Below are 140678 nucleotides of genomic sequence, written 5' to 3' on the forward strand. Positions count from 1 at the left end.
TAGTTTGGTATAATTTCCTCCTGTTAATTTCACCATCATTGAAATGATGTGGAACCATTCTGTTCCTTAGGATACTGTTCTGTATCTTAAGGCCACTTCAGTTGGTGATGATAAAAGCATGTTATCTTTGAGACTGCCCTTCCACTTGCTGGGCAGGAGGGCACATTTTCAGAGTGCCCTCTGAGTTCAAGTGTGGGTGGGGACTGGGGCCTTTCTTGGGGGGACAAAACCAAGGCAAACACCATATGCAGACAGCCATGCCACCGACAGTTCATGTGAGAGCAAAAGTATCCAAGGAGGCATGTTTTTTTTTTTTTTTTTTTAAAGATTTCATTTATTTATTTTTTCCCCCCAAAGCCCCAGTAGATAGTTGTGTGTCATAGCTGCACATCCTTCTAGTTGCTGTATGTGGGACGCGGCCTCAGCATGGCCGGAGAAGCAGCGCGTCGGTGGGAGCCCGGGATCCGAACCCGGGTCGCCAGCAGCGGAGCGCGCTCACTTAACCACCAAGCCACGGGGCCGGCCCTCCAAGGTGGCATGTTGAGGAGAATTGCAAAGAAAACATTTGGACTTCAAACTTCTGCCCCAAGGGCTTGCAGACAGCCTCTCCAGTGTGAACTCCTCTGCAGCTGTGGCCCCAGGCAGATGCAAGAGGACAAAAGATTCTCCACTAGCATCTACCACCATGTACAACCAGTTTCCACTGGCTGATGTCTGTTGAGGAAATTGACCCATTTCCCACATGAAAGCAGAGATCCATGGCTCTCAAAATTATCTGGTGAGGTGCTTGCTAAATCTACAGACTCCAGCCCCACCTCCCCCGGAGTTTCTCATTGAGTTTCAAGATGCAAGGGGCAGATTCTAGCTGACCATTAGTTCAACTCCTCTCACTTTACAGTGTCACCAGCTAGTTAGCCACAAACCCAAGACCAAGATACCACCTTGGAAAATTCTGGTAAAGGCAGTAATTAGAAATAGGTTACTATTAACCATAAAATAAAATATCCGACTGAGTCCAAGATGAGAGAACTACACTTAACAGGAATAGCTACAAATCACAAGAGGGCGCCATTGTCCCAAAGTTCTAGCACTGCGGTGTTTAATACTACAAAAGTCTAAGAAAATATTGAAAGATTGATTCTTTCCTTTATATGTTTAAGGGTGAAAAGAGACATGGCATGATGCCCTAAGAATATGGAAGGTCCAAGAATGAAGTACAAGAGGAGCAAGTATAAAACAAGGGAAGAAATCGATTCTGAAAGGATAGGCATTTTGATGGTTTGAGAAGGCTCTAAATATTTCCATGCTGGAGGACCGCTTACGATGATGTGTTGAGGAAACTACAAAGTACAAGTTCAATTAGATCTCTGAAATTTTCATTTTAACCACTTGCCAAATGGTGAGAGACAAAACTTGAAAGAAAATATTTTAGGGATTCTTGCTTAGAATCTGAGGCATCCTGGGCTGGGGTACTGGCTACCCCATGGTTGGTGACAGCACTCGCCATGTGGCTAGCTAGTTTCATCTCACGGGGCCCCAGTTTCCACTTCTGTGAAATAAGCTGTCGGGAAGAATCTCTGGTCTTAGTGACCAAGACTCTGCTAATATTGTTTTAGGGCCTCAACTTGTGGGAAATTGGTACCTTTTTTGGAAGGTTAGATAGATTAATACAATCGCATAATAAAAATCAGATGGGTATTTAAAAGTATCCATTGGGAAACCTCGCTCACATCTTTCCTTTCAACAAGTCCCCCGTTTCATAGGTTTCACTTTTATTTTTTGTGCATCCTTCAAGTGTTTTGTTATAAAAACACTAGCAAAATTCTTATTCTCTCTTCTTTGTGTTCTCCACCACATGGTACTCTTTCCATTTCACGAGAGAGAGGGCTTCTGCATCCTGTCTTACATCTGTAATTTCATTCTCTGACGGATACCCCCTTGTTTACCTCTCCATTCCTCTTTAAATGGATGCTTGGGTCTAATATATTACTATCACAAAAAATGTGGCAGAGAATAACCTTGTACAAGGTGTCATTTTGTCCTGGTATGACGAGAGGAAAAATTTTCAGAAGGGAGAGTCCTGAGTCAAAAGTAAATGCACAGGGCCGGCCCCGTGGCTTAGCGGTTAAGTGTTCACACTCCGCTACTGGCAGCCCGGTTGGATCCCGGGCGCGCACCGACGCACTGCTTCTCTGGCCATGCTGAGGCCGCGTCCCACATACAGCAACTAGACGGATGTGCAACTATGACGTACAAGTATCTACTGGGGCTTTGGGGAAAAAAGGGGGAAAGAAAAAGGAGGAGGATTGGCAATAGATGTTAGCTCAAGGCCGGTCTTCCTCAGCAAAAAGAGGAGGATTGGCATGGATGTTAGCTCAGCGCTGATCTTCCTCACCAAAAAAAAAAAAAAAAAAAAAAGTAAATGCACTTGTCATTTGCAATTTTGACAAAATTGCCCTCTGAGTGGATTGTAGAACTCTGCTCTCCTCCCAGCATGTTTGAGAGCCTCTTTCTCCAGATTCCTCAACAGAATATATCCTCGTACCATTTTTATTTTGATCTCTTGGAGAGGCCTTAATGCCAGGACTGAGAAACAATCCTTATCACCCATCAGATGGGGGGTGACAGTGTTTGCCACCCCAGCATGGGCATGAGAGCATAATAACAGGGTGTGTGAAAGATCTACCAAGTAGGGTCATTTAGTGGGTTTTATGGTGTTAATGTTTTCTTATTCTTGCATGCTGCTTCATGTGTTTGTGGATCTGAATTTCTGCTGCCTCAATTCGTAGCTTAAACCACCTTATGCAGCTTGAATTTTTTTCCCAAGCAATTTTATGGTTCATTAGGCCTCGAGAAAAACAAAGAGAGCTTGAGCAGCACATCTGGAGTGTTTCCACAAGGCGCCCAGGCCTGAGCACCACTGTGTATAGCCTTCAGGTGGCAATGCTGCTAACCAGTTGACCAGCGCCTGGGCTCTTATGGGGCGGGGGGGCCTCCTTCCCTCCTGAGGAATGGAAGCCTTGTCTGTGTGCAGACTCTCCAGCTGTGGAAACTCTGGCATTGCTCTCAAGATTAATGGCATTTCTTGGCAACAGATGGGAAAGGCAAACTTGTCTGATACACAAAGATTAAGTCTTAGACTAGAAGCAAACGGTTGCTGGCCTCTGCAGTGAGGTTATCTCCCAGAGAACATTCAGGCTGTCTCCCAACAGTGCCTGAGCTGGCGGCAGTCAACGTTTTCTAGTTAGGAAGATTACACCCCATCAGGTGGTGCTAAATTTCTTCTCCCTCTCTCTCTCATACACGTACACACACACTTGTGTGAGAAACACACATATAATGACAATATCTGACAGAAAGAATGGACAGAGCTGAGAAGCAGACCAAGGAAGCATGAAGAACATTTTGGCACAACCAGAGTCAGATCCACTAGTGTCTGGAAGCCATAATCATTTGCCCTTTCCTGCATCTGGCTGGAAATGCTGCAAATAGAAGGAAATATTGAGCAAAATTAATTAGCTAATGAGGACCTTAAATGTCACTTTAATAGCAGCATTAATAATAAAGCAAGTTTTTATTGGGTTAATAGAGGTTAAGTGGTCATATTAGTAAAATGGTCATTATAGATTTTCTTCTTTGAAGGCAATGAACAGAGCCTTCTGAAAGGACGGATTATTATAACTCCCTTCTCTGCACTTGCTGTTTCTTAAAAGAGGCATTTCTAGAGGTTTTAAAAAATTATTACCACTTTTTGCAGGGCCCCCTGTTTGAGGCGGGAGTCCAGGAGCTGTGTCTTTAAAGAAGCCCTTACAGGGAACTCTGTCAGTTGTTCAAGGCTTGCTGCCAACAAACAATTGAGGTATTTACCAAGGGTTTCCAAGAAATTGCTGCAAATTATATGAAATGTTATACCTGTAACAGGCATTCGATGTATTAGCAACAGAAAAAAATGTAATGCATGTGGGAACAGAGTTGCAATATGTACGGAAAACATTCACTAATGTAGGTAGAGATGAATTTTAATTACGTGTCATAGAGAATCACATGCATGAAAACAGAAAGGAAGTTAGATGATGTGGCATTCTGAACAAATTTCTAAATATCAGTCTAGAATCATCGAGGAGGAACTTTCAACATAATCTAGTGGAAAGACCCATTTAGAGATGAGGAAACGGAGACCCTGAGTGGGGACACAGCTTGTCCAGGTGGGACTTCCCCAAGGAAGACCATGAGCCACGCTCTGCATCCCGGATCCAGCTGGGTCCCCATCTCCAATGGGATGCAGAGACTTCGTCATTGAATAACTCTGTAGTTTGGGGTTTCCCTTACAAGTCTATCTGATTATGGTTAACACCATTCCTTTTTTACATGAGAAAAATGGTCAGTGACTCCCTCGACTTAGCAGAGATGGCTCCTAGTGCAGCTAAATCGAGAAAAAGTTCTTTCCTCAATTTACTGAGGTGAAATGCCTATGAAATCTGATCAACCTGACCTCTCCTCGCCTTTAAAAATAAATTAAGGAGAGGGAGACATGGGGAGTGAGGAGCTGTCCTGGCCTCAAGGAGATTTGGGGGGGGGTGCATGTGTGTGCATTGCGGGTGGGGGTATCAGATGCATGCCATCCTCCCTGGATTCTTGCTGCTATTGGCTGTGCAGGGGCTGGTGGGGTTGGTCTCTGAATGGGCTTCCATACTGGGCTTACCAGCCCTGTCTGGCCCTTTGGGCCTCTGGCTGTCCCTGAAGTCCTTGGTTCCAGGCATTTGCTGTGAAATCCCCAAGTAGGACAGCTGTGCCTCCTGATCCAGGCCTCTGCCGAGGCCCTCGGTGGGACACTTTTGGATCCCTCCCCAGCAGAACTGCCTCAGCTTGACCATCCAGCTGCTTCTTCCAGCTGTGCTGGAGCTTCGCCTCCCCTCCCCAGGCTGCACTTGGAAAGTGGACTCTGCCCCAGTGTGAAGGCTCCTGGAGACCCTGGGCAACTTCTACAGGACCCTGGCTTCCCCCTTCTCCTCCCGCCCTCCTCTAGCCTGGCATTCCCCTGCTTCTCCTGCGAGGACTTCACGCATGTCACATTCTCCTTGTTCCAGGTGCTCTAAGCCTTCAGGCTCAGCCTTGATGGAGAACAGGGTGTCCTCTCTACATTATGCAGGAAACACTCCCATTGAGTCTGCAGGTGGGGCAGGTGAGGCTGTTGACATAGGAAATGAGAGACAACTGAACTGGGGAATTGAGGAGGACAAAATGTTTAGCATCATCAAAATGTGAATTCCCATCTCACGTTTATGTACTTTTCATCAGATTTAGTCTAGAGGAGGAAATATAGAGACGTTTAAAGCAGGTTAGAAAATATTTAAATCCTTAAATATGTCACAAAATTGATCATCTGTATCTTGCCAGATTTGTGCTTCATGGAAATCATTGTGAATTATAGGGCTGTTGCTGAATTTGGGTGATCTGGTGACTACTTGGCATTTGTGGCTTATGGTCTTACTGGAAACCCCTTTGCATGGTTTTTGAGCCTGTAATTCATGGTTATATGTTCTGTATTTTTCTCAAGACCACTGCTGGATCCTGTGTTCACTGCGTAATGAGTATTTTATTTTTAGATGTGGATCACCTCTTAGGGAGGGAGTCTGTGGGAAGGTGGGTAATGAACTATTTTTGACATAAATCACAAGTGCCAAAGAAAGTGGTAATATCCAAAGAATAAACAAGAGTGACCGCCATTCAACTGCAGAGATGGTGTCTGTATCTCCCACAACTTGGCACTTTAAATTGTGTAATATTTCAATCATTTGGTCATAATAACAATGAAGAGAGATCCAAGGATTACCCCAGGCATGCTTATTTTCTGTCCCTAATTCCTGGGTTCACTCGATTAAAGGAAGAGAACCTGTCAGGCCCCGGAAAATACTTTGCTCTCCAGTAGTTTCATTAGAAAACCCCAATATATGTTGGCGACTACCTAACAAGACTAATATTCACTCTATACAAACATTTGTTGTATGGGCACTTTTGCCTTAGCTGAGGTTTTTGTTTGGTTTTGTTTTTTAAGAGGAAATGTATAACATTTAAAATCCATTGTAGAGAAGCCGGTACTCAAAATCTGTCTTTAGAAATCCACAGCCCCTTCATGGATGAACTATGTTAAACTATTGACAAAGATTCAGGTTAGGGGTACTAGCCGACTATCTGCCCACCTAAAATATAAATAAAAGTGTTTACCCTCCAGAGTACTAACATCACCTACCATTTCTTCAACATCCATTAAATGCTAGTACTGTTAGGAGCTGGGGCATTAAATATGGCTTTTTTTTTTTTTAGCTTAGAAACCAGTGGCAAGGAACAAGGTAACTGGATTCACGGTTCACTCTTCAAGCATGCACGTCTCAAATGGCTCCTGAACTGTTTATTCTATACATGCTCGCTCCTGCCCACATAACGGCGGGAACAAAGATACAGTGTGAATCTGAGGACGCGGGGAAGGTCGACGGTGAGGTCCGCCCGACTGGAGAGCAGGGCGTGGGCAGCGGGTGTATCTGAGGACAGTCCATGCAGGAGGAACGAGCCGTTCATGGAGAGTTTGGGGACCACGAAGCCCCTTCAAAAGTCCCTCCTAGGATTCATGCTAGCCACGCAACTTGCAGAATGCGGCTGCCGGCGGGCACGCTCTCGGACCGAACGCCCTCGGACCTGTCCGGGCACGGCCGCCGCAGGGAGTGGGAGCGCGGGCCGGCGGGGGCGTGGTCCCGGGCGGATAACGGACCGATGGGCGCCGCGGACCGGGCCCCCGCCGGCGCCGAACCCAGCCCCACGCCCCCTCGGCCCCTGCCGCCCCGCCGCAGACCTCTCGGGTGGGGCGGGGCGGGCGCCGCGCGCGGCAGGAGGGTTTTTTTTTTGGTCAAACTTTGGCCACGTGAACCGCCCCCCATTCACTTTTGCGCCAATCGGGCGGCGCGGACGGATCCCGAGAGGGGCCAGGCTCCGCCGCCGCCGGGGCCGCTTCATAATGCGCCGTGCGTGACGTGAGGGGCTCCTGTTGCAATGGCGAGCTAAGCCGGAGGATGTGCAGCTGCAGCGGCGGCGCCGGCCACGAAGAGGACGGGGGCGGGCGCAGCGCGAGCGGAGCCGAGCCAGCCGGGAGACGCGGGCAGGGCGGGACGGGCGCCCGGACTCGGCTTCCACTGTCGTCGCCGTCGCGCTGGCCTCGCGCCCCCGCGCGCGAGCGGGAGGAGCCGCCGCTGCCTCGCGCCCGAGCCGCCGCCGGCGCGCGCCGGGCATGGTCCCTTCTTAAAGGCGCAGGCCGCGGCGGCGGGAGTGGACGAGCGGAACAAAGCGCCGGCGCGGGGCCTGCGGGCGGCTCGGGGGCCGCGATGGGCGCGGCGGGCCCGCGGCGGCCGCGGCGCTGCCCGGGCCGGGCCTCGCGGCGCTAGGGCGGGCTGGCCTCCGCGGGCGGGGGCGGCGGGCTGAGGGCGCGCGGAGCCTGCGGCGGCGGCGGCGGCGGCCCGGCGGGCGCAGCGGCGCGGGCATGGCCGCGCGCAGCCGGCGCGCCTTGCTCAGTGTGCTGCTCGGGCTCGTGCTGGGCTTCGTGCTTGCCTCGCGGCTCGTCCTGCCGCGCGCCTCCGAGCTGAAGCGAGTGGGCCCGCGGCGCCGCGCCAGTCCCGAGGGCTGCCGGCCTGGGCAGGCGGCGGCGGTTTCCCAGGCCGGCGGGGCGCGCGGCGATGCGCGCGGGGCGCAGCTCTGGCCACACGGCTCGGCCCCAGATGGAGGCCCGCGCGACAAGAACTTTCTCTTCGTGGGAGTCATGACCGCCCAGAAATACCTGCAGACCCGCGCCGTGGCCGCCTACAGGTGAGCCCCCGATCTCTGGGCACCGCCTTCTGCATCCAGCATCCCGGCGGGAGGCCCTGCCGGTCCTCCTGTGACCCGCGCCTTTGCCTGCTTTTCAGACCCAAGGTTCCCATGGGGTCGGGGTGCCCTCGGGCGATGCTGGGCATTGGCAGCAGTGGTCACGGGCGGACTGGTGAGCGCAGTGCTCAAGAGCATGGGCTTTGGAGTCAGAGGACCAGGGTAGCCCCTCTGGGTGTGGTCCTCACCCTGACTTTCTGCTGAAGCTTTCCATGTCCAAGGTCTCTCCTTTGTTAAATGGGCCTGATTGAACGTATCTCCTTTGCAAGGTTGTTGGAAAGACTCTGAGTACAATACCTGTGATAGTGGTGGCACTGATGGTTATTATTTGATTCTCTGAAATACGCACCCTTGCCCTTGCAGAACTGGAGCCGATATAACGTAATCTGGTTAGAGCCCTTCCATAGCATATTTGCAGATTTCACCGTTGGACGCACTCCTGTAAACGAAAGGGGGTGCCCACTGCCCACTGGACCACACCAGTCTTGAGTAAATGGAAGGAGAACCTTTGGGAAAAGCAGTTCCTGGCCCATGGTAGATTCGATGTTAACTAGCACAGTTTAGTGATACATGGGTGTTATCCAGTATCTGGGTTCTAGTGGGCCATAAGTCATAAAAGTGGCTGGAATCACGTTCAGGATTAACAAAGGGATTAACTAGAAGGGAGATGATTTTGGAATGGCAGATTTGTATTGAAGTGAGTTTGAGGTAGAAGAGAGGTGTAGGTTAAATAAAGTGATTTAACGGAAGTCTTATATGTGTGAAGTACAGAAATGCTTACGGTAGGGATAAGATTTGGGATTCATTCAGCCTCAGAACAGATCAATGCAGGGAGGTCCTCTGGGAATGAACTTTTAGAGCAGTCACTGCTGACCAAGGCCAAGCTGGTTGCTGTTAGTTCTTAATTTATAACTCAGTACCTCTGTAAGTTCAGCTTTTAAATCTAGTCCTGGTCTGAGTTTTCAGGCATTAGATGTTGTGAGGGGAAAAGCATGTATGGATCTCTGTGCCTCTAAGGGGGGAAGTAAAGGATTGAAAAAGGTGAAAGAGCAGTAGGGAATGCCCTTTCAGTGCATTGATTCCCCATTCCTGTGTGTTTCCATTAGGATCTTGTTTAAGTCCAGGCTCAGGTTCTGACAGGAAGGGTCCTGAGTGACTGAATAGCTCAGCATGTAGGTAGTGTAAATTTAGACTAAGGTAGCAATTTGGGAACTTGCAGATCATGGTTTTCTCCTAGATGTACCATGAATTACCTGGGATTTTTATGCGAATTGTGCTTTTTGACAAGAGAAATATCCACATCAGAAATTGAGGATGAGTTGTATCAATTGTTTACAGCATGGTTTTGAAAGTAAAGTTGCATGACTGCAATTTGGTGACAAGCCCTGTGGAATCACAACTTTGGAGCTAATTACCAAAGTAGTTTGTTCAAATAGTAGATGGTGTGACTCCTTGCCCCCCAAACAAATACATTTTCATAGATACAAAATCAATAGGTACAAACCAGTAGGGGTCCTGGTATACCAGCAATACTCAGAAAATGTAATGCAAACTGGACCCAGAATTTTGCACTTGGAGATGATCTTTTCCCAAAGCCCATGCTTGAGGCTCTTACTTTTGGCCTCCTTTCCAAATCTCCTTCCTCAACTTTTTTGGATGTAAAATTTTATCTCATTATTTATGTTCTTTCAGGCAGTTAGGAAAGTAGAAACACAATTTGCCCTCTGGCCCCAGTTTTCCCTTCTTTATGACAACTCTACCTTTCTGATAAAGGAAAACCCTTATCAGGAAACAGCGTATCCTATCCAGTCGTTCTGTCAGCTTTCCCGAATACCTTTTCTTTTATCTCCCTGATCTTAAGAAGTCTAATTCCTTGGTGTCTGGGGTGGACCTTCCCTGCTGTTTAGGGTCCTCTGCTGCTCCGCCTGTGAACCCTGTGTTTAGACTGGCTGCGGGAGATGGCACAAGACGATTTTAGCCTTAAGGAACTTTTGGGAAGGCCTGAATTGGAATGGAGGTTATAGGGTGTAACTTATGATTATGGCTTTGCTGTGCTTTGCAACCCAGGCCAAAAGTCTGCACTCCGCTCTTAAATTGGAAATTTCATGCACAGTCCAGTATAAAAGTCGGCTTGAATCTTCTAGCACAAGGCAGAACTCATCATTTGGCACTGGCTGTGCTCAGTTTTACATCTCCCCTAAAAGACAAGTTAGTTCTTTACCTTAGAAAAGAAACTTGGATGTTATTTGTTTTTTAAAATAAAATTATTGTTTGGCTTATGGGTTGAAGGAGATGCCAACATTTTAGTAAGATGACACTGTGATGTACCTTTATGCTAGGATATTAAAAATGTCAGAATTTAGATTTAGGGACTTGTAACTGAGATCCAGAAAGGGGCTAAAAAGCCTTTGAAAAATTCAAGGAGATACACCTGTCTGCACTAAAGTTAGTGCACTTTAATGGTGGAACAGCCCCATCATTATAGACTTTTACTTTCCAGACCTGCCATATGCTCGAAGTGGGGAGGGGGGCCGCCAAGAGACGTTAGCAGTACAGTGACAGCTGATGGCAGGCAAGAAACAGATTTTAAAAAGCAGGCAAAACAAAACTCAAAGTGTAGCCCATCAGGGACTGGCCAGGGCTGACTTCTTCCATGGGCCCTGAGCAGACACTGTAGCTGTGAAGTTCATAGGAGTCATCCTGCTTCATCAGAATGTTCAGATACACGTAGGATTCATCCCTTTGTTCCACAAATACATGCCTGACTCAGCCTCTGGGTCCAGACTGAGTGTTGGGGACACAATAGTGAAGATGCTTGTTCTCATGGAGCTTCTGTTCTAGTGGGAGGGACAGACACTAAAAAGAGAGTTTTAGGTAGCAGTGAGTGCTGTGGAGAAAATAGAACAGGATAAGGAAATAGTCCTGTGGCGTCCTCTCTCTGTTAGGTGGGTGGGGAAGGCCTCAGAGAACTTAGTATTTGGGCTGAGATCTGATAATGAGGAAGCAGTTGTGTGAATATCCTTGATGAACGTGCAAGGCGGAGGGAAGAGCTGGTACGTTACAAGGCAGGAACCAGCTTGGAAAGGAACCTGAAGAAGGCCAATAAAAGAAAGAGGATGAGGCCTGGTGGTTTCTGGTCTTGTGGAATTTTATTCTAAGTGAATTAAAAAGCCTTTGGAGGGTTTAGTCTGGAAAGGGAGGTGATTGCATTATGTTCTAAAGAGTTAATTCTGCCTGTTGTGTGGAGAATGGATTGTAGGGAAGCAAGGAGACTGTTAGGTCGTGGTCCAGGTGGAGATGAGGGTGTCTGGGGCTAGCGTGGTCGCAGTGGAGATGGAGAGAAGTGGGTGGTTCCCAGATTTATGCTGGAGCCAGAGTTAAAGATGTGCTGACGGAATGCTTGTGAGGGGTAAGGCAAAGAGGAATCAACAATGACTTCTAGGATTTTGCCTTGAAAGGCAAGGAGCGTGATTGTGTCATTTATTGAGAGGGGGAAGACTAGAGGAGGAATAGATTTAGGGGGAAGGAGGTGGGTCAGCAAAGCTCTGGTTTTGCACAGGAAAAGTTTTAAGAAAGCTTTTAGATGCACAGGTGGATGTATCCTTAGCTTCATAAATATAATGAATTTTAAGAGGAATTGAGAAAAGATTCACATCTAAGGTGATTACAGAGTTGGAACTCTGAAGCTATTTTAAACTAAAATTCCCTGAGGGTTCTGAGTATCTGGGGTTCTGCAAATCTACGAGTAAACATATAAAAAATGTGTTCTGATTCATCTGCAAAGTATTTGTGTTTTAGGTAATTTCACTTTAAAATGATACCATGATTCCTCCAAAGTAATTTATTATGCTGGTTACTGATAGATCTTTAGAACTCCTGGGTTCCTTATGTCTTTCGTTACTAGCTGCAATTCATATTTTTTTCTTTGTTGTTTGATATATAGAAGTTAAATGTTCATGTGGTTCAGTCTTTTCCTTTCTGATTTTAGGGTTTTTTTCCCCCCCAAGCTCAGAAAGTTGTTGCCCTGGAGAGATTTTTAAAAGTAACGTTTTTTTTTTCCAGTTCTAGAAGGGATAGAAATCATCTCAACCTATTTTTCCCCCAAATAGTACCTTGTCTTGGCACCATCTGTTGAATAAGCTCCCATTTCCCTACAATTTGAAATGCCATCTTCATCACACTCACAATTTCTGGACATATTTTTGGACTTCCGTTTTGTTCCGTTGATCTTTCTGTCTGTTCTTGTGCCAGTACCACCCATTGGAATTATTGGACCTTGAATAATATTTTCATATCCGGTAGACAAGTTCTCCTTTGTTACTCTTCTGTTTCAAACATTTCTTGGCGACACTTAACGACACTTAACCTGTTCTTGCTGGGAGAGTTTTGATGCTATTTAGATTTTTTTTTTAATTAATGGTTTGTTAAAAAGGAAAAAGCATACATACTTAGCTTTTTAGTCCACTTTTATGCCCAGAACACTAAGCGAATCCAACACCTTTTATTTGTCTTGGTCTTTCCCTTTCTTGGGCTGACGATGGGGCACTATTCTTTCTTTACCTTCTCAGAAGGAGGAGGTGGCTGGTGTCCCTTCTTTGCCCCAGGAGTGACGAAGGGCACCGTTAATGATTAGCATCAGTCTGTAGGGAATTGTGGGAAGAAAGTTTGAGAAACACCAGCTTCAGATACAGGAATCTTCTTGCAAGATATTGTTATCCCTGTTAATGGCCTCCTGTGCTTTAATGAAGCACTGTTCCTTTTCAACCTTAATGAGCAAATCTCAGAGTTCCTTCCCTTATTTCTTGAACTCAGTAAACCATGTTTGTCTTGAAAGAGTTTAGAGCAATACTTGCTTTCTCAGGTAGAATTCAGTTTAGCAGACATTTACTGACAGCCTTCTGTAAGCCAAATAACCAGCCTGTAAGTGAACGTTTGGAGCACAACCGATTTCACAGGATGAGTTCCCTGTGTGAAAAAACTAGTGAAAAATGTGGTCCTGAAAATGAGTTTAGTTTTATATGTCGTGGTTCCAGATCTTGATGCCCTCAGCAGTTAGAGTGTTCCAAGGATAGCCATGTTGTTAGTAGAGGATTATACGTGATTATGTTTTCATCGTGTTGGCAGTTTCACTTTTCCTCGGCCGTTAATTAAGCTGCTATTTACTGAAAATCGACTAATAATCCTATTCCTGCAGAGTTCATCCTCTCGAACAGGAAACACATGATAATTCTGCGTGATGAGGGCTCCCAGGGTGCCTGGACGAGGCCTGCGCTGTTTTATGGAGGAATCAAGAAAGGTCTCTCCCACACTCCTCCCCTTGTTCCTTCTCTTAGTCTTGAGGGATGAGTAGGAGTTTTTGAGCCAGAGACAGCAGGTTCCCGGAAACATAGAATAGCAGGAAATGGTGAAGAATGAGGAGAAAGGACAGTTCATTGGGGCTGGGTCTGAGATCTAGCAATTCGTCTAGAAAGTTTTCCAAAGGAATTGAAGATATGGTCAAAGATGTAGGTATGAAGTGGAAATTTCAGGTATCCGTGGGGTCCTGCATTCGGAGCTGGTATAGACCATCGTTGATTTCACTGACTTCTCCACACTCTGAACTGCTTTTCTACCATCAAAAATGATGTGGCTGGAATACGTTTATTGAAATGAAGAGAGGTTCACAATATGTTTAAGTGAGAGTAGATTATAAAATTGCATGCCCAGTATATGAGACTATTTTTGTTCAAAATCAAACAAAATAAACTTTAGTGTGTGTATAGCATAGAAAAGAAAGCGTAAAAGAATATACACATCCCGATGCTGAATGATTTTTCATATTCTTCTTGGCACTTGTCTACAATGAGCAGTTATTTTGTCATAAAGCTACAGAGCTACAGTAAAAAAAGGAGATGACAGCTCTTGGGAAGAAATATGAGTGCAGGATTTTTTTTTTTTTTTTTTTTTTTGGTGAGGAAGACTGTCCCTGAGCTAACATCTGTGCCAGTCTTCCTCTATTTTTTGTATGTGGAATACCGCCACAGCATGGCTTGATGAGCGGTGTGTAGGTCTGCCCTCAGGATCTGAGCCTGTGAACCCCGGGCCGCCAAAGCAGAGTGCGGGAACTTAACCACTACGCCGTGAGGCCGGCCCCAAAGATCCACTTTTTTTTTGCTTGAGGAAGATTAGCCCTGAGCTAACATCTGTGCCAGTCTTCTTCTATTTTGTATGTGGGTTGCCACCACAGCATGGCTGACGAGTAGTGTAGGTCTGTGCCTGGGATTTGAACCTGCAAACCCGGGTGGCCAAAGTGCACTGCGCCGAGCCCAACCGCTACGCCACGGGGCTGGCCCCTTGAGTGCAGTTTTGAGTGTGTTAAATTGTAAGACTGCTGGGTGCAGATTGCATGTTGACCCTTGGCTCCCTGGGGTTCAAGTCCCGGGTCATTCTTGTTTCAGTTAGTGATAGTTAATTCTGTCCCCAAATGTAGGGGTAAACGTGCTTATTTGGTTACTGTAACTTCACACTTATGGGTGATACTTGGGAGAATTAGGTGACAGGATTTTTAATGTGACGGCCCTGGCTTCCATTTACAGTATTAATGTAAATATTCATTGCCTCCGCTTGTTGTTGATGTCTTTTTGGCTCCTGGTTCTGGATGGAATTGAGACAATAAAAGACTTAGTTATGGTTTAAAAGTAGTGAAGCTGTCCATCTTCTCACTTTAATTCAGTGTCATTTCTGAAACGTTTATAGCTACAGTATTTGTTCTGTAGCTGAGTACATTTGTTTGTGGATGATTAAAAATAAGATGTAGTCTGCTCTGATTTGATGTCAACTCTGAGCTTGCAAATCCAACACGTGAGGATTATTGAAAATGTAGATATTAATGTCACTAAAATGATTGTTTTGTAGGTTGAACCAAGATGCAAAGGGTGATTTTGTGTTAAACTTGCTTCTCTACGTTTCCAGCCTAATGCCAGAAAATGACTGGGCAGGATTTGGAGTAGCAGACATAGAAATGAGGGTTTCAGAAGCTGACGTTTCAATAGTCTTCTGGCCTTCAATTAAATCCCGCCCAAACTCTGAAGAGGTGTCTTTGACAGACAGGTCTCTGCCGGGCAGACAGAGTGGGTGGAAGTGGCTGAAGTGGATGTCAGGCTGCTCTCCTTATCTATGATGACTGTTTGCTCAGCCTTATTAGCAGAGGAGGGACTGCAAGAGACATGTAGGTGACAATCTGGGAAACGAGCGTGCGGGATGAAAAAGCCAGCAGGCTGGCCAGTGGAGGCTTTCGAGTCAGACCCCATTTGCTTTCTGGCTTCGACATTTATTAGCTTTATGATCTTGGGCAAATTACTTACATGGCCCTGAGCCTCAGTCTCCCAGTCTGTAGAATGTGGGTAACAACACCTCACATGCCTCGTAGAGTTGTCATAAGATTGAGTGTCTCGTGCCTTCAGCTCGGGGTCCTGCACTCCGGAACTGCTCAGTAAAGGGTGGCTGTTGGCTGTTGTTAAGGGGGCTTGATACCGGGCAGTGCCTCAGTAGGGGAGGACTGACTTGCAAAGGGGTCAGCCAGAGTAGGCTCAGCATGGTTTTATTGTTTGCGAGAAACAACACTGATTTTTTTGTTGCTGTTGCTTAGAATTAGATTTGGAAACTAATTTTGTTCATGCATGATTAAGAATTAGTTGCATATTTATGCTTTTAAGTGTACAGCAGCAAAATACAAACCATGTAAGGTAGCGCTCCAGCACTAGCAGCTTTGGAAATGTATCATGAGATCAGAATTTGCCTTCTGTCAATAACACTCCAAATTTTAATTCTTCTGTTTCAAAGAGGGTGTATTTGTGGTCTCTACTGATGAGTATTCCCATTGTTTGCTGTGAACCTGGGCTCCAAAGGCAAGTTGCTATTAGCTCTTAATACCTTGGAACTGCCTCCTGGGCTAGTGCCCAGGCCATTGTTGAGGTGGGAAGCTGTAATCCACCCGCCAACAGCTTTACTGAGGGAAAAAAGGCTCTTTAATACTTGCTTTCACCTTAAGTCTATTTTTTAGGATTAACAGTAAAGAGTATAATTTGATTTCTCTCTAAAAAATTTCTCCCACCATTTGTGATCTCTGTTCTGTTTCCCCACCTATAGATTGCTCATCTCATAAAGTCATACACAGTGAGACAGTTAAAGATTTTAAAAGAGGAAACCACATAACCGGAAACCACATACACGGAAGGGACAACCTGCAGCTACGTATGCCGGCTGCTGAGCTCCCCAGACCAGGACAGAACAGAGATAATGGACTGACTAGTGCTTGCGCATCCTGCCGGAGTGCGTTCCTTCAGCTCCTGGAGAGGCCTTGAGTCATCACTTGGTAGCCTCGGAAGACCTCTGCGTTTTCCCAAGGCCTGATCAGGTTCAAGCCCAGGGCCCCTCTGACGGGCAGCATAGAACTGTCCTCCATGTACTTTTTTGGGAGGGTGAGCTAGAATGCTGCTCCGTCAAACTGTGCTTACTGTAAGGATACTCACTGCATTTGCCCTGCTTTCCCTACTGTGGCCCCAGGGGAGAAATTTCCCTCAGGTCTTAACATCTGGGATAGTTATTTCACTTAACCCTGAACAGTGGGAGACAGTCTTGTGACTTCTCTTGGTTGCCCACTGAAAGGCTTGTAGCTGAATTTGGGCCCACCATTAGCAGATGATGAGGCCATGTGATGGCAAATAGGTCTCACCATGTGAGCTCACTTGTTGGAGCTGGCATCTCCTCAGTGCTCTCATTGGTTTGGTGTTTGCCGTGGACGTAGAGCGGGGCGGGCAGCCCTGCCATGATTTTGCCCTCCCTGGTACAGGTGCCACCTTCACGCCTTGCTCCAACTTTCCTACACTTGTTTTTCTTTGGCCTCATTTTCTTGCTTATTTTTTCATACTGTATGCATTTTGGTTAAGTTGTCTTAAATCCTTTCTGTAATAGGGAAAAATATAAATATATACATTTAATTCCTATTATCTATCAGTTCTACAGGGAAAAAACTATATTCTCCCTTCCTTGACTCTAAATTCTGAGGTGATTTGATCATTTGAGTCCTTTCACACTTACCACTGTGGACAACGTATGTAATTGTGATTTGGGGGAACTTACAGAAGAACATCTCCTCTTTTTGCTTATAAAAATTAGTGTAACTGTTAAAGTTTAGCAAATGTGAAAGGAAGTACTCAGTCTTACTCTGTTTTTCTTTTAGTTTTTGTCCGTTGGCTAGAGTAAAAAAATATTTTTATTACAGTACAAATATTATATATTACATATATTTTTATTATAGACAAATTTTCTCTTGTCAAGTGTTTTTATTTCTTTGGATGCTTTTTAGCTTAATGCTTTCCCTCAGATAAAAAAAATTTTTTTCTAACTCTAAATATACCTGTCTTATGCAGAAAATTTGGAAAATGTACGAAACATGGACAGTTAAGTTCCTTCTGATCCTCCATTGAAAAATAACCACAGTAAACACTTTGGGGTAAAATTGTACATTACTTTATTTTTGTCTGTGTACTTTTGTTCCCTCAATAATCTACATCACAATTACATACTATTCCCTGCTTTTTAAACTTACCCATATGTTATGAATGTATACCCAGGACAACAGTCATGCAATTTTGTACAAAAATGTATTTTATGTAGTTTTTCTTAAAATGGTACTGAATAGCAATGGAGGCTATGATATTAAGTCCTACTGAGCAAAGGCATTCCTTAGTGAAGCTGATGGTGTCCAACTGCATTGCTTACCTGTGATTTAACTTGGTGAAGGGACCGTGTTTGGAAGCCTGGAGGAGTGGAAGATTGCTTGCTTGGCATTCTCAAATTTCAATTGTCTTATCTGTGCCTTAGTCCCTTGAAACTTGAGCTTTCTGGCAAGGACCTTTGCCAGTGCTCTGTGGTTTCCATTAAGTGAGAGCAGTTTGCTCCGGTGACAAACGTGTTGGTGGCAAAGTTGACATTAGCTTATGAAAATTAAGGAACTTGACCTGTTTCTATCCCGGAAGGAGGGCCAGCGTGCTTCTTCAGCAGCATTTCCTTTGAAATGATTAAGGCGCTCTCCCTCCTCCCCCAGGGTGGTGAATCACGATTTATGTTCCAGAACTCCTTAACTTTATGGAGCTATTTAAACTAAAGTTACCCTAAGAGAAAAGATCATAATTTCTTAAGATTGGAGGATTTACAGAAACTTCATATTGCGAGATTTCCCTCAAAGCACCAGTCATTTAGAACGGAAAAGGGCAACATGAGGTTTTTCCCTGGGTTACCTAAAAAGTGAAAAATAATAATTGGGTGAAGTTACCATAAAACTGCAGAGAGGCTCTAAGGATGGTTTGAGGTTAGATTGTCTGTTTTTAAAATTAATTGGTTTCTCTTCTTGGACACATTACACCATCTCAAGTCATAGTTTGGGCATTAATAGCATCAGTGATGGTTTAGAGCTTCCATCACTGTGTTCTTTCTGGTGGGGCACATGGGAAGCAGGGCCAGATGAAAATGAACTTTGGTCTTCTGTCTAATATGAAGGATTCCAGTGTTTTAAGTGAAAAGGCTTTCAAAGTTTGAAGTCTTACTAGACTTCTACTGTAACATTGTCTGCGATTGATAGTAAAACAGAATTCTGATATATAGCTTGAGTGTCAGGTTTTTAGCCAGAAATGTGAGAAGTGGCATTTTCTGTAATACTGTGACTCCAGAGTGTAATCTTGAGACTGACTGTTCTGAGCTCAGCCCCCACTTTCCTGTCTCCCTCATTTTCTCTTTCACTACCTTATTTTGTTTGCAAACTCCTGTCTTCCCTAATAAGTCACACTTATATCAAGCTTACTGCATGCCAGGCTGACTTCTAAGCACTTTAGAGATAATAATCCATTTAAGCCTCACAACAACCCTATAAGGAAGGTACTATTATTACCGCCAGTTTACAGATAAGAAAAGTGAGGCACAGATTAACTTGGCCAAAGGGGAGCCAGGATTCTCACCCCAGCGGTCTGATTGCAGCGCCCATGCTCTTAACCATTACACTGTGTATTGTCTCGTTAGTAGCCTGTTCCTTTGAAGCAGACATTGTCTTAGCCACACCATGTCCCAAATAATATCATGGTGCTTTAGTGTTTTAATGGCTTCTGGGCTTGGCTACTTTAGTGCTACTGTGAACCCGGTCTGTTTTATTAATCACATTTTAGTTCAGAAGCAGTTGGGTAGAAGCTCAAGTTAAGTAGATTTTATTCACTATCCCTGTAAAATCACTTTTAAGGTAATACAGACTGTTAGCTTTAAATTACATTTCAGAAGTACCATGAGTGGTAGTATATTTCAACTCCAGCATGCCTGTGAATTTTACCTCTTAATAATTGTTTCCTGCTTGTGGTTTGATTCAGTTTATTTCTGCGTGTAGGAGTGGTTAGTGTGGCTGATGGAAAGCACTGAGAAGCTCACCTGGCAATGTGTCAAAGATAAGAGACAGAAATGATTTCTGTGCTTTTGCATACGCTCACACACACACACACGGCATCTTTAAGTCACTTATTTCACACCAGTGAGCAGTATTTATTGACCTCTGTCACGTGCCAAGCAGTGAGATTATTTACGTTTTCAAAGAATTGTGACTGCAAGAACAAAAACCATTTCTACATGAAGGGAGGAATCAGGGGCTCCTTGACTTGGACGGGGTCTCCTCAGTACAGCCTCATCATCGCTGACTTCCTGAGGCTGGAAGTCGCCTGCCCTCCAGATGTTACCCGGTCAGAAGCGTGTGTTTAGGTTATCATATGTTCTATGCAGGTTGCATTTCATTCATATTTTAAGTGGGCTTGTCTCTCTATGGGAGGGGTTGGTTTCTCTAAATGAATTGCCCAGTTCCTACTGTGTTTACTTTACATCTTTTTTTATAGGAGCATATCCTTTGTGAAAATGAAGTACAGTACCTGGTACAATAGCTGTAGTCTCATTGGGTTGCATATATGCTGAACTCTTTGTTGAAGAGTTCCATAGTGACATAAGTCTCTGTAGGTCCATTTTAAATCCATAGGCATTAAGGGGAAAATATTACAAATAGTGCATTACAACCATTCTAAGATGCACATGTTTTCCCCCACATTTTAACATCTCTGAAATCATGGTACATTTTATAGTTGCTGGCACCCCTGTGATTATGATTGACAGTATTTTTTCTTTGTTATTGGAACATAAAACCATGGTGCATCTTGCAGTTGACATCCTAGATTTGATGAAAAACGATATGTATTTAATCCTTGGACTTTTTGAGAAGCACCTTTGGCAAAAGTTCAGTCCCATCGAATTTTTTTTCTGCTTGAAAGAGATAAGTTTGAAGTCGTTTTGTATTCCTTATATTTGGGGTAGGAAGAGAACTAAAAGCCAGTAATTGTTTTTTAAGTACTTCATTGTAGATTGTTTTTAAAATTATAAAAGTAATACTGTACTTTAGAAATTTAGTTTTGCAAGATGAAAAAAGTTCTGGAGATGGATGGTGGTGATGGTTGCAGAACACAGTGAATGTACTTAATGCCACTGAACATTATACTTTAAAAATGGTAAATTTCAAGTACTGTATATTTTATCACAATTTAAACATTTTTTCCCAAAACAGTAATATCATGCCTATAAAAATTTCCTTCAATATAGAGATACACAGAATAAAAAGTGAAAGTCATCTTTATCCACCTGCCAGCCCCTCCCCATTTTCCTTCTTCTGTACCTCTTCCCCAGAGGTTTGGTGTATATCTTTTCAGATATTTCTCTCCTAAGATTCTCCGTTAAAGATATGTGTGGTTTTCATTGATCCTTCAAGTGACTTTTCACTATAATGAATACAACTGTAACAGTTAATAAAATAAAAATATATTTGGGAGAACATCATCTGGGAACTATGCCTTTTTGATTTTGTTAAGGCTAAATTTATGATTTCGTGTATTCTCTCTGGTGTGTTTTTCCTAGAAGTAGTCTGTATAAATGCATTTTTGTAGCTAGACTACTTCAGCTCTTGATATATAGGATAAAGTATAAGAGAAAATGTAATATGATGGCCTTAAATCAGTTGTTCAGCAGCAGGATTCTTTCCTTTTTTCCTTCTAATTGACCACCAGTTTTTCCTCTGGCAGTGGGATGAGCAGTTGCAGTTGAAGCTCTCTTTACCTGGTCTCCTTCAGCCCTCTCCTCCCCCGCCTGGTGATTTCAGAAGGCGTAGCCCTTCATCTCGACTTCTGCTCCGTTCCTCAGTGGCTTCTCGTGGCTTTTATAGCATAAACTCCCCCTTCTCTGGGGGGTCTGCCAGGCCCTGCAGTTTGCCTCCGTCCTCCCCTCATGTCAGCCCCCCATACACTGCGTTTTGGATCCTTGACGTTCACCCCTGTCTCAGGGAAGCGTTCTCCATTCTGTGTGTGTACTTTGTGTCCCTTTAGGACTGGGCGCCTTTCTTTCAAAGGGCTTCGCCTAGTTCATAATTGTATGTATATTCGTGTGACCATTTTGATAAATGTCTGTCTCTCCTGATGTCAGCTCCATGAGTGAGGGTATGTGTTTTGCTCATCACTGCATCCCTCTGGGCCTAGTGCATACTTGGCACTTGATGAGTGTTCAAAGAACATTTGTGGAATGAACAATTTGACTTGTTTATTGTTTGTTTTTAGAGCAGAGGAGTTTGTAGGTATGGAGTTGATAGTATCAGAAAATTAACCTGAATATCTAGACCTTGGTGCCCTGGCAATTTGGTTTTCAGCCATAGCTAAAACTTAGTTATCCTGGCAGTATTTTAACACTTCATCATTCTTTTTTGCTGGGATTCTTTTGAAAATGAATTTGGACTTTGCAATACCCGGTAGTGTGGGCTTCCGTTAAGGGGAAGCAAGCAGATCAAGTAGCTTTTTATCATCCTTTTGAGCACACAGTGATGCAACATAAGTAGATAAGTGAATTTCTGGAAATGAGAAGCTTGAAATAAACTGTTCTCTCACTGATATTTATTTTAATTCCAGAACGTGGTCCAAGACAATTCCTGGGAAAGTTGAATTCTTCTCTAGTGAGGGTTCAGACACATCGATACCAATTCCGATAGTGCCACTACGGGGCGTGGATGACTCCTACCCACCTCAGAAGAAGTCTTTTATGATGCTCAAGTACATGCATGACCACTACTTGGACAAGTATGAATGGTTTATGAGAGCAGACGATGATGTTTATATCAAAGGAGACCGCCTGGAGAATTTCCTGAGGAGTTTGAATAGCAGTGAGCCCCTCTTTCTCGGGCAGACGGGACTGGGCACCACAGAAGAAATGGGGAAACTGGCCCTGGAACCCGGTGAGAACTTCTGCATGGGGGGGCCTGGTGTGATCATGAGCCGGGAGGTCCTCCGGAGGATGGTACCACACATTGGAAAGTGTCTCCGGGAAATGTACACCACCCACGAGGACGTGGAGGTGGGCAGATGCGTCCGGAGGTTTGCAGGGGTGCAGTGTGTCTGGTCTTATGAGGTAAGAACAGAAAAAAAAATCTGTTAATTTTGTTATTAGTCCTGAACCAATCATAGGAAACTGGTGATATCCTCTATAAGGCTTAAAATTGGTATTGTTACTACTTTTATTTGAATTCCCTCTTATTACCTTTTTTTTTTTTTTTAATTTATTTTTTCCCCCAAAGCCCCAGTAGATAGTTGTATGTCATAGCTGCACATTCTACTAGTTGCTGTATGTGGGACGCGGCCTCAGCATGGCCAGAGAAGCGGTGCGTCGGTGTGCGCCCGGGATCCCAACCCGGGCCACCAGCAGCGGAGCACGCGCACTTAACCGCTAAGCCACGGGGCCGGCCCTCCCTCTTATTACCTTTTCTCTTAGTTTTTAGAACGTATCTTCTGTACTTTTGTCCTAATACCTTAGTTAATAAATAATGGCATTTGGAGGCCAAAGAAAAGATAGGTTTGCTGCAGGTCGCAGTGATATTTTCTTGATTATCCATAAAATTCATCTAATCTGACTGTGCTGATTGCAAGAGTATAGGGTATTTTCCCGAAGGCCTGACTTCTCATCTGGTCATGTTGACCCACACAGTTTAGAAGCTTACATGTTTTGAATTCATAAAATTAGTATTGGTGTAAAACAGCCAGTAGCATTTGGCTTTGCATTTGTTTTAAACCTTGACATTTTAGACAGTTCCTGTAATCTGTGAATTTGAAATATAGTTGTTCCTTTCATAATAGGCAATTTCTGAGTTATCTTGACACATAAATGCAGTTGTTTGAAGGAAATCTACTTGTAGATGTTTTCTCTTTAACAGCTCTAGAGAACTTGAGTTAGCTTTTCTCTGTTGTTATTGGCAGACGTGCACCTCTTGCCTGTGGGTGCAGAATCTGATCTTAGTCAGAGTGGAAAAAATTATTTAGGTTGTGTTGTGTTTAGGTTGATAAACTACCGATAGTTGTGAGGAGCCGAGGGAATTGCTAGACCCTTTGTCCAAGAAAAAGAAACAGTTTCTGTTGTAAACTGTTAGCTTTTCTTCTGAGTTAATTTTCTAAAGTACTTGAGTGAAGAAACAGTATTCTTGCCTGTGCTTGCGTTCCCCCAAACTTGGTTCTAAATGTCTCCTGTCACTCTGTCTTTCCTTTGAACTTTTAAGGAAGTGGACATTTTCGTATACAGGAAGTAGTTTTCATGTAGTTTCTAATTTTAAGATACATTTGAAATCCCAAATGTGATCTGAGTGAACCCTCTAATCTCTGTGTCTGCCCTCCCCCGCTCCCTTGGTCTAGGGGGGATCTCTGTTGTCATGGATTTCTGCAGCAGGGAAAGCCGTTGGGGGATTTCGTGCAGTTTTAAGCAGAAAACAACTGTGGCAGTGTTTCTGCATTTTCTCTATCCTTAGTTAAGTAGTTATAACCTTAGCATGTTTCATTAGGGTTAAAATATTTAATGCCTTGTGTATTTTGAAATGCATTACACTGCCCCTGGTCTCTGAGAAGCTAGCTTTCCTGCTGGAATCGTAGAGGAGAGGCCTACCTTTGAGAGAGAATTTTAAAAAATATGTGTCTTAGTGTCGTCATGTTGTTTTATCTTACATACTGCTAGGTAGACACCAGTAGAGCCAGTATCCTGAGTTATTGAAAACTTTGACTTAGCATTAGTGCCAAGATATAGTTAGAAAGTATTGTCCTGGGGCTGCAAACATTGGGAGACAGTTTTAGGGCTATTTTCCCTCTATTATGGTGTAATTGCCAAAGTTTTCTAAGGCCTGAAGCTGGGGTGCTGGGACTCATCCTGTCTGGACACTTGGAGCCACCTCTTTAGGCATCTGGTAAGTGACCTTATTAGCTAAAGGCATCTGGTGGGGGTGGAAGCCCCCTTCCAAGGTAGCTCCCTGTCCCCCGCCCAGGGTCCCCCACAGAGGAGTGTGGGCAGTCAGCTTCGAGTGGTACCCCTGCTGCTTTTCATTTCTTTAAATGCCTGATGACGACAGAGCTTTTCTTAGATGCTGCCGGCTTGCTCTACGCGGCGTTTGTACCGGATGACCCTCCTTTTGTTGGAGAATATCTTCTTCCAGAATGTGGCTTGTCTTCATTTTAAATGATATTTTTATTATATGCAAACTGGAATTTAAGTCTAATTTATCGTCCTTTTTCTGTATGGTTTGTGCTTTTTGTGTTTTGTTTAAGAGAACTTCCTTTCCTTGGGTCACAGCAATTTTCTCCCATATATTTTTCTGTAAATTTAAAATTTCGCCTTTCACATATAGTTCATCATCATCATTTTTAAGAGTTCTGTCTAGTGGGACATTTACCATTTCATTAGACTTCTGATTTCTTTTTTTTTTTTTCTTCCCCTTTCTTCTTTTGTAGGGCTTTAAGTGCTTCTAACCTAAGTCGTCATTAGGATTTATCATGTGTTCACCGCTCAGGCGAGGTTAATCCCTCATGTGAATGAGGAACTTTTATTAAACTTCCTGTAAATCTTGTTTCTCCATTAAGGCTCACATTATGAGAAATTATTGAGGTGGAGTCTTATGTTAAAGACAATTATGTTAAGCTTTGGGTCTTGGAAGGTACTTATTTAGCTCTATTATACACCTAGCCAGAAGGTGTAATTTTTTTTTTGCAACTCGAAATAATGCCTTGGGATTACACTTATATAATTAAAATGGCTCCTGAGGAGCAACTGTCATAATCAAAATCCAGATTCATTTGTAAGCTTGTTTTGATTATTATTGGTGGTTATTTATTAATACATGGCTTTTAAAAACTTTATTTGGAGATAATGTTAATTTCCCAGAAAAGTTACAGAAGTAAAAAATAGTACAAAGAACATTGATCCACCCCAAACCTGGATTAACCTGTTAACATTTTACTCCATTTGCATGATCATTTGCTGGTGTTCCTGAGTATCTCCCATCCTCCCCACACAGAAACATAGACCTATCCCCCCGCCATTCAAGAGTAACGTACATTGTAGCCCTTTACTTTAAATAACATCAGTGTAGTTTGACTAAGAATAGGGAAATTCTCTTACATAACCACAGTACAGTTTAAGTAAATTTAACGTGGATACTTTCACCTACTGTTTATATTCTAATTTTGTCTGTTGACCCAGTAAGGTCCCGTCTATCCTGTCTAGCAGTTTTTCCTTCTCCGGTAAGGATGGAGCCTAGGGGCAGGTATTGCATTTGGTTGTTGTGTCTCTTGAGCCTCGTTTAATCTGGAACGTTTGCACAGCCTCTTTCTTCGTCTTTTATGACCTTGGTATTTTTGATAAGTGGCTTTAAATACTTCATTTTCATGATGAAAAAATACGATTGCAGTATAGTAAACCATAGGGAGATTTTTAGTAATGCTCCTCAAGGCTTATTGAAACCTCCCACTGTGAAGACCTAGCAGCAGAGTGAGAGTGTGGGCCTTGATGCTCTTAATACTAGTGGGTCGGCATTATGAACTCAAGTTATACGAGAGTTTTTTGAGAAACATTATTGAACAATATGAAACAATATTTTATTTAGGTAAATATATGAAATATTATACTACTCTTTTAATAAGAGAAAACAAAAAGAAAATTGACCTGAGTAACCTACTCATTTTATTTTTAACTTTTTATCGATGTATATTATACCTACGGAAAAGTGCATAGATTATAAATAAGCATAGAGCTCAATGGGTTTTCACAAACTGAACACAGCTGGGTAACCAGCATCCAGATCTTGCTTTTATTATTTTAACTCAACTTTTGACTAGTAATGAAGGTGTTTTGGGTAGAAAATAATTATTACTAATGAAAGTTGGAGACAGGCATAGGAGGATTTGGCAACTTTAAATAATTTATTGTCTTTTTAATAGCTAATGCTGTCACATAGTTCAAAATTCAAAAGTGCAAAGGGTTTACAGGGATACATCTTCCCACCTCTGTGTCAACCACTGGGTTCCTCTCATGGGGCAGCCACTGTGGTGTATCCTTGCAGATATGCCGTATGCATGTATAAGCTATTAAGTTTGTATATCTTCCCCCCTTTTACATGAATAGTAGCATGTTTTATATACCATCTACGTCTTGCTAGTTTTCACTTACATGTCTCAGAAGATTTTCCATTTAGTACATAAAGAGCTTTATCTCTTTTTGGACGTTCAGGCTATTTCCAGTTCCTTTCAGCAGTGTTTCTAATCAGTCATTTAACCCAGCGTTTCCCGACCGTTTTCACATCATGGCACACACATAGAGGCCACTGCCTTCAAAGTGCTCCTGCTACCCCAGCCCCCAACCACTGCACGCTCCACCCGCCGACCTGAAGGGTTTGTTATGTTGGCACACCGAGAACTTGTTTGGGATACATTAGTATACTAATATACACCAGTTGTGACACTCTGGGTTAACCAGTATTTGTTAAGGGATCATTATTGGGCCCAGCACTGTCCTCTGAACTGGTAAGAAATTGCAAAAGAAGAATGAAACATGAATGGCCTTTTTCTGCCTCAAGGAATTTAGTCTAGTTGAGGAGACAAAAACATATGTTCATGAAATAGTTGAAAAAAATTTAAAAGTACAAAACCCTGTGGTACTAATTTGAAATATAAAACAGTAGAGGGAAGGGTAAGATTAGTGATGTTCTTTTTGTGAGAAGGCATATCATCAAGGGGAATTGGAGTTTAGAGCAAAATATGTAAAAAGAGAAGCTCTTCCTTGTTAGTCTGACTCACTTATAAAGGAATGTTGAATATCCTTACATCAGAAGCCTGGGTTTTTTTTTTCTTTAATAACAGAAGAAATAATGTTTCTTAACTGCCGATTGTCATGGACCTGATTTGTGTTAGGGTGGTGCCTTCCTCACTCCTTTAGGCTGCCCATTAACCTTGTATGGCCGAGAACCAGGCAGGCCCCTGAATGGCTAGAAGAGATGCTCCAAATACTGAGCACTAATGCTGCCTGTTAATTCAAGGAAGAGCCCCTTTGTTGCTTATACTGAGCCTTATTCTTTTGTTCTGCAAATTTGGTGGTTCCATTTCCAAGCTCCTAGTAGATTAGAAGGGCAAATTAGCACCCAAAAAAGGGAGCTACTATATAAGGACTGTATCAGCAGTGTTTGGGAAGGGCACGAAGGGGAAGTGAAAAATAATAAGAGAAAGTGAGACCATGAACAGCACAGGAATCTAAGACCAACCATGTGTTATTCATTTCTAATTTCATTCCATGTGGTTGGAGAACATAGTATTATTTCAATTCTTTTAAATTTATTGAAACTTTTTTTTATGGCCTAACATGGTCTCCCTTGGAGAATGATCCATATGCACTCAGGAAGAATATGTGTTCTGCTGTTGTTGAGTTGAATGTTCTATAGGTGTCTATTAGGTCTAGTTGGTTTATATGTTGATCAGTTTTTCTCTTTCCTTGTTGATTGTCTAGTTGTTCTATCTGTTATTGAAAGTGGGATATTGAAGTCTCCAGTATTATTGTTGAATTGTCTATTTCTCCTTTCAATTATGTCAGTTTTTGCTTCATTTGTTTTGGGGCTCTGTTGTTAGGTGCATATATGTTTATAACTGTTACATTTTCCTGATATAGAGGATGAACTCTTTTATCCTTCTAAAATTCCTTCTTTGTCTTTAGTAACAATTTTTGTCTTAAAGTCTATTTTGTCTGATACTAGTATAACCACTCCAGCTCTCTTTTGTTTACTGTTTGCATCTTTTTCCATCCTTTTGCTTTCAGCCTGTTTATGTCTTTGAATCTAAAGTGTATATCTTGTAGATAACATATAGGTGGATCATTTTTTAATCCATTCTGCCAATTTTGCCTTTTAATTGGAGTGTTTAATCCCTTTACATTTAATGTCATTACGATAGGGCCAGATTTATGTCTGTCATTTTGCTATTTGTTTTCTATGTCTGTTTTTTGTTCCTCTATTCCTGCCTTCTTTTGTGTTAGATATTTTCTATACATTTTCACTCTCTTGTTGTTTCTTTTACTTTAGTTTTTTGAAGTATTTTCTCAGAAGTTGCACTGTTACAGTTAACAACTGATAACAACCTAGTTCAGATTCATACCAATTTATTAACAATAGTATGCAAAATCTTTGCTTCTATATAGTTCCATTATCTCCCCACTCTTTCGTGCTGTTCTTGTCATACAAATTCTATCTTTATCATTGTATGCCCATACAACACAGATTTGTAATTATTGTTTAATGTAGTTGTCTATTAAATCAAATTAGAGAGAAAAAGATTTACAAACAAAAAAATAAATTTATACTGTCTTGTAAATTATATTTATCTCTGTGGTTACCCTCATTGGACTCTTTATTCATGTGTATTTGAGTTACTGTCTAGTGTCCTTTCATTTCAGTCAGAAAGACCCCCTTTAATATTTCTCATAGAGCAGATTTACTAGTGACAAATTCTGTCAGTTTTTGTTTGAGAATGTTAGAGAATGTCCTAATTTCTCCTTCACTTTTGAAGGATGGTTTGTTGATACGGAATTCTTGGTTGACTGTCTTTTTCTTCAGCACTTTGAATGGAGGCTTTCTGGTATCCATGGTTTCTTTCTTTTTTTGAAAAGCATTAACTAATTTTTAAATTTATGTATAGTTGACGTACAATATTGTATTGTTTCAGGTGTACAACTTAGTGATTTGACATTTATATACATTATGAAATGAATTCTATTAACCATCTGTCACCAAAGTTATTGCAATATTATTGACTATATTCTCTATGTTGTATATTACATCCCCGTGATTTATTTATTTTACCACTGAAAGTTTGTACCTCTTAATCTCCTTCACCTATTTTGCCCATCCCCCCATCCTCCTCCCCTCTGGTGACCACCACTTTGTTCTTTGTATCGTTGAGTTGTTTCTGTTTTGTTTTGTTTGTTCATTTTTGTTTTGTTTTTTAGATTCCACATATATGTGAAAACATATAGTGCTTGTCTTTGTCTTTGAATTATTTCACTTAGCATGATACCCTCTAGGTCCATCCATGTTGTTGCAAATGCCAAGATTTCTCTCTCTTTTTTTTTAATTGATGCCATAATAGTTTATAACATTGTGAGATTTCAGTTGTACATTATTATTTGTCAGTCACCATATAAATGCACCCCTTCATCCCTTGTGCCCACCCCCTAGCCCTCTTAGCCCTGATAACCCCCAAACTGTTCTCTCTGTCCGTGTGTTAGTTTATATTCCGCATATGAGTGAAGTCATACGGTGTTTGTCTTTGTCTGGCTTATTTCACTTAAGATAATACGCTCCAAGTCCCTCCATGTTGTTGCAAATGGGATGATTTTGTCTTTTTTTATGGGTGAGTAGTATTCCATTATGTATATATATACCACATCTTCTTTATCGAGTCAACTGTCGAGGGACACTTGGGTTGCTTCCACGTCTTAACTGTAGTGAATAATGCTGCAATGAACAGGGGTGCTTAAGCCTCTTTGGATTGTTGGTTACAGGTTCTTTGGATAAATACCCAGCAGTGGGATAGCTGGATCATGAGGTATTTCTATTTTTAATTTTTTGAGGAATCTCCATACTGTTTTCTGTAGAGGCTGCACCAGTTTGCATTCTCACCAGCAGTGAATTAGAGTTCCTGTTTCTGCACAACCTCTCCAACATTAGTTATTTTTTGTCTTGGTGATTATAGCCATTCTAATGGGTGTGAGGTGATATCTTAGTGTAGTTTTGATTTGCATTTCCCTGATGATTAGTGATGTAGAACATCTTTTCATGTACCTATGGCCAATAGGTACAATCTTCCTTGGAAAAATGTCTGTTCATATCCTCTGCCCATTTTTTGATTGGGTTATTTGTTTTTTTGTTGTTCAGTTGTGTGAGTTCTTTATATGTTAGGGAGATTAACCCATATGTTAGGGAGATTTACCCCTTGTCGGCTATATGATTTGCAGATATTTTCTCCCAGCTGGTGGGTTGCCTTTTCATTTTGGTCCTGGTTTCCTTTGCCTTACAGAAGCTCTTTAGTCTGATGAAGTCCCACTTGTTTATTTTTTCTTTTGTTTTCCTTGTCTGAGTAGACATGGTATTAGGAAAGATCCTTCTAAGACTAATGTCAAAGAGTGTACTACCTATATTTTCTTCTAGGAGTTTTATAGTTTCAGGTCTTACCTTCAAGTCTTTGATCCATTTTGAGTTAATTTTTGTGTGTGGTGAAAGATAATGGTCTACTTTCATTCTTTTGCATGTGGCTGTCAGGTTTTCCCAACACTATTTACTGAAGAGACTTTTCGTTTCTCCATTGTATGTTCTTAGTTCCTTTGTTGAAGATTAGCTGTCCATATATGTGTGGTTTTATTTCTGGACTTTCAGTTCTGTTCCGTTGATTTGTATGTCTGTTTTTGTACCAGTACCATGCTGTTTTAATTATGATAGCTTTGTGGTACGTTTTGAAGTCAGGGATTGTGATGCCTCCAGCTTTGTTCTTTTTTCTCAGGATTGTTTTAGCTATTTGGGGTCTTTTGTTGCCCCATATGAATTTCAGGATTCTTTGTTCTGTTTCCATGAAGAATGTCATTGGGATTCTGATTGGGATTGCATTGAATCTGTAGATTGCTTTAGGTAGTATGGGCATTTTAACTATGTTTTATGATCAAGACACTGTTCTAGTTGGGGACACAGCAGTGCAGAAAGCCAGGGCCCTGCTTTTCCGTTCTAGTGGGGCTGGGCTGGGGTGCAGAGACAGATGGTACAGGGTAGTGTGTGTGATGTGTTTGAGAGGTGGCAAGGGGACCAATGTTGCTGGAGTCGGGTGAGCAAGGAGAGAGGTGAAGGATGAGGCCAAGTGGCAGAGATGTTGAGGGAAGCGAGGGGAGTGGTGAGGATATTGTTTAGGGCACAATAGACTGGGCTTGAGTCACAGTTCATTTGGCTTCATTCTTCTCCAGCTGTGTGATCTTGGGCAGCAAGTTACCTAACTTCTCCGGACCGTAATTTTCTTAAAAAATAGGATAAGAAAAATTACCTATCTTGTAGGATTGTTTCAAGGATTAATTGAGATGATGCATCTCATCTCAAGGACTACCGTAGCTAGTCCTTGGCACAGAGTGACTACTTGTGAAAAGCTCAGGTTGTTGGGTGATTTCCTCAAGTATCTGAAAAACTAAGCCATTCAGAACTCATTCCCTGAGAACTTTGCATGGATTTTGACCTGTTTAAACAAATACTTGAATATGATTTGTAGTAACATTGTGGTCTTGGAATCCCTGTTTTTTGCTTTTACAATTTAGAGGAGACAGTTCTGACAGAACAAATCAAAGTTTACCAAAAATGGAGAAGTTAGTTGCTTTGGACCTGTAATTATTTTACTGACAAAACAAAACCTTCTATAGGTATATAAACATCTCTGAAATAGTTTCACCGTTTGGTACGTTAGAGTCTTATGGTTGTGAGGGAGGAGGTGTGGGTCTAAAAGGAAATTGATGTCTTCATAATGTTCAAGCTTGGTAGGAGTATGTTAAAGATATTCTAGGTTTTATATGTTAATCACCTTTCTTATTGGAAGGTCATCACTGGGCATGTTTAACTTATGTTTAGTTGACAGAAAAGGGCTTTAAGCCACATTATCAGGAGGTGGGATTGATATACCATTTTCTTTATCTTAAGGTATAGCTGAGTAGCATTTCCCATATGTTTGAAAGATTGAGATCAGAGATGTCATACCCAATTCCTGCAGTAAGCTGACAGATCTACCTTTTCAATCATTTATCAGTATTCAAAGTGCTATACGAGCCATTATGACATTCAGGATGGTATCCTTTCACATTTGTAAGAGGTCTAGGGATGGCAACAGCAAAGCTTTTTAAAGTTTTTAATTCCAGTATTTAATCATCTTTGTTGAACTGATAAGACTGTCTGGTGTCTGAAGAGTAACAGGTGAGGGGACGAAGGCAAGAATGAGTCTGATGGTAGCAGTATTATCTGGGTTAGGAAGAAAGAGGCGGAAGTAAAGCTGCATAAGCTTTAGGAGGGTGTTGTAAATTAGTGTTTCTCAAACTTGAATGACATAGGGACCTTTTCCAGTGGGAAAATCGTTGTGCGTGTGTATATATGTCTCTGTGTGTGTGTATATATGTCTCTGTGTGTGTGTATATCTGTGCATGTGTGTATACGTATATGTCACTGTGTGTGTGTGCTTCAACTGTTAGCGTTGCCCATAGGTCTTATACCAAGTTACTCTTTCTCAAAGGAGGTCATCTACAAGAGAGTCACTTCAGGTGTTGGTTACAGAGTAAATTTCCAGGCCCAAACCCAGAACCAGACTCTTGGCAGGTGGAGTCCAGTGATCTGCACCGTGCACAGGCTTCCCTGGTGATTCTTCTACTTGCTCATGTTTAAGAACCATCGATGCCATTTATACTCTTACAACATGTTTTATGATACAGTGGTGTTTTGGAACTGGGTAGAGACTGAAGTTTTGTTTTGGTTAATTGGCATCATCTCTTTAACACCTATCCTGTGCAGAGCATTGTCCTAGGTAGCAGAGAAGACAGGAATGGAGTTTTGACTTTGGTCTTTCCAGTAAGTATCTTACAGTCTGGTTGGTAGGGAAGCCAAACGTGGCACACCGTGTCACCTCATCGTATGTGTTTGGCAGGCTTAATGGGTTATATGTTTTTTCCTTTTCTTCCCTCCTCTAAGCCATGTTAATTGCAGAGAGTTGTGTAACAGGATAAAAGTCAGTGAAGATGAGTGATGGTCAGCAGTAAATCCTGAGTAATGACAGGAAGGAAGCTCTATTAGATGCGATGATGAAAACAAAGGACTTTTGGCCGGAGATTAAACTGATGAACACTTAAACTAAATGATATTTTTAATATCCTTTTTGTCTCTGCAGTTGACGATTTTACACATGTAAAGACCACGTCTATGTGGTCTGGTTATAAATCTTGCTCAAGCCTAAGCTGTTTTTTTAAGCCTCAGGTTTTGTTAGTTGCCATGAACCATAACTTGAGATTTGTTTATCAAACAAATTTCAGTTGGAAAAAAAAGGTAGTTACAAAGTATTTATCAATTACTCTGGTGGTTTTACATTCACTAATTTTTTGATAATCTTCCCTCCTGGAGGTGGAGCTTACTCCTTCTCTCCTTGACAGTGACTGGACTTAGTGACTCATTTCTAATGAATAGAGTAGAGAATGGGAAAAATAGTAACTTTATAGTAGAAAAACCTGGGAGACACCACTTTAACATCACCAGTATTAAGTCATGTTTATATCATGTACTCCTGGATGCGATGGGATGAGAATGCTCCTCACCTGTGTGTTAGTCCTGCCCTGAAGCCATAAGTCCACCTTAGTCATGAGAAAGCATCAGACAAACCCAGGTTGAAGGACGTTCTACAAAACACCTGACCAGTGTTTTTTAAAAAGTGCCAAGGTCATGAAAAGCAAGGAAAGACTGCAGAACTGTCACAGATTGAAGGAGCTCAAGGAGACGTGAGGTCTGAATGTAATGTGGGGTCCTGGATTGGAAGAGAAAAGGGACATTAGTGGAAAAACTGATGACATCTGAATAAAGCCTATAGTTTAGTTAATAGTGTTGTATGACTGTTAATTTCTTAGTTTTGATAAGCGTAGCATAGTTACATAAGATGTTAATATTGGAGGAAGTGGAGTGAAGAGATGGGAACTCTCTGCTGTCTTTACAACTCTGCTGCAAAACTGAAATTGTTTCAGAATAAAAAATCATTGAACCCAGAGATGATCTAATTGGACACAGAAGTAAGGTTGCCGTCTTTGCCACTGTGTCCTGTTGACTGCTCAGTGCCCTGGGGAACCAGGGTGAAGCCGTAGAAGACTAGATCTTCTGTGAGTCTAAGTGGATATTGTGCAGGATGTGATTTTTAGCTTATTGACTTCTAGGAAATCGAAGACAGAAAGGTCTTTGTTTGAGAGGGCTGCAGACTTCTAGCCCTCATAAAGAGCTTATCATTTGAGCAAGCTTATAATGTACCGTGTTATTACTGTTAAGAAATTTGTAATGGTACCATTACAGCAAAACTTTTCCCTGGCCAAAAAGAATCTCTCAGCATTCCCTCGGCAAGTTAATGCCAGCGCTCTCGCTGCGTCATCATGGTTAACCCTATATAGTGTTTCTGTTTTCTCCCAGTGAACCCTTGCAGGGATAAAGAAATCAGTACAAAGTTATTTTCTTTGATTCTGGCATTTATTTTCAAAGATTTTTCTTTTGAAAAATGCTGTTGTTACTACTTTTCCTTTCATATATTTTAACATCTGTGCATTGCCCTTCAACAGAACACTCACTTTAAAGACATAAGACTTATTTATAACGATGTGGTTTATTTAAGGCAGAAAGATGAGTACATTCTTATTTCTTTTTTACCACCAGAGGAATGCTTGTTTGCTTTTTAGGTTTTTATAAATTGATTCTGTAATAATTTGGAGTTCTTGTTGTTTTATTAGGGTAAGATGGGTATGGAAATTGAAATGTCCCAGATGATATAAACATACTTAAAATTTTTAACATAGTTAATTTCTTAAAATTTTTAACATGGTTAATTTATTAAAAAAAAAAACAACTATCTGCATGCCTGCTGTGTGACAGGCCCTGTTCTGGACACTGGGGCTGCAGCATTGAGCACAGCAAAGCCTGCTCTCGTGATGCGTTTACTTCTCTACAAGGACATCAGAGAATAAGGAGACCAATATATACTGGCAGTTGGTGCTAAGCCCTCTGAAGAGACACGAGCATGATAGGGGGATAGAGTGGTGGAGGGGGAGGGGATGCTAGTCCAGCTGAGAGAGTGAGAAGCCAACCTTGTTTATGTATCCCGGGAGGACCATTTCCAGCAGAGGAAATAGGCGCGTGCAAAGGCCCAGGGGCAAGGAATGTGTGCCTGATTAGGTGGCTGGAGTGTGTGAGTGAGAGGGGCCAAATCTTGTAAGGCCTATCCGTGATAAATGCGCTGGGTACTATGCTGAGTGAGCTGGGAAGGCACTGGAGTGCTGGGAGCTGATGTTTCAGAGGACCCCTCTGGTTGGTGGGTGGAGAAGAAACTGCAGGGGAGCAAGAGTGGTAGCAGGGAGATGGGTGAGCAGGCACTTCTGGTAACTCAGGAAGAGGGAAAGATAGCTTGGCCCAGGGTGGTAGCAGGGGAAGTGGTGAGCCAGCGGTTAGATTGAAGCGAATTTTGAAGGTAGAGCTGATGAGACTTACTGAGGGATGAGATGTGGGGAGAGAGAAGAGTTGCCTGAGCAGTTGGAGAGATAGAGCTACTGTGATGGGAGAGACTGGGGAAGTTCCAGCTAGAGATACAAGTGTGAGTCATCTGCATCTAGCCGATATTGAAAGCCAGAGGACAAGTGACATCAGCTAGGGAGTTAGTGGAGATAGAGGAAAGGCCGTAGGGCTGAGCCCAGGGGCTTCCAGGAGTTAGAAGTCAGAGATGAAGAGGATCTAGCCAAGGAAATGAGCAGGGCAGGCCAGTGAAATAGGAGGAAAACCTCACCTTCGATTTACGTTTGCTCATGATTAAGTTTGCAAGTTTGAGCTTGCAGTGTTTGAACTCTCACCATTTGGGTACTTGTTATAGTTGGCTTGGAAGGTGGTAATGTGGCAGATTTTTATCAAAAGTGAACATTATCTTCTTTAGAAAGAGAATTTTCTGATAGGGGTGGACAGGGTGGGAGATGTACTGAAGTAATGGTGGGGAATTTTTTTTATCTACTGATGACTGGTGTGTGGGAACAGTACTTGAAACTAATAAACCTTAGGGGGCATCCCGAGGACCAGAGGACCACAGATGGCTGGTGGCCAACACCCGGGCAGAAGCTGGAATATTGTTTCCTTGGAGTAATAAGCCATGGGGCTTGTGCCCCTGTTTTTATTTATCATGAAACTTGACGTTCACTTATGCTGATTTAAAACTGCATTGTTTTGCTTATTTTTTAAAAGATAAGCCACTCACTCCGTAGAATTGCATGCATCATCACGAAGTCACTGCACTACCTTTACTAATTGATATAGCAGTGTACCAGGGCTCAGCCTTTCTGTTATAATCTTTGGCCTATAGAAATAATAGACGGAAAGCTTGCTGATCACCAGGTGGTCTGTCGTTTTGTAATAGTTACGGTATATCAGTAAGGTTTCTGAGTAGGCACTTAACTTGGAAGGTAAAAATCACTGTTAATTTCAGGAGAGAGTTATAATTGAACATTGATCAGTTAAACCTTTGTAGTAAATTTGTTTTTGGAGGAGCGTGAAGTTTAAAGGATATCTTATGCTTTTGGTATGGAGAGAGAACCCTTTAAACTGTGCTCTCCCGAGCCTCAGTGTCCTCTTCTCTGAAACAGGGTTACTTAACTCGTTCAGGGTTGTACAGATGGTGACGTGCTCGATTCAGAATTTGAATCCAGGCGGTCTAACTGCAGAGCCTGCAGTTTGACTCAAATGAAATTTCATTTTCTTTCTCTGTATAATATTGCACTGCAATCTACCTTTTTATTGTACATATTGCCAGTATTCATTTGAAAAGAACCAATAAAGTTCAGTTGTCGAGAATTTTAGACAGAGGGAAAATTTGCATGGTTCTTACATTTCTTTGGTGGGATATTTTTAGTATACTCATGCTTAAGATAATATTCAACTGGTAGCAATTGGACCTCATAGTATTTTGTCGCTTTTATTTGTTAGACTCTTGCCAAGCTAGTGTAAATGGCTAGTGGAAAGCAGTGGTTTAAATGGGTTTAGAGTGGTGGACCTCAACCTAAGAACAAACAAAAGAGGTATTTGATCTCTAGTCCCTGGATTTACTCTTAGGAAAATTTCTTTATAAAAGAGAGCAGCAGAGCAAAAATTTTTGCATCAGTTTCTTGAGAAATCTTTAAGCTAGTCCTAAAATTTCTCCAAAGTCTGTTTAAAGATGGGGATTGGGATCTTCTGAAACAAGCCCTCTGAATTCTCTGACCCTGATGAAGATACTGTATAATTGAGTTTTAGGTCGTTTAGAAGATGGTAGTATTCCACGTTTACAGCTCATGTTGTTTAGTATTCTGTGATTGTCCCTATAGGAAAAAAGATGTCACATCTTTGGTCAGAAATCTTCCTTCTCTGCTATAGTTTTGTAGAGGAAATCCATTGAATATCATCTTGACTTATAATATGTGTAGTAGGTTGAATAAAGGCCACCCAAAGATAATCAAGTCCTAATCCCTTGAATTTGTAAATATTACCTTATTGGAAAAAGAGTCTTTGCAGATTATTTAAGCTAAGGATTTTGAGATGAGGAGATTACTCTGGATTATCCAGGTGGGTCCTAAGTGCCATCACAAGTGTCCTTATAAGAGAAAGGCAAAGGGAAATAACACAGACACACAGAGGAGAAGACAGGCAGAGATTGGAGCATGTGCCCGCAGCCCAGAATGCCAGCAGCCACCGGAAGCTGGAAGAGGTGAAGGGCAGGGTCTTCCCTGGAGGGAGCATGTCCCTGCTGGATTTCAGACTTCCAGACTCTAAAACAGAGAGAGAGTAAACTCCTGTTGTTTTAAGCCACCCAGTGTATGGTAATTTGTTACAGCAGCCTCAGGAGACGAATAACAGTGTGTTATCCAGAAATGCGGCCACTCAGGAAGGCAGAACAAGGCTCCACAGTCGCCTCATGTAACTATGTGGGCTGAGGAAAACCACCCCCTTTCTCTAATGTGGAGGCGGTAAAACCTTTTGTTGTGGTAAGTACCTGGCACACAATGGGCACTCAGTAATGGCCGTTCTTATTGCTTGGTTTGTCTAAAGCAGTGATTCTCCAAGTGTGGTTCGCAGACCAGCAGCCTGAGTGTCACCTGGTTCTCAAGTCCCACCCACTCCCTGCAGGAGAAATCAGGGCCACTGTGCACCCAGACTTTAGCGTGTATCATAGTCACCTGAGGGCTTAACACGTTGCTGAGCCCTGTCCCCAGACCTGATTCAGCACGGCTGGCATGGTGCCTGAGAATTTGCATTTCTCACAAGCTTCCAGGTGCTTCTGATGCTGCTGGTCCAGGGACCACACTTTGAGGATCACTGACCTAAGGTTTGGTGGTGTACAGAATGATGAGTAGAAAGAGATTTTTGTTTGTTTTTTTTTGTTTGTTTGGCAATAAACTTTTGACTTTAAGACAGTTTTGGATTTACAGAAACATTATGAAGATAAAGTCTGTACTTTATTCAGACGTCCTTAGTTTTTACCTGCCGTCTTTTTTCTATTGTCATACCTCCTTATGCTCCTCTGGTCTATGACAGTTTCTTAAGCTTTCCTTGTTTTTGATAACTTTGACAGTTTTGAGGAATACTGGTCAGGTATTTTGAAAAATGTCCCTCTAATAGGATTTATCTGATGTTTTTCTCATTACTAGACTAAGGTTATGGGTTTTTGAGAGGAAAAACAGTGATAAAGTGCCATTCTCACACATCGTATCAAGAGTACTGTGCTATCAACGTGACTGTCATGTTGATGTTGACCCTGATCACCTGACTGAGGGACTGTCAGGTTTCTCCTTTGTAAAAACTCTTTTCTCTGATTTCCATCCTGTGCTCTGTGGAAGGAAGTCACTAAGCACAGCCCACACTAAGGGAGTGAGGAGTTACATTCCTCCCCTTGAGGTTGCAGTATCTACATACAGTATTTAGAATTCTGCACAGGAGATTAATCTCTTCTCTCCCATTTGTTTATTCATTTATTTATTTATTTCAATATGGACTCATGGATATTTATTTTATATTTTAGGTTATATGCTGCTTTATTTGGTTGTTAAAATTGTTCCAGCGTTGGCCATTGGGATTCCCTCCCTATTTCTCCGTCTCCCTCCTGAGCACTTCCATGCTTTCTGGCACTAGAAGATGCTGCAGGCTCATCTTTAAATTTTCTGCCCCAGCACGAGAATCAGCCATTTCTTCAAGGAGCCCAGGCTCCTTCTATTGGAGAATGGTATTAGCAACCAAGATCTGGGTGCTAGGTGTGCTAGTTGCTGTTGGGTTTTCATTTACTTCCAGGCCCCCACATAAGACAGAGCAAGGAAATCTATGTGTGTATACTGACCCATGTATATATACATATCTATAAATATTTCTGTATGTAACCAGCTGTATCTTTATTAAACTAAATGTGAGTTGATACTGATGTCTCCAGCTCCAGTCACTACCACCTGGATTGTTCTAGCCTCCTCCCTTTGCTTAACTGTAACTTCCCGTTCCAACAGTGAGAGACCTGGCTCTCACCCTCCACCATCCCTTACTTCATTGTTCAATTCCAGTATACATGTTTGTTTTAGAATTTTTAACATGTACCCCCATGAGAAACTTTATCAACTAGAGTACAGCACTTATGTACAGTTTCATTTGCCTTTAGTCTTACAGTTTCCGCTTGTTTCCATAGTTATTTAGGTCAGCAGCCTTCTCCTCCATTCCCTTTAGTGAGGTTGTTTTGTGCATTCGTAAAACAGTTTGATTGTTTTGTCACAGGCTGCATTCCATCCTGGGATCCCCTGACCTCTTAAATGACTTTTAAAAAGAAATTTGTGTACCTTAAGGTTCACTCTTTGTGCTGTAAAGTTCCATGGGTTTTGACAAGTGTGTAGTGTCATGTATCCGTCATTACAGTATCATACACAATAGTTTCACTACTCTAAAAAAATCCCTGTGCTTCCCCTGTTCAGTGCTCCTCCCTCCCTCCCCACACCTTGTAAGTAAGCCCTTGGCAACCACTGATCTTTTTACCATTTCTGTGGGTTTGCCTTTTCTGGAATGTCATATAATTGAAACCATATAGTGTGTAGCTTTTTCAGACTGGCTTCTTCACTTAGGAATATGTATTTAAGATTCGTCCATGTCTTTTTGTGACTTAATAGCTCATTTCTTTTTATTGCTGAATGATATTTCATTGTCTGCATTTACCACAGTTTATTCATCTACTGAAGGACATCTTGATTGCTTCTAGTTTTTGGCAATTATGAATAATGCCGCTATAAAACATTTGCGTGCATGATTTTGTGTGGACATAAGTTCTTCAGTCAGTTGGGTAGGTATCTAGAAGTGTGATTGCTGGATTGTTTGGTAAGACTATATTTAGCTTTGTCAGAAACTGCCAGACTATCTTCCAAAGTGGCTGTCCCATTTCGCATTCCCACCAGCATGAATGAGAGTTCCTATTGCTCTCATCCTCTCAAACAGTTGGTATTGTCAGTGTTGTGGATTTTAGCCATCCTCGTAGGTGTGTAGTGGTATCTCGTTGTTGTTTTAGGAAGAGGTTTTTGGTACCTTTTATTTGGTACCAAATAAAAGGCTGATGTGCTTTTATTTGGTACTGTGTTTCTGTGTGTAATTTGGGCAAGTGGCTTTTCCATTTTTGTATTTTAATAATATTAAGCTCGGACAGGTTTATGCTTGACTATAATGAGGATATGGAAAATTGTTGAATTGATATTCTCTTGGCTTGGGTTGGTTTTTTTTTCCCCTTGTTTTTTTTATGGTTATTCGTGTGCCTTAGGCATCTAGAATATTAATATAGAGCGCTTAACCTTAGTGGTAATGGCAGAAGTTTTTGGAACAAGTCTGAACGGCTTACAAAAGATGATCACATTCCGTGTTTCATACCTAGGTGAATATTAACAAGCTGATTTTGAAGAGACACATGAATTGTTCATCATTTGCTCACTAAACAGGTAATTATTAAATGCCTACCATGAGATCGTGGTGCTAGATGGCAGGGCTACTAAGGTGAGTAGACATGTACCCATCCCTGACGTTGTGTAATTTTTCTGATGAGAGAAACAGAAGATATAGAAACTTCTGTGATTCATTCAGCACTCAGCAAAATGGGCAGTTAGCAAGTACTCGTGTGCTTGCTATGTGCCTGGCACTGGGGAGTTGAGTGAGCAGCAGGTAGATCCCTGCCCTCTGCAGAGTACATCCGAGTGAGGGCAATCTTTCATTGACTATAGCATTGGTACTCCTACGAAGACAAAGGACAGAGAGCTGTGAGCGTGTAGAGCCGGCAGGCCTGACCTGGGCTGGCGGGTCAGGGCGGCTCCGTGAGGAGGTGTCTGAATGATGAGTACAAGTCCAGTGGGTTCAGGTGGGGAGGGGGCGAGGTGCAGAGTGGAACGAGAAGGAGGGTTGAGGGTAGGCGGGTAGTAGAGCCTGGGAATGTTCTGTAATCACCTTCCTTTCATTTTGATGTGTTCCCCCAGCAAAGACTGTTTTTGTGCTTCACACCCCAATCCCTTCCCCTCGTAGGTAAATAAAGTACCAGTGGTATGTTGAATGTACTTCTTGCAGAGACTGGATTTTTTTTAGATGACATTTTTACTGTCTAATAGAAACAGTACAGGCTAATATAAGAGTAAAAAGCATTCCCCTCCTTTTAGCCGGGCAGAAGATCAAAGATGAGTAAGACAAGAACCCTACTTTCAAGGAGCCTGTAGTCCCACTGGGGAGAGATCGTGTGTAATCACACATCTCAGTGAGAAGAACTGATGGAGCTAGGAACAGCGTGATCTAGGAAACCAAAGACAGACCGCTTGGTGGAGGAGTGGGGAGAAGAAGTCCGTGCGGAGGGGACTGTTGCGCAGACTAACCGAGAGGATGGTCCCCACCTTACAAGGGTGGGGCATCCTCTCAAAGGGAACAGTAAGTATGAAGTCACAGGGATATGGGATAGTGCAAGCTGCTGTGAAAACTACACGTGGCTTTAATTAGAAATTAGACTGGCAAGATTAGATAGACTAAGCTGATTAGATTTTATTTTAGGGGGTTAGGGCATCAACGTGCAGTCCATTCCATGTGGACTGCCTTGATGTTTTAACAGAGAAATTTTTTACCTGATTAGCTAACAAGTAAACTAATAGACCTTTGTGTGGAAAAGCTGAGCTTCCTGTAACAGATAAAGTAATTACAATGAAGAGATTGAAGATTCCCCCAGTGTGTTTGTTCACGGGGAGTTGTGTGTGCCCAGCTGACATTGCCTGATTCATCCACAGAAACTTCTGTAAATGAGAATCATTCCATGGTGTGGTAGAAAAAACAAAGACTAAATTTTCTTGATGATCTTGACTATGTGGAAGAAGTCAATGCAGAGTAAAGTATATTTTCGTGTAGTTGAAAAGCTATGTAGTGGAGTCTTATTGAAGATGGTCGCTGAGCTACTTCTGCTCAAAGACAGGAGGATCCTAAAATCTTCTTAACTCCCATCCTCCCCTCAGGTGAGTGAATCACAAAGTTATTTTTTCCTCTGAGCTTGAAACTTGAAAAAGCTGTGAAAAGCTGTGGAAAAGTAAGCAGAATTATGATTTGTTCAGCAAAGTATAAGAATTCGGACTGAAACAGAGCACAGGAATCAAGCAGTTGGCTCTGGGGACTGGAACTTAACCATATTTCATTGACTCTAAGATGCCATCCATCGTAAGACACGCCATTATTTTATGTACCGTTGAGAAGGAAAGCACTGCCACCTATTAACTATGATAGAGTGCTTTCTTATCAGTAAGAAGTCCTCCCGATTTCTGAGATGTGAGGATGTGAAAAACTTGGAATGGATGAAATTCAGTATTTCCTACTGCTTACTAGCCTGTTAGAAGATCAGTGTGAAGAATTGTGGAATTAGAATAGACTGTGAACTCCCAAGGTTGTTGCCCATGCCCTCAATTCTTAGTACGGTTCCTGGCAGAAAGTAGGTGTCTGATAACAGAGTGAATATGTCGATGGATGGATGGATGGATGATGGATGGACAGACATCAATATAAATGAGCTAAGGGTTGAAGATGGTTAGGCAGATAGAGAAGGTCTGTGGGGAAAGGTGTTTCAGGCAGCTTAGAAAAATTATTAAGGTAGCGAATTTGACGGAAACCAGTGTTGCTATGTTATAGTAATAATACTCGCTAAGATATTTAACAATTAAGTAAGTGCTTGGCCCTTTTTTTAGCCCTTCACATATACTAATTCATTTATCCTCGTAACAACCCGAGGAGTTAGGTACTGTTATCCCTCATTTGCAGACGAGGAAACTGAGGCCCAAGGTCATACAGCAGTGACAGAAGCATGTAATATGAGTGTTGGCATGAGAATACTCTAAATCTGTTTGCAGTTGACAATTATTTTGATTTATGAAATTATTTTGAAGGAGTTTATTTTTCTCTGTGTTTTAAAATTATGTACGAGTCTGTGCCATGAAAGGGCTTACTCAGTAACTACTAAACATTGTATACTCACCCCTTCATTTTTTAATGGGCTTTCAAACTTAAGTTTGCTCTGTCTGACGTTGTAGGCTCATGTTGATACTGTACTCCAGAAAACCTTTTAGATTACTGGCCCTGTGAGTTATAGGTTTTACCTAGTATTTTCAGGTCTTTGCACATCATTCATGTACCAAAGTGTAAAAATTTATTAAAATTGTAGAGAACGTACCTGATTGAAAGTTCAGTTATGACGTTGTTTTAAGATGGCAGATGGAGACACAAGAGCTTGTGGAGTGAGGTTGATGCAGACCTTGCTGTAGTCAGTGTCTCCCTAAAAAAGAACCTAGAAATTGCAGTGGCTTTTGTCATATAAACAGGCCCTGGTAAGTAGGTGTTGAATGCATGTGAGGGGGCGGGGGAGATACATCGTACCCAGGAACATGGAGTTGCCACCCCTAGGCTTATGATGCAGTGTTCCTCCTCTTCTCCTTCCACCCCCCTCCATTTTGCAGTCTTCTTAATTATGATATTTTATTACAACTTAGATCCTAGTTTCTCTTGACTCACAGAAACTATTTCTCATTTTGAAACTCAAGAAAATAGGATTTGGGATTCAAAGCAGTGCTTTGCCAACACCCATGTAGGTATCTCTGTATCTTTTCTAGATTGTTACTTATATCAGAATGAGTTTTTCTATCAAATGTAGTGTTTTTGCAGTGACCAAAGAATATAGTCTCAAGAGGCTGATGTGGTAGAGCCTTCAGCCTCTTTTTCTACTGAGCAGCGTTACTTTGTGTGCTGTGCAAAATTATGGCTATGGTGTGCCATACTAACAACTTCTGTGACCAGGTGTTTAAAACACCTGACCGATAAAAGGTACTGTCTAATCTCAAACTATTTAATGAGTAATTACAATCAAATCTGTACCAAGGTTAAAAACAGAGATCTTGTTTTTGAGCTTTTTTTTCCTTTCCATGCTTTTTTTACTAGAAGCATTGAGAAAGTTTTACCAAGGTTAGTCAGTAGGTGGGAAGAAAAATACTAGACTAAAAGTCTAAGACAAGTACTTGGGAAAAGTTGATCAGTATTTTAACTAACTTGTAATTTTAAAGGGTCTACAAAATTGAAGGCACTTTTTATATCTTCTCTATTTAAATTGTCTTTTAGTACAGATCAATCACATGCTAATAGACTTGTCTTTAATATAATGTTATATCCACTCCGCCTCCCAATAAACTGAAGCGTGCCACTGTGTATGTTCAGAGCAAACCTCTCCGTCTAATGGAACAGTTTCTGATTAGACTGTTTACAGCCTATCCTGGAAATTTAACGTAGGAAATATAGAAAGATTCATTTTTATTGCCTTTTCTCCTCCTTTGTTGGCTTCATGCAAACGTGTCTCATTGTTGCATAGCAGCTCACTTTGTATTTGTGATTTTTGTTTTGCAGTTTTTTTCCTATGGAACATTGAATTTGCATAACAATTTCTAGTCTCTTAAGCATCAGTGATGAAGGTTTTTACTTAACCCTTTTTCCTTAAAACAGAAAAAGCTTCACAGCGTACAGGTATATATCTCTTTATCATTTTTCTATAAATCTATATAAATTGAAGTTTTATTAAAATGGATGGCATTTTAAATGCTCTGAGTGTTACGTCTCTTCAGTCACCTTCAATCTGAAATAGGTCGTCACTCTTTCCTTGATTTTTAGCCCTTGACACTTTTGGAGATTACAGGCTAGTGGAATGTTCATCAGTTTGGATTTGTTTGTTGTTTCCTCATGATTATATCTAAGGTATGCATTTGGGGCAGGAGTTTTACAGAAGTGATGCTATGTTCTTGTGTTCTAATAGTTGATGATTTTGATTTGTTCTGTCATTGTTGATATTAACATTGATCATTTGATTAAGGCAGTGTCTGCCAGGTTTCTCCTCTGTAAAATTACTCTCTGTTTATAATTAATGAGCATAATGGTGGAGAGGTACTTTGAGAATATGTAAATAAATATCCTGTTCCTCATCACACTCACACCCACTAGTTTTAGCAACTATTGATGTTTCTTGGCTGAATAAGTTATTACTGTGATTGCCAAATGGTGATTTTCTAATTCCAGTCATTCTTTCTCCTTTTATTAGTTGAAAGTACGGAAAAGCTTATTCTTCTTCCCATTTATTTATTCATGTATGTGTTTGTATGAGTATAAACTCTCGTATTCCTATTTTATTCAATGGGCTATAGTCTTTTACTATTATATTTTTTCTGTGTTTAAATCATCCCCGAATTGTCTAGAGGCAGCCCTTGCTTGCTGGTTTCCATGTCTTTTTGACATGTCTCTGTCATTATTTGAGCATTTTCTTGCTTTCTGGCACAGCAAGATGTTCCAGGCTCTTATTTTTTTCCTGCCCCAGTTCTGCATCTGCCGTTTCTCTAAGAGACGCTGATTCCCTTTCATGGAAAATATTTAGACGCCAAGATCTACGCTCTAAGTTTGCTTATTGCTGTTGGGGTGTGGCTGCTCTCAGGCCTGCTCAGAGAACTGAACCAGGGTAAGGGGGTGTGGTGTGCGCATGCATGCATGTGTGTATCCATGGCTTCACACTGATAGCCAAAAATCCCATTTCAGCACTAAGGGGAATTTATTATCGTTATCTCCCTTTCCATATTCATAAGTCCTTTCTTTGACAGTTGAGGAATTTAGCTCCCATTATCCTCAGATATTTACTTATTGGATCAGTTTCTAATCCAATCTCCTGTTGCTGTAACAGCCCCGTATACATGCATTTCTCACTGTTCAACCTCCGACACCCCACACTGGGCTGCTGTGCGCGCCTACCCTCCCCACACTAGAGGACCCTACCTTGCTTGACCCCACTTCAGGAAAAAGGGGGAGGGTGGGCAGGACCCTAAATCTATCTTGAAAAAGGCTTTTGTAATTTTAGTTACTTGATTCTAGGTAATACCTGACCATGTCACACAGCAATGTAGCCGTCCTTTTAAGAGTAATTTTAAAACCTCTTGGTAAATTTAGCAAAACAGTATTTCTGTTTTGATAGCATATTCTTTAAAGATCTGTTTTCTTTGAATGTTTCTTTGCACTAAATATTTGACTTTGTCTTTTTCCTAGTAGATTGGATCTTAACCATTTCTGTATTCCTCTTAGAGGCTAATGCATTAGACACTTACATGTTTGATAAACATATGTAGGTTTATATGATAAATAATATGGTAAAGGTACTTTGAGATTTAAGAAAAATGTTCTGCTAACGTTGAAATGAAATATAAAGTACTAGAGTGTGTAGCTGTTGACAGCCAGCTAGCATCATGAGTTGTACTCTAAAAATTGAAATGAATAATTTTTAAAATCCTGTTGTTAGTTGGCAAAGTTGAGAAGCACTTGGTGATACTAATTCTTCCCATTCTGAAGTTTTTTATGGGTGTAACTCTTTCCTTTTCTTTCAGCCAAAGATTTTCTGTTTCCAGAAATGAGGTATAGAAGAAAAGCCTTTTATTCCCATTTTAGGTAGTGAGTGGTTTCTTTTTCTTTTTGACTATAAATGCTATGTTAATATGAAAAACATATTTCAGGAGTGGACTGTTTCTGAGAAATAGACAAGATTTGTTCAGATATCCCATTAGGACTTTTCTCCCTTTAAATTTTGTTTCCTTGCTTTTGATTTTGTTTTGTTTTGTCTGGTCTTGTTTCTCTTAAATAAAATTTTAGTTTGAGAACCAGGCTTCTCCCAAAAGGTGTCCACGTGTGTGGTGATAGGCTAGGTGGTACTGAGTAACCAGAGACTACACACGGCTGCAGTTCCCAGAACAGGAGTTTTACATCAGGTGTGGGAGAGGGAGAGACATTTTCGTCATAAGACAAACATGGATAGCATAGAATATAATGCAAATTTGTGGGAATTTTTAAGATTAAAAATGAAAAAAGAAATTTAATATTCATTGGAGGACTGCTTTTGGCTATGCCCTGCAAACCATGGGAATATTGATTCACTCTTCTCTGCCGTTAGGGGTACTTCTGTGTTAAAAAAATGAGAAAACTACATGTTTTCTCACAGGTTATAAAGTGTATTTTATCCGTTTCTTCTTTTCTGTAGCCAGTTTACTGATGGGTCTAATGCGGCTCTCTTTTCTAGCTTCCTAGTTTCCTCAGTTGACTACCGTTCTAGAGAGCACTAGGTTCTTTCAGTGAATAATTCAATAAATGTTCGTTTATTTCTGAGGTATGACTTGTATGAAGTCAGCCCATGTAAATGCTTCTGTTCCAGACCATCTCCCTGGGAAGCGTCCCGATTGCCTCCATAGCACTTAGCATACATCCATCCTCAGAGCCTGTGCATTAATAAACCAGCTGACAGGAGCTGCTGCCCCCTGTGCGGGCTATGGTGACATTCCTATCCCCGTCCCAGTGGCTTAGTTATTTTCTTTAATGGATCATATGACTCCTTAAAAACAAACATCTAGGAGCTGCTTCTCCTGCTGATGTCTGTTGGGTTTTCCTATTAGACTATCCCATGCTGACACCTGGGCGTGACCATGCCCGTGTGGCCTCAGTCTGTTTCCTAGATGGTGCCTCTTTGCTCAGAGACTGCCCGAGGGAAAGGAAGGACAGCTGACCTGGGATTGGGTTTGAAATTAAACTTCTCATTTAGTCATGCAAACACTATGTAACTTGCGTCAAAAATTAAATGCCCTTGAATACTATTATTTTAAGAATGGAGCATATTCCTAGCTATAGGTACTTAAAATAGAAAACAGTACCATACGAGGGACATGGGAGGTAGAGCAAATTATTAAACCATCTTCAAAATTAAAGTTCTTCACTTTGAACAGAGTAAGCATGTGTGGGTTTGTGTGTCTGTGTCAGAATGGCTAATACTAATAGTCGTCAATAGAAATGTCAGACTCATAACAGTTTTGTTGTCACAATACTCTTTGGGTTTTATCTGTATATGTCAGCAAATAGCTGTAAAAATTTATAGCTGCACTGTTTATATTAATGGGAAATAAAAGGACCAGACTTTTGAATGTGCTGGTTCTAGTAGTACATACTGTTTTTTATCCCTCTGAATCATCAGTGTATATGGTGGTAATTTAGTGACTAGGAGGCACTGTAAATTATTGGTTATAATAAATTGATGTCATGCCCACAACACAGCAAGCAAAAAGGATGAATTAGAGACAGAAATAGTAACAAGTTTTTGTCCAGGAAACCTCAAAGAATATAATGAGGTATTGCCATGTCGATTACTTTAAAAAAGGAAAAAGGAAAAAAAAATCCAAAGGATAAAATATTGAAACCTTAGGTTTAATAAAACAGATTATAGATCAAAAGCTTCTTTCTTTATACTTTTGAAAGTCTCTTTGAATAACCAAAGGATCTTTAAGAAATGTCTTACTATAATTTCATGATTTATTTGTTGGTGGATTGGAGTATTGCAAAAAACCATCACTGTCATTTTTAACCACTCTTTTTGGTGATTTTTAAATTTTGAAATAACTTTAGACTTAGAACAATTTGAAGAATAGTACCAAAACCCCCCATATATCCTTCACCCAGATTTCCTTTTACCACGTCAGCTTTATCATTTCTCTATATGTATATGTTATTTTTCCCCAAACCATTTGAGAGTAAGTTGCAGACATAATGCCCATTTTTGCCCCTAAATACTAAATACTTCAGTGTGTATTTAAGAACAAGGACATTCACTAACATAAACACAGTGCAATAATCAAAGTCAGAAAATTAACATTGACATAATACTGTTATCTAATTTACAAACTCTGTTTCACCAGTGTCCTATTGATGTCCTTCATAGCAAAGAACAAATAAAATGAAAACAAAAAACTTCAAGTGTTCCAGGGTGCAGTCCAGGATCACATGCAGCGTTTTGTTGACCTGTGTCTTAAGTGTCCTTTAACCTTGACCTTGTCTTTGCTATTCATGACCTTGACATTGTCAAAAAGTGCTGGTTATTTTGCTGCGTCCCTCATTTTGGGTTTATCTGCTGTGTCTCCGGCTAAGTGATGTGTGTCCTCCACAGTGCATCACATCAGGAGGTACATGATGTCACTGTGACCCCAATGGGCAGGATTAACTCTGATCGCTTGCTGAGTCTGCACTGTAAAATTACTATTTTTCCCTTTGTAATTAATACATATTTTATAGGGAGATATTTTGAGACTCTGAGCTATCCCATTTCTCCTCTATCTGCCATCTACTAATTTTAGCCTCCATTGATGATTCTTATCTGAATTAATTACTCTGATGTTTTTCAAATGGTCATATTCTTAACTGCATCAGATGGTAATTTTTTTGCCCTGCAGTTTTATACAGGGGCTTTTGGTAATTGTTTACTTTCTTAGAAGTCGTTTGAGTGGCTATAAATGTGGGAAGCCTTTGCATTGAAATTAAATAGTGTTTCCCTTGTCCTCTGTCATCCTGCACTCTTGGATGTATGGTCTCGACCTGTGGAATGGGCAGCCCAGAGGGAGAAGGTGTGTGGCCTCTGGGGATTGTGGACATGTACTGAGCACTCTCTGGGTGCCTGCTCTGCTGTTATCTAGTCTGTACCCCCTCACCTCCCTCTTTCAGGGGCTTGTGGCTTCTGGAACCCAGCATGTTGCACTTTAAAGCTTGGTTTTAGGTGTAAACAATTCTTAATAAAACTAATCTGTGGTTGTTTTTTGTTTTGTTTACTTGAAAATAGCTATTACTGAAACTTGTTATCACATGTTTATTTTTATATGTTGACCAATGCTATTAATGTTTTCTTCTAGAAACAAATGACCTTTCTATAGCAGTGCAAAATGGATTTTTTTCAAAAAATGGAATCTAGGTCTACATACGCTATAAGCCCAAAGACCATGGCATTTGCCCCCAAATTATAGCTGGTTTATGCTGGTAGAAAAGAAGCTGTCTAATTTTGTTTTGTTTTGTTTTTGAGGAAGATTGGCCCTGCGCTAACATCTGTTGCCAATCTTCCTCTTTTTCTTTTTTTTTCTCCCCAAAGCCCCAGTACATAGTTGTGTGTCATAGTTGTAAACTTGTAGCTCCTCTATGTGGGACACCCCCTCAGCATGGCTTGACAAGTGGTGAGTAGGTCTGCGCCCAGGATTCAAACCGGTGAACCCTGGGCCACCAAAGCGGAACATGTGTGAAGTTAACTGCTATGCCACCGGGCCGGCCCCAAAAGCCATCTAAAGATGCAAAAATAGTTTATCTCACCTATACTCTGTGGTTTTTTTCTTACCTGATTTCCATTAAATAGGACCCTCTTAATTATTGGTCTTCATTTTATAATCTTTATCCTTTAGTCTCAACTACTTCTCTAAAATCCCTAAACATGCAAACTACTGTTTATAATCAACCTTTTTTTTTTGGTAAGGAAGATCAGCCCTGAGCTAACATCCAATGCCAGTCCTCCTCTTTTTGTCAAGGAAGATTGGCCCTGGGCTAACATCCATGCCCATCTTCCTCCACTTTATATGGGACGCCGCCACAGCACGGCTTGACAAGTGGTGCGTCGGTGCACGCCTGGGATCCGAACCTGTGAACCCTGGGCCGCCGAAGCAGAGCGTGCACACTTAACCACTGTGCCACTGGGCCAGCCCCATAAGCAACCTTTTTTAAGGTAAAAAACAACCAACAGCATCCTAAGTTGGGGTCACCTTGTCCCATCTTGTACCAGTGAGTGCTGCCAGTGGTCACAGATGCCCCCGTCCTGAGATCCCACTGCCCCCTTCTAGGCCTGGTTGCCTCCTCTCCCCCTGGCATGCTGGGCAGGACCAGAGCTTGTCATAAGCAGCCTCTGAAGTTGCTAAAGCTCGTAGAATGCAGTCTGACCCATTACATTAGCTCAGATTGGAAGCTAAAGTGCAGTCAGAGGTCTGAGGGTTGTCCTCAGCCGTGGTGATGACTCTTGGGTGGCTTGCTGCTGACTTGAGATCACTTCTAACCCTTCCTGTCCCTGCCGGGAGGGCATGAAGGCAGCCTCCAGTTCTCTCTTGGGCTCAATTCAAGGAAGGTGACAATCTTTCTTTCCTTCCTTTCCATCTGGATAGCCTGGTTGCTATGAGAATATATCCCTTGAATAAGAAGAGAAGGGCAGCCCCTACCAGCCCAGGGCTGCCAGAGCTGCCAGGGAACGCCTGTCTGCATTTCTTCCCTGCCGCTGGTACTTCTAACCTCTTGTCATCTCTCCATCCAGTGACTCACGGCTGTAACCCTCAGCTAAGATTTCATTCCTTTGACGTGGTGCCTTCCTGCCTGCCCTCCTGGCCTGCCCAGCTTCCTGCTGGAAAAGGAGCCCACTTCTCCACCCATTAAATGCATCAACTTAGCCCCAAAAGGACATTAAGGAGTGAGGCTGGGACTGCTAATCAACCTCCTACCCATTCTTAGGCAGCTTTCTAATGCATTCCTTTCTCATTTACTCATTTGTCCCCCACCTTGTTCCATAGGATTTGAGAGATGGTCCTTCCTGCCTGAGTGCCTTCATGTTGAGATTCATGGAAGGCGGGGATTCGGGGAGTAATAGGCAAGTCTTTCTGAGGTTCCTTTCTCCAAGCACCAGCCTCTTTATGTTCTTTCTGTAGTGGGTTTTGCCAGGGACATGCATCAGAATCTCAGACGATTCTGCCGTGTGCCCCTTCTGAAGAATCACTGCTCTGTAAGAATTAAAGCAGATTTATCTTCTTTCTCTCCTCATACCCTCCCCCAGCGCATGCATGCATGCGCGTGCACACACACACACACACACCCCTAGGCACACCCTGGGAGATCCTGTGAGGGCAGCAGGCAGTGGGCTATTGTGTAATAAAAAGTGCACAGGCCCGTTGGGGCCCACAGACCCTGGCTCAGGGAAGGACTGAGTCCCAGGAGGCTGACCAAGCTGGAAGATTGGCATGTACGGAGCGAGGGAACCTACTGGCCCAGCCACAGAGCTGCCACGGAGTTGAGTCTGGTGGAGGTGACTGGAATGTAAGGGGACCTAGAGATTACACAGAGCAGTTCCTTCGGGTGGATTGAATTATGACCAGAGTTCCATATGTGAAAGACCACCCTGACAGGTTTAGAGGAAGGTAAGGTTGGGGACAGGGAATGCAAAGAAATTTTTGCAGCAGCCAGGTGAGAACTGATGAGGCTCAGAGCTAGCTAAGATTAGCCTTGCTGATGGGCTACAGAAGATTGAATACATCGGAAAGACTCAGGGGCTGCATTTCCCAGGGTTTAGTCACTGACCAACTTGGGGGGTGCAGGTGGGAGGCAGGGAGCAGCCAGGTATCCTTGTCAAGGCCTGTTTTTATTGTACTCGAGAATAGTCTTCGAACGATCCTGAATCTTGTTCATACTATTAATTTGCCCTAAATTGTAACCTGGAAGGGACTTTCATGTCTAGTCCCCTTATTTCACCATTAAACCGAGGCTTGCTCAAGGACACACAGCCTGTGAGAAGCAAAGCAGGCCCCAACTTCTTGGTCTCTTGTTTGTGTCATATTTACCAGTCACGTTAGATGTATTGGCACTGCAAACCCTAATAATTTTGTTTATAGCTAACTTTTTTTTGTTAAAACTTCTCTTATTTTACCTTGAAAGTCATAAAAATGAAAATAAAAAAAAATTCTAGAGGTAAGCTGGCTAATGAAATAACTATAAGTGGTGACAGTGGTTTGTCCTATTCAACCTAGGTTGTCACCTGAATGATGATGAGTATTTGGAATTAAAAAGTATTTACTTCATGCTGTAGAGTATTGGATACCTGTATAACTATGTCTGGCTTATAGTGGGTGTTCACAAAATATTTGTTGTGTGGGATGGACTATGTGAATTAAGTCACATTTTTGTACCTTATTGAGAGTGATGCTTTTGAGAGCTTTTGTGACTCATTCATATCCAGTTGCTGATGCAGCTATAATACTGGTTAGAAGTGGGGATAAAATGAACACAGTCTGCTGTTCGTGGTCGTTGAGGGTTCTATTTTGGGGAGTGCTGTGTCTGTTTTTAGTTTCTTAAAACTGCCTTTTATGGACAAAACGAAAGTAGAATAAACATATAACACAAAGTATAAGGGACACAGAATTGGATGCATTGTGTTTTCTGCTTCTGGTGTTCTTAGTTTCAGGTTTTCATTTAGCTTGAATCAAATGTTTGTTCCTTTTGAAATTACTTTTTCGTGAAGGAGTTCTGTAAGAAGTGAAAAGATAGGAAGCCAGAAGTGCGACTTCCACAGATAAAACGGGGTGTCTTGTTTTAGGAAGACACAGCCTGGCCTGGTGAAGGGCAGTGGGTTGGGTGTCAGGGAGCTGAGAGCGAGGAGACGTCAGCTGAGGACAGGAAGGTGGAAGGCATGGGGAGAATGCCACATTTAGGAACGTGGTTTGTTCAGGCAGAGTCTGCACCTGCCTGGCTCACATCCACGAGTGCGGGCACTGGGATAGTGTGGCTCCAGATCAGCAGTCATTGGGCTTTTTCTGTCCAGGGCCAGACTGTAAGGAGGTTTTTAGGCTTTGTGCGCCGTAGAGTCCCTGTCCCAGGGAAAGCAGCCATAGACAGTAGCTGAACAAATGAGCATGCCTGTGTTGCAACAAGACTTTTAACAAGTAGGAGGCCAATTTCGGCCTGCGGGCCTCAGTGTGCCAACCTCTGCTCTAGTTACAAACATGAGTGTTTTAGATCTTTACTTGCTGTTTCCCTGTCAATTTAGTCAATTTGTCAAAGCTCTTTTTCTCCTCTGTAAAATGGGAATAATATCTAGGGCTGACATGAGGTTACGTGAAATAATGTGTAAAATGCTGCTAGAAAATAGTTTCTAACAGTTTTTGTGAGATGTCATCCAGCAAAGTTGCATTTAAATCGTAGTTTAGGGCCTGCCCAGTGGCTTGGCGGTTAAGTGCGCCCGCTCCGCTACTGGCGGCCCGGGTTCTGATCCCGGACGTGCGCTGGCGCACCGCTTCTCCTGCCATGCTGAGGCCACGTCCCACGTGCAGCAGCTGGAGGGGTGTGCAACTATGACATGCAACTGTCCGCTGGGGCTTTGGGGAAGAAAAGGAAGAGGAGGATTGGCAATAGATGTTAGCTCAGAGCTGGTCTTCCTCAGCAAAAAGAGGCGGATTAGCACGGATGTTAGCTCAGGGCTGATCTCCCTCACAAAAATCAATCAATCAATCAATCAGTCAATCATAGTTTATTAATTGGCTCATGTGTTTACTATAGTAGGCAGATTTATAATTTCTGACTTACAAAAGGGCTAAACACTATAGCAGACACCTGAGAAATGCAGAGAGACCTTCATTTCTCTCTATCGAGTAATAGCCCAGGGTAGGTATTCCAGCACGGCAGGGACTCTCTTCCTTATAGTCATTTAGAGGCCCAGATTCTTCCATTTCGTTTCTCCCAAGTCACCTGTGGCATCGTCCTCAATCGAGTGGTTATGATGCTCGAGCCTGGGAGGCAGAGCCCGGCCCAGGAAAAGCCCCAGCGGGAAGGGGAGCACGTTGTCTCCACTCACAGTGGAGAACTTGGATGTGTGGTCACACCTAACTGGATGGGGAGCGGGCAGCCAGAGCCAGGCCACAGTCTGTCACCAGGGAGGAAGGAAAGACAGATACTGGCGATGAGGTCACAGGCTGTGCCACACGACCGCAAGAAATCTTTACATCCTGTAGTGGATCCTGACCAGCCTTTCCCTTTTAGGAGATTGGGCTTTTGTTTCTCAGGTCGCAAGTGTAAGGTGTGTAAATACCACCTTTGGAAATCATGGCAGTGTACCGAGGTCAGATGTTTAAGAAATACAATTGTGCAAGGCAATTTAATTGACTTTTAGGTTTAGATCCTAATAGGAGATCCAAATAGGAAATAGGCTTCTAACATTGCCTGTTAGGAGCTGGTCATCTGTATATTCTATTTGTAGTTTTGATTTTATGTTTGCTGCATTGTATGATGCTCTTGTAATTTAACTTTATATAAATGCTATAATTTGGGATATCAGTAGATATTTCACCTAAATTTTCCTCTTTTGGCTGTAATAGTAATCGTAATGTAATAGTAATGTAATGTGGTAGAAATGTAATGGAATAGAATGATAATGTAATAGAAAATCATTCTGGCTGTAATAGTAGGATATGAAGACTTGTGAATATTCTCAAAATATAGTATGAAACTAGCAAATCAGCCCAGATGGGGAAGTTTCCCTTAGGATGTCTCCTTTTGAATTTATATTATGTGGCTTTTAGCTTTACCCTTACCGTTACACTGAGACAGGGGATGCATTTGTGATTAAACTTGCATTTGGGGAGCATGGATATGCCTTATTATTGGTTATCAAAGCTTAACCTGATGTTTAAGGAAGGAATATAATTAATGAGCTTGCAGTCAAATTTATCAATAATTTGAGGGAAAAATCTCAAATTGGATCAATGCCATCTTGTGTGGGAAGAAATAAAGCAAAGTTTGTGATTCTTGAGTATTTGCATAGATACATACTTGTGAGTAAGGTAAAACAGAACTAAAATAATTAAAACTCAACACGCATTGCTCCTTTGTATTCTAGGAATGTGCCTGTAGTTCATTGTGAATTGCTAGGGTTACATTCACCCAGTGTAACATTTTATTAGCAAGTTAGACTAATACATTTGAAAAGAACCCAGAACATTCACATTTAAATTAAGGCTTTTATTGCCCACATTGACTAATTGTTCTATAGTTTACAGTATTAGTCATTGATCTCAGTATATAATATTACTTGGTGACATTACAGTGTTTTGGCTTTTCCCAATTATTTTGACATTAATTGGACCCTAAGATAGTACCACTGGTTATCGCTGGGTAGTTAAGAATAGAGTCCGTTTCTTTTTACCTCTGAGTTTTCCTGGTTTCTGCCAGTGAACGTAGGTTGTATAATAAACCTTCCCCCTCCCTTTTTTCTGCAATGATACAGTACAGTCTGACACCTGGACTTCACATCAGAATGGGACAGGAGAAAATGCCTGACCAAGAGGCTGGGAAAGAAAGAGGTTTTCATTTCTTCTAGTGTAATTCATATTTATGGGGTTTTATGAGTATTGTTTAGTTAGAGTATGCTTTAATTTTATATATTATTTCTACTTTGTATATTTACACATAATTTATATTGACTAACTTGGCTCAAGGTAATATGTAACTTGAATTTGAATCTATGTGAAATTCTTTCCTCTTGTTACCCCCCGCACACACACACACACAATTTTTTAATGAAAAAATTTGTACTTCCAGCCTTGGGTTGACATATGACTTATTCCTTTATAATAGCCTTTAAGCTTCCTCATTTCTCTGAAATTTTTGCTTTTCTTGTAGCTTATAATTTTAGTGTCTCTTTTTCTTTGGTTAAAGTCCTGATTGACAAATAGAATAGCTTGATTTTATATAGCAGTTAGTGTTGTTAACTATATCAGGAAAATAAGATGGCCTGAAGTAGAATTATTACTCAGAAATGATGAACTTAGAAGTATATACGCGCTGTATGGTTTGCAGAGTATAGTTTTGTTACCTTATATGTGAATATGTACATTAGAACAAATACTTTTCAAATGTCAGCAGAATAGGTTTGTAAGTGATTCTCCTTTCAGTATTTTAGAATGAATGTTGCTTTACAGTAATGAAAAATATTTTAAAATAGTCGGTAATCATAAGTGATTTAAATATTTCTGTAAGATGGCATTTTAAGAAACGTGGCTTACAGTGCAGGCTTATGAAATGCTATGTGTAAGACTACACTTCATTCATGAAATCTCCCTTTATTTCATTGTATCTGCCCTTTATTCTAAGACACATATTGTGAAATCTATTTGAAACTTTAGGGCAAAGAAGTAGATGAGATCTTATCTCTTTGGCATCCTTTTCAGAAGACTACTCTTGAAAATGGAATTTTGACTTTTTAAAGGCACCAGTGATTATCCCTCAACCCCCACCATTCCCAGCTCTCACTGTCTCCCCTTTCCCCCAACAAAACACATGGACACAGAGTTGTCAGGGGCTGTGATTTAACTTAGAAATGGAGGCAAGGTTAGAAAGTGGGGTGTGCAGTGGTTCTGTTCCACGTAGGAGTAGCAAGTTCTGGGTGTGATTGATTAAATACCGCTGTATTGGGGGTTTAGAAGCAGTTTTCCTTTTTGGTACTTGATTATTATGTAGCTGTATTTAATGGTGCAGAATATTAGAGAGTAAACGAGGAATAGGAGGGGAAAACTGATGGCTAGACAGTTGTGTTGGCCACGCAATTCAGAGCGAAATTAATTTAGAAATTATGATTTAAAATGCAGTAGTGAAAATGTGTTACTTTGAAATACTTGAATCTTACCTAGCCTGCTTAACTGTTTCTCAGCTGAGGTACCCTTTTTAAAGGGTCCGTATCAACAGGGTAAGAAAGAGACGAGAGTAAATGCATTTGGTTCGTTGAGACAGCTTTACCTTGAATGAACTTTTTCATTCTGTTTCCTTTCATTTTACAGTACTTGAGGCCCATGTGTAAGTAAATGTTAATAACAAAACAAAAGTTACCCATTCTTACTTTTAAGAATGGTTTTCTTTTCATTTTTCTAGCTTAAAGATTATTTAACTACTGTTGCTAGTAATGGCTTTACTGCTGATAACTTAGTAACTACTTCCAGAGAGCACTGGGGGAAGTTGCTTAGTACTTTTGACTCACTTCCACTTTAAAGGATGACTGGGCTGGTATTTGGATCCCACTTTTTTCTGGTGCTGGGCCAATGTGAGGTGGCTGCCGGCTGCCTGTAAGTCAGCAGAGGAGGAAGGAAGTGGGTGGAGAGGGAGGTGTGGAAATCCCTGCTGAATGTAAGTGACACTGTCTCTGGCATGGCCCTTCCTCTCCTGGCATCCCCCATGACGAGACTGCGTGCCCCCACCTACTCACAAGCGAAAATGATCCTGCTGTGCTCTCCATTGCCAAGAGGGTGGGTTTTCTTAGGGAGTGCGGTTCACTTCATCCTGATGTGGAAGATTGGCGCTGTTACCAGATCTTCTTCCTAAGTGCCAGCAGTGTTTGTTGTGCGCACGGTAAATAGGGGATTTCTCTACTCTTTTCTTTGCTCTTATGCTTTATCTGACCAAAATTTGGTTCCATGGAGTTTACATACTTGTGTAGAAAGTTTGGGGTTGTTGTTTCTAGCTGTTAAACTTTTCTTATTGATTATGCCATTAAAATACACATCTGCATGTGAGCATGCACGCACGGACACGCACAGACACACGCGCTGCCTTATCTGACCCCAGACTTATAATCGGGCCCCCTGCACACATGATGAGCCTTGCCATGAGCCAGTACGGAGGACCAGTGGTGGAAAGTGGAGGGTGGAAGGAGGACTGCAGCCGTGGCTGGAGAGGTCCAGGGTGGATGGTCAGGCAGGGCGGCCAGCCCTGGTGCCTGCTCCTTGCTCTCACGTGCAGCCCTGCTCAGAGTAGGTGCGTCATATTTGCTGAAAAAGTGAATGTTCTAGAGGGAGTACAGCATCTTCTCAAGTCTTTGACAGTGCTCTCCAGAGCACTTCCCTCACCCCTCGCTTCCGTCAGGATTCTGCTCGGATTTCTCCTGCTGGAGCGGCCGTCCCTGACCAAGGAGATGAATGTGCAGCACCCTCCCTGCTGTCTCCCTCACGGTATGTTTCCTCAAAGCTCTAGTTCCCGTCTCACGTGTTACCTATTTACTGTAAACCGCTTGTCCCTCCCCCGGAGTGTGAGCTCCCGGAGAACAAGGCTCCCACCCCCTGGCCTCTGCGTGTGCCCAGATCAGGGCCTGCCAGGAGAACACCTCTAGTTGTCAGGAATCAGCCCTCCTGAGGCAGAGCTGAGGGTCCAGCCCTGGCCAGCCACACGGTGATGGTGGGCATGGGGCAGGTAGGTTGCTGAACACGTGGCTTGTCTCCCTGTTCTTACAGTGGGAGAGTGAGAGACTGCCTCGTAGGATTAATGAGTAAAGACATGGTAAGTGCATAGCTTCCGAGAGGCATTGCTTATTAATGTTATAAAATCACACAGATTGTTTCACTTCCATTAGGGATAGGGGTAATAAGCATTTTTTTAAAAAAATCAAGTGCCTCTGAAGAGTTAAAGGACAAGCTGTCGGTTCAGACGTGTTGCCTAACATTTAACTAACGGAAGGGTTATGCTGAGTGGTCATGTAGGGGAAGTAGGTTGTTTTGGAAGTGTCAGATGATTATCTGTTTAGTACCTTAAAATTCCCAGTTATTAACATTTTATCCTTTGGGTAAACGTTTTTTAAGGGAATCTATCATGTGCCAGCCACTGCTATATGCTGAGGCCACAAATAATATGTGAGGCCTGCCTTCAAGGAACCTTAGTCTAGTGGGGCAAATAGAGAATTCTGGGTGACCCACTTTTAAGGATACTTTTTCTCTTGCATTTCCCTGAGGATATAGATTATCCACATTTTATAGTCCTCTTCTCCCAGCTCTTGTCACCGTGTTTGTTAGGCCGTGGGACTGGGAGGAGTAGGGTTGGGTGAGGATGGGGGTATCTTTGACAGCCAGGCAAAATTCCGCGTGCTGAGGCGTGCTCTCTTTTCTAAGGTGTCAGCACTGTGGTTTGTTGAGTGTGGTGCTTCTCTTTCGCTGTGATCTTTAAATATTTCCTGGAGCCACTTACATTGTTACCTGTGGTAGATCTTTTTGTCCTCATCTGTATAATGCGAGAAATACCTATTCATTCATTTATTCAGCACGTACTTACTGGGCAATTACTTAGGCGAGGCAGCTAGAACAAAAGTGGATTTTGCCCTCAAAATCTTGTCTTAAAATTGTGAGGATTAAATGAGTGTGTGCATGTTTAGAGAGAGAAAAGCATGGTGTCTCACGGTAAATGTTCAAATGCTCAAAAAATATTACTTTTTTTTTTTTTTGAGGAAGATTGGCCCTGAGCTAACATCTGTTGCCAATCTTCCTCTTTTTTCTTTTTTTCTCCCCAAAGCCCCAGTACATAGTTGTAGGTAATAAGCATTTGGGACGCTGCCTCCGCATGGTTTGGTGAGTGGTGAGTAGGTCAATGCCCAGGATCCGAACCAGCGAATCCTGGGCTGCCAAAGTGGAATGTGCGAACTCAACTGCTATGGCACGGGCCCGCCCCTTCTTCTCCTTTTTATACAGGGCTTTTTAGTTTAGGTCACTATCTTAAAGAGCGAAAGATCTTACTCATTGCGAATTGTTAATCACTTGCATTTTATTTCCACCTGCCTCTTTCCACAAAGGATTTGAAGTTTAGTATGTTTTATATATTCCTCTCAAGGTTGTGTTTTCCCTAGAGCAGTGAGTGGATGGAGGAATGAAGGAATGAACAAAAGAACTGATTATAAATAAAAAGCCAGAGAAAGGATTAACTGCTTTCCCCTAGAATCTACTTTCATTAACAATAATTTGAGGATTCTTTTCTACTAGGTTGCCTATGTGGTTTTTAAATTAATAAACTATATTTTTAGAGCAGTTTTAGGTTCAGCAAAATTGAACAGAATGTACAGAGATTTCTCATTTATCCTCTACCCGCCACACATGCATAGCCTCCCCTGCTGTCAACATCCCCCCCACCCCGAGTGGGATTTGTGTTACAGCTGATGAACCTACATTGACGCATCATCCTCACCCAGAGTCCGTAGTTTACATTAGGGTTCACTCTTGGTGTGGTATATTCTACTGGTTTTGACAAATGCATGATGTCATGTATCCACTATTATAGTATCATATAGAATAGTTTGATTGCCCTAAAAATCCTCTGTGCTTTGCCTATTCATTCCTCTCCCTCCCCGCAACCCCTGGCAACCACTAATCTTTTTTACTTTCTCCATAGTTTTGCCTTTTTCCAGAATATCATGTAGTTGGAATCATACAGTATGTAGCGTTTTCAGATTGGCTTCTTTCAACTTAGTAATGTGCATTTAAGGTTCCTCCATGTCTTTTCATAGCTTAATAGCTCATTTCTTTTTATTGCTGAATAATATTCCATTGTCTGGATGTACCACAGTTTATCCATTCACATAGTTGGAGGACATCTTGGTTGCTTCCACGTTGTGGCAGTTATGAATAAAGGTGCTGTAGACGTCCACGTGCAGGACATAAGCGACAAACTTTGTGTGGACATAAGTTTTCAGTTCTTTTGGTTAAATACCAAGTGAGTGATTGCTAATGAAACATGCAAGAAGTATGTTTAGTTTTGTAAGAAACTGCCCAGCTGCTAGATCTTACAGTAAAAGTATGTTCAGTTTTATAAGAAACTGTCAAACTGTCTTCCAAAGTGGCTATCCCCTTTTGCATTCCCACCAGCAGTGAATGAATGTTTCTGTTGTTCCACATTCTCGCCAGCATTTGGTATTGTCAGTGTTTTGTATTTTGGTCATCTTAATAGGTGTGTAGCGGTATCTTATTGTTAGAATTTGCAATTCCCTAATGAAGTATGATGTTGAACATCTTTTCATGTGCTTACTTGCCATCTGTATGTCTTCTTTAGTGAAGTGTCTTTTAAGATGTTTTTCTGCCCATTTTTTAATCAGGTTGTTCATTTTCTTACTGTGAATTTGAGTTCTTTGTATATTTTGGATAACAGTCCTTTATCAAATATGTCTTTTGCAAGTACTTTCTCCCTGTCTGTGGCTTGTCTTCTCATTTTCTTGATAGTATATTTTGCAGAGAAGTCTTTAATTTTAATGAAGTTCTGCTTATCAATTATTTCTTTCATGGATCATGCCTTTGGTGTTATATCTAAAGAGTCATCTCTATACCCAAGGTCATCTAGGTTTTCTCTTAGGTTATCTTGTAGGAGTTTCATAGTTTCGTGTTTTACATTTAGGTCTATGATCTATTTTGAGTATATTTTTGTGAAAGGTTTAAAGTCTGTGTAAATTGATTTTTTTTTGCATGTGAATGTCCAGTCGTTCCAGCACCATTTGTTGAAAAGACTATCTTTGCCCTTTTGTTGGTTGCCTTTGTTTTGAAAATGTTAATTTGCATTACTTCTATGGAAATTTAACACTATGGAATTTAAAGTTTTACTTGCTCCCCCCAACTCCTCTCCAGCAAAGTTTTTCCTTATGATCACACACATGACCTCCATCACCCCACAGGTTAAACCTAGGCATCCAGAAGCCACCCCCACCACAGACACTGTCAACACTGTGTATGACAAATACTGACAGGTCTGGCTTTACTGCCTGAAGTGAAGCTGTGCCACGTACCATTGTGCTCTAAAGCAGAAGCTGCAGGCTTGAGTGGACTGCAATTGGGCTGTGTTCTTGTCCCCCTCACTCACTGGCCTTGATGCCCTGTCTTGTGACTTTGTGACAGCAACTGCAGTGTTTTGTCCTGTCATTAGGCCTTCATCATTTAAGGCTGCTTGAATTTTTAGGTTGTTTCATTTGTGTTTCATTTGTGTGTGTGATCTATTACTTGATAAATGTGGTATGTTAAAATGGTGTAAAATGTCTTTATATAAAATGAGATTCTGCAACAAATCAGGAAGACACTTAAAAAAAAAAAATCCTAGGAGGAAGTGAACTTGTTGACCTACAAATTTATTTTGGCTCACATTTCTCTCTCTTTCTGTCTTTCTCTCTCTCGCACTTTCTAATTTGAACTGACTGCTAGTGTTACAAGTTAGGAGACTGCACAAAGTGCCAGATTTCTAGCTGCTCTTTACAAGTCAGGAGATAGGAGCGCACTGGGCCTGTATTCCTGCCTGTCCCTGTTCTCCCAACTCCCCACCCCGGTGCGTTCCCCCACCTTGCCCCTGTAAGTTTGTTTCTAGTTTTATTTTGTTTTGGATTTCTTTTCTGGTGATCCCGTAGACTACAGCTTAAATCAGTTTATCACGTAGATTTTTGGTCGAGTGTGAGAGCTAGTCGGTGGTCACACACTGACTGGAGTGAGGAGGGAGCTCTGTGAGGGGATGTGTAAGTGCAGGCCGGTGGTGCCTGGATCCGGGCGCCACTGGTGAGTGGTATTTTAGAGAGAGCGCTCCGTAGCCATCCCTCGTGAGCAGGCCAGGGCCCAGGTTGTAATGCTGCCCATTCCTGTGCTGTATCTTGTGTGCATGTTTCTCCTTGCCTTCTACGTGCCCTCTTGACTTTCCCCTGCCTTTCACGTGAGTGTCCAGTAAGTATTTGGTGCCACCTTTGCACATTTGTTCGTTCAAAAGTAGTTCTGCATACGTTCACTGTTCGTAATGCTGCCGCATTTGCTGCTTTCTGTATGAAAAAAGAAAAAGGTGATGCCTGGAAAAGCTCATGTGACTCCCCCAAGGTCAGACATTAGTAAAGAGCAGAGACTTGAGTTCAGATTCAGTTCTCTGGCTGTGGATAAGGGCCCTCTCCTCCTCCCGCTCTCGCTATTGACTATTCAGACCACGGCATGTTCACTTGCAGACAATTGATTTCAGCTTGATTACTGTGCTTATTGTCTTATGTAGAAGTCTCAAATTATCACCAACAGTTTTCTTTTTACTTTGCCAAGCTTAATTCTCAATTATTTTGAAGTGCATCAGACTTCTCTAAAGGGTATTTAGATTTCAGAATTTGACACTAACTGTTCAAGACACATTCATATAGTTCTCATTTTTTACCACCAGAGACCCAGCTTAATTCCCATGAAAAATTTACTTTTTTGAATGGAGTCTTTAAAATACAAAGTACCTAATCCTTGAATTTAATTGGATGAAAATTGGCAAAGCCTACACAAAACTAATTAGGAGAGACATACTAGGGACATGTAGGATGGCCATATGTCCTCAGAGCTGGGGACAGGACCCGTTTGTGCTGGTGGTCTTGGCCTAGTTGTTAACAGACTCCCTCTTTCATCTCAAAAGGTCCTGCTTCGAATAATAAATTTTCTCGAAACGCTACCTGTAGGTATATGAGGATGTTAATTTAAACACTTAAAACCCGTGAAGATCGTTATTTTGAAACTGCCGCCAGTTATGGTCTCTAAACGTTGAGGCAACCCATATTTTCTTTGAACCAGTTTTCAGGACAAAAGGATAAGAAAACAACTTCCCTGCAATGAATTGAAACACTGTATAAGTCAGGATTAGAAATAGCTAGATAGAATAGATCCGGAGCAGTGACAGTCTGTTGATGTGGCTGAAATATGTATTTAATGAAGGACGTTCATGTAAACAGTTAATGGGAAGGACCATGACTTAATGAGAATGTTGGACTTCGTCACAGAGGAGAAGAAGGACATTTTTGCTAATGAAGACCGTAGAAGGTATTTGTGAACTGAACTGAACATTAGATGTGGGTAGTTGATGGTTGTTCCCAGCTGGGCTGGAAGTTCCTGGGAATAGCGTGACCTTGATATTTATTATCCCCTCTCGGATTTACCGTGGAATGACTCAGAGTCCTGAAACATCTCACAGTAAAGGAGATGGCTTTGCTGGAGTCCAAGATTACGTGGGTACTTCTCAGAACAAAGTTTAGGGGCTATTTTACAGACGCTGGAAATTAAATGAAACCATCAGTGGTACTGTATGTGTCTTAAAAAGCCTTCTTCAGTGAGTTTTTTTTAAGCAAGGAATAACTTTGTGATTATTAAATAAACTGTATGCATTGATTTATGTTTTCTTCTGCAGTACTTTTTAACTTTCTATTTTATAATAGTCTTCCAAATAATGTGCCAAATTATAGATCATTGAAATACTTTATGATAATAAAATCCTCTTAAATTCTAAATTTGGTACTATACAAAATATTCTTTGTAAGAAAAAAATTACACATTTGTTAACCCGTGGAGTTACTAAAATGAACTTTTATGAATCTCATATCCTTAAATAATTTTATTTGTAGCAAAATTGGAGGCTTGTTTTTATAGGATGGAAACAATTCCTTGGGATGTGGTATTACCCTTTACTGCTCCAGGTACAGTTTGATTCAATGCAGGTGGAATCCTGTAACATTGTAATGCTGCACCTTCAGCCACATCAGATGGGTGGGTAGAAGAACATCAGGTCACGACTTTAGAATTATATGTGGCTGGTTCTAAAATGGGTACATAAGATCTGAGACTTCTTCACCTTGAAGGAACCTCTAGTACAGTACAGTCGTTTTATAAATGAGAAAACTTCAGACCCAACAAATGCAACTGACCTGTCCAAGGTCTTACAACTTATTTGTAGCATAAAAGCAATAAATGTTTCTATACAGTCTTATTTCTTAACCTTTATTCTTTGTTATATTCTAAACTTTTTTCCAGAGAAGTTAATAGATTTATTTCTATCATCAGAAAATTGCTAAGCACTTACTTTAGTCTATGATTATACCTCTCAAGGATTTGGACTTCATTCCTGTTGAATCCAAGAAATTGTTTGGTGTTCAGAAATTAAATCTTAGCTGCTTAATGGGGGACTCTGTGGTAAGTGGCAAATTGGCCGTAATATGAGGGAGAGAGGGACAATGGATAGAAGATATGTGTTCAGTTTAATGATCCAATGATTTCTCATTGAGGTCCCTAAGAGCAAAATGGTTCTATTTCATCTCGTCCACAGTATGCTTTCTTAAGTGCAGCCAAGCATCTTTAAAGAGAAACAAAAGTAGGAAAAACCCAAATAGCAGCAGAGAAACCAGAAACTATTGAAAGTATAAACAAACAAACAAAGATAATTTGATGAGAATTTGCAAGGGATTCCAAAATCAAATGCAAATGCCTGAAATACTACAAAGGCAGAAATGAGATCCAGAAGCCCTAAGATCACTGGATGTGATCCGGTGGAAAGGGTGAGTTGGAATAAAAGTGCAAAGGGGAGAGATGACAGTGGGTGGAGGTGTTGCACACTCACAGCCAGGAGCTGGCCCTAGAGGTCTGGGCCGGGTCGTGGATCCACTGGGGCCACCGCTTCTCTGTTATTTTCCTCCTGCATCCATTTCAGGAATCACGGATGATTTCTGGATCATTCTTCCCTAACCTGGCCTTAATATCTAATTAAAATTTTTTCTTTGAATTATATTTTATATTCCCTGTTCTTAATTTGGAAGGTGATTTGTAACATACATTTCTCACAAAAAATTTTTCTCTGAAATCTGAATTTCCCCCTCTGCTTCTTCTATCCCATGGCACTGAGGGTGAAAAGAAAATGGTTCGTTACCTCTACCCCAAAGCCACTTCTAATAAGGCTTTGTACAGAAGTTGAGGGTGATTGCTGAGTGTGCTCAGTGACTGACAGGTGCCACCTGAAGCAGATTTGGGCAGAGTCTTCGTGTCACCATTAATATACCTTTATGTGGAGCTGCATGTCCTCACCTATTACATTTTATCTGCTCACCTGTAAAGTACTTAGGTCTGCATTTGCCCCTTTAGAAAAGGAGCTATTTAATTGGCATTTCCTTAGACTTTTCTTAAGATCATTGTGGGTATGTATTCCATCTAGTCAGTCAGGTGGGTAGCTTCTTTGTCTAAAACATTTATTTTATAGCAATATTAGTGTACTATGTTAATCCTTAGGAGTAAGGTGAGGGGACACCAGCCAGTCTGAGCATAGACTTGGCCTTATTTTTAAATTCTTTTTGTCCAGTGCTCCCTCCATCAGAGAGAGAGAGACACACACATACATTCTCTCTCTCGTCTTGCGACTGATTTCTTCTTTGTAAAAAAAAACAAAAATGAATGTAACAGCATTCCTTTCCGTCAGACTTTTGGAGTTTAGCCAGAAGGTGCCCACAACATCTTTACTGTAGTTTAAAACTCTCAGTCTCTAATGGTTTCCGGGGCTTTTAAGGTTTTCATCAGCCTGTTAGTCGATAATTTTCTCCTGTTCGTCTTGATGCCTTCCACATACACTGTGTTTCAGGTAAAGCACGCCTAGACTTCAGTCACTATGAAAGTAATGGCTACAAACAGTCTCTGAAACACTTTGAGAAACGTATTCCTGAGAATGTTTGGGGACATGCTGTCCTAGCGAGTCTGTAAGAAGTAATCACTCCTGCACAGAAGCCCGTGCATCCCGCAGAGGACTCCCATTGGAGCTCGCTCTCCTGTGGGGTTTTCTAGCCAAGAATAAAATGTGCAGTCAATATTTGGTCTTCTCGGGAGTGAAAAACAGATGACAACTACATCCTTTGTCTGGAAGGGGATATATTTTCCTTTAACATGTACTGCTGAGTTTTACATTTTAAAATATTTCCTGGTCAGAGGAGCATGGCCTTGTCCCTGTATGTTAGTTACCAGGTACGTAGATTGTAAGTCAGTTCTCATCAACTGTGTTCTTCTGCATTGAGATCATTCAGGAATTTCTTATTTGCCGTGCTTAAAGACTTGACTATTTACCATGAAATCATCAAATACCTGTTGAGCATCTTGTAATGTGTCAGGCGCTGAGCTAGACTCTGGAGATCAAGACAGGGAACCTCCGTGCTCTTCCCGTGTGCACTGGTTCCTTCAGCCTGCTGCAAAGCTCTTTGTCTTAGTCTGTTTGGGCTGCTATAACAAAAATACCCTAGACCAGGTGGCTTAAACAACAAACATTTATTTTCTCACAGTCCTGGAGGCTGGAAGTCCAAGATCAGGATGTCAGTATGATCTGTTTAAGGTGAGGGTCCTCTTCCTGGTGTACACATGGCTGTTTTCTTGCTGTGCCCTCCCACGGTGGGGAGACAGCGCCCTGGTCCTTTCATCCCCTTATAAGGGTACCAGTGCCATCATGGGGTTCCACCCACATGACTTCATCCAGACCCAACTACCTCACCTCCAAGCACCATCACACTGGGATTAGGCCTTTGACATATGAATTGGGGGACACATTCAGTCCATAGTACTCTTCTTGTGGGACTTCCTTGCCCTGCAGTTCTGGAGCTCTCTCCTTTCTTCTGTGTTGTACCCCTTGTTTCCTGGATCCTATGTCATCATCTTTCCAGATTTATTCCCCAGTTCTAGAGAGACACATCCTCTTCCTGGGAAATAAGGGGTGTGAGGTAAAATTGAGTCCTTGAATACCTGAAAACATCTCTTCTCTTCTCTTACTTGGTGGATAGTTTGGCTGGGAAGAGAATTCTGCATTAGGAATAACTTTCACTCCTCCCACCTTTGAAGGTATTGGTCTTTATCTCCCAGTAGATTGTCTATGTTCAATGCCACTCAATTTCTGATTATTTGTAAATGGCCTTTTTTCTCCTCTTTGGAAGTTTTTAGATGGTTTTATTTGTGGTGTTCTGAATTTGTACGCTTTGTATTGGGCACTTAGGACTTAATCCAGGCACCTGAGTCTTTTAATTCTGGACCCTTTTTTGTTTTGTTACCCCTTTTTTCCTCAGTGAGGAAGATTGGCCCTGAGCTGTTGCCAATCTTCCTCTTTTTGCTTGAGGAAGATTGTCCCTGAGCTAACATCCATGCCAATCTTCTATTTTGTATGTGGGATGCCGGCACAGCATGGCCTGATGAGCATAGCGTAGATCTGCACCTGGTATCCTAACCTGGGAACCCTGGGCTGCTGAAACTGAGCACACGAACTTAACCACTACACCACCGGGCAGGCCCCTAGCCCCATTGTTTATATTGTTATTTTCTGCATTCTGTGCTTTCTCTTTCTAGAATTAATACTTTTCTGTTGTCCATTTTTCTTTCTGTTTTCTGGGATATTCTTCAACTTTATCTTCAAATCCTACTCTTCTTTTTTGTCTTGCTATTTTATGTTTAATTTCAAGAGCTTTTTTTCTGATTTTCTTTTTTATAGTATTCAGTTTTTGTTGCATGGATGCAATATCTTCTCTTTGAATACGTTACAGTTTTGTTTTTGTTGTTGCATTTTTCTTCTGTTCGCTGCATTGTTTCTATTTCCACCAAGCTTTTTGTTTCTTTGTTTTGTCTCCATCTTTCCAGTTGGAATGAATGAACCCTCTTTCAATTGCCTGAGGGTCCTTGGCTGTTGATTGTCTCTTAAGAGTAAAGCATTGACAAGTTAACTGGAAACTCTGTAGGCAAGATTTTTTTAACTAGTATTTTTACTGTAGTGATCCAATGTTTTGGCTGATGTTTTTTTGTTGGACTCCAGATCTCTATGGGGCTATTTAGTTGATCCAGAAAAGATGCTTCCAGTCTCCTACTCAGGATTGGAGTGGAGGATGAGTGTTCGGGGAGGCAGTTGAGAGAAGAGGGCTGGCGTTTCTAATGTTTAGACTTTCATTTCCCCCCCTGTTGTCAGCCTTGAACTCATCCCTACTCAGGTGTTCAGATTTCATTTCTGGAGAAACTGAACTTCAGGCTTATGTGCTTGTCAGTGAACTAACCCCAGAGGAGTAAGGGAAAATAGGAAGTTATTTAGGAATAACTACTGCAAATGATGAACATGTTAAGAAACCTCCAGTATGTGCTACTAGCCTAATTGAGTTACAACAATTGGTAGGCAATCCTACGTGAACTGTGTCAACAGCTCCATCATCTAAATGGCAGAGTAACTTGGAGCGTGTCTTTGAAGATGCTGGGCATCCGCCACCCCGCTCCTTCCCCACCACTGTGGTGGTGGCGGTGGGGAGTGGTCCCCTGGCTGTGTGGGGTGGGAAGGTAGGGATCTCACTGCTCCATATTCCCACTTCCTCCAGTCTCCCTGTGTTCAGCACTGGGCCTCACCTCTGCCTTTTGCAGCACTGGTATGTTTCTTGGGATTTTGAAGAGTAAGTTGTATTACTCTTCAGAGCAGTCTGTTAGATTTTATCTTCTCTCACTCACTGCATTTTCTGAGAATGTGGGGGCATCTCTTGTCCGCTGTGTCTCTTCCCTTTTTTGGTCCTTATGGGTTTATTCCTTTTATATGTCTTCATTCTCTTTTAAGAGATATTTGGGAAGAGAGAATCATGTGAGTTCTCCCACCCATATTTTAGCCATAGTTTTTGATTTATATTTTAGGAAGACCATTTTTGCTACTGTGTTGAGAATGGAATTGAGGGAAGAACAGAATTCTGCAAGGAGACAGATGGGAGGCTGAGGCATAACCCGAGGGGGTGAGAGAGGAGCAGGGTCTGAGATACCCAGGGGAGGTGGAATTGGCAGCATGAGCTGTCTGCAGGGGGAGAGTAAGGACCACCACCTGTTTCAGATTGTTCTGACCTCATTTTGGAAAGCAACTTGTGAGGCCAAATTGATTGCTCAGTGTGTTTATATTCTTGGAAATGGAGGGACCTTTAAAAAAAAGTCATAGTTCTTCATGTTCATTGTTAAAAATTTGGAAATAAGTAGGCAAAATGGAAATAATACGTAATTATAACCATCTGTAAAATCTCTGCCAAAATTATGTAGCCTTCCACCATATAGCGTGCAGTAATAGTTTTACCAGTCCCCAGTCACAGAGCACATAGGTTGTTGCTGACTTATTTGCTGTGGTGGGGGCATTGCTGTGGCCTCTTCAGTGGCCCTTCTTACACAAGTGGTGTCCTCAGGGGGACACCCTGTCCTCAGATGGCACACCCAGTTATTTGATTCATGTTGTAAAGGCTACCCCTGTTAAAACTGGAAGAATGGCCTCGCGAGCATTTCCCTGTTACTGTTGGAGCACTTAAGGGGTAAGGGATAGAGGATGGGAGATGACTGTTTGTTTCAAGTTTTTACCACCTGCAAAAAATTTTCTTCAGTCTTTCTTCAGGGCTTGGAATCTCCAGATGACACTCAGTTGTCACCCTGTAGCCATGCAATTTGCACCCAGGAATCAGCCCAGCTAGAAAATGAATAGTAGAAATGCTTTGGATAGGCAGTTCTCATTAAATTTCCTTTGTTGTGACCCACAGAAAGAGTGAAATAAAAAGAAAGATAAATTATTATGGTCCTTATGATCGTCATCTAAACCTTGCCACGGGTGTTTGTTTTAATGTTGTTTTTCTCAGTTGTCACTATGGCCCGTCCGTCAGGCCTTGGTGGGGTCCAAGCATCAGTTGCTTCATGCCTTCTCTCAGCAAACCCCAGGCCGTTTCCTGCAGGCTGTATCAAGTGCCCGAGTTTTGCTCTCCCCTCATTACAGTAGGTCACAGAAAAGGTATGTGAAGTTCCATGTAACTGAGTGCCACTGTGTGCAGTACGCAGAGAGAAGCCATGAGCAGACACTGCACACACCTGGGTGAGCACCCCCGCATGTGCCCCAGTGCCTCTTAGCACATGGAAAAAGTGGTGCTCTCTCCAAGGTTAGATGTGCTCTGCTCCCTTTTTATTTTAAACTTGACTGCCATTTCTAATTGTAAAGTTTGGAAATTTTTGCATTGGATAATTCATGTACATATCTCATATGTTGATGATAGAGGATGTGGGAAGCAAAGTCAGAAACAGTGAGGGCATTTCGGAGGTGCTGTAATTCCATGCTAATTCCTAGTCTAAGAACAGACTTCACAGGTGTCCAGCAGAGGAAAGAGCTGAGTTTCAGATTCGTCAGACTCAGGGTTCCATGAGAACTCAGAGAGAGAGTGACTGTGCGTAGAGCCTCTGTATGGAACTTGGCCAGCAAGCAGTCCAGCCTCCCTGTCTTCTTTTAAGTCATTCTTTGGAAGTATTTCCCTTGTTTTTCTTATTATCTTTATTTATTGGTAGCTTATAGTATTGTATAGAAAAAGAAAATGGGATTTAAAAATGCTAATCTATATTTTTTTGTTTTATGGCAATTATAGTGGCTCAGAAGAAAAAGTCAAAAATATGACTGTCCAAAGACCAATAACTACTCAGTCCAAATCCATATCACCCTTATCAAGAGTTAGTATTTAACAATATGAACAAAAACCAAAACTGAACCACAAATGAAAGAAATAGGACTAATTTATCAGATAGCAACCTCAAACGTTATTTTTACTAAACATTTTTTGCAAATTTTTATTCTTCATTCCAGAAGACTTTGTAGACATTCATCATCTTGGGGGTTGAATGAACTGGGGAATTAAGTATATTCACTACCTAACTTGAGGGAACACAGACCCTGTTTGGCTGATGGACCTCAAGCTTATGTTCCCCCCAAACCTGTATCATAGGACAGAGGGAGAGTTGGGTGAAATAACGAGCCGCCTTGCCTTCCCTGCCCTTCAGCTCAGCTGACTTTCTCTGAACCCCCACACGCCGGCTCTGTGTTGGTGCTGGGCAAGCAGACGCTCTCCTGCCTGCACAGAGGCTGTGGATAGCACACCTGACACAGGAACGAGCAGACATTTAAAGGATTTTCAGAGTGTGTGCTTCCAGCTGCCTTGCAGAACCTTGGTTTCCCCTACAGCGTGTCCCTCCACATGGCAGGCCTCCCCTGCATGTGAACCGCTTTCCTTCTGTCTAGCTCCCTAGAAGCAATATTAATCCTGTGCTCAGGTCGTCCTCCCGCAGTTCTCCTTTTCGCTCCATCAGATGCAGTTCATTCCTTAACAAGGGTGGCTGCAGAGTCTGCTGTTCCAGATAGGTGGCAGCTCCCATTGGGTGCCAGTCTTCAGTGAGGGGACTGTGGCTCTCAGGTCCCTGACACAGGCTTGCTGGGACCCGAGGTGCCTTCTCTTCCAGGTATGCTGACTTGGTGCGCTCTGATCTCAGGATTATGCTTTTTCTTTGTGGGGAAACTTTTCCATAATTCTGTTTGCCTGCAGAATTACATTGGCCAACTCTAGTTACTGATGAAGTCTTACTTTCTTAAGCAGCTTATATATATTAATTCTTCTAATCTCATTGGACTGCCATAGATTGGGCTTTATCCAGGGCCTTTTGTGTACTGTGGCTCATTTAGAAAGACTTCTAACATTTTCATTTTTTTAGAGTATGCAGGCATGCAAGGAAATACAAGAATGGGGGGACACTCAGTCACATAATGCTAAAATAGCAATCTTCTTTTTCTTGACAGATGCAGCAGCTTTTTTATGAGAATTACGAACAGAACAAAAAGGGGTACATTAGAGATCTCCATAACAGTAAAATTCACCGAGCCATCACACTGCATCCCAACAAAAACCCGCCCTACCAGTACCGGCTCCACAGCTACATGCTCAGTCGCAAAATAGCCGACCTCCGCCACCGCACCATACAGCTGCACCGGGAGATTGTCCTGATGAGCAAATACAGCAATACCGAGGTCCATAAGGAAGACCTCCAGCTGGGAATTCCTCCTTCCTTTATGAGGTTTCAGCCCCGCCAACGAGAGGAGATTCTGGAGTGGGAGTTTCTGACTGGGAAATATTTGTATTCGGCTGCTGATGGCCAGCCCCCTCGAAGAGGGATGGACTCCGCGCAGAGAGAGGCCTTGGATGACATTGTCATGCAGGTCATGGAGATGATCAATGCCAATGCCAAGACCAGAGGGCGCATTATTGATTTTAAGGAGATACAATATGGCTATCGCCGAGTGAATCCCATGTATGGGGCCGAATACATCCTGGACCTGCTGCTTCTGTACAAAAAACACAAGGGGAAGAAGATGACGGTTCCTGTGCGGAGGCATGCGTATTTACAGCAGACCTTCAGCAAGATCCAGTTTGTGGAGCACGAGGAACTGGATGCCAAGGAATTGGCCAACAAAATCAATCAAGAATCTGGATCCTTGTCCTTTCTCTCGAATTCCCTGAAGAAGCTTGTTCCCTTTCAGCTCTCCGGGTCAAAGAATGAGCACAAAGAACCCAAAGAGAAAAAGATAAACATATTGATTCCTTTGTCTGGACGTTTCGACATGTTTGTGAGATTTATGGGAAACTTTGAGAAGACATGTCTCATTCCAAATCAGAATGTCAAGCTTGTTGTTCTGCTTTTCAATTCTGACTCCAACCCTGACAAGGCCAAACAAGTAGAACTCATGAGAGATTATCGTATTAAGTACCCTAAAGCTGACATGCAGATTTTGCCTGTGTCTGGAGAGTTTTCAAGAGCTCTGGCCCTTGAGGTAGGCTCTTCCCAGTTTAATAACGAATCTTTGCTCTTCTTCTGTGACGTTGACCTCGTTTTCACTACAGAATTCCTCCAACGATGTCGAGCAAATACAGTTCTGGGCCAACAAATATATTTTCCAATCATCTTTAGCCAGTACGATCCAAAGATTGTTTATAGTGGGAAAGTTCCCAGTGACAACCATTTTGCCTTTACTCAAAAAACTGGCTTCTGGAGAAACTATGGGTTTGGCATTACTTGTATTTATAAGGGAGATCTTGTTCGAGTAGGTGGCTTTGATGTTTCCATCCAAGGCTGGGGGCTCGAGGATGTGGACCTCTTCAACAAGGTAGTCCAGGCGGGTTTGAAGACGTTTAGGAGCCAAGAAGTAGGAGTAGTCCACATCCACCATCCTGTGTTTTGTGATCCCAATCTTGATCCCAAACAGTACAAAATGTGCTTGGGGTCCAAAGCATCAACCTATGGGTCCACACAGCAGTTGGCTGAAATGTGGCTAGAAAAAAACGACCCAAGTTACAGTAAAAGCAGCAATAATAATGGCTCAGTGAGGACAGCCTAACGTCCAGCTCTGCTGGAAAAGACATTTTTAATTATCTAATTTATTTTTCAAAAATTTTTTGTATGATCAGTTTTTGAAGTCCATACAAGGATATATTTTACACGTGATTTTCTTACAAAGGACTCCTTGAAGATTGAGCTTTTTGAACAAAAATGTGATCATGTTTGCCTTTGAACACATTTTATTGCTGAACATTTTGTAGCAGACCTGCTTAACTATGACTTGAAATGTACCTGATGAACAAAACTTTTTATTTTTTATTTTTTTTACATTTTCTTTTCCAACCCCTTTGCTATAGTCCTATGGCAAAAAACATGAACGATCCTGCAAAGTATTATTGTAACAAAACACTGTAACTGGTAAATGTTTTGTTGTAACTGTTAACATGGCACAGATTCTACCTTCTGTCTTTTTTACGACTTTTTTTTTTTAAAGCCATTTCATATTCCAGTTGTAAACTAAGGAAATGTGATAATAGCTGTATCATCATCTTCAGGAGAGCTTTCCAAAGTGGATTCTTTCCCCCAAACTTGGGCTGCTTGTGGTCATGTAGGTTTTTCAAAGCAGAGGGAACAAGGAAGGTACAGTGAGGTCATGGGTGCTCTTGTGATTCCTATAGCCTGAACGGACCCGGCATTAAATTCCAGGAAGGCGTTGGCATTTTCTCTCTTCCTGACCCTTCTCTTTAAAGGGTCAAATATTAATCGTTAGAACAGTAAAGAAGAATTATTGTAATAAATCTAATGTGCGCAAGCTACAACAAAAACAAAAACACCACCCTAATGAAAGCATTGGGGGAAATGTGTTTGGTTTGTTCCCTTCCTCCTGTCTGTGTTACGTTGGTGGAAATGGTTATTTCATTTTCATTACTGTTTTGTTTTATCCTTTGTATCTGAAATACCTTTAATTTATTTAATATCCATTGGTTAGAGCGCTGCCATTTCTGGAGTACCTGTTAGTTGCTAGTATTTATGTGTATCAGGAGTGTGTTTAGTATGTTTTATTTGCAGTAAACTGATCTCCAAAGATTTCCTTTTGAAAACACTTTCCCTCCCTCCTTAATTTTTTACATTCCTTACTGTTTTACTAAATATTAAGTGTTCTTTGACAATTTTGGTGCTCACGTGTGTTGGGGACAAAAGTGAAATGAATCTGACATTACACCAGAAAGTTTGCTTGTTTTAAACTCACAGATCAAATGTGCCTTAATAAATTTTCTTTTTCATTTAGATTTCAAACAGTAATAGACTTGCCATTTTAATATACATCATTGGAGATCTGCTTATTTGTAAATAGCCTGTTGTTCATTTGGAAAAATAAACCAGTGAACAATATTTTTCTATTGTACTTTTCAGATCCATTTTGTCTCATTACTCCTGTTTTAGCTGAAGAATTGTATTATATTTGGAAAGTAAAAAACTTAAACACTGATTCATAAAGTTTCTCAAGTTATTTAAGAGGAATATTGATGTTGACTGCAGTTTGAAAGTGAAATGAAACTCACTTTTCAAGTGCCTCTTCCTCTCTTCTTTGTAGAATGAACTTGTCCTTGGTTTGTTCCTCTTCAGCTTGCTCAGTCTGTGTTCTCTAGAAAAAGGATCTTCAAACCTCATCTGGTCCAAGGTCCAAGCTTCATCTGGCTCCTTGGTGCAAATGCATCTTCCAGGCCCCATAGTGGACCTACTGTGCCCGTTAGAATCTGCATTTTAACAAGTGCCCACGTGATGCTGTGTGCACGAATGTTCTCAGGGTTTTAGGACAGATCTAGCTGCAGGATAAATTGCATACAGTTGAATCAAAAAAAGTAAGATTTTTGATGCCAAGGTAGCAAGCTCTGTGGATGTGAATTACACTCCCAGGACAGGTATTTACTTTGTAATGACAGTTAAGACCCAGTATAATGACATTGTGCTCACAGTAGGAATTGCTGTCATTCAGCCTAATTGCCATTTACTTTGTGGGAGTGTTTAGTTTTTCCTTGGAGAAAAGCACAGACATTTTTGTTCTTTAGTAAGGAAGAGCACAATATACATCTTGAGGATAAAGTAATTTAAATTCTCTCCTGTTTATCATAATAGTGAACTATGTAGGGATTTGGGATGGGGTGTGAGCAATAGCTTCATCGAGCTTGAATGTCTGTCCCTGATGACTTTGTTCAAATTCCCTTCCCTGCTCGCACTCTTGCTCAGGTCTGTTCCTCTTCCTGATGTCAAGAGTTGATGTTCATGAAGGTGCTGCCTTACATTCATCCATGCTCAGTCTCCAGAAATGCGGTTGGACTCCTTCATTCCGGGTCCCCTCCTCTGCTAGTGCCATGCCTGGACTCTGTGCCCACTGCCCTCCACGTTCACCCTGTCCCCACCCCCTGGCCACTCCTTGGTCCAGCTGCCAGGGTCCCTCTTCCTAAAGCACCCTTCCAAATCAGTAGCTCCAGTGCCCTCCTGCTGCCCGGAGAGTGGACTCTGTAGGCCACCCTCAGGGAACCTCCTCCAGCCAAACGGCTCTTGAGTTTGTGGGGGCGTCAGTCTCTCTTCTACACATGTTTTCTCTATGGAGCCCTCTTCGCACACCACTCTGCTGGCTGACTGGATGCATCCTCCAGGGGCCGGCTGAAACTCCCCTATTGTCCATTCTGATGTCATCATCCCACATCTTTCCAGTGTGGATACAACTATTGGATTTAATTCTCTGGTCATGTATGTTGTTTTCCTCACTGGAGGCCCTTGAGGGCCTGGGTCTCTTGTTCCCGGTGGTACCCCGGCATGTTGGGCCCTTGTGTCTGGAATGACGGTGCCCTACACTCCCCCCAACCGCACCATTAGGCACCGTTCTCCACCTCTGTGCTCTTCCCAATGGAATGCCCTTGGCCTGGCCTCCCCACCGAGTCCTACCTGCCACTGCATGGCTGTGACCCTGTGTCCCCCCACACTCATGACCTGGAAATAACTCCTTCCCTTAAACTCTGAATGCTTTCTAGTTAGACCTCTGTATCATTTGTTACTTTATACTTTCTCTTAGCATACATTATTTTAAATACAGAAAGTATTAAGAAAATGAAATGGCTCATAACCCCCAAACCAGATAACTCTTGTTTACAGTATTTAAAAATTAGTAATAATATGTGAAGATGATTGAAAGCGGGGAGGGGATCACAGTGCACAAAGGCATGAAATGGAGCCTCCATCCTCCCACCAACTATCCAGCCCTCAGGACCCTCCTGCAAAGAACCACCAGGTTTGTGTGTCCTAGTGGGGAAGGGGGGTGTGAATTGTGTATAGACTATCATGGAAAGCATTTTTATAAATTGTTTTGCACAAATGAGAGAGAACCATTTGCTTGCTTGGGTCCGTGGACCCATGCCAGCCTCTGTTGCTGCAGGAGAGGTGGACCTGGTTCTGTAACAACTTGGTGGACATGAGTCCAGAGGTGGGGGCAGGGCTTCCCGGGCATTGTGGTTGCACATGTGGGACCCTGCCCTGAGTGGGAGCAGGAGGGCCTTGTTTCATGGGGCAGGCATTGATCTGCACCTCACTTCTGGAAGGCAGGATCACTTTCCAGCACTGTTATTCTGGGCCAGCGTGAGACCAGAGCATACACATGGGCCATAGCATTCCAGGACTTTCATGTTTGGAGACAGGCCCATGTGTCACACGTTATAGGTCATGTGACAATCTCTCTTGGCTGCAAAGTAGGCAGACACTGGGAACAAGGGAGGTGCGTTCCATTTCACAGGGTGCTGAGAGTGGAAGAGGGCGGGGTGGTCCTGGTGAACCCACAGAAGGAACTCTGACCCTCTGAAACGTCTTTCCCCAGCCTCCCTGAACACCCATCAGCCCAGCAGATCAAGTTCTTGATCTGTGTAGGCAAAGTCTGCTCCTCCTTCCTGCCCAGACCTCTGACCACATCCTATTTCATGCAGCCCTCCGAGCCTGAGCCCCAACTCGGCGGACGTGTGCTTGCTCTGCTGCGCAGACAGACGCCAGATGCAAGGGACACGGCTAATACCACACGCCTCTGCCCCCAGCAGGCTCAGAACGCTCACACCATTTGTCATGATGTGTGACCGAGCTAATTGACAGTCACATTTCACCTCAATTCTGTGTCCTTGAGGGGTCACCTGGAGGTTTGGGTATCCTCTGCAGCCACCTCCATTCATTAGTGTGTCCATGGAGTAAAATGCATGTGCCAGTGAGCCGCCATCTCCACACCCCATCTCTTATAGACAACAGTGAGGTTAAAGGGAACAGTGGGTTCTCCGAGGCATTTCTTGCCTTTCAAGGCTGGTCGTCTTGGAAGGTGACTGCCCTCCAAGAGGACCACTGGACTGGTTGCCAGCAGCTGAGGAGCCCTGCCCTGGCCCCAGACTTCCAAGGTCTCCCCTTGTGCTTTCTTGTCCCGGAGGGAAGCGCCTGCCAGCCCTCCTACACCTGTGCTGGCGCCTGCCCTGGAGGATTAGGCTGCATTACTGAATTGCTGTAATCTCTGCTGTAAAGGAGCTTATGTGCCACAGTGACTGGGGGCCCGCGGGGATCTGTCTGCTCAAGTGGCTGCACAGGGCCGTACCTGCCTCAGTGGATAGCACTGTGCTTTCCAAGCCCTGGAAGGATGCCCCCTTCTGTTCCACTTGAAGGAAAAGGCCACTCGCACCACATCTGTTTAGGCTAACTTGTAAATGCAGTGAAAATGTAAATATTACAATGCAATGGATCAAATTACAGCAACTCATTTTGTGTGACTTGCAGTAGGAAAAAGAAAATACTTCTGTTAGTTTTGCTATGCCTCGGGGTTTTGTTTGGTTTTTTTGCAGGGATATGTGTGTGTGGAGCGGGGGATGGGTGTAAAATCTTCAACCGGAAGCCATAGGGCCCCCAGATTAGGGGCTGGCTTGTCATCAATACAGTGAAACCACTTAAATGCCTGTTGTCAGATATTTTTTATTGCTTTTAATTTACCATTATATTCCATTTATAAGGGCCTTCATTTCTACTACAGAGAAAAACAAAATTATTTCCTTTAAAAAACATTCTAGCTACATTTCCTTCAAAATGGTAAGAGTTGTCAGTTATGCCTGCCTGATTTCTAATGAGAAAATATAAGAAGAGATTGATCAAATCATTTAATGATGCAAACTAGGCAAGCCCGGGAATCTACTTAAATGGAGCTGATGCACTTGTAATGAATTTCTCTCCATCACAATTAAGTCGGTGATGCCTCTGGGCTGCCACCTTCTCTTTCCTCTTGCTGGTTTGTCACAACTCATCACCCCATGTCAGGCCACAGCCCACCGCCTACCTGGCTTGGTGCTACATACCCATTCCCATTGCAGAAAAGAAAGCACTTCTGGCCAAACCTCAAAGTACCAAACCTCCACAGTACCTTCCTCCTACACCACCGTGTTCCCACTCTGGCAGATTCCTATGGGGTTATTATAATGTATTTATAGTTTGATGTAATGGTGTACATACAGTTTGGCATCTTGCTCCCCCCACTCCCACTTAAAACATTAATTCTTTAAAGTTGTCTTTAAAGGCTGCCATGTCACCTAGAGTTGGGAATTTCCCTACTGTTGACCATCCTGAGTGTCCCGTTGTTCTGTCTTGAATAATGCCACAGTGGGCATCTTTTGCACATAGATAGCCCTTTTCATACTTGGTCATCAGATAGATTTCCAGAAGTGCTCATCCACCTCTGGGGCTGAGGGACTTTTTATGTTTGACTATTTCTGACATAACACTCAGTTGTTTGGTATTTTACTTGGTCAACATTGACATTTTGTACCTACTAGCAATTCTAATAAAACCTTTTAAAAATAAACCTGAACAGCTAAATGAACTTCGAGAAATACTATGGGAATGTTGCACACAGCATCTTGGTTACATCATCTCTTGAAAACGGCAACTCCACAAACTCAACTCTGTTACTGCAAAACTTGAGTCACTACAAAGTGAGAGAAAAGGCAGACAAATTTATCGATGACTCAAGGGGTGAGGACTGGCAAGTTCCAGACAGATGGCCTGTTTTTGGGAACAAGGTACATTTCCCCACTCCCAGGCCACAGACATTCGTCCCAGGAGACTGAAGGGCAGGGGCGAGGGACGGAAGTGGCCAGCTCAAGATAAGAGTGGCTCTTTCCAGACTTCCTGAGGTGGTGAGGGTGCTGGGCGAGTTGTAGACATGACCAGAGGCACCCAGGCATCCCTCTGTGCAGCCAGAAGTGAGTCTGCATTTTCTGGTGGGAAACATGTACGTTTGAACACAGATGGGAGTTAATCGTATTATTCAAAGGTGAAACTGCGAACCACTTACCTATGTTCTAGGTAAGTTTTGAGGATTCATTATATATTTTATATACTACCATATATAAAATATATGTTAATTATAATTTATTCTTATTTAGCTTCCCTATTACTTGGAAGCCAAAATGCGTGACTAGATTTGAAGGTGATATTTGGCTGTGGGTAAGTTTAGAGCCCAGGGCTTGGGGACTCTGAACCATCCCTTGTAGCAGGAGCAGGTGATAAAGAGAAGATACAGGGCATCTCATGGTGGAAAAGGGCACCCGGAGACCCCTGTTGGGCCTCAGTGAGCTGGAGATCTCTGAGAGAGGGTCTTGGGCTCAAGGAAAGCCACTGTTAATAATATGTGCCTTCACGACTTTTCACGGGCTAGAGCAGGCTAAAGGTCTGAGGTCGCTCCCCACGCAGTCACTGGGTAATGAGCAGTTTGTTTTATGATTCACAGGCCTTCTTTAAAATTAGATTTGGGGACGGGCCTTTCCTTCTCCCAAAAGGATGTGCCTTCCAGCGAAAACTCACCAGGCCTGGTTTCTCTGAGGTGGATTGTCAGCACAGTCCCTGGCTGGGCCGCGTTCTCAGGAGGATGTGACATTTATGTTCCGCCAGCTTGGCGGGATGGGAAAGCCCTGTCCAGCCCCTGCCATTGTCCCATGGGTCTGCGGGGAGTTGCCGGGCAGCCTGGGCTGCTGTGCCTGCCCAGGAGCTGGGTCTCGGCTGCCAGGTCTTCCCCGAGCTAGGAGGACACTTGGCTCCCACTTCCCACCCCACTGGGGACCCTCCAGTTAGCTCATGCTCTGCAGTGCTGTGTCACCACCCTCGCCTCCTGGCTGAGGGCCTGACACAGCCCTTGCCCTCAGAGTCACTGCTGCAGCAGCCAGCTGCCCCTTCGTTGCTTTGGGAGGTGAGTTTATCATAGAATCGCTCCGTTTCACCCCAAAGCCCCTCTCGTCTTCCCCCACAGAAGGCACTGTCAGCCGGACTCTGCTTGCCCTAATTCCTGGCTCCGAGTGTTTGCCTTTCTCTTGCCTCCATGGCAGTCATTCCCAAGTTAGAAGGAAAAAATCCACAAACCGCAAGATTTGGGAGAAAATGTGACACATATGGACTTTCTTAGGTTTGGCACTAAAATGCTGCAGATTGTCTTAAAATGAATTGTCTGAGAGGATTAGAGTTGCCAACTTTGAAGACTGATGCGCAAATTGAATCCATTTGCAGAGTGTGACACCAGAAACAGTTTCTACTTGGGACGAGAAATCGCTGTGTTGGGGATCCGAATGGTGAGCAGGTATCCGATCCTGCTGATGTAGGAGCGCTGCCAAGTGCGGCTCCTTAGGCAAGCACGAAAACCAGATACACGCTGTGCGTTGGCTAGATTCCTGTGCACTCTCAGCAAAAAGTCCCTCTGCGTGAGATTTCCCGCTTGAATATGGCTCCAGAATTCACTAAACTGGGCATCCTGAAATAGCCTGGGGCTGGGGACCTAATGAAGGATAGTGATTCTACTGGAGTGTTAAGTGTCTCCCTAAAACCCATTTGCCACACCAATCTGTGGTTGTATAAACCCGGGAGAGTTTGGGGTGAAGGGCAGTGAATAAAAAGACAAAGAACTGGGTTGATTGTGTGGTGTTTGGTTTGGCGCTGTGGAGGGAGAAGGGGCCTCAGTACCAGGCAGACCTGGGTTTGAGTCAGTGGTGGGCTGGAGCTTGTACTGGCTCGTACCAGCTCACGACAGTCGGTTATGCACAGTTCTTCCCAGCTCCAAGTTCTGTGACGTCATGCGGGTAGCCTGAAATTGGCCATGGTGGGAGTATTTACACCACAGGAAATGGCAGATGCTTCAAATCGGGCTTTTTTTTTTCTTCTAAGAGTTGGATTTACCAGCACAGCACTGGTTTGGATCAACTCCACAGACGATGGGCTGGGCCCCGTGCCAGCCTGCCTGTCACTGTGGGACCTCAGACAAATTGCCTGTGCCAGAGCTCAGCTTCCTTCTCTAAAATGGGCACAGTTATGATGACCTCACAAGACTGATGAGAGAATTCTCAGAATCTGGTTCTCCTCCTGTCGCTTTGTTTCCGTTAATGTGTCACCCCCATACCATCTCCCCACCTAGAAATTTCAGTTGCTCAGAACTCCTTCCAGACCCGTATCTGGTGAGTCATCAAATCCCATGAATCTCTCCTGGATAAAGTCACCAGGATGGCCCCCCTCCCGCCCCACCATCTCCCCACAAAGCTGCATGCACAGGGTAGGCCCTGCCCATTTCCTGCTCCTCCTGTCCAGCCTCTGCATGGCCATCAAACTCTTCTCCCTAAAAGAGACAAACCTCATCTGGACTCTCCTGCTTAGACATGACCCCGGTTCCAGTCTAGACATAGCCAGACTGCCCTAAGGCTCTGCTTGACCCAGCTTCTGCCTGCCTTTCCAGCCTCGTCTGAGCTCAGTAACCCCTGCCCTCGTCACTACACCTCTCTACTCAAGAGGAGACAGGAAATCCCTCTGAAAACTCCCAGCTTTGGCCCAGGGGGTATCGTGTGCCTGGAATGCCCGCCTCCTCTCCCCTGGGCAAAGGTGCAGATTCTGTGGCAATGTTACCCTCCCAGTGGAGCCATCCTGGGCAACTTAGGCAGAGTTTCGTCCTGCCACCTCACCCCATCTCAGGCCCCCTCTCTACGTGCCCGTGTTATTTCTAGCTCCTAGCTGGGGGCTTCTTGTCTCCATCTGCTGGTTGCCTGGCTGCCACTCCAGACTGGATGAGACCAAGGCTCACCTCACCTTTGTGATCCACCAGGGGCCCGGCAGGTCATGGTGTGCAGCCAATCTTAGTTTCTCTTTACTTCTATTCTAGGCTCTTGGCTGTGTTATTTGCCAAGGGAAAATAACAACTAAGATGAAATATTTCTATACAGACAACCTGGGACATTGAGTTTTTAGGTAAAAACAATCAATTTTTAGTGTAAGAACAAGAACCTTACTTCAGAGAAATGGAATGCCTTCCCTCTTGAATCATGAAACTAACATTTATGGAGCAGTTACTAAGTGCTGGGCACTTTATAGAATTTACTTCACTTACTGTTCCTTTAATCCCTATGAGATCAGGATACTTGACCTTAGTTTACAAGGGAGGAATGGAGCTCAGAGAGCTTAGGTGACATGCCCAAGGTCACAGAACTAATAAATTGCAGATCCAAAATTCATACCAGGTCAGCCTTTTTCCAAAATCCATGTTGGAGGGGTGGAGAAAAGCAGTCTACTTGTCAGGGAAATTTAAGGTCCTCAGCCTACAGTGCTCACAGACTACCAGGCAGTGGGAGCCCACTGAATGGGGTGTTTTCAGAACCATAGGAGAATGGCAGAATTCATAAATACTTTATCTTTTAATTTTTCTCTGCCCTTTTAAAAGGCTGCTTTTTTTTTTTAAGGTTCTGAAACCACGCAATTCAACATAGATGCAGTAAAAATAGTTTTTCAAAATACATGGTATTCAGAAGAGTTGCAGTTCCAGTAATGGTGGAGTATTTTGTATCAAACTAACCCTCCCGTAGATAGCAATGATAAACTATGGACAAAGTAGCAAAGAAAACACACAAAAAACAAAAAACTATTTGAAGGCACTGGAGAGTGACCAAAATCAGGCAGATACCAGAGGCTATTTGACCCTTGAGAGAAGGGAACTGCATATTGCTATAATTATGCATATTATTTATCCAGCTCTTTCCTGGAGGTCACTCTCTAGGCCACAGAACACTGGCGGATTAGGACTCAGAAAGGTCCACTCTTATTGGCTTGCGGTGTTAGAGGATGAAATTTAGAGCTGACAGAGCAAAACTGGAAGTGGAAGAAGGAAATCCCAGGAAGCAGGGAGACATGGAGAGGGGAAGCCCCAAATCTGCATGTCAAGTCCCCTCGCAGCCTCAGATACTCCTGAACTGTGCTTGCGTGGGGGAGACTCTAAGGAGCACAGCAGAAAGCAATAGCTGGAAGGCTGGAAAAGCTCACAGCAGCTTTCAGCTGCTTCCCATTGCAGGGGAGTCAGAGTTTGGAGTTAGAATCCCACTAAGTCAGAGGAGCTTCACAAACACCTTGGAATTTCCATCGAAACCCCAAGCAGGATGCATATTAGGAACAAACACTATGTCTCAGACCTATCCTAAGACAAATGGCAAAATCAAAGCAGACTTCCACTAATAAGTGTGAAAAATAAGCCTCCACAAAATCAAGATGATTATCTAGGAATTTAACAGTCAGGAATTCACAAAAATCAACACTATTCAGAGGAAGATAACAGAATCCAGAGTTTGCACAATAGATCAGTGAGGTCCAAAATTTCCCTCTCAGTTAAGCCTTCTTAGTGCCTTGGGCAGAGTTTTAGTCATGGCTCCCCACTCCCATCCTGGACCCTCTTTGTACTACACCCTGGTAAGTTCTAGCACTTACTAGGGGTTTCTTGTCAATATCTACTGGTTGTCTGGCTGCCACACCAGACTAATAACTTTTGATTAGTAGACATATGAAGAAACAGGGAAATGTGACCTGTAGTCAAGAGAAAATTCAAGCAATAGAAACAGACCTTGAGATGAGACAGGTGTTCCAATGATCAGATAAGTTCTTTGAAATTATGATAAAATTTTGTATTTTATTATAAAAATATATTATTATAATTAATATATTATATAAAATTTATTTTATTATAAAATATTCTATTATAAAAATGTATAAAATTTATTATTTATAAAATGGTATTATAAAAATATTCAAGGAGTGACTACATGGAGAATCTTAATTCAGAAATAGAAAATAGAAAAAGAACTTCATGGATATTCTGAAAAATACAGTATCTGAAATGAAGAATTCACTGGATGGACTTTACAATTGAAAATTGAAAATTGCAAAAAGTTGGGTTTTTTTTTTAAAGATTAAAGAAATTAGGAAAGTTCTACAAGACTGATCAAGAAAAAAAGGGACAAAACACAAATTACCAATATTAGAAACGAAAAAGAGGATATCACTACAGATCCTGCAGCTATTAAAAGAATAATAAGAGAATATTAACTTTATGGCAATAAATGCAATAACAAAGATGAAATGGACACATAAAAAAACACAAATTACCAAAATTGACACAAGATTACACAGATAATCTGAATAGCCCCACATACAATAAGAAATTTAGTTTGTAGTAAAAAATATGACCAGAGGAAAAACTCCAGGCCCAGATGTCTTCACTGGTGAATTATATCAATATTTAGTGAAGAAATGATACTAATCTTACAGAAGCTCTATTAGGAAGTAGAGGAGAAGGGAACACTTCTCAATTTCATTTTTAAGGCCAGCATAACCCCAATACAAAAACCTGGCAAAGATATCACAGAAAAAGACCAATATCACTTATGAACATAGACACAAAAACCCTTTACAAAATATTAGCAAATTGAGTCTAGCAACACGTGGTGGTTATGCTGGGAATGTAGGGTTTTTACAGCTTTCAAAGATCAGTCAATAGAATTAATCATATTAATTGAATAAAGTGGAAAATCATATAATCATTTAATATATGCAGAAAAAGCATTTGATAAAATTCAACACTCATCCGTGATATTAACTCAGCAAACTTGGGACGGAGGGGAACTTCTTTAATCTGATAAAGGGTATATATACAAAATTACCCTGAGCACTGACATTATACTCAATGGTGAAGTATTGAACACTTTATCCCATCATTGGAAATAAGGCAAAGATGTCTATTCTCATCACTTCTATTCAGCATTGTACTGGAGGCCTTGTAGAGTGCAGTGTCTGCTGAAATGTTCTGGCCACTGGACTCTGGCTGTGAGCTTCATAGGTCACTATCATGTCCACTACTCCATTGCAAGGCCTGTCTGCACGGGGCACCCTTTCTCAATTTCAGTAGTGCTACTTGCCACGTTGAGGAAACATGTGTCCCCTTCTGGGCCTCTTCTGTTTCACTGCTCCAGCACTGCCAGGCACAGGGGTAAATCTGGGGTCTTGCTAATATCCCCATTCCTACTCAGGATGGGGCCCCCAGTTCCCTCTGCTCTTAGATTCCCAAGAAGCCAAGGGTTCAAGAGAGATGGCTCAGAGACAGGAAGCCTGCCCCAGGCCCTGCTCTGCCCCTTGCTTCTCCTCCTCCTCATCTAAGGGATCTTTATCACATCCCATGGGTGTGAGATACTAGCTCTGACTTATCTGTATCTTTTTGAAATTCAAAAGTCAAGAACTTGACTATTTATCATTAATCATCCCTTGAGGAAATGGATGTCTCATAGGCCAGCTGCCTGAGTGAGGGAACAGTGGGGAACAGGAAATAGTGGGGTGGAGGAAACATTTGTTTTCAAAATGTAATTCTGCCACACTGTTCTGTAATAGGGGACTGCTTAATTAAAACCTGGGGCAGACAGAGAAACAGATCAGTGGGACAGGCTAGAGAGCTCAGAAACAGGTCTGTGCATAGGTTGATACCAAATGTTACAGAGCAGGCATGTGGATCTGTGGGAGAGGATTGACTTTTCAACAAATGGTGCTGGCACAATTGGGGAGAATTAGACTCCTTTATACCATATACAAAAACACTACAGGTGGATTAAAGACCTGAATGTGAAAGGCAAGACAATAAAACTTTTAGAAAGTAACATAGAATATCTTCTTGACCTTGGGGTTAGGAAGGGTTTCTTAAACAAGACCCCAAAAATGTACTAACTGTAAAGGCAAAGACTGACAAATTCTTGCACATCAAGAGGGATCATAAAAGGAACAAAAAGACAAGCCTTAGACCAGGAGAAGATGATGATCCCTAGCGTTGATGAGGACATGGAGGAATGAGAACTCATCCACTGTTGATGGGGGTGTATATTGGTATAAACACATTGGAAGCAAGTTTGATGTTATCTAATCAAGTTGATGACACACACCCTTTGTCTTAGGAGCAATTCCGCTCATAAGTATTTACCCAGCAGAAATGCATGGCATGTGCACTAGGATTCATATACAAAAATGTTAATAATAGCATTGTTCATGGTAGCCAAACACTGGAAACAACCCAAAATTCCACAAACAATAAAAGTGGGTGAATAAATAGAGGTAAGCATATCTTTATACAAGGAATACTATATAGCAACAAAAACTAACTATTGTTACATGCGCCAATAGATGAATCCACAAACGAATGAAAGAAGCCAGCAGAAAGACATTACTGTATGTTCCATTTATACAAAATTCAAAAAACAGCCAAACTAAACAATGTTGTCTAGAGATGAACCCAAAGATAGGAAAACTAAGAAAAGCAAGGAAAAAATTATCATAAAAACAGGATGGTGGTTTAACCTGGCAGGGGAAGGGTTTCTGGGGTACAGTAAATGTTCTTTTTCTTTACCTGGGTGTTCATGTTATAATAATTATTATTTAAACTTTGCATATGTTAATGGCTTCTTTTATATTAGCTATCTCACAAAAAAATGAGTTAAAAAAAATGAACTGTGGCACTGTATTCCATATCCATTAAAATTCATCTTCCTGAAGACAATTCTACAACATGGGAAATTGTTCCACATATTAATAAGAATAAAAAGCAAGTTACAAAACCATATGCACATTATGATCCCAGCCTAGAGGGGAATGTATGTATTCACAGAGAGAAGATTGAATGGAAAAACCTCCAAAATGTTAACAGTGATTCTTTTCTTTTCTTTTGTATACTCTTAAGTAATTCCCAAATTTTCATGACAAGCAGGTGTTAATTTTTCAGTTTTAAATAATAAACCAATAAATGTATGTAAATTCTCTGCAGAAAAGTCTGAAATAGGACTTACCTAATTATTTCTATCCATCAAGATCCAGTGTGGGAAATGGAAGCCGCTCAAGGCATTTCCAGGAAAGGCATTTAATAGAGGGGATTAGGTGCCTGCTGTGCTATTGGAAGGCGAGCCAGAGGCTGGACTGATTTGTGGGAGGGCACACCATTGTGGCTTTGATTCAGAGGTCACTGATGTCCAGGCTGCCACTACCACACACACCTCTCACACCCATGAAGCCTCTCAAGATGCTGGAATATGTTGAGGTGGGCCATGGACAGCCACGGTCTTGTGTCTGCCAGCAGCAGGAGCAGCCACAAGCTGGCCTCTACCTTAGTCCTGCCTTCCAAATCACACAAGAATGCCCCTCATGAGTGAATCTAATTCATGTGCAGAACCCCTGGTGTATGAAAGTCTGTGAATGGAGTTTAGAGCATTGTGGCCCTAGGACACCATCCATGGGGGTTACCTGGAGGATTGGAGGGGAGGTGGCTGAGGGAGCCAGTTAGGGCTGCCAGAATAAAATATTATGGATTGGGTGGCTGAAACAACAGAAATGTATTGTTTCTCAGTTCTGGAGGCTGGAAGTCCAAAATCAAGGTGTCAGCAGAGTTGGTTCCTTCCAAGGGCCGTGAGGGAAGGATTTGTTCCAGACGTCTCTCCCTGGCTTATAGGTGGCCTTCTTCTCCCTGTGTCTTCACATGGTCTTCCCTCTACACAGACACAGCGTCTCTCTCTGTGTCCAAATGTCCTCTTTTATTAGGGGCTGCCCTACTCCACTATGACCTCCTCCTAACTAACTACACCTGCAATGACCTCATTTCCAAATAAGGTCACATTCTGAAGGTACTGGGGTTAGGACTCCAACATATGAATTTGGAGGGGACACAATTCAACCCTAACAGTATTGTTCAAGGCTTTTACAAAAAGTGTGTATGATGGAAGAAAAAAGGGAAGCTAGGATTCTCTGCAGATAAGTCCTGGAGACTTGGACAATGTGCTGTGCTGGGAAGGGCCATGTGGAGGCTGTGACCCTCCGGAACTGCCCAAGGCCAGCACCAAGTGCACGGACGTCGACCTTCTGGCCATATTCTTCCAAGTGATCACTTGGTTGACAGCAGGATCCAAGAACTAACATGACATTCATCTGCCCCTGCACCATTGAGGGGTCTTCTGTGTGGCAGAGGGGGACCCCCTGCCCTGTGCCCTCCATTTTTATCCTCCGGTAGAATCCAGCTGCCACCTGGCTGGACTCACCTTGGAGGGGAAGGAGGGAGCCAGTCCCTGGGGCTTGGGGCTCCTGCTCTTTATTATTCTGGGTCTGGCTTTGAGCCTTGGAAAGCGTGGGGAGAGGAGAGAGAGGCCCTGTGAGAAGCCCCTCTCTTGGTCTCACCTGGCAAAGCCCTGGCTTCAGGGCGGGGACACATGCCTGCCTTCCTCCCGGAGCTGCTGCAGTGTCTCCAGACAAGAACGGCCTCCCTGCTCCAGTGACAGTGGAAATGCTCCTGAGAGGCCAGCCTCGAAGAGCCTGGGCTTCGCTCTGCCTGGCTGGGATTGTCCCTTGAATGAGAAGCAGTCGTCTGTGGCCAGAGGGTCAGCGCAGAGCCCGAGGCTCCCAGGGAGAGTTCTGAGTTTCCCTCCGGGTGGCTGCTGGCCCGGACAGCACAGATGCCTTTGTCCCTCCTGGTGGCTCCGAAACTTGGATTCCATCCCTGGCCAGGTTCCAGAGACGCCGGCTGGTTTTCTGCAGCAGAAGAAGCTGCTCTTTTTGTGTCTGCAGATGGTCCTGTTGTGAGCCACCTCGGTCAGGGTGGCTCTGGATGAGCAAGCTGGAAGGAGCGGAAGTTCCCCTTCCTTTGAGAGGGGGCTGCTGGCTGGGCTGGAAACGGCCTCGAGGTCAATGGGTTTCTGCCCAGTGCTTCTCTGGAGATCATTCACCCTGTTCTCTCATGACTTGCTCCTCTGTCTTTCTCCCCCTTCCTCCTCTTAGCTGCACAGACAGGATGGCTCCAGAGGCTCTTTCTGCACACCGCCGCATAACCTTCCACTTGTGTTTTTCACGACGCTGTTCTCCAAAACCTTTCCTGGCTCCCTATTGCCTAAAGTGGTGTTTCTCAAACTGTGGTGTGCCTCAGACTTGTTTGTAGCTCGTAAAAGATCAGCCTCTTCCAGGTCCCATCCTAGACTCAGCAATCAGATCACCAATGGTGGAGCCCGAGGACCAGAATCTTTAACTCACCCCACAGGTGATTTTTTTTAACTTCTGTAACTTAAAAAAAAATATCGGGGTAAAATATACATAACAAATTTTACCATTTTAAGTGTACAGTTCAGCGGAGTTAAGTACTATCATGGACTGAATGTTTGTGTCTCCCCCAGATTCATATGTCGAAGCCCCAACCTCTTTTGTGGTGGTATTTGGAGGTGGGGCCTTGGGCGGTGATCAGGGTTAGATGAGGTCAGCTTGGTGGGGATCTCAGGACAAGATGAGTGCTCTTATGAGAAGAAGAGAGAGCTCTCTCTCTCTAAGCACCCACTGAGGAGAGGCCATGTGAGTGCAGAGCAAAGAAAACGGCCCTCACCAGAACCCGACCAGGCTGGCACCGTGATCTCAGACATCCAGCCTCCAGAACAGTGAGAAAACAAGTGTCTGTTGCTTAAGTCTCCCAGTCTGTGGTATTTTGTTAAAGCAGCCTGAGCTGACTAAAACAAATACATCACCACGATCCATCCCCAGAACTCTTTTCATCTTCCCAAACTGAAACTCTATACCCATTAAACACTAACTCCCCATTCCTCCTACCCCCAGCCTCTTCTACTTTCTGTCTGTGAATCTGACTATTCTAGGACCTCATATAAGTGGAATCATCCAGTACTTGTCCTCTTGTGACTGGCTAGTTTCACTTAGCATAATGTCCTCAAGGTTCATCCATGTTGTAGCATGTGTCAGAATTATCTTCCTTTTTAAGGCTGAATGATATTCCATTGTTTGCATATACTACGTTTTGTCTATCTATTCATTGGTAGATGGACACTTGGGTTTCTTCCATGTTTTGGCTGTTGTGAGTAATACGGCTATGAACATCAGTGTACAAATATCTCTTCTAGACTCTGCTTTCAATTCTTTTGGGTATATATCCAGAAGTGGAATTGCGGGATCATATGGTAATTCTATTTTTTATTTTGAGGAACTGCCATACTGTTTTCCATAGTGGCTGCACCATTTTATATTCCCACCAACAGTGCACAGTCCAATTTCTCCATGTCCTCACCAATGCTTGTTGTTTTCTGGGTTTTTTTGGGAGTAGCCATTCTAGTGGGTGTGAGGTGATATCTCATTGTAGTTTTGATTTACATTTCCCTGATAATTAGTGATGTTGAGCATTTTTTCATGGACTTATTGCCCATTTATATATCTTTGGAGAACTGTCTATACAAGTCCCTTGCCTATTTTTTAAGTCCGGGTTTTTTTGGTGTTGAGTTGTATCCGCAGGTGATTTTGATGGAAGGCAAAGGGAAAGAACATTGGATTGAGAAGATGAGCCCTTCGTGGGGTGTGCAGGGCCCTCTGTGGTGTGTCCTGACCCACTTTCCATCTTATTTCCTGCTTCTCCCAGCAAGGATGCTTTGCTCTAGCTGGATGTTTCCATCTTCTGACCTTTGTTTATACCTTTCCAACAACTTAGACTATTGCAGCAGAAAGACTTTTTCTTGTCTGTACAAGAGCTACCCTCTTCCATCTCCTACTGATATAGTTCTGGTGGGACTGGGGCCGTAGTGTCCCTCCCCCTCCTGGCCACATGATGACACGTGACCCAGGCTTGTCTGATCCTAGTGCTCCCATCACCATGGTATCAGGGGTTGGCCCAAGGGGTGGACATGAGATTCAAGCCAGTCAGGCCTCTATGTGGCTATTAGAGAAGTGTCTCTTTCTGCTTGGTGTGCCAAGTTGGGATGATATAAGCCTGGGCTACTTGTGACATCTTCCTTGATAGCACAGCCCACCCGCAGGAAGAAAGAAAAGGTCAACACATAAATATAAGATGAGTCAAGACAAGGAAAGTGAAGACAGAATGTGACTAAGATCGAGAATGATATTATTGTTTGAGTCCCTGGATCCAGCCTAAACTAGATCCTTTCCTGGATATCTGAGGTATGTAAGCCAACAGATTCTCTATTTGCCTCAGCTGGTCTGAATTTGGTTTCTGTCATTGGTAACAGACAAAGTTCTGACTAATGGTCAAATCCCCCCTCCCAGTTCTTTCATCTGTCCCTCCATGCATCCACCCACCTGCCCTTCTGCCTTTCATCCCCATCCAGCTCAAATCTGTCCTCTTCTTTTCTATGTCTGGGCCAAAGAGCTGCTCCGTCTAGAGATCTCCGGTAGTCAGGGGGTGGGGAGATGGCTTTCTAGGTGTTCTGATTTCCAGCTCCCTGCCCATCCTGTCTCTTAAGACCCTCTGTATTATACACTTGCTGTATGTACCTTGTGTAACAGGGTGAGTCCTTACAGAAAAATAATCTTGTGGTGGCGGGTGTGGACTCGCGACGGAGACACGCTGCATCTCCACACCCCCCACCCACACCTTGGGGCAGCCTTGGGCAGAGGCTCGGCCCCAGCTGAGAAACGTTGGGTCTGCAGGGCCTTACGGAGGGAGGGTGTGAAAAGGTGAGTAATTGCGGAAAACATGAGCGGGTGTCTCCTTGTGTGGGTTTTGAGTGTGTGGCTTTTTCCTTTCGCAGCTGTGCTCTCCCTAGAGGGTTTCCCACCCCCCATCCCAGGAAGGGGAAGCCGCCCCCGGGTGTCGGAAAGGGCTGGGCCATTCCCATGGGGAAGCCACTGGTCTTTGTGGTTCAGTCCCTGGGGGGGCCTGCATCCTTGGAACAGGATGGAGGTTGGCGCCTTGGGTCAGAGGTGTTGGGAAATGGCCCGGCCACCCCGAGAGAGGGGAAGGGGTTGGGTGTAGGAGTCCTGCTCAGTGGTGAGACCAGCACCCTGAGCAACCCAGTCCTGAAGAGCATTCCCTCTGGGGGTGGAGGTGGGGAGACCTACTCCCCACTCTTGAGCAGTGCTGGCTTGTACCTCGGGAATGTGTTCCGGTATGACTTGCTCAAACACAGCTTTTTTAGAGTTTAAAAATTTTTATTTGAAATCAAAGAAATGTTTCTTGCACCCAGGTGTTGCAGAGCAAGTTCTTATGTGCTAACCATTGATGTGTCAGTGGATCACGTGCTACCTCTGTTTTTCTCGTGCTGTTTTGAACGCTTGTTTTGTACTTACCCTGTTAATTGGGGATCTTCATGTCCCATCTCCCCAGTTGTGCTGTGGGTCCTGCTGCTTTGAATTGCCCACGGCGTGTGGAGCCCGGCCTACGAGAAATGCTCCAAGGGTGTGAGATCCATAATAATATGATAGCTAACATTTATGGAGGGTTAGTGCGAGTCAGGCACTGGTTTAAGCACTTTACAAGTATTATTTTATTAATAGTTGGTATTGAGAAAGGTCCCAATTTGGTGACCTATGCAGATGTGCGTGGGCTGGGACTGACCCCACCTGACCCGCTCACCCCTGGGCCAGTGCGTGCATTTCCTCTGTAAGGACACCGAGCCACCCCTGAGAGTCTGTGAGTTTCTTCCCGATCTTGTTTATGCCAGTTGCACTTGTTTTAATAAGGATGTGATCTAATTAAATATTGTGCAAACCAATGAGATCTGAGGGTAATAAGAATGAATCGTTGTTTCTATAAGTTGAATGTTTTGGAAACACTTGAGAAAGATGAACCATTTTGCTCTTGTGGTCAAGTTAGATATGGGCAAGACAGCTGTGCAAGATCAGGAGACCCAGCTGAGGGGATCCTGCCCCCAAGGTCCTTGCTTCACATGGGTCTTCAAATTCTGGCTCTGCTTTAAAGGAAACCAAGCTGGGAATCGTAGATGCGCCTTATGGATAAGATTTGTGCCAAAAAAGCTGATGCGGAATTCCACTGAGTGGCTCATTCTCAAATAGGAGGCCTTGAACCGACATCAAAGTGTAGTCACTAGGTATGTTTTCATTTAAAAGCTTTAAATTGTAAGAGTGGTTTTATTTCATGATTCCCAGTCTTTTTCAATTAACCAACCCACAGCTGGTCAGGGGGTTTTGGCCGTAGGTATGTATCAGTGTTGAAGAGAGGTCACGCGTCCACCACTGTCTTCCTTCGGAAGATTCCGGAAACATTCCCTGGTTCAGTTCCTGTGCCCTTGTCAAAGGCAGGGTCTTTCCTTCACCCCCAGACTCCCAGGTGTCCAGGACGGTTGGGCAGTGGGTCACCTGCAGGCTCAGCTCACAGGAGAGTCCCCCGTCCACCTCCATTCCGTCCCCCTGACGACTCCAGCTGACCTGCGCCTCGGCCTTCTCTCCGGTCTCAGGGAGCCTCCACCTCACCTGGCCCTGCACGCACACATCCGAATCTTTCTGTTTCTTGCTCTAGCACCTTCTATGAGACTTTATTGTGAGTTGGGACGGGGAGGCGGCCCTCAGGGCACCAGTAAGTGTCAGAGGGGAGGAAAGTCCACAGAAAACACTCAGATTAAAGCCCCGTGTTTGGATGAATGGATAAACATATCCGGTCTACCCATACAATGGAATATTATTCAGCCTTAAGAAGGAAGGATATTCTGACACCTGCTACAACATGCATGAACCCTGAGGACATTATGCTGAGTGAAATAAGCCAGTCACAGAAGGGCAACTACTGTGCGACTCCACTTATATGAGGGACCTAGAGTCGTCAAATTGACAGTCAGAAAGTAGAATGCTAGTTGTCAGGGGCTGGGGCAGAGGGATGGGGAGTTAGTGTTTAATGGGTGCAGAGTTTCAGTTTGGGGAGATGAAAAAGCTCTGGAGATGGATGGTGGTGATGCTGCACAACGGTGTGAATGTACTTATTGCCACTGAACTGTACACTGAAAAACAGTTAACATGGTAAATTTTGTGTTATGTATATTTTAACACATGAACACACACGCACACTTTGAGCTGGGTGGTGCCCCTCCGTGCTTCACCTCACTAAGAAGCCCCGAGGTTATTTATCATGAGGGGGATTGTGGACATTTTAATGTTATTCCTTGAGCCTTAATATGTTTTCCCAATTCCCTACAAAGAGCAGATATTACTTTAATAATTGGAGGGGGGAGAGGAGGGCACTTTAAGAATTTAAAAGGAAATAAAAAGTGAGAGAGTGGGGCATTAATTGCCAAGATCTCATCCTCCTCCTACCCAGGGCCTGGGTCTTGTCCAGGCGGGCAGAGGACGCTGGATGAGGCCCCAAGGTCAGTGGTGGCTGGGAGACCAGGGTGAGGAGCAGTTCCAGCCCGAGGAAGACTGGGACGGCCCTCACTGCCCCTCCAGCCTGCAGAGCCAAGGCCTGGTACTTGATGGAGGTACCGCCAGGAGGGTGGGTCCTCTCCGTCCAGAAAGGAGCGCGGGAACAGCTTTGGTGATGGGATGGGCAGAGAAAATGATGAAGGACACACTACCTGGGGACAGAAAAGATAGAGGCCTCAGCAAAGAGACCAGATCAGGGCCCAGCTGTCCAGTAATCAGCCCTGCCAATGGCCCTTAATTTAAACAAGTAAACAGATAAATTAACAGATGTTACAAATTTTAGAGCACCAACTATGGTCCAGTCACTGAGGAAGGCTGTATGTACAGTATTTTATTTAATCCTCACAGTAATCCTCTGGGTTAAGGATCCCTATTTTAAATAACTTTCCCTGTAAAATACATCCTACAAATAAAGAAGCATGTAAAATATATGTGTACATTTATTGTTTTTAATAAAAAATTAATTACATTAGTTAGGGGGACTGCTGTAACAAGTAGACCCCCAAATACCTAAAGGCTAAAACAGAAAGAAGTTAATTTCCACTCACCAAAGCAGCCCGAGGCCGTCCAGGACAACAGAGGCCGGACGAGGAGGGTGGGCAGCTGTTCTCCACACAGTCACTCAGGGACCCAGGCTGCCAGGGGCTCCACCATCTTCAGCTCATGGCTGCCAAGGTTGCCCTTGGCATTGACACCCAGACAGCTGGAGTGGAATGGTCTCACATGGCAGAATTTTACAGGCCAGGCCCGAGGTCATGACATAACTTCCACTTACATTTTACTGGCAAGAACTCACTCTCATGGCCAAACCTGACTGCAGAAGAGACTGAGAAATGTAATCTAGCTGTGTGCTCAGGACAAAATAAAATGGGCTTTGATGAGGGAGACCCATTAAATTTATCATCCAGATCAGGACCTTACCACCAGTAAAAGGTGTGATTAAGCTATGCCAGGACAGCAGACACAAACTGGGACAGGAACACGTGGTCGCCCTGGTTTTTGTGAGCAAGAGCAAGCAAAGACAAACAAATAAAAATACGTTTTCTTATTTTCTCCATTTTCTACAGAAAAGGAAGGCACACCATATAGCCTGTTCTACACTTTGGTTTTATTTCTCCCGCTTATCAATATATCCTGCGGATCTGCTCGTACTGGGAGTCTGCTTTGGGTGGTTGGTTTTGCTTTACCTCTGTACAGTGGACCTTGATGAATCTTAATCCACTGACTGAGTCCCTACCAATGGACACAAGCTGTTGCAATCTTTTGCTGTTACAAACAACGGTGCAATAAGTTGTTCTGTACAAGCATCATTTTAGGTACATCTTAAAGAGTAGCAGTAAAATGAACAGTTACACGCTTAGCACCCACGTATGTGTGCACCTCAAATTAATTCATTAGGTAGTTTTCCTTATTTTTGTACTTAGTAAATAAGATCAGATTAAAGGTATTCTTTTTAAATTCTGTGACTCTCCCCATTTTTGCTCAAAATGATGTTTTCGAGATTTATCCGTTTAATGAATGCTGGATTCTATTGAATGAACGTACCACATTTAAAAAATAATCTAGTCGACTTTTGAGGGTCCTTGCACCATTGCCAGTGTTCTGTGTTTTGGACAATGAGGTGTGAATATTCTCTGGCTGCCGGTGCACTTGTGCACGAGTTTTCTCTACAGCTTGCACTTCACCGTGGACTTGCTCCGTCATAAGGCAGGTCTGTATCTCCCTCATTAGATGCTGCCAGACTGCCTTTGAGAGCAGTTGTACTGACTCACACCCCCACAAACAGAGGATTCTCGTTGCTCCACATTCTTATCTTGGCTTTCTTTTGCATTTCAGTTTAAGCCTCATTTCCTTTCTTTGTAATTTGAGTTTCCTTGTTTGCAAATGCCTCCGTGTGTCTTTTGCTCATTTTTCCATTGGACTGTTAATCTTTTCCGTATTGGATGGAGGAGTTCTTTCTGTACTTTGAATGGTAACTCTTCGTTGGTTATAATTGTTGCAAATACTGTCAGTTTGTAACTTGTCTTTACCCTCTTCATGATGTCTTTGGATAACAGAAGTTCAGAATGTATTGTAGTCAAATGAATCAATCTTTCCCTTAAGACTAACTTTTTCTGTTTCCTGCTTGAGAAACCTTCCTTGGCTGAGGTCCCAATTCCCACTTTACACGGAAGCAGACGGTGGTTCAGATGTTTAGGTAACGTGCTCAAGGCCAAGGATTGGCGCCCAGTTTCCTACCCAGTCTGCTCCTCCTGAGGAGTTGCCAGCACAAGCCCAGCCTCCCAAGGCCCGAGTGAGCCAGGGAGATGCCTGACTTTTCCAGACCTGCCAGGAATACCCCGGGCTCTGACGCTGTCCTGGACTCCCTAAGGCCCCCTCTGCTGACCACCGTGGCAGTCTCCCCACCCTCATGTACCATCATCGGCTCCTCCTTCAGGCCTGGAATTTTATTTTTCTGTGTAATGCGTGTCCCCATAGGACGACTGGCCTGTATTCCTTGGGCAACCAAGCATCTGACTTCTCCTTTGGGATTTTAGTGCCTCTGCCCGCCTTGGGGAGAGTGGCTGGAGATTGCTCCTGAGAGTGTGTCTGTGACGTCACTGCCACGTAGCGACTTCCAGGGGTAGCTCTCTCTGGAGCTGGGCTCTCAGGGCAGGGCCTTCAGGAAAATGTGGATTCATCAGGAAGGGTGTTTAGCATGACTCTGGCTCTGATGACAACGACAATGGTGATGATGATGGTGTTTGTTGTTGTTTGGATTCCACAAGGGCTGAGAGGAAAAACAAGGTTTTGGACACAAGGAGGAAGGCTGGGAAGAAGTTTAGGGCATTTCCTTGTCTCTCCATCTGCCAAGAGGAGCCACTCCTGGGGGCTTTCATCCCTGCTTCTGGAGGACAGGCAGTAAACCCAATGGCCTCATTAAAGGAAGGGAGAGAGAGAAAGAAAAAAAGAAGGAAAGGAGAGTGGGAGGAGAACCACTTGCAATCCCAGCATCCCAACATCTGACCTCCTTCTGGCTCACGTGCAGGCACATGTCATGCCAGCTAGTACTCATGCCGTTTTGTGTTCTTTTATTGCTTATTATACATTTGTCCTTTAGAAACAGACATAATTTTTTTTTTTTTTTTTGCTGTGGAAGGTTCACCCTGAGCTAACATCTGTGCCAATCTTCCTCTATTTTTGTATGTGAGTCACTGCCCCAGCATGGCCACCGACAAGTGGTGTAGGTCCACGCTCAGGATCCAAACCCAGGCTGCTGAAGTGGAGTGCGCTGAACTTAACCACTAGGCCATGGGGCCAGCCTGAAACAGATGCAATTTTTAACAGCCATACAGGACACCATTGAGTTGATAGCCATGCACTAATATAGCCATCCTTCCAGGGCTGGACATGAGGCATTTCCAGGGTCCACTTAGATGTTTCGCTCAAACCCTGCAGTGGATAACTTTAACTATTACTTTTTTTCCCTTCATTTCAATTATTTTCTGAAGCTACATTCTCGCAGAAATGGGATTTCTGGGTAAAAGGGAATGGCTACTTTACAGCCTTTTAAAGATAGTGGCAAATTTCTCTTCAAAGATGCTGTGCTAATTTGCAAAACCCAAAAGAGATTTCTTGTAATTTTTTAAAGATAGAAGGGGGCAGGAAAAGCTCACCAGAATGTCTCTCCAGTACCTTGGAGGGCTCTGGCCTTAGTGTTTCTGGAAGGGTCTAATCAGCAGCTCTATTTTTGTGGGGCCAGGCTGGAGCAGTCGGGACGCTTTGTGACTATCTGGACTGATAAGGTTATGTGGGGACTGTTTCTGGCCAGTTTAAGTGCCTGTCGTGCAGGACATGGGTCTGGGGACAGTGCTCTCCACTTCAGCAGGGGGTGGTGGGGCTCTAACTGTGCCAGACCCTGTCTCCACCCTCCTGGAGCTTGCACTGAGGGGGCGGCCTACCAGGGTCAGGCAGCCTTGCTTACCCCGTGCCCTTGTGTTGGCCTCTCAGGAGGTCAGGCCTGAGTGACTATAGCCAGGCCCAAGGGTGGCCGGGCCCTGGAGGTCAGAGATGCTGCACCCATCTCAGGCAGAGCACGGCCCTCAGGGAAACAACAGGTAGGTCCAGTCAGCATCAAAGCCCAGAGGGCAGATAAGAGGTGTAGGTTGGTACCCACCCCCACCAGCCAGAACATTTCTCCGTGTGGGCTGGGCCTTCCCAGGGACACACAGGGCCCCATGGCTTGGGGATGAGGGATATGTGTCCCCACACCGGCCGGGCCACGGGCCCACAGGCAACCTCAGCAGAGGCAGCTGACATTTTTGCAGGTGCCTGGCCGGAACCCACGCCCTCTCTTTTGGCCGCCCCAGAGGAAGGCCAAGGCCTCAGCAGGGGCGAGCCCGGGACGTGACAATGGGCACAGTTCACTTCTTCTCGGGGAGCAGGACGGGAGGTTGTGTGGGGTCAGGAACCCAAAAGGGCCTGTCTGACCGCTCAGAACAAAATGTCAGACAAAACCAAAACCACTTCCTGGGAGGGCAGTGCCTGGGGTGGGAGAGCCCGGCTGCCCGCCTCCAGGCCTGCCACCACTCCCGTGGGCTTTTGGGGCTCCCAGGCTCGGCAGGGTTCAGGATGCTTTCCCCCAGAACTGCCTCAGCCACGCAGTCTCACAGGCTCCTCCACCCCTCTGCAGCATCATCATCATCGTTATCATCATCAACAACAACAACAGCAATAAAAATAATAACATGGCAATAGCTGATACTTACACAGGGTTCCTCACGTGCCAGCCACTGTTCTATGCGCTTTACATAGTATGACTATGTGTTAGGTGCTACTCTCATTATCCCCATTTTACAGATGAGGAAACTGAAGCACAGAGAGGTTAAGAAACTTGCCCCAGATCACACAGCCAGTGGGTAGTGGAATTGGGAATGAAACAGAGGCCGTCTGACTCCAGAGTCCCTTAGTTCACTCACTTTACTGTACAGCCCATCAGTACTGAGAGATGACAAATCTCACAGTCCTCTCCTATAGACTGTCACAGGTGCCAGCACTGGAGCTGGGGGAAGTGTGGGGGCTCCACGTACTGACCTGGGCCTGCATCCCAGCACTGCCGCTTACCCTCCAGGCAATGTGGCTGATTCCTCTGTTTCTGTTAGGCTCAGGTACTTCATCTATAAGGTGGGGGCATAATCCCCACTTCACAGGGGGGCTACGAAGATGAAATGAGATGACCTCCATGCACGTGTGCAGCTCTGTAGCCCCCTGGCAGTGTGGGACATCCAGGAAGGGTGAGCTCCCGTCCCCAGTCCCCAGTCCTCTTCCTTCCCATTTGTCCCCTAAGTGTCCTGGGTGCAGGGGCAGCATCAGCAAACAGTGACCATTCTACACGTCCTGCCTCATGAGGCTCTTAGAAGAGGCAAATGGACCCAACAACATAAGACTCGGGTGCACAAGGCCACACTCTGTGTCTGGCCTCTAAAGAGCCGTGAAACTATGGGGAAAAATAATGCTTTCCCAACACTTTCCTGCCCATCCGAGGGAGCTGTGGTTCAGCTGTCTGATGTCCTGCTCTCGGTTCCATGGTTTCATCAGATGGCCCTGGGGACTAGCCAGTCTGCAAGCCCAGGGCACACGCCCCCAGTCGGTAATCAGTTTCCCCTCCACATTCATCTCTGAATTCCAAAAAGGGACGTCCGGGAACTTACTCATCTTCTTGACCTCCCTATTCTATGGGAAAGTCAGCCCGCCTGGCCAAGCAATAGTGAAATATTTATGAGCACCATAAAAATTTAATGCTGATTTAGAGTTCAGTTTTATTTTTTGACTCCACTTAAATAGGTTGGGAGAATCGCAAGTGTATAGCTCATTGCACCGTGAATATCACTGATGACGCTGTTACTGTTCCAGATAATGGATGGTATTAGAAAATGCTTGGCAAGGCCATCAATTTCACTGGGCTGCAGTCTTCCTTCCCCTCCTTGTCCTGTTTCTTTCTAGGTTCCCATAGTGCTGCATGCTCCTCTCCTAGTGCTTCCTGCCTTTCTCCTTTGAGAGTGGGGTCATGTCTGGGTTTCTTTGCAAGCCTGCTCTCCCACTCACCACCATTTCACATCTTTCCTCTCTCTCCTAACCCCCCACATCTCTCTGGCTCTCTCACATTGGTTGATGACATCTCTTCACACCACATAGTCACAAGATGGCTGCTGCATCACCAGCATCACATCTCCTTTCTGGGTAGGAAGAGGAGGAAGGAGAGAAAGGCAAAGGAACAAAGGTGGTCTTTCTTCCAGGAAAGTTTTGACTTTTTATTTAGAAAGCATTCTTCCCCCCTGAACTTTTCACCTATGTTTCATTGGCCAGACCTCTCTAATTGAGAAGATGAGTATTTTAGAAGGGCACATTTATACCCCCTCCCAAACCAGGGCTCTGTTAGTAAAGAAGAAAGGGAGAATGGATACTGGAGAGGCAGCTAGCAGTAAACTTCCACACAGCTTGCTATCCAACACTCATTCACACCCTTCCCTCACACACAGAAAACATCACTGTCTCCCAAGGCAGACAGCCAGAATCTCATCATGCTGCACCCAGGGCAGGCTTCTCCATAAGGCTCCCTGTGGTCTTGTGACTTTTAAACTGCAAGTCAAGTTATCTGCTCCAACATTCTCAGGATCAGCGGTGGGTTAGAAATAGGGAGACTGCAATCCCAGCTTCCATTAGAAAGAGGAAGACTGGGAAGCAGGCGGCTGTCAGTGGTGCGGGCAGCTCAAGTCCTGCTCCGCGAGGACGCCCTGCTCCTTGGGTGGTCATCTGGCACCTTGCTCTGTTCCTGGGAGGATCTGCCATAGCCATTTCCCCCTGTGGACTCTGTTCTGCCCTCCAGAGGGTCCTCCTTGTCCATTACTCTCTATGGCCATACATGAGGTGGATCTTAGAGGGCATGCCATCCTGGGGGCCACACGGCTTCCTGTTGATGTGAGTTTGGGGTCCTGGGGGTTGCATCAGGAATTGGTTGTTACCTACCAGCCTTGGATTAATTTGGATAATACATTTTACTAAAAAACTTGGGTTGGCTTCTGGCCTTTTTGGGGATCAGGGGGGTGGGGGGGAATCAGTTCCATTTGAGAGTAACCATAGCCAAAGATCTCCTCTAGCCTAAGCCTTACACATGACAGTTCCAATGATTTACCTACTGGCCTCTGTGCTTTGCCTTCACCTAACGGAATGGTTACTGCACGGGGGTGATTCAAAACAATGGCCTCAGTAGGAGATGCCCCCTTTATATGCTTTTTTCTGAGGGCCTCTCTGTTAGATGGAATTCTTAAGAGAAGGTTCTGGAGAAAGACCTGTGTCCCAATTTTATCTGCTGCTATGGCTGTCATTTGCAGGCAAGAACCTGCTTCAGTCTGGGGTAAAGAAACTCTGTGTATACCTCTGTGTGTGTGTGTATTTATTCCTGCAAGACTCCAAATTCTGGGACTTTCAATCCATTCAGATTGCAGGCCACCAGGAGAGGGTGCTTCTTTCAATGCTGTCATATTCCCTTCTGTCACTGCTTGACATCTGGCTCTCTGGTCTCAATCTATTCCTCTCTTGTAGAACATTGCCCAAAGTAGCCAATAACAGCCCCAATCAGGATTTTTTCTAACATTTCCCCAAGTCTGCAGCCTCAGTTGGCATTTGGTCTGTGTCCCACCATGTAGCAGGTGACAAGCCAAACGTTTTGCCACAGCATAGCTGGCGTCACCAACATTCCGTCCTGCGAAGTTGCAGTTCTCCATATCTGCCCCTCCCTCTTTCCTCAGCTCATCACTGCAGCTCTCCATTGCCAGCTACCAGATTTTGGCTCAGTTAGGAGTGCATTTGGCTGCAAGAAAACCTGATTAATGGGGAGGGATTTCTTGGTCTCACACAACAGGAAGTCTGGGGCCATCCAGGGCTGGCCCAGCATCCAGAGGTGTCAGGGCACTCAGGCTCTTCCTTGCTTTCTGTTCTGTCTAAATCAGGCGTGGTTTGTGCCACAGAAGCTAAGTCAAGATAATTTAAACAAAACAGGAGTGTATTAAAAGGAATTTGGGGGAAGGCTGGAATAGCAGACTTTAAACTAAGCCCCAAAGATGAACTCTCTAAACTGTAACACCACAGGACCAGCTGAGAGGAAATCACTGCCATTGTCCCATGGAAAACTAGATGCTACAGTGTGTCTGCTGCCTGGAGCAATTAGCACTGCTGCCACCACCAGTGTCCCTTTGGTGCTTGGAGCTCAACCACTGCTGACCTCTGGAGCCTCCTTCTGGATTGACATCTTCAGAGGTTGAATCTGATTGGTAGAGCCAGGTCATATGCCTGTGCCCTGGCTGCAAAGGAGTCTGGGAAAAAGAGTTCACATTTCATGAGGTTGAATCTGATTGGTGGAGCCAGGTCACATATCTGTGCCCTGGCTGCAAAGGAGACCAGGAAACCAGGAAGTTTTCTCCGTTCTACCTCAGGGACACAGGACTCTCAAGGTGGGAAATGTACCACTCTCTCCTGGTCTCCTTCCTCCTCCTCTGGCTGCTTCTCTGTCTTCTCAACTTGCGCTTCTTTTTCCTCCTGACTGCTAAATCTGAGGGTCCTGCTCCGTCTCGGTGATTTCATCTAAAAATCGATGGCCTCACATTTCTATCTCTATGTCAGCTCTCTCCTCTGAATTCTAGCACCCTTACATTGCTTGCATTTGGTTGTTCCACAGGCATCTCCAACTTTATATGGCCAACACAGAACTCCTGGTTTCCCTCTCTAATTTATCCACCCACTTCAATCAGTGTACCCCATCTCAGTGACTGGGACCACCATTTTAAAGCCAGCAGTGTATGAGACATCTTTGATTCTCCTTTTTCCCTTCCAACCTCATAGCCAATCCAGCAGCAAGTTACGTTGGGTCCTGTAGTCAATATATATCTCAATTCTCCTCACTTCTCCCTATCTTATACCATCACTGCCATCCAAGTAACCATCAGTTTTCACCTGTATTGCTCCAAAGGCCTCCTAATGGGTATCTGCCTTCACTTCTGTTTCTTCTAGTCTATTCTCCACACAGCAACAGAAGAGTGGTATTCCTCAAGCATAAATGTTAGCATATGGCTCCTCTGCTTCAAAACTTCCAATAGTTTCCCATTTAACTAAGAATAAAATCCACACTCTTCTATGGCTTACGTGGCCCATGCCCTCTGCTCCTGTCTCTCTCACCGTGCTTCAGCTGCCTTAGGCTTTCAGGGGATTGAGCATGGCAGCCTCTTTCTTGCCTCAGGGCATTTGCACATACTACTCCCTGTCTGTAGTGTTTTTCCTTGCACTCTTCCCAGGACTGGCTCATTCTCCATCCTTCCAATCTCAGTTTAAATGTCATGCTGTTGAAGAGTCCTCTGGTTGCACAGTATTATCATCATCATCAGTTGAACACATTGATTTGCAAGCATTTTATTTATTCGACTATTTCCTTGTCTGCTCCTCAACTTGAATACCAGGCCCATGAGGGCAGAGACCATGCTCATCTTATTCACTGACTAGCAGAGTACCTGGAAGAGTAGGCACTCCATAAATAAATGTTTGAATAATCTTTCTGTCGATCTCTCAAACAGAGCCCAGCACCTCGTGCTCCAGAAATTTCTGTTGACTCATCTGGCTTGAATGCTTGGGCAAATGTTGCCTATAGGATATGTGCTTGTGGGGGAGAAATGGTTTTGCAACCCCTGTGGCCCCCTGATCTCTCGAGCTGCATTTACAACTAATTGATCTACTCTTGAACCTTTTAATAACCAGCAGTGAACTGCAGCCAACCAGCTCGCTCTCAGGTGTGCACAGGCCCTGTCTACTGCCTGCCATGAATTGAGGCTCCATGGCTGTTCACAAGCTTGTAAAAGGCGGCTCCCCGGAGGCCCCAGACCTCCTGGCTGTCTGGCACATTGACGTGTATCATGCAAATGCTCCAAAGGCTCAGGTGCAGTGTGTGGGGGAGCAGATCTCCCAGGCAGGTCAGAGGTGTTTTGATTGATGACGTGTTGCCCTTTCCCTTTGAGTACAAGCCGGAGCCCACGGACAAGATGGTTCTGTTCAGGCTTGTGAAGTTATAGGAATGATCCTATGCACCTCAGATCTCTACAGTATCAGAGTATGTGAGAGTAGAAAAGGAACACATTGTAACCCTTTGTAGCATTGAGTAGGTTCCAGCCCCCGTCTAGGCCTTTATTCACATCATCTTCAATCCTCACACAACTCTGCAAGGCGGATGGCTCTGCATTTTACAAACAGGGCCCCTGAAGCTCTGAGCAGCCCCGCAGCTCGAGAGTGAAAGAGCTGGGACTGTGGCCAAGCCCTGAGAGCGCCCTTTCCAACTCCTCTGAAAGGAGGCTGGAGCCACAAAGGCAGCCTTGGCCAGGTTCTTCTGCAGGTGAGCTCACACTTTGGGGGTTTCTGGGCTTGTTCCTCTTGTGGAGGTGGAGACTTGGTAGCCTGGGAACATGGGGCCATAGGGAAGACAGGTGGGGGACTGGCCTGGGCCCCACCTTGGCTGAGTGGCCTGGCCAGAGCAGGACCTAGGGGGTCGCTCAGCCTCCCACAAGCCTCCCTCAGGGTGTTTGGCCAGTACCAGCATGTGGATTGACAGCCTCAGCCCACCTTGGGAAGACTTCCAGAGGAGGAGAGGCCTGGGAGGGCTCTTCAGCGCTCACCAGCATTACATTTACCATGTCTCCATGGGGCATTCTCTCCTCATCTATCAGAGCACTTATCACACCACTATGCCAGTTGTTGTTGTTGTTGTTATTATTATTATTAGTCTGCTAGTTGTTGTCATATTGAGGTGGGAGACTGTGGCTCCTTCTCTTTTTTGTGCTCACAATGCTTGAAAGGCAGGAGTATAGTATGGATGGATGGATGGATGGATGGATGAGTGGATGGGTAGGTGGATGGATGGATGGATGAGTAGATGGATGGGTAGATGTGTGGGTGGATAGGTGGATGAATGTATGGATGGGTGGATGGGTGGGTAGATGGGTGGGTGGATGGGTGGATGGATAGGTGGATGGGTGGATGGATGGTTGATGGGTGGGTGGATGGGTGGATGAATGGGTGGATGGGTGGATGGGTGGGTGGGTGGGTGGATGGGTGGATGAATGTATGGATGAGTGGATGCATGGGTGGATGGATGGGTGGGTGGATGGGTGGATGAATGTATGGATGGGTGGATGGGTGGGTGGATGGGTGGATGAGTGGATGGATGGGTTGATGGGTGGGTAGATGAGGAAGTTGAGGATAGAAAGGGGATTTGCCTCCGGTTGCCCAGTCAGATAACACAGAGGCCGACAGCACTCCCGTCCTCCTCACTCTAAGTTCCCTGTCTTCATCCTTGTCTCCGTTGGTCTCTTCTCCCACGCTGGGGGCACAAGACTTAGCTGGCCTTTGGGCCCTGGCATTGGCAGAGTCTCCATCCCATTGGTTGGCGCTATAGGCCGAGGGTGTGGCTCTGGTCACCAGAAGTAGGAATTGTGGTCAAGGAAGAAGCAGGGTCACTGAACGGGGGCCACTGCCATATTCCCCCACGGGAGCTGTGGACTCTGGCCCTTCATCCCTCTGGGGCAGCGCTGCCAATAGAACTTTCTGCTATGATGGAATGTTCTATGTCTGTGCTGTCCAGTATGGTAGTCACTAGCTCCATGTGGCTATCGAACACTTGAAAAATGTCTAGTGTAACAGAGGAGTTGACTTTTAAAATTTATTTAATTTCTGTTAATTTAAGTTTATATTTCAACAGCCACAGCTGAGTAGTGGCTACCATTTGGGGCAGCACAGCTCTGGTGGGCTGGGCTAGCTCTTGTTTGTCGAACAGCCTCATCTAAGGGAGGGTCCTGGGACAGAGAGGCCTCTGACTCCTAAACCTAAGAACCCTGAGTGAATCTGGGGGAGTGATGTCGTTAGAGCAGAGACGTTGGCAGAGAGCCCTGGGGGCCCTGGGTGTCCTCCACTGTCTTGTAGGGGCAGGAGTCTTGCAGGGCTGGCTTGGAGCATCTCCTGCCTGGATGTGCTGTGGCCCAGATTGCCGGTCACCTACCCATGTCCCTTCACCACCTCCCAGAACTCCTGACTGAGCTGGCACGTGGCCTTCTGAAATAAGACCACATGTCTCAGCTTCCCTGGCACCTGGGTGTGGCCAAGTGAGTGTGTTCTGGCCAGAAGGATGAAAGCAGAAGTGGTGTGAGGCAGTGATTGGGAAACATCCTGAAACACGGCTGTGGAATGGCCTTGGCTCTCCGTCCCCCTTCCTCCATCATGCTGCTTGGAGCGTGGTCGCGATGCCTAGCACTCCATCTCTAGTCATGAGGACCGGGGACAGCCTGGGGGCAGCCAGGGGACGGTGGAGGGGAAAGGTGGAGGTGGCCTGGGCCCCATGTTTAAGCATAACTAGCTCACCTGCCCCGGTGAGACATCCTGAAGGACAAGTCTTCCCAGGCCCAACTCTCTTCTGTCATCTCCCCGACTCTGCAGGCTCCGGCCGTCCTCCAGCACGCGGTCTCCAGTCTTGGCTGGGGTGGAGGGGCTCAGACAGGGGCCACTGCTCCTTCCCGCCGTCCCCTCCTCCCGCCCTCCTGGACAAACTGCATCTCCTCCAGTGGGAGCACTGGCTCTCCATGCTTCTTTCTTGCTCTGCTGTTTAAGGTCTAATCCTTGTCCTCTGGGCCTTTCAGGACCAAAAGGAAAACCCCAAACCTGAAACCTTCTCTTTCGAGAAGCCTGGCTCTTGCAGTGTTAAGTCTTGGCTCCTACCATCCTTTCTCTTCCCTGAGTATCAGCAGCCTGTGGTGGGAGTCAAAAGCCTCCATGTGTGGGCTCTGTTCTCCACTGTGTGGCCCCCACCCTGAGGACAGCCTGTCTAAAATAAGCCCCTGCCTGAATGGGCTAAGGGAGGGGGTAACATAAAGTACAAAAAACCTTTTGGTTAATACGTCAAAATATTATCCTGCTGCAAACGTAAATAGCTCCCTGTGAAATGAAAACAAACCTTTTCTTTATTCTGTTAATGGGTAGACCTTTTTTGTCCTGAAAGGTTTTTGGATCCCATGAGGGACAGGTGGGAAGGGCAGTGTGGAGGGGTGGGGTGAGCCCATCTCAAAGGTGATAGCCCTCCTGAGGTCTTTTGGGGCCCACTTCTCAAAGCAGATGCTAGCCTGAGTCAGGCCCCTAACACACACACACACACACACACACACACACATAGACACTGACACACACAGACACATACACACACATACACACAAACGTGCACACACGCGCATACACTCTGCCCACCACCACTCTGGCTGGCTTGATGTTTTCACTCCTTGCCTCTCAACTCTGTTGAAGAATAACATTTCCATTTGTACCTTGGTAGGCCCTGGAGACTACAGGGCTTACAAGGGAAAAGGAAACACATGGGTTTCTTCATTGGCAACCATGAGTTCAATGTATTGCAGCCATAAAGGCCCTCTGTGCTCCAGCAGAAGCTGGGGGTTCTACATCTAGCCCAAGGAGCCCCCTGGGGCTCTTGAAGGTTGCAGGGGGTGATGTATTTTTTTCCTAGAGCCGTGGGTAGGCAGGGGGCTGGGGCTGCCAGATTGTGACACCTGTTTGTGAAGTAGTGCCTAGACCTAGATAGTCCCCAAAGTCTGTGTAAGTCCCCAGGCTCCTCCCCATGCAGGATAGCCCCTCCCTCCAACCTCAGGGCCCAGGCACGTCAGGGTTATGTCTGTCACATCAGTGGCATCTGCTTTTAGGAACATCTGAACACTTAAAGTGAACTCCTCAGATAGGTTGTACTTAAGAGAGATCTAAATCTTGACATTTAGGAATGAATGGTGGAATTTCAGTCACCAGCTAGTGGGTGGGCAGTTCTTTTTCTGTGTCTGGCCTTTTCTAGTGCCCTTGAAATGACTCATCGCCTGGGCTTAAGGCCCTGACACAAAAGTGAGACCAAAAATATGAAAAAGACCCTGGCTAGGCCCCCTTTGGGAGCACCATGGGCCAGATGCCTAGAATTGACCCACCTGGAAACCTCTCCCCCACCCGCAGAGCCTGAGCCAAGAGTCAGGCGTTTTGTCCCCACTCTGCCCTGGCTGCCTGTGGGAACTGGCTGATCCCCAGCCCCTCTCTGTTGTCAGATCCCCTTCTGTAAAGGGAAGTGGGTCACCTCCGTGGCAGTGAGCACACCAAGAGCCAGATCCTGGGGTCTAAATCCCGTCCCCATGCCGAGGACCCACAGCTCTTTGAGAGACTGGCTGGTTCTAGGTCTGGGGCTGGGATAGCATGAGATGGACCTGGGACATCTGGTGCCGGAAAGAAGGAAGTGCTCAAAGATTTCTGGGGTGGTGAAAGCATCAAAAAGCATAATGACTGTAACTGAGCACAAAGAATAATACATACGAATCCATGGGACCATTGTGATCATCAAAAATAGAAAAAGACAAGGAAGGAAAGAAGCAAGAAAGGAAGAGGAGAGAGAGAGAAGCCTGTTTCCCATCACTGGCGGTGAGCATGGCACCTCTCTAGGAGAAGCACTTGTTCATCCCAGGGGACGAGGAAACTCTTCTCCACGGAAGAATGTCGGCTAATGTGGAAAGAAGGAGAGGAGCAGAAAGTGTCTGCTCTGCAACCCTCAGTGAGTAACTGATTCAGGCCAGGACCACTGGTGGACGCTAAAATTGTTTAGTGAGAGGTTACCAGGCCTGGGATAGTCACAGAGCCCCAAAGTATCACCCGGCAGTAACTTGGCAATTACTAAAGTAAAAAAGCCCTTATGGGGGATTCCAGTGCTCTTTGAGCTGGAGCCCTCACCCCTGCAACCCTGCTTCCCTTCTGGGAAGGGCCACCATGGGCGAGGGGCTCTGCCCCAGACTTCTGAGCCCCTCTATTGGTCCTCGCAATTGGAGGGCAGAGTCTGGTCACCCATGTGGCCCAGAGGGGCAGGAGCAATTCACATCACTGGGGAGCAGATCCCTGAGAGAGGTCTTCCTTCAAACAGAGATGCATTCTTCGATGGTGGTGGGCAGACCTTGGGTGTCTGGCTCTGACCCCTGGGTGAGGCCTTGGCATGGCCTCTAGACCCCTCGATCTCCTCACCTGGAAAATCAGAGGCCCTTGGATCCACATCCCTCCTGGTTCTGGACAGTTCATGAAAAAACACTTCAGAAATCTGTCGCTATTGTTCCTAGGCCTTTTGTCGTCTTGAGTGAGGTCTGAGATTACCCAAACACTGCTCAGCAATTGGGTGGCTCTGTGAAATTCGGCACTGCCCACAGAGGACGGGCGTCCCTATGGCCTGTAGGAGCAAGGTCCCCCCAAGTCCTGGTGTCAAGTGACAAAGGCAATTCGGGACAACACATATGCTAAGAAACCATTCACAAACACACCCCACTTGGGGTGCTGAGCATCTGTGTGCTAAGCGTAGAAGACCAGGAAGGCCCCAGCCCACTTTGCTACACGGTGGGGAGTGAGCAGGGTGTGTGTGTGTGTGTGTGTGTGTGTATGTGGCTTGGTCTGTCCTTGTGTGTTACTTGTGGAATTAGAAACATCTAAAGGGAGGTCTGGCAGTCTGGAGTGTGTGTGGAGGGGGAGGCGCTCTCTGGAACACAGGCATATGTAGAAGGTGCTACGGGGTTAGGATGTTTGATGTCTCTGTCCTACTTGGTCCCTATCATATCCCTGCTCAGGAAGCCATGCAACCACCTTGGTGCCACCACATCCCCTTCCACACCCACTAGTGCCAATGTGATGACCTGCGGCATCGTGTTCCTGGTGTTCACAGCATGTTGTACCTCTGGGGTACTTGACCCCAGCTCCCTGCAGAGGCAGGCTTGCTTATTATCATTAGCCCCATTTCACAGAGGAGGAAAATGAGGCTCAGAGAGCCTTGGGGACTTGTCCGAGGTCTCACAGCTAGGAGTGGCTTCTCTTGAATCCACGTTCCTTCCACAGCACACTCCAGCCTCCACACGACCCATGCCCAGCTCCTGCACTGCCGCCCAACTCCCTGATCACATCACCTCTTGCTCTCAGCCTTCACTGGCCCCCTGCTGGCCCAGAGTGAAACTCAAGGCCTCTGCCTAGCAGTGCAGCCTTCCCCCTCTCTCAGGCTCCTCTTCCCTGGTGCTTTCCTATTCGCACTGCCTGGTGCCAGCTAAGACGGCCTGCCCCCACTCCCCCAATGCCCAGGCCTTGGTCTCTGCCCCCACAATCATTGCCCACAGTCACCGCTCAGGAGATGTTGGCCTTAGGGCTTCAAAGGAACGACAGTGACAGTGACCTCTTCCTGGAAGCTGCTGTTGGTGGGGATGAGGTGTTCCTGGTGGAGGGACAGAGGCCTGAGGCCAGGTCTGTGCGTGTGAGATGCAGGACTGTTTGAGGCCACTAGAAGAGAGAGGGTAGATGACACCAACAGAAACCCTCAGAGTCCTGCTGGGGCAGTGGGGAGTGTCCTGTAGGCAGTGAGTGGGAGCTGAGCCCACTTTGCAGAGATGGACAGGCCTAGGGGGCCTGTGATACCCAGAAGCCCTCCTTCCAGACTTGGTCTCTGACTTAGGGGCATGGACATCAGGTTTCAGACTGAGGAACATTTGTATCAAATTCTGAATGACTAGATTATAATAACCATAATAGTTGACACATAATGAGCACTTGCTATTTGCTTGGCACTAACTGAATGCTTTCCGTGTATTTCCAAATTCACCTTTATAGGTACTGTTATTTTACCGTTCAGGGAACTCTGCATTCCTCCCTGTCTAAGTCCCATGGGAACTGCCCACCAGAAGGACAAGGCGGGACCAAGGCATGTCCTAGCTGCAGCCCAAGGCAATGCCACTGTCCACTGGCCCTCCTCTTGGCTGGCCTGTGGCTCTCACTTTAGTGCAGCCTGTGAAGTGAGTCTGGGGGTGGGGAGAGCATGACATGTAGACCCTCACAGCCCTGAGCTGAGAGACCACTGCTGAATAATCGGGCTCTTCCCTGGCCAGTGTTCAGAGCTGTGCTCAGGCCTTAAGTCTGCTAGTTTCCCCCGATGCTGGGAAATCCTTTTGACAGCTTCATGAGCCTGTTAAAAAAGCAGGGAGGGGCAAAAGATTTGAACAGACACTTCATTAAAGAGTATATACAGATAGCCAGTGAGCACATGAAAAGATGCTAACATCATTAACCATTAGGAAAATGAAAATTAAATTCACAATAAGATGCTTCCATACACCTGTTAGAATGGCTAAAATGAAAAAGACTGACAATACTAACAGCTGACGAGGATGTGGAGGAACTGGAACTCCCAACCATTGGAGGGAATATAAAATGGTAAACCATTTTAGAAAGCAGTTTGGTCATTTCTTATAAAGGTAAACATATACTTACTGTATGACCAGTAATCCCACTCCTAGGTATTTACCCAAGAGTGATGAAAACATGTCCATACACAAACTTGTACACTAATGTTCGTAGCAGCATTATTCATAATAGCTAAAAAGTGGAAACTACCCAAATGTCCACCTGAATGGATAAACAAAGTGTGGTACATCCATACAATGGAACACCCCCAGCCGTAAGAGAATGAAGTTCTAAAGCATGCAATGATATGGATGAGGCTCGAAAATATTAAAAGAAACAAATAGACCCCAAAGGCTACATATTTTATGGTTTTAACTATACGGCAATCTGGAAAAGGCAAAACTACAGGGATGGAAAAGACATCAGTGGTTGCCAGGTTTTGGGATGGTGGAGGGACATTGACTGCAAAAGGACACAAGGAAATCTTTTGAGGTGATGGAAATATTCTTTATCTAGATTGTGATGGTGGTCACATGACTGTATACATTTGTCAAAACCCATCAAGTTGTATACCTAAAATGGGTGAATTTTACTGTGTGTAAATTATACCTCAATAAATTTGATTAAGAAATAATTCAACCTGAAGGGCCGTACCTGACCATTTACTCACCTGCCAGGCCATGCCAGTTGATACCCATCTTTGGTACAGATATCCTGGATTGAGGAGGCCACAGTGAGAGCCGGGAAGGAAAGAAAGACACTAACCAAGGAGCCTGGGTTAAATGCTCAGACCCTGGGCCTGGCTCTACCTCCTAGGCTCTGGGGAAATGACTTCGTCATCTTGATTCACTTAAAGAAACTCTGAGCAGGTCCGTCTCTGAGGAGGGATTCTGTCAGGACCTTTCAAGGCCAGATTCTAGAAACATCCAGCCCGGAAAAGGCCTGCTTCAGCCCTGGCCCTGCTAGCCACTCCCTGCTCTCCCAGTAGCTCTGGACACCCTGGCAGGAGCTCCCTGGGGGGCAGGCCAGGCCTGAGTGGGCAGCCCCTCCCTGTCTCCACCAAGGCTGCCTGGGAGCCTGCAGTTGCCCGGCACTGGCTGCCCCTCCTACCTCACAGCCCGGGTGACAGGGAATTAGAAACATGTGGCTGAGCAGCCCTGACAGATGGGGGGTGTCAGAGGCTCCTAGCAGCTGTGGCCCAGCCAGACCCTTGCCCTGAGATGCTGGGGTCCTGCCAAGCTCTGGGACCTGATGCAGAAGCATGGCGCTGGGGTGGAGGAGGGTCAGGGGTCAGGAGGGGAAAGGTCGGTGAGCACAGGGACTTTTTCAAGAGCAAATGGAGACTATTTCTTGAATAAATGAGGCATTTTTGCTGGCCAACCAGGGCCTCCTTGGTGCTGGGGAGGGACCGACAGGGGCTGGCCTGGGTGCTTTCTCACATAGCACCCCATGGCTGGCCCGGCCCGCCTCTCTGACTGGGCCCAGCAGGGCCAGCCAAGGGCACCTACACACACGTCTCAAAGGGACCCTGCCCACTCCTAATTGCTAAGCCATCTGCTCTTTGAACAAGCCTTTAGGTTTGTATGACATTTTAGTCACAGGGATGCCATGAAGCAGCTGTGGTGGCCCCTCCCGGCCAGAGCTGGACCTGAGGAAATAGCACTGGTCAGCATTTATGGGCCTCTCTGTGCGGCCCCATGCCACCCACTCCACGGGCCGCATGCCCTCCAGTCCCCACAGCACCTCTCAGGGTGGACCAGGCTTGTCCCTCAGGCCAAGGTTAGGTGTGGGCAAGGGTAGTGAAGGACACAAGCCAGCCAAGGGCCCTCATTTGTCACCTCTCTTACCGCTGGTACCGCTGGGCTGGTTGTCCTCCACGTGGAGAAGGGAAGTGGCCTTCCTGTGGGTGCCAGGGATGGGGTTTGATAGATGTGTCTGGTTTGGGGTCTGATCTGGGTTACGTTGCAATGAGCACCCAAACCCCTGCCTTGCCTAGGAAGAGAGCCCACCTCACACCCGGGTTTGTGCAGACATGCAGAGATCTGTCTGTCCCCCAGGCAGGGCGGTCGCACATAAAGATACTGAGGCCACGGGGTGAGTGACTTGCCCAAGGTTAGACCAGGGCCCCAGCCCACTGCGTGCCCTGAAGTCCAGGCTTAATTCTTGCAGCAAAGCAGTCGCCTAAGGCAGTGCTCTGATTCTCCCTGTTCTTCCAGGGCCAAATGCCACATTCCAATGGCCAGTGTATTATTATTCCTGCAAACGTTTTTTAAAAATTAAATGTTTTTGAATTGGCAATAATAACACATTGGTACAAAATTCGGAATGTACAAAGGGGCATATGGTAAAAATCTCCTTCCCAATTCCTGTTTCCGGCTACCCTTCCCTGGAAGCAAATAGCAGACCCATTTTCTCGGATATCTTTCTAGAGACAGTTTTACTTAGCTGGGCAAACACATTTATAGATTCCTTTGACCATTTTTACCCTGAATGGCAGCATACTATATATAACGATTTGCACCTTCCTTTCTTCATTTAACGTATTATGGAGACTATTATGCTTATAGAGCTTTCATTTTAATGATTGCATTGTATTTCATTGTAGGAGTCAGTATTGCTGTATGCACAACTCTAGGGGGTACTTTTCACATGATGTTCCATGTGGCCCTAGATAGATACACTATAATTTATTTAACCAGTTCCTTATTAATGGACATTTAGCGTGCGTATTAGTCAGCTTGGGCTGCCATAACCAAATGCTACAGACTGGGTGGCTTAAGCAATAGACATTTATTTTCTCACAGTTTTGGAAGCTAGAAGTCCAAGATCAAGGTGCCCTCAGGGTTGGTTTCTTGTAAGAGCTCTCTTCCTGGCTTGCAGATGGCAGCCTTCTGGCTGTGTCCTCACATGGCAGAGAGTAAGCAAGCTCTGGGTCTCTTTCTCCACCGGTCTATTGGTTCAGGACCTCACTCTTATGACCTCTTTTAACAGTAACTATTTCTTTAAAGGCTCTGTCTCCAAATATGGTCACGTTGGGGGTTAGGGCTTTAACATATGAATTTTGGGTGGGAAGACAATTCAGTCCATAATGGCTTGTTTCCATATTTAGCTACTGTAATGAAAAACAAAACCAAGGATTTGATGACCTGCACATTCAACACTTTTGAACCAGAAGCTCAAAATGGCGGTGGAGACAAAGCAGGACCTGGTTGCTTGGACTCTGGTCTGACCTCTGCTTGACATGTTTGCTGCTTCAGGGCTGACTGGCCCTTGTCCAACTCTGCTGGCACATGAAACTGTGTAACTTTGTGTGTCTAATTAATAGTCACAGATGCAGTGCACCTGGGATGTGTTTCTTGTTATTTCTGATGAACAATTGGCCTCTCCAGCAATTGCCTTCAAGATTGTTGTGCTTCAAATCTCATTTGTGGCAGCTGATACAAAATGACATTTTAATGATCGTGGCAAATAAAACCATAATTTTGACCTTATTGGCTGCCTCTTTCCTTAATGGGCTGCTTATGTGAGCATTCTTTCCCCCCTGTAGATACACATTAACAATTTCCAAGCTCTCTTTGAACCAACAGACTATTTTGTTACTTTGCCAATTCCCTTGCTGGAGGATTAATAAACTTCACATATGCTCAAGAACAATTTGTGTTAAGAAATTTTCGCTTCAATACACTTAATAGCAATCCTGCAACATCATCAGTCGTACATCATTTCACACTTGTGCCAGTTTACTGTGGGATACATTCCCAGAAGTGTGTGTAATGGATGGTGGTTTGGCAGCTAGCATCCTTTCTACCCTCCTTTTAGTGTCCCTTCAAAGGCTGGAAAGTGAACAACTGCATTTCCTGCTTCCCTTGCAGCTCGAGTTCTAGATGTGAACTAGGTTTCACCCAGGGGTGTGCTGGTAAATATTTAACAACCAGCTCTCAAAAAAAAATTGCCTCCTGGCTTGTCTTGCTTGCTGATTTCCATGGTGTAAATACTCCCACCATAGTCAATTTCAACCAAGCTATTCACGGGATGTCACTGAAGGTGGAGTTGGAATTGCTGTGCTCAGTTGACTCTTGCTGGGGTGAGCCAGCACCAGCATATGCCAGTTCTGCCAATTAGTTGCATGCCATTACGATTCCAGGCCAAGAGCATCCTCTTGCTGCTTCTACCTGTTTCTGCTAGCACACAAAGTTGTGGTGGTTGTTCCTCCTGCAGCCGTGGTCCAGTGTCCATTCAGTCCCTCTGTGGGGTTAAGACGCAGGTGTAGAGGCAGCAGTGGTGACCTCTTGACCCTCCATCTGGCTGAGGCAGCAGCACCCAGCCGGCTGGTCCCCAGGCATTGTTCTGGGCATCACTCCAACAGGTCTGGCCCACGCCTGCTCCTCCAGCCCTCTCAATAAAATTGTAAGCCCCTAATTTCCTGTCTAAACTCTTTTTTGCTCAAAATTGTTAGAGTGGTTCCTGTTTCCTGTAACTAAACCATGACTGATATAAAGTGGAATCTGAAACCTGTAACCATTTTTTTCAAAAGCAGGTTTAGATTTTTCTCAGGCCTATTCCCTAATCTGTCTGTGCAGAAGGACTTTAATGAGTCTTGAGGTCCTGGAGGACAATAATGAGAAAAGTGGCACTTATTAAGCTTGGCAAATCTGATAACTCTGGAGGTGAGGCATCTGAGTGCCATGAGAAGGACAGGACCGACTTCTGGAGGTGATGAGATTCTGTCCTGTCACAACTCCTTCTCCCAGGCCCTGGTGAGGGTGTCTGTGTTCACAAGGCAGAGGCTAATCTGTTGGATGGTAGCACCAGTTGGGAAGAAACTAGATTTTCTTGGCCCCACATAACCAGACACAAGGCATGAGAATGTGTCATTTAGTTGTTACTTCAAATGCACTTTGAGGCTGAGTTGACTTTGGGGTCTCTCTCTTGACTTACCCTCAGGGAGGGCTCATTTTTGGGGAGCAAACTACTCGGGAGGTGATGTGGAGGAAAAGGGATGTGTGTACAGGTGCTCCCAGCAGCCTGGTGAGGCCTGACATTGTACCTGTAGAGGCATTCTTTTGGCTATTTAAGAAGAACCCCCTTTGTTAAGGGCAAATACCTCCTGGGAAAGGAGCCTGTTACAGGTTCTCAGCACCTTACTGTGAATGATTTGCCAGGTTCTTTCTGGGCTGACAGCAGACACTGGGCTGAGGACAGTTTCCTGGGAGTGAGGCCCAGCTAGGGTGAATCTGAAAGCAGAAAGGTGGTGGGTGGACCAACCATGGCAGCAATAAGACAGGCCAGTCTGGGTGAGGTCCTACGAGTGGGGAGCTGGGCCCTGAACTAGAGTGGCTGAGAACCGGGGCCTAGCAGACTTGGTCTCTAGGCTCTGTACCATCCTGCTAGCCCTCAGACAAGCCATTCACCTCTCTGGGCCTCTCTTTCCTCATTTGTAAAATGGAGATTATAATACCTAACCTCATAAGGTTCTGGTGAGGATTGAATAAAATAAAAACTCCTAAGCCTTAGGGAAACAGAAAGTGTAGGTGGTGAACCAAGGGCGGGTTGTAGGAACTGTCTGCTTTGCTTTAGGCAATAAGGGGATGCCATCACAGAGAACTGACCAATAATGAAATCCACCAAGTTGGAATGCTGTTTTTTTATCACCAGGTGTGATGAAATACTCCTCCCAGGGGAAATATTTTGTTGGTCTAAATGCTAAACAATTGCTAGGGTTACTGTGGGTATATATGTGCCAAAAGTTAGCATGATTTTATTTCTTATCCTTTAGTAAACTTTGTATTCTACATGAAAGTTAATTTTGAGAACTCCCAGATATACAGTTGGCCCAGAAATGTGCTTTGAAAGTAAGTTGTGAGGGGTTGGAAGCAACTTTGGGCAACTCATGTCTCCAGACCTGGGGTACTATGAATTCCTTCATTTAAACAGCAGATTTGACACAGTAACGATGGTACAGTGATTGGAATGATGAAGGTATGCAATTTGAGTTACTTCAATTCTTCCATTTTATGAGACCACTGAAATTTTATTTGTGTTTAACATTTAAAATAGTATGACAGAGTGCAAACTGCAAGGTGAGTGTAAATTTTAGTTCATTTTAGTTCATTTTCATTTAGTTCATTCCAATTTTACTAAATTGGAATGATGTCTTTAAAATTTAAATATGTTCTTTTAAGATTATTAATTTAAACCTAAAGAATAGGATTCCGCATGCGAGAAGTGTGGAAGTCAGCACTCCGTCCTAAGAAGTAAAAAGCTGAACAAACTCAAAAATCAAGAACTCCTCTTGGATCAGTAAGAGAGGGGAGGACATAAGGAAAACTGCTGCCCCCAAGCCTGGAGAGGCAGACAAGGAGATTGAAGGGAGTAGTGGCTTCCTGGAGCAGAGACTCATGGATGGAGACTGCCGTGGGAACCAGTGCCCGGAGAGGAAAACCTGAACTGTAACTGCTGCATTGCTGGAGGCTCAGTGTGGGAAACTCTGAGAGTCCAAAACTTTAGGGGACCCAGTCATAGGGGGGCCCACAGTATTGTGAGATTTACCTGCAGGAGCTCGACCAGGATCCCACAGTAAGTATCAGAGGAAAAATCCCCTTATATTTCTGGCAGGGGGAGGGAAAAGGGAACCCTTTCGAAATATGCCAGAGCATTCTGTTCTTCTTAACAAGGCCTGCCCTCAGGGGAAACTAGTTAACCAGAGCCTAACCTGCTGGGGTATTATCAGAGCCTAACTGACCTGGGAAAAGGGAAATACCCAACTCCAGTGCACTCCAGCCATCCTGTCCCACCTAAGCGGGGTGAAAACGTCTGAGAAACATTGTGAAGTTCACAATCCAAAGACATAGGCTCTCTCACTCACCAAGACAGAGACCTAATCACAGGACTACAGAACACTTCTCCACCCCCCCCACCACCTCCCCACCACATTACTAAGGGCTTATTTACAGTAGTTCCTTTTACCCAGGACGTTATGTCTGACTGTCAAGAAAAAAATTACAAGGCATACTGAAAGACAAAAAACACAGTTTGAAGAGATGGCGCAAGCATTGGAACCAGACTCAGATATGGTATGGATGTTGGAATTATCAGACTGAGAATTTAAAACAACTATGATTAATATGTTAAGAGCTCTAATGGATAAAGCAGATAATATGCAAGAACAGATGGGCAATGCAAGAAGAGAGATGGAAATCCTAGGAAAAGACTAAAAGGAAAAGCTAGAGATCAAAAACGCTCAAGAATGCTTTTAATGGATTTATTAGTAGACTAGACATGGCTGAGGAAAGAATCTCTGAGCTTGAGGATATATCAATAGAAACTTTGAAAACTGAAAAAAAAAAAAAAAGAGAAAAAAGACTAAAACACCAAGAACAGAATATCCAAGGATTGTGGGACAACTACAAAAGATGTAACACACATGTAACGGGAATACCAGAAGAAGAAGAAAGAGAGAAAGGAACAGAAGAAATATTTGAAACAATAATGACAGAGAATTTCCCCCAAATTAATATCAGACACCAAACCACAGATCCAGGAAATTCAGAGAATACCAAGAAGCATAAATGCAAAAACAAAACAAAACTACACCAAAGAGTATCATTTTCAAACTACAGAAAGTCAAAGATAAAGGAAAAATCCTGAAAGAAGCCAGAGGGGGAAACATATCTTACTTATAGAGGAACACAAATAAAAATTACATCCAACTTCTCCTCAGAAACTATATAACCAACAAGAGAGTGGAGTGAAATATTTAAAGTGTCGAGAGAAAAAAATTCTACAACCTGGAATTCTGTACCTTGCAAAATGATCCTTCAAAAGTGAAGGAGAAATGAGTGAAAGAGAATATTTGACTTTCTCAAACAAAAAAAAATTTAGGGAATTTGTCACTGGTAGACTGGCCTTGCAAGAAATGTTAAAAGAATTTTTTAGAGAGAAGGAAAATAATATAGGTCAGAAACTTAGACCTACATAAAGTGAGAAAGAACATTGAAGAAGGAGTAAGTGAAGGTAAAATAAAAACTTTTATTTCTCTCATTCCTAATTGATCTAACAGATAACAGTTTGTTCAAAATAATTATACCAACAATGTATTTGATTACGTACACTTAAGTATATATTATATATACTTATGTAAGCTTATATATAAGTTAAGTGAATTATAGCAATGATACAAGGGATGGGAGGGAGGAATTAGAATTATTTTGTTATATGAGGTACTTACACTATGCGTGAAGTGATATGGCATTATTTGAAAACGGACTTGAATTAGCTGTAAATGTATATTCCAGACTCTAGGGCAACCACTTAAAGAAGTAAAAATAGAAGTATAACTGATATGCTAAGGAAGGAGGGAAAATAAAATCATATAAAATACTCAAAGCCACAAAAGGCAGAAAAAGATTGGAAGACAACATAGAAACAAAAAACAAGGGCAAGAATAGAAAACAGTGAAAAATATGGTAGATATTAGTCCAACCATATCAATAATCACTTGAATGTTGATGGTATAAATGGACCAATTAAAAGACAGAGATTGTCAGAGTGGATCAAAAAACAAGACCCAACTATATGTTGTCTACAAGAAGCCCATTTTAAATATGATGACATATGTAAATTAAAAGTGAATGGATGGAGAAAAATATACCATGCTAACACTAATCAAAAGAAAGCAGTAGTAGCTATATTAACTTCAGACAGACCAGACTTTAAAGCAAGAAAAATTATCAGGGGTAAAGAAGGGCATGACATAATGATAAAAGGATTGATTCTCCAAGAAGACATAACAATCCTTAACATGTATGCTCCTAACAACAGAGTGTCAAAACATGTGAGGCAAAAACTAATAGAACTGCAAGGAGAAATAGATAAGTTCACTACCGTAGTTGGAGACTTTAACACTCCTCTATGAGATATGATCAGATCCAGCAGGGGGGCATAAAATCAGCAAGGACATAGTTGAACTCAGCAACCCTATCATCGATTGGATATAATTGACATCTATAGACTAACTTCATCCAACAGCAGAAGAACACATCTTTTCAAGCTCACATGGAACATTCACCAAGAAAGACTGCATTCTGGGCAAAAAAACACATCTTAACAAATTTCAGAGACTAGAAATTTACAATGTCTGCTCTCAGACCACAATGGAATTAAACTAGAAGTCAATAACAGAGAGATAACTGAAAACTCCCAAAATACTTGGAGATTAAACAACATACTTCTAAATACTACATGGGTCAAAGGAGAAATCTCAAGAAAAATTAAAAAATATTTTGAACTAAATGAAAATGAAAACACAGCTTATCAAAATTTGTGGATTGCAGTGAAAGCAGTGCTTAGAGGGAAATTTATAGCATTGAATGTATATATTAGAAAAGAAGAACAATCTAAAATCAATAGTCTAAGTTTCCACCTTAGGAAACTAGAAAAAGAAGAGCAAATTAAATCCAAAGTAAGCAGAAGAAGAGAAATAATAAGGATTAGAGCAGAAATCAATGAAATTGAAAACAGGAAATCAGTAGAGAAAATCAACAAAATCAAAAGCTGGTTCTTTGAAAAGATCAATAAAATCAATAAGCCTCTGACCAGGCTAACTAAGAAAAAAAGAAGAGGACACAAATAACTAATATCAGAAATGAAAGAAGGGATGTCACCACAGATCCTATGGACATTAAAAGAATAATAAAGGAATGCTATGAATAACTCTATGCCTACAAATTTGATAATCTAGATGAAATGGACCAATTCCTTGAAAGGAATCTACCAAATTTGGTACAATCTCCCAAAACTCACTCAAGGCAAAATAGACAATCTAAACAGGCCTATATATATATTAAATAAATTGAATCAATAACTAATAATCTTCCAAAACAGAAAGCACAGGCCTGGGAAAACAGTATGGAGGTTCCTCAAAAGACTAAAAATAGAACTACCATATGATCTAGGAATTCTGCTTCTGGACATTTATCCAAAGAAAATCAAAACACTAATTTTAAAAGATATATGCACCCCCATGTTCATTGTGGCCCTATTTACAATAGCCAAGACATGGAAACAACCTAAGTGTCCATCTATGAATAAATGAATAAAGAAGATGTGATATATATATATGGAATATTATTCAGCCATATAAAAAGAATGAAATCTTGCCATTTGTGACAACATGGGTGGATCTGGAGGGCATTATGCTAAGTGATATGTCAGACATAGAAAGACAAATACCATATGATCTCACTTATAAGTGGAATCTAAAAACAAAAATCAATAAATGCCCAAAACTAAGCTTACAGATAAAGAGAACAGATTGGTGGTTGCCAGAGGGGAGGTGTAGGGGGTGGGTGAAATGGGTGAAGAAGGTCAAAATGTACAAATTTCCAGTTATAAAATGGAAATCCCCCAGTCATGGGGATGTAATGTACAGCATGGTGACTACAGTTAATAATACTGTATTGCATATACATACTCTCTTGCAAGTTGCTAAGAGAGTAGATCTTAAAAGTTTTCATCACTAGAAAAAGAATTTTATACCTGTGTATCGTGATGAATGTCAACCAAACTTATTGAGGTGATCATTTCACAATATATACAAATATTGAATCATTATGTTGTATACTAGGAAAAAAAAGAAAACAACAGGCCTGGATGAGTTCAATGATGAATTCTACCAAACATCTATGGAAGAAATTATACCAAATTCTGTACAATTTCTTTCAGAGGATGGAAGCAGGGGGAATACATCCTAACTCATTCTATGCTGGCATTACCCTAATACCAAAACCATCAAAGACATTATAAGAAAAGAAAATTACAGACCAATATCTCTCATGAACATAGATGCAAAAATCCTCAATAAAATGTTAACAAATTAAATCCAACAATATATAAAAAGAATAATACACCATGACCAAGTGAGATTTATCCCAAGTATGCAAGGCTGTTTTAACATTCAAAAATCAATTAATGTAATCCATCACACCAACAGGGTAAAAAATAAAAATTATTTTATCATATCAGTAAATGCAGAAAAAGCATTTAACAAAATCCAACATCCATTCATAATAAAAACTCTCAGTAAATCATAAACAGAAGGGAACTTCCTCAACTTGGTAAAGAATATTTACAAAAAAACCCTACAGCTAACATCATACTTAGTGGTGAGAAACTAAAAGCTTTCCCACTAAGATCAGGAACAAGGCAAGAATGTCCCCTCTCACCACTCCTTTTCAACATCTTATTGGAAGTACTAGCTAATGCAATTATACAAGAAAAGGAAATAAAAGGTATATAGATTGGGAAGGAAGAAATAAAACTAAAGAGCAAATCAAGAATTAAATATTACAGGAAATGTAGTAGTGGCTTATGTTTTATCTTTTTCAGATGTTTTGGGTATTTTTTTTTTTACTGAGATATAATTCACATTCCATAAAATTCACCATTTTAAAGTATACATTTCAGTGGTTTTTAGTATATTCACGAGGTTGTGTAACCATCACCATTATCTAATTCTAGAACATTTTCTTACCTAAAAATAAACCCCATATCATTAGCAGTCACTTCTCATTGCCCCCCCTCCCAGCTCTCTGACAACCACTAATCTATGTCTCTATGGATTTGCCTATTCTGGGCATTTAATATAAATGGAATCATTTAATATGTTACTTTTTTGTCTGGCTTCTTTCACTTAGCATAATATTTTCAAGGTTCATCCATGTTGTTGCATGTAACAGTACTTTCGTTTTGTGGCTTATTTTCCATTTATGGACATACCACATTTTAAAAAATTTATTTTGTTATTGAGATAACATTAGTTTACCACATTATATAAATTTCAGGTGTACATCATTATATTTTAACTTCTGTATGACTACATAGTGTTCACCACCCAAAGTCTAACTACTATCCGTCGATGTACATGTGTGCCCTTTTACCCCTTTCGCCCTCCCTCCTTCCCCCTTCCCCTTTGGTAACCACCAATCTATTCTCTGTATCTATGTGTTTGTTTGTTTTTCTTGTTTTATCTTCCACATATGAGTGAAATCATACAGTATTTGGCTTTCTCCGTCTGACTTATTTCACTTAGCATAATACCCTTAAGGTCCACTCATATTGTTGCAAATGGCAAGATTTAATCTTTTCTATGGCTGAGTAGTATTCCACTGTACACACACACATATATTTATATACATATATATACACCACATCTTCTTTATCCATTCCTCTGTTTATGGGCGCTTAGGTTGTTTCCAAGTCTTGGCTATTGTGAATAATGCTGCAATGAACATAGGGGTGCATGTATCTTTTCAAGTTAGTGTTTTCTTGTCCTTTGGATAAATACCCAGAAGTGGAATAGCTGGATTATAGGGTAGTTCTATTTTTAATTTTTTAAGGAATCTCCACACTGTTTTCTATAGTGGCTGCACAAGTTTACATTCCCACCAGCAGTGTATGAGGGTTCTCTTTTCTCCAGATGATCTTCAAGAACTTGTTATTTCTTGTCTTTTTAATAATAGCCATTCTGTTGGATGCGAGGTGATATCTCATTGTGGTTTTGATTTGCATTTCCCTAATAATTAGTAATGTTGAACATCTTTTCATGTGCCTGTTGGTCATCTGTATATCTTCTTTAGAAAAATGTCTGTTCAGATCCTCTGCTCAATTTTTAATCGGGTTGTTTGTTTTTTTTGTTCATAAGTTGTATGAATTCTTTATATATTTTGCATATTAACCCCTAATTAGGTATATGATTTGCAAATATCTTCTCCAAGTTGGTAGGTTGTCTTTTCATTTTGTTGATGATTTCCTTTACTGTACAGAAGCTTTTTAGTTGAATGTAGTCCTATTTATTTTTTCTTTTGTTTCCCTTGCCTGAGGAGACATGATATTCAAAAAGTACTGCTAAGACCGATGTCAAAGAACATACTGCCCATGTTTTCTTTTCGAGTTTTATCATTTCGGGTCTCACATTCAAGTCTTTAATCCATTTTGAGTTAATTTTTGTGTATGGTGTAAGATAGTGGTTTATGGTCATTCTTTTGCATATGGCTGTCCAGTTTTCCCAGTACCATTTATTGAGGAGAATTTCCTTTCTCCATTGTATGTTCTTGGCTCCTTTGTTGAAAATTAGCTGTCCATATATGTGTGGGTTTATTTCCAGGCTCTCAATTTTGTTCCACTGATCTGTGTGTGTGTTTTTCTACCAGTACCATGCTGTTTCGATTACTGTAGCTTTGTAGTATATTTTGAAATCAAGAAGCTTGGTACCTCCAGCTTTATTCTTTTTTCTCAAAATTGCTGTGGCTATTCAGGGTCTTTTGTTGTTCTATATAAATTTTAGGATTCTTTCTTCTGTTTCTGTGAAAAAATGTCATTGGGATTTTGATAGGGATTGCATTGAATCTGTAGATTGCTTTAGGAATTAAGGACATTTTCACTATGTTAATTCTTCCAATCTATGAGCACAGAATATTTTTCCATTTCTTGAGTCTTCTTCAATTTCTTTCAACAATATTTTACAGTTTTCTGTGTTCAGGTCTTTCACCTTCTTGGTTAAATTCATTCCTTGGTATTTTGTTCTTTTTGTTGCAATTGTAAATCGTATTGTATTCTTGATTTCTCTTTCTGCTATTTCATTGTTAGTGTATAGAAATGCTACTGATCTTTGTATATTGAGTTTGTACCCTGCAACTTTACTGTATTTGTTTATTATTTCTAATAGTTTTTTGGTGGATTCTTTAGGGTTTTCTATATATAAAATTATGTCATCTGCAAATAGTGACAGTTTTACTTCTTCCTTTCCATTTTGGATCCATTTTATTTCTTTTTCTTGCCTAATTACTCTGGCTAGGACTTTCAGTACTATGTTGAGTAAGAGTGGTGAAAGTGGGCATCCTTGTCTTGTTCCTGTTCTTAGGGGGATAGATTTCAGTTTTTCACCATTGAGTATAATGTTAGCTATGGGTTTGCCATATATGGCCTTTCTTATGTTGAGATTCTTTCCTTCTCTGCCCATTTTATTCAGAGTTTTTATCATAAATGGATACTGTATCTTATTGAATGCTTTTTCTGCAACTATTGAGATATCACGTGATTTTTATTCTTCATTTTGTTAATGTGGTATATCATGTTGATTTATTTGAGATGTTGAACCTTTCTTGTGTCCTTGGAATAAATCTCACTTGATCATCGTATATAATCCTTTTAATGTATTATTGTATTCAATTTGCTAATATGTTGTTGAAGATGCACATTTTGTTTATCCATTCATTAATTGATGAACATTTGGGTTGTTTCCATGTTTTGGCTATTATGAAGAATGCTGCTATGAAGATTTGTGTACAAGATTTTGTGTGAACATATGTCTTCATTTCTCTTGGGTATGTACCTAGGAGTGGAATTGCTGGGTAATATGGTAACTCTATGTTTAACTTTTTGAGGAGCCACCAAACTGTTTTCCAAAGTGGCTGCATCATTTTACATCCCCATCAGCATTGTATAAGGGTTCCAATTTCTCCACATCCTTTCCAATGTTTATTATCTACCTTTAAAAAAAGTTATTATTATAGCTGTCCTCGTGTGTGAAATGGAATATCGTTGTGGTTTGGATTTGCATTTCCCTAATGACTAATCAATTGAACATCTTTTCATGCATCTTTCCATACAAATACTCATTGGCTATTTGTATGCATTCTTTGGAGAAATGTATATTCAAATTCATTGTTCATTTTAAAATTGAGTTATTTGTCTTAAAACTGAGTTTTAAGAGTTCTTTGTATATTCTAGAAACAAGTCCCTTATCAGACATATGATTTGCAAATATTTTTTCCCATTCTGCAGTTTGTCTTTTCACTTTCTTGATGGTGTCCTTTGAAGCACAAAAGGGTTTAATTTTGATGATGTCTAGTTGATCAATTTTTTTCTTTTGTTGCTTATGGTGTCATATCAAAGAAACCATTGCCTAATACAAGGTCAAGACGATTTATGCTTATGTTTGCTTCTAAGAGTATTTTAGTTTTAGCTCTTACTTTGGGTCTTTGATCCATTTTGAGTTAATTTTCATATATGGTGTGAGGTAGGGGTCCAATTTCACTCTTTTGCTTGTGCATATCCAGTTGTCCCAAAGTCAATTTTTGAAAAGAATATTCCCTCCCCCATTGACTTGCCTTGGCACCCTTGGTGAAAATCAATTGACCACGGATGTAGCTATTTGATGTTATATTTCTGTTCATCCTCTCAACTTCTTATTTTGAAAAATTTAAGTTGAAGACCTTGACTCTTGTTTCAGTTAGATATTTCTTCCTAACAAATCTTTCTCTGGTAGTTGGTTGGGCTGTAGACCTGGTGCCTTGATTCTCCTCCTCACATCCTCTCCAGCAGGCTGGCTCAGGCTTCCTCATAGGGACTTGGGTTCCAAAGGAATGACAGTGGAAATTGCAAGGCCTCTGGAGGTCTTGCTTGGAGTCACATGGTGTCACTTGTGCTACACTCTATTGGTCAAAGCAAGTCACAAGGCTGGCCCAGCTTAGAAAGGTGGGGAAATAGACTATGCCTCTTGATGGAAGAAGCTGCAAAGAGTCTGTGGCCATTTTTAATTCACAACAATCTCTAAACACTCCAGTATGTATCTCCTAAGAACAAGGAAATTCTCCTGGATTATACAGGGTTACACATGGTTGTAAAGTAAGTCTTCTCAGAGGAGGGGACATTTGACAGAGACCTGAATGAAGTGAGGGAATGTGGCATAGGGAAGTGTATTTAAAGCAGGAGGAAGAGCATGTGCAAAGGCACTGCAGCAGGAAAACATTTGGTATGTTTGAGGATCAGCACAGAGACCACTGTGACAAGGAGAGAAGGTGGGGCTGTTGTGAACATCAAATGCGATAAAATATGTGAACATGTTATATTATGGCATGATAGCAAGGTGGACTATTTCTCATCCCTGTGATTCTCTCCAAGATGTTTCCAGAGGGTGGGAGAAGACAGAAAAGGAAATGCCTTCAGTAATAACACCCAGCTAGGTCAGGGCCAAGGAGAAGCCTCAGGGATGCCACATCCCCCTGAGTGTCTCAGCACCACTACCTCCTGCTGTCTAGAGCTGGTGCTGCCTCAGTGACCGGGGCCAGTCTTCCCAGGTGGGCTGAGCACCTGCCTTGGGACCAGTTCTTCCTGGCTGCTCAGCCCCAGCTAGGTGGCCCTCCCATGTGCCACATCTGGCTGGCTTCTCCAGGCTGCCCTGGCACTCAGGGTCCCTGGATCCAGTGACTCCTATGGGCCAAGAGAGTTCAGAGGAATGAGGATTGAGGTGTGCAGGGCTTGCCCCTGAGGCTGCTCTAGGTCCTCAGAGCACACAGGAACCCCCATTGTGCTCTGAGCCAGGGCACTTCCAGAGCCACACTAGCCCACCAGGTGGCCTCAAGTGGAGGCAAGTTCTGGCTACTTTTGCTTTTTGAGCCTTTCAACATATTAAAAAAAAAAAAAAAAAAAAAGGCAAAACAGGATTACAAGCATTGGTGTATTTTCAATGTATTAACAAGTTGATAGTGTTTTAATCCACAAAAATACAGTGGAAATCATTTGTGCTGTTCACAACGTAGCCATGGACTAACTGGAAACCCTATTTCACGGTGCAGCCCAAGGTTATTGGTACCTGGCAAGCAGTAGCTTCTTTCCGTCCTGCCTGTGTGACTCTAGGTCCAACTTCATTTGGAGAGAAGGTCGCCCAGGAAGCCCTCCCGAGCATGGTCAGCAGAGAGCAGTGGGGCCTTGGTAGTGGGGAGTTCTGTTCACGCACAGGTTGGGGAACCCGTCTTGCAGGAGGGCAGCTCAGGGGCCCAGGGGGTCGGGGGGAGCTGTGCCACCTCCCTCTGCTCCCTGGCTACCTTTATCTTGTCTGAGAGTTAGAAAGAAGAGAGAGATTCTTTATCTCCTCTCTCTCTCTCTTTCTCTCTTGTCTCTTTCTATCTCTGTCTCTTTCTCCTCTCTGTGTCTCCTCTGTCTGTCTGTCTGTCTGTCTCCTTTTCTCTATTTCTCTCAGTCCTCTCTCTCTCTCTCTCTCATTCCTGATGCTGAAGCGGGGCCCTCCCGCCCCCACTGCCTCGCTTCCTAACAGTAAAGCTGCGCTTGGACATCTCACGGTTGGGAAACAGCAGAAGGTCGCTGGTGGGGTGGGGACTTTCTTCTTTCCAGGCTGGCTCTCTCCCAGCTGGAGGGCCTGGCCATCCCTGCCCAGGACTCCCTGCCGTGTGTGGTTTCTGGCCTTGGCTGTGGCCAGGGCGGTGGTGTCTGGTGTCTCTGTCAGGCCCACATGGCTGGAGCAAACCAAGGACACTGTGGACAGACGTTCGGGCCTTTCTCGTGAGTCTGCCCACACTCTGGTGTGGGGAGAACCCTCTGGAGAGGCGTTTCCTCTCGTGGTCTCCTTCTGACCTTCTTCTCTAACCCGTTACTGTTTCCCCAGATGCTGGGAAATATGGACATGTGTGGACATCACAGAGTTTGTCCTCTCACTAGGCCAGGCCTGGGCCCTCCTGTGCTGGGGGCACGTGTGTCATTGTCCCAGCCAGCTGAAGGAGACGGCATGCCTCTGAGACACAGTGCAGCCTGGCTCAGCTGCACAAATGTGGTGTTTAAATATTTATTTTTAGTGGCCCTTGGTTAACTAGCAGCCTTCATTTCGCTGGGGGCAAGCCTGAGAAGTAAAAATAAATCAGATCTTTGTCTTGTCAGTAAATCCTACCAACCCCTGCTGGGTGGACCCTGGGCCAGTGCCCCAGATGTCCAGGGCGAGCGGCGAGACCAGTGATTTGAGGGCCCCGTGGGGATCCAGGCCGGTAGGTGACCACAGCTCCCCACTGAGAAGACCACAGCCCTTCTCCTCCGGCCTCCCGGGCCAGACCGTGCCCAGCTCACCTGCCACACGCCGGGCCCTTCAGAGGCCGGCAGGCTGTTGGTCAGGACTGGTGGGCCTGGGTCTCAAGTGGGCACTCGCTGACCCCCCTGACGTCAGCTCAGGTCAGGAGGTCCTGGATGCTCTGGGAGGCACACAAGACTCTGTCAGCCCTGGATTGGCTTAAACGCTCTGGAAATACATCCATATTTCCTGCCAGCACCCGCTCTGGGGTTATACATGCTGGAGCCCTTCTGCCTGTTCCAACCTGAGCTGGCCCTGGAGGAGAGGGGCGAGAGCTTCTCCTCGTGCTTCTGTTGGAGGGCATGAGCGAGGCAGAGTTCACCCTTGGGCTTGGATTTGAGAGTGTTGGGTGGTGGGGTCCTGGCCCCACAGTGGAAAGGGCAGCTGGCCCTGGTGGGTCTTGGGGGCCACAGCCCGAAAGTCCCTGGCCAAACCCTCCCCTATCCTGCTTGTCAGGAGCCTGGCATCCCCACCGGAGAGGGCTTTTCTTGGCTCAGGCTGCTTCTTCAGGGGAGTCTGGGGCACCAGACCTGTTTGGGAAGAGTGACACCCGAGAAAGAGACCACCCAACCTTTACCGTCTTCTGCTTTCAGCGTGAAGACCGGCTCAGAGACACCAAGTCCCTGCCCCAGGGCAGAGCTGGTGAAGGAATGTGGGTTCACACCCAGACCCGTCTCTGGGTTTTCTACCCTCCTCTGGGCTACCTCCTCATTAAGTTGCTTATTGGCTATTGGCACCCCAGAGGGCACTGATTATTTTATCACAGTGTTTCTCAAACTCAAATAACATAGGACTGTCTGCCCCCCTTTTAGAGGGAAAAATTCTCTTGAGTCCCTAATATTGACTTAAATTATTTGTATTATAATGTTACTTAAATACATAAGAACATGAAAGCAGACACAACCTCTTATGTTTATAGCTATTATAGAATCATACCACCCAGGCCATTCACAAATTACAAACAAAAGAAAAAGAAGAGAGAGATTCCAATGAACAACATTAACCTAATGAAGTGAGTGACACTCCCTGGCTGAAGTGAGTCACCACTTGCTTAATGGGGTGACTGCTTCAGAGCCCACTGGGCCTGCAAGGTCTCCCCCATTGTCTTTACTTGAACTATGGGGCCTGTTGGGTGCACATGACATGTGGTGTCATTTGGTCCTCTGCATGTTGAAGACATGAGCACATTCACCCCTCAGACCCAATCCACGGGACGGAACACCGTATGGCGAAGCTAGGGTCTGCCTCCTGGTCACTAAGCAGAGCCCCAAAGACATGGGATGCTGACCAGGGCAGTGTTGGGGCAGGACTGGAGCAGGGGACTTCAGCACCCGGCATGGAATGGGGAGTCCTGGGCTTGGAGCAGGAGAAAGGCTAGGAAATCTTTTGCCCAGAGCAAAGGTGGTGGGAAAATCTCGTCGCCTTCAACCTTTGGCCACATGAGAATGGGTGAAATCAGAATCACATTCCTGTCCTCTGTCCCAGAGAAGAGCAGCCCTCAAGCCCGGCTCTGCAGGTCCTCCTGCGGGCTGCTGCCTGGCCTAGGCCCCTGGGAGTGGGCAATTGTGCCCCTGGCTGCTACCAGCCTTAGAGGTCCTGCTGGGCCCTCACTGCCCGTGACCAGTCCTGGGGCCTCCTAGAATGAAGGTCAGGGCACTGGAGGCCCAGGCCCCAAGAAAGGACTGCCAGACAGGGAAAGACTCCCTACTCTCAACCTGACAATGACTGACAGGTCAGGAGCACTAACCCCACCTCCTGTGGCTGACTGCCAGGTCTGAGCCCCACACTGAGGGACAGAGCTGGTTCTGTCTCTGTTCTTGGTTACCGTATCCAGCCTCCTCTCAGGCTGATTGGGACTGCCAAGAGGTGTGAGTCCCTTTGTCTCTCTGGCCTCCCATTCAGAGCATCTCTGCTTAGTAGCTGATTGTCCTTGGGTGTGTCAGTTGACTCATCCAGGCAGCAGTTTCCTTGTGTGTGAAATGAGTCTATGTGTGGATTCCATGAGGTAATATAGATCTTCTGCATTAGCTGCTAGCTTACTTTCATATATCTATAATGTATATGTATATGCATATATACATATATGTGGTTATCATTCTATTAGCAAGCTAAAAACAACAGCAACAATAATAACCACGAGCTTCTCTCCAGGCCCCTGGGACACCAGGATTTGCCTCACTAGAAGACTGAAGCAGTGTGACCCCCGTTGGGTGCGAGTTGGGGTGAAATGGCAGTCACTCGGCAGCACCACAGCCCACCTTCAGTTTCCTTGTTCTTAGTTCCATCTGGGAGCAGGGGAAGCAAAGCAACTTTTCAACTTCAGGAGGTGAATCTCCTGCTTGCTGTGGCCCTCGGCCCGTCACTCTGCTTCTCTCGGCCTTAATTCCTCACTGTGGGCACCCAGTGGAAGCTATGGTGACATGAAAGCCCTTTGGAAGGATTATAAGCAAGGCCAAAGTTACGTTGTGGCCTCAGATCTCTTTGGAAGTAGACAATGTGTAAATTATTAATAAAGGAGTTACAAAATACTATATTAGAACCGTCTGGGCAGAACAGTGAGCTGAGCTGTAGAGTGCAGTCTCCCATATCCTGAACCTGCCCCTTCGGATCTCTGCTTCACAAGAGTTGCCTGAGCTTTTACTTTCCCAGGAAAGATTCTGCCTTGAGATCCCCCTGGAGTGGATGCGGACAGAGCATTTACCCTGCCAAGCCATGAGGACAGAGGGGGTGTCCTTCCATGGGGTTGCTGAGCTGGCAGGATGTACGTTTCTAGCTCCCCTCATAATGGGGTCGCTTGCCTGTGATGAGGCCGAGACGGAGAGATGAAGAGGGAGACCCTGGATCGTGCTGTGCCTGAAGCCATCACAAACATCACAGTTATATGAGTTTTTCTTCCCACCAGCACCCCTTCCCTTTTTTTCTTACAGAAACTGGTTTTCAGCTGAAAGCATCTTGACCACTCCACGTACCATTATGGAGTAAGAAGCATGTGGACCTGCTCATTCGTCCACTCACAGGCTACCATTGTGCCAGGCCGTGGGACGGGTGCTTGGGGCACAGGATGAGTTACATCCTCAGTTAGGGCCTCAATCAACTGAGGGGGCAGATGTGAGGCAAATCCACGCTGCCTTGTGCAGAGTATTGGTGTGGGAACAACTGAATCAGGGAGGGCTTCCCAGAGGAGGTGACATATGCCTTGAACTTGAGGGAAGGACAGGGTTTGTCTAGAGAGAGAAGAAGATATGTGGGCACAGGCCAAGCAGCTGACAGAACATGGAGTGTGAGAAGAAACCACAAGCAAGGAGCTGGCGGCCCGTGTTCCCTGTGCTGGGGAGGGTGGGGGTGGTGGGAAGACAGCTGCAACCCCCACTCCAGCTCCTGCAGGGGCCCCAGGGCCAGCCCTCTGACTCTGTCCCTGCCTGGAGTGTTGGCAAGAGGAGACGGAAGGGAAATGGGAAGACAAGCAGGGTTGAGAGCAGTGGGGAAGGAGGGGTAAAGCCATCCTCTTTCCAGCTCGAAAGTGTGAAGAAATGGCTTTCCTCCTGCACAAGTTGGACTTCCTGCAGCTGGAAAAAAATCTATTGATGCCGTGTTTTCTGATGCCCCGTCTGGGCTGAGCAGGGCCCGAGCAGCCGGTGTGCTCACAGTTGGCCTGGCCGCCCTTGATAGCTCAACGACTGTCCCGCTGGCCTGGCCCTGGGCCCCGTCCTCCACAACCAGGCCCGATACTTGGCTCCACTGCAGCTTTCAAAATAAAGTGGTTTTTATTTCATATTCACCAGAGAGGTTACAAAATATAATTGAGGTTGCTGCTTCTCATATTATTTATGCAATTCTCCCCCGTGTCCCTTCCCAAAAGCAACTCACAAAGGGGTCTTTGTTCTCTGCAAGTTCAAAGTCAACTCCTCCAACGGGAAGCAGATTGGCGATTACAAGGAGGAGGCTGAGTTTTACTGGCTGTCAGACCAGAAATACGGGACGCATCGGGGTTCCAGCAGGAGCCCATGAGAGTGTGGTTTGCAGGCTGCAGAAGCCGGTGTGAGTGGATTTCCAGTGTGAGACGAGGGGAGCAGCGGGAGAAGAGCAGTGGGGGACAGCCCGCGTTAGCTTCTGTTGGCTGGGCAGCCTGGCCACGCTCTCTGCCTCCACGGCCTTGAGTTCTTCACCTGCAGAACAGGGTGCTGGCACACTAGACTACATCAGAGGATTTCATTCCCTTCCTCTGAGCTCTGGGGCTCTGCTGAGGGTCTTAGAACTTGGTGGACAGGGCTCAGGGCACCCACGCCCACTCCTGCCCTTTTAAAGGGTTGACTGAACGAATGTCCAGGTCAGATTTTGTTTAAGGAAAATGTATTTTCAATGGACGTTTGCAAAGGGCTGACCTGGAGTCAGGGAGGCCTGGGAGATGCTGGGCCCAGAGACTGTAGGGGTTGGAGGCCCAAAGCCCCGGGTCCTGTGTAGCCTGAAGCAGGGTGGCTAGCCTTTCTGGGCCTCATCTGTCCTTCTGGAAAGTGTAATCAGCTGCCTGAAGGGAGCAGAGTGCAGGGCTGGGGAACAGCGGTGTTTGGAGGTGCAGAGGTTTCCGACTCCCCCTGCCCTGGTGTGCCTACTGCTTGGTCGAGCCAGCCTTGCACAGGTTGGAGAGCTTGCCTGTAGCACCTGCCACTCCTTGTCTAGCACACGCCCATTACCAAGGTGTGCCCCTCACTGAGAGCAGGAGTGTCAGGACTCAGTACTGTGGGCCCCAGGCTGTGACTCTGGCTCTAGCCAACAGGCGACGCTCCAGCTCAGAGCATCCTGCAATAGGGGGCTCACTCCCAGCATCCTGGAGGAAACACTGAGCAGGCAGCCCTTCCAGAACCTCAGTTAGCAGTGTCCCCCCTCATCATGGTGGCCCCAAGGTCGGGGAACCTATGGGGACCTTGGTTGCCAGCCTTATTGGAGGCCCAGGACACAGCGGGCCCACAGGGGCCCTCAGGGAGGATGTCCCAACTCCCCTGGCCATAAAGCTGTCCTGGGATCCATGCCTGGTTGGGGGTCCTCGAGGCACTGGCCCTGGCCTAGGCTGCTCCCTGGTGCCTGGCCTCTCCTCCCTGCCCCAGTGGAGCCCTTGCAGGCCTGACCACCAGACCCCAGGGCCCACAGTTTCCCAGTTTTCGTTCTAGCAGTAAGCCAGCCCAGGAGTCTGGGGGTGGGGTAGGGGAAGTGGTGTGTCCCAGCCGCCTGTCCTTGCCATGGGGCTCTTCTCTATCCCTGGGGGCGGGAGGAGGCTGTTGGAGGGAGAGGGAGGGACTCCTGCCCTCTTCTTCACAAGGAGCCAGAGCTTCATTTGGGAGGCCAGTGATGTGTTTATGCAGTTTCAGGGCCACGCTGGGACAGGGCAGGGAACTGAGGATGGCTCTCCCCAGTGAGATGCTCTGGGAGTAGAGAGAGAGGTATGGAGGGGAGGAGAGCTGGCTCCTGTGTGAGCTTTGTGGAAGCTGGAAGGAGACGGAGAGTCTCTGAGGTCCTTCCCATCTGGCTCCAGGATTCCAGATATTTCCAGAGCATTGATCTCAGGGCATTGCAGAGCAGAAGCCGGGCCCAGATGGAAGCCCATACGGAGACCCCACCCAGGGCTGGTGGCTTTTCAGAAATGGCACCTCCTGTGGCTGCCAGACTGTGGGTGAGTCCTAGGGTCCGGGCTTGGCTGCCATGAGCCCCTGCCTCTCTGCTGATAAACATCAGCTCAGGGAGCTGAGACATGGGGGCCCTGGAGACGTCCAGTGCAGGCGAGAGGCACTCTGCTAAAACCATAGCTCAGGGGTGGCCTCTCCACTCACACCATCGTACAGGAAAGCAGCTATTTCTACAGCAATGACTTCCACATCGACGGAAGGACCACCAGCAGGGCCACAGGTCATCTCTGCAATCGCGGGTCCCTGTCCACCCCCAGAAACTACGTGCTCTGGGAGGGAGGAGGCTTGGGCAGGCCCACCCGGGAAAGGTCCACCATGGAGGACGGATCGTGATTCTCCCCATTTTATACACAGGGAAAACGAGTTTCACAAAGCCAGGAGGGGTGGGATTTGGGCTGCAGGTCATGCTGGAGTCTGCTGGCTCCAATCCTGGGCGTTCTTTACTGCTTGATACTGGAGTGGGAAAGGGCACTCACGTTTCACACTGCATCGTAGGGAGCACGGTATACGACATGTCTGGATAGTGGGTATCAACCCATTTTACAGATAAGAAACCAAGGGTCAGAGAGGTTACGTAACTTGTGCCAAGTGAGCTAGGATTAAAACTCAGGCCTACTTGACCACAAAGGTCTCACCCCCTCCACCCCAGCAGGGCTCTGCTACCTTTGTGTGCTGCCTCTGTGTGCTGCCTCCCCTAAAGCTTCCTTTGGCTGTCCATAAGGGTTCCCTGGGGAGCTACGAAAAGGACCCAGGTCTGGACTCCAGCCCCAGAGATTCTGATCTGGCTGGCTGGGGTGTGGCCTGGGAGTCAGGGGTTCTCAAAGCTCCCCGGGGCGTTCCACAGGGTGAGAATCACAGCTCGAAAGGGAGTGCCATCGGCTGCGAAGGCCCAGGCAGGCCCTAGGCCTCCTGCCTCCATCCAGCCCTGCCCTGCCCAGGAGAGCAGAGGGGGAGGGGGCTGGGCTTGGGCCCTGGCCCTGCACCCCCGAAGGAGGTGGGTCTGGTTTGGCTAAGTCTTGGCCTCTTTAACATCCCCCTGGATTTAGGGTGCCTGCTCAGAGTGAAATCCCATGGGCTTATTTCACCTTCTCCGGCCTCCCGACCGCGCAGCCGGATGCCCAATGGCCTTGCTCATTTATTCATGTGCTTCTTGATGTCAGTCTCCTCACCGAAATGGATCCCCATGGCAGAAGGACCTCAGCTGTTGCGTCCGTCACGGTGTCCCCGGGTCTAGCACAGTGCCTGGCCCATGGGAGGCACACGATCCAAGCGTGTGGAACAAATGAATGAACAAGAGGAGGGCCACCCACCTGTCAGGGTGCGGATGTCCTGTCTGGTTTGAGTCTGAAAAGTCAAGACCCCCAGTGACTAAGCCAGTCCTAGGAGGCCCTTGGCCCCGGGCTGAACAGGAAAACACCAGAAGACGAGCCCTCCTGCAGGAGAGGGACGAGTGGTGCCTCCACTGCAGGGCCCTCTCCTGGTGACCTGGGACCAGCCCAGCTGAAGAACCAGGTACTCTGAGAGCCTGGGGCCCTGCCCAGGACAGGAAGGGGCTGGCAGATTCTGGACAAGCTCCAAGTCAGCCTGAGCTGGGCCCCAGGGGTCTGGGATGACTTGCCCACCCCTATATGCTAAAACTGCGCAGGCTGGTTCCCTGAAGGGTCGGGTAAGGGGTCCACTCCATTTGGAGTGGGCAGTCCAGACCCCCAAAAGGAGATCTGTGTGCCAGCAATGGGTAACCAGGGCTCTCTTGACCGTGGCCTCAGTCAGGTGCGCTCACCAGGGCCTAAACTCACCCCCCTTTCCCCGGCAGGTCAGGGCTGGCTGGGGAAGAGGCTTCCCTTCTCGTCCTCAGCCCCCGCCGCTCCCCAAACCCGTGCATGAGAGCCGCAGTGAGCTCTTCAAAGCCCAGTGCTCACGTCTCCACCAGCTAAGTCAGCCCCTGCAGGTGGGACCTGGCTTCGGCGGCGACTTCATAAGGAACAGGCTTCTCCCCAAGTAACTGAGATGCTCTCGCTTCTGCCTCTTTTGCTGTTGACACGTTTTCATTCCACTCGTTTGGACATGATTCATTTCATTAGTGGTTAGCAAAGCTGTGCAATTTCTAGGACATTTTGATGACACGTGGGGACAGCAGGATGGAGTTTTTGAAATCAGGATTATCACGGGAAAGTTAGGGTGTCTGGAGATCCCCTGATAAATATAAATGGCATGAGTGAGGAGAAGGGAGGAGGGACCCCGAGGATGGCTGGGATGGGCTCGGGAGGTCATGATAAGGGGAGGGGGTCTGTGCTGAGATGGAAGGTAGGTAGGTTCTGGAAGGGAGCAGGTGCCTTCTAGGCAGGTGCAAAGGAGTCTCAAAGGGGTAGAAGTCAGAGGCAGATGGTGCGTCCCAGGAGAATCCCTGGGGGAGGCAGGACATGTTGAGGGGAGCCTTGAATGCCACATCAGGGAGCCGGAATTTTAGGCTGTAGGTGAAGGATAACAGGAGCGACTCCCTCTGCAGTTAGGACCCAGCAAGTGACCCGGGTGCACCTAAAAGTTAGAAAACGCCGATAGTCTGCTGGTTTGTATAAATGGGTCACCTCCTTTGGCATCCTGTGGGGTGAGTTGGGCCCAGGGCCGGCCAGCCTCTGCAGCACCCACAGGAGCTGCTCAGGGCCTCGGAGCAGCTGCTGCTGAGCCTGGAGTCTCCCTCACAGCCCTGGATATCGCCAAGCTGTTCCTGCCGGCCCTGGCTGTTGTTCAGAGATCTCAGCCATGACCAAAGACAAATCAGTCACCAAATACGTGTCCCTGGGGCCACAGCACCTGGCCAGCCTGGGCCACACAGCGAAAGATCTCGGGCCTTTGTTCCTGGGACCACACTTTGCTGAGGAGGAGCTGGCTCCTCAAAGTGGGGCCCTCCAGGCTGTGCTGCAAGGCTGCTTCATGAATTGTGCATGGGGTAATTTAGAATGAAGTCCCTTGGTACTAGCCAGTAGAGATAAGGCCCTTGAATACCAGGGCTTAGCTTTTCAAGATATTTACTGATGTGATGGATTATTTTTGTGAGAAGAATTTTGCAAGTTCTGGTTAGAAAGGAAGAAAGGAAGGAGGGAGGGAAGGAGAGAGTGAGAGAGAGAGAGAGAAACAGATTAGATGCGGCAAACCCACAGGCTTCACAGGGATCTTGTTGGGAATCCTGCATGCAGCTGTGGGGCGTCAGCCTGGACGGTCGCCTGCTTCAGGAGCTGGAGGAGGGCCGAGCGGGTCCCATGGACAGGGCAGGGTGGGCTCCTCTTCCAAGGCAGGTCCTGGTGTCCCCACACAGCCTTTTGTCC

The 140678-nt window shown here is 44.3% G+C and overlaps 1 protein-coding gene across 1 annotated transcript; it reads left to right on the top strand.

Annotated features, from left to right (window-relative positions):
• The first annotated feature begins 7022 nt into the window (after positions 1 to 7022).
• On the top strand, positions 7023 to 76429 carry CHSY1 (chondroitin sulfate synthase 1). Its single transcript, XM_004432012.3, has 3 exons — positions 7023 to 7851; positions 21915 to 22410; positions 73406 to 76429. The coding sequence occupies exons 1-3, from the start codon at positions 7529 to 7531 to the stop codon at positions 74996 to 74998; spliced, it is 2412 nt and encodes an 803-aa protein (XP_004432069.2). The 5' UTR covers positions 7023 to 7528; the 3' UTR covers positions 74999 to 76429.
• Positions 76430 to 140678: the final 64249 nt, after the last annotated feature.

Source organism: Ceratotherium simum, chromosome 3, assembly GCF_057802395.1.
Source record: "Ceratotherium simum simum isolate JZ-2026a chromosome 3, ASM5780239v1, whole genome shotgun sequence".
Classification (NCBI taxonomy): domain Eukaryota; kingdom Metazoa; phylum Chordata; class Mammalia; order Perissodactyla; family Rhinocerotidae; genus Ceratotherium; species Ceratotherium simum.

What these genes read in the sequence shown, in the direction of transcription:
- CHSY1 (XM_004432012.3), top strand. Translation starts at nt 7,529, where the DNA reads ATGGCCGCGCGCAGCCGGCGCGCCTTGCTCAGTGTGCTGCTCGGGCTC. An exon ending in CGCGCCGTGGCCGCCTACAG is followed by an intron (nt 7,852 to 21,914) that starts GTGAGCCCCCGA and finishes TTTTAATTCCAG; the next exon opens with AACGTGGTCCAAGACAATTC. An exon ending in AGTGTGTCTGGTCTTATGAG is followed by an intron (nt 22,411 to 73,405) that starts GTAAGAACAGAA and finishes TTTTCTTGACAG; the next exon opens with ATGCAGCAGCTTTTTTATGA.